Source organism: Rhinopithecus roxellana, chromosome 17, assembly GCF_007565055.1.
Source record: "Rhinopithecus roxellana isolate Shanxi Qingling chromosome 17, ASM756505v1, whole genome shotgun sequence".
NCBI classification, from domain to species: Eukaryota; Metazoa; Chordata; class Mammalia; order Primates; family Cercopithecidae; genus Rhinopithecus; species Rhinopithecus roxellana.
Window position 1 is genome coordinate 95,619,104 of NC_044565.1, and position 144,179 is coordinate 95,763,282.

The following is a 144,179-nucleotide window of genomic DNA, read 5'->3' on the forward strand; positions in this document are numbered from 1 at the left end:
AGAATTAGTGTCAGTTCAGAGTCAGTGTCCAGCAGTTCCCAAAATGACCGGTTATTTCCTTTTCCCCAATGCAATGTTACCCTAATAAAAAACTGAAGGAAAGAGAGGTGAAAGATTAACAATATAAATGTTTGGTAGTATATAAGGGTCCTTCCTCCACGGAATGCAATGCAGCCTCCCCTTCATCCAAGAGGTTCTGGGTCTGTGAACTGACTCAAGTCTGTAATCGATTCAGGGACTGTGACTCTCTATTTTATAGTTTAGGTTAGACTTTTGTTCACTTGACCTAGAACTTTCTGTTTATACAGATCAAGTAAACATTGAGTAGGCTTTCTATTTTGGTTCTAGGAACACCGTCATCAGCTAGCCCATGTCCTGGGTCTGCAGTAGTCAAACCCTTCTGCTTGCTACCTTGACTCTACTGTCCATTGACTTAGTCATGCTCACCTTGTCTTTGATGGTTGAGTGTAGCCCCCACTTGGCCCTTGCCACCCTGGGATTCAGTTACACCCATTGCATTTAGGTTTCCCAATTAAGTGGCCATAGTTCCCACTGAAACGTCTGGCCCACAGAGAAGAGTAATTATGGAGCTCTTCAACAATAATGCAGCTCCCTCCACAAATATATTTCTCACAGTATTGGTGAAAGCAAGTCTTCTTTATCCTCTGTGTGGATGACTAGGTCTTAAATGACATATCCACTGTAACATTCCACTCTAAGTCTTTGAGTCTCTTCCTCCACATTAAATTAGGATGCACTAGACATTTCCAATTTGCTCACCATGGGACATCACTTGGTCTGTATTTCAGCCAACCTACCAGATAGTTAGAACCCTTTATGACTCTGCAAGCTACAATATTTAATGCCAAATCTCTACTTAGTGAGCTCATATCAATATATTTGACCTGATTCAACTTTATTTTCCTTCCACCGTTAGCCTGCACTCTTAGTGTACATTCCCATACATATTCCCTAGATCAGAAAATTCAAGTCGTTATTTTGGTGTGCAGCACACCTAGTCATGCGTCATACCTTGTACCTTTGGGCCAAAGATCCAAAGCATATCTTGTCATGGGTCAAAGCACACTTTGTCATGGGTCATACATTGTACCATTAGGGGTCTTCTGGGATTTGAAGTAATGGTCTAGGAACAATGAGAGATGGTGTGGTGGGTACTGAGGAGAAACAGTGTTGTCTTGCATAGCAACTGCCTGAGGAGAGGCCATTCCACTTCACTCAGGCAATGCACAATTATATCCCTCAAATGGGGTGTAAAGGTAGATATCACTAGGGGTGGGCTGCTGCCATTGGGATAGAGTAGCTTCTTCCACCAGGGGTGGGGAGACCTCTTTCACCAGCAAAGAAGACTCAGAATGTAGGGGCTCAATTTCCACAACTTCACCAGTACCTTCCTACATGTCTCCAGTTCAACTTATAGAGTCCTATTCTTTCTCAGCCAATGCTCACAATCTAATAATAGAACACTGTGAGGCAGGGAATTCAATTCAACCAGTGACAAAATAAGATTCTGCATTTGATTTTCAGCAATCTCAGCTCTGCTGCTACAGGAGATAAGGATTTCCTTCCAGGCACACATTAAAGCCTTTAAATCATTTGTATGGGACTGGAGCCACGAATTCAAATCCCTGAGCTCAACTTTTTCTTTCACCACTTTATCCAGTGACATTAGGAGCAATTAGGCAACCTTATTACGTTCATTAGTTTTCCAAAAATGTTTCAAAATATTATGTACAGTTACCCAGCTTCTTGCTTCTTATAAGTGGTTCATAAAGAGTACCCATGCAGATATATTGTGTATTATTATTGCCAGATCACACCATGAACAATCAGAGTTCTCCTTAGTACTGAAAACAGAGTAATCAGAATTTTTTAATCTAGTCAGAATACAGAGCAAATTCCAGAAACCCCAGAGCAAATTCAGAAAACTCATACTTAAAATTATATTTCTCTATAACCGTTTTTGGTTCCAAAATCCCTGCGAGTCAGGGATCTCCAGAGAAATAAGACCTATAAGTGATATATGCATATATATACACACACGCACACACCTATAGTGCTTTCTTTCTCTATGTATATATGTATATATGTATCTATATGTGTGTGTATGTTACACACACATCCATGTATCTGTAGATAGATATAAACACACATATATACATACACACACATATATATACACATACATATAAAGAAGTTTATTATAAGGAATTGGCTTATGTTATTATGCAGGCTTGTGAGTTCAAAATCTACAATGTGGGCCAGGAGGCTGGATGCCCAGAAAAGCCTATACTGCAGATTAAGTCTGAACACAGTCTGCTGGAGAATTTCCTCTTGTTTAGGGAGGTTAGTCTTTCTCTTCTATTCAGGCTTTCAAATGATTGGATGAGGTTCATTCATATTATGGAGGTCAGCCTGCTTACTCAAAATTCACTGATTTAGATTTTAATCTCATCCAAAATTACCCTACAAGTTTATGCATAAAATTAACCATTGCTCCTGGTGCATTTTATAAAATACTGATGCCCAGGTCCCATCCCCAGAGATCCAGATTTTCTTGGTCTGGGATGTAGTCTGGGCATCTGGAGGTTTAAAAGTTCCTAGGATGTTTGTATTATGCTGCCAAGGTTAAGAACCTCTGGATTAGATCAATTAAGATTTACACCCTAAAAACCAGAGGAGAGCCTGGCCTTTCTGGAAGCACAGGCCTCCTGATACCCGAAACAAAATTGGGGTTAGCAAGGAAGAAGCAAGAGAGACACGCCAAAGTTAGTGACTGGTTTTAGATTAGGAACCCATCAGTCTCTACCACAAATCTTAAACATAAACTATTTTTCTCATTGTGTATTAGTATTTGCCATCCTCCTTGATTTATATGCAACTATCTAAATTTAAGTGTAAATAAATTAAATATAAATAAAACTAAACATTGGATTCATCAGTCACACTAGGTGCTTTTCACATGCTTAGGAGGTACCTATGACCAGTGTCTACCGTATCAGTCAGTGCAAAGAGAGGATAATTTCCATCTTCACGGAAGGTCTGCTTGTGCAGCACTGACCTGGAGTAACAGATATAAGCCCAGTTCAGTCTTCTCTGTGGCAAAAACCGAAGATATAGAGATTATCAAGGCCCAATTATACCCTCACAAAGCTTACCATGTGACTGAAGGAACATGGGATGAAAATGAATAATTACAATAAAGTGTGATATTAACTATCATAACTCATTCACTCCACAAATATTTTGGAGGAAAAATGTATCATAATCTACTTCTTCATTCTTTGTTTTTTTTTTTAATTTTTTTTATTAACCATCTACTTTTTAAAACATTTAAGGCCCATTTTTCCCCTAGGTATTAAAACAGTACTTTCAAAAGAAGAATGTCTATAAGCTTAGTTAACAGAGTGAGTGGGATAAAAGAGACCTTTTTTTTGTTTGTTTTGTTTTGAGATGGAGTCTTGCTCTGTCACCCAGACTGGAGTGCAGTAGTGTGATCTCAGCTCACCACAGCCTCTGCCTCCGAAGTTCAAGTGATTCTTCTGGCTCAGCCTCCCAAGAAGCTGGGAATACAGGTGCATGCCGCCACGCCCAGCTAATTTTTGTATTTTTAGTAGAGATGGAGTTTCACCATGTTGGCCAGGATGGTCTCAATCTCCTGACCTCGTGATCTCCCCACAGTTGGCCTCCCAAAGTGCTGGAATTACAGGCGTGAGCCACCACGCCCGGCAGACATTTTTTAAGGTATCTGCCCATCTCATGAAAAACGACCTGCCCTTCGTTTTCCTCAGATCAGGAGTTGACTCATAGCAGCCATTTTTGTTAAGTGTGACCCCAAACTCTTAGCCATATTTGATGGGATCAGGAAGACTTCCATCTTAGTGCATCTAGTGTTGCTATAAAGGATTACCTGAGGCTGGGTAATTTATAAAGAAAAGAGGTTTATTTGGCTCATGGTTCCACAGACTGTACAAGAAGCAAGGCACCAGCGTCTGCTTCTGGTGAGAGCTTCAGGCTATTTCCATTCACAGCGGAAGCTGAAGGGGAGCTTGTGTGTGCAGAGACCACATAGTGAGAGTGGAGGGAAGAGTAGGGGGTGTCAGGATGTTTGTGGGAAACAACCAGTTTTCAACCTGAATGGGAATGAGAAGCATGAATCCTGAAAGTTCAGCAGGTGTTGACCCTCCCTTGGAAAAGTCACAAGACACAGAGGTCTGCAACCAGAATGCAGCATGCCCACTCTGACAATTACAGTTAAGCTGATAAAGACATAATTTTAGCTGCTCTGGTATAGACAAGCTCCCTGGACAACCCAGTCATGAAAGGGTTGTGTGGTATTACAGTTATTCCATTTGAAAAGAGCAGTCTGGGGTGGCCTGGAGTGGCTACTGTCGCACACACACAAAAGAATACTCATCAGGCTGTCTAGACCTGCCAAGAAAACAGGGACCTCAATAGTGGAAAAGAGAAAGGGACCCATTTTGGAAGTTTGGTTTTTCGGTCAGCCAGTGAAATATTCTTTGTCTTCACTCTTTCTTCGGCCACTGACTCAATCCTTGCCACTAAAATTCCCAACAGAGACTTGTTTTAAGACATTGTGTTAGCTCTTGTTTTTGCCACTCCACACTCTCCTGCACTGGCTGAGGTGGATGGTTCCAGGACCCTGGTCTTGCCAATAAAGATCTTCCCGCCTGATGGGTCTGTCTGGAGCTAGCCAGGGGTGGGAGGTGAGCAGAGACCTCTGGTCTCTGCAGTTGTGGAGCTGACCAAATTAGAAGCTAACTTCAATTCTTGAAGCCCTGTCCCTTCCATGTGGAGGAAGTTTCTTGCACTAGCAGGGAACAGCGGGCATTTGGAAACCTTTAGAGGAATTTGCAGACCTGTAAGTGGATTACTAATGCTGTTTTTTCAGACAGCAGAAATGCTGTAAATGGAAAATATAAACAGAGAATGAAAGATGTTTGCTTTTCCAATATAGCCTAATGTTATTACAACTTTAATTCTGGGAAGTACATCTAAAAAAAAAAAAAAATGCTGAAGTGGATTGAATGATGGTCCCTAAAAAGATATATTTGAGTCCTAACCCTTGGAACCTATAAATGTGACATTGTTTGGGCAAAGGGTATTTGCAGGTGGAATTAAGGACTGCAAGATGAAATCACCCTAGATTACCAAGGTGGGCCATAAATTCAATGACCAGTATCTTTATAAGAGACATACAGAGGAGACAGACCTAGAGATACAGAATGCTTTGTGAAGATGAAGGCAGAGACTGGAGTGATACAGCCTAAACCAAGGAATACTTGGAGCCACCAGAAGCTGAAAGGGGCAAGGAGGATTCTCCCTGATAGGGTCTTCGGGGGGGGTCATCTTACCGAAAGCTTGATTTTGGGCTTCTTGTTGTCAGAATTGGAAGGAAGTCGATTTCTATTATTTTAAGCCACCAATTTCTTGGCAATTCTTTATAGCAGCCCTAGAAAACTAATACAAATGTTATATGAAAACCATGGTTTGCTGAATCATTCAAAACTTTGGCTTTAGGAGCTATATACCTCAAAACTTTGGCTTTAGGAGGTAGATACCTAAAACCAGCTTCCTGTTTGTGTTAATTCTTGGTCTAACATTAAAAGAAAATTCAATAAAATGTTTGGTGTGTATCCAAAAATATTTTCTTTCAAGCTAAGCCAGATTCGGGGAAAGTCCTGGCTTGGTTTCACAGATTGGCTTTGAATTCTATTTCTTAAGTGAAAATCCATGTCATTTTTGACTGCCACTAGAGGTAGCAGATAAAGAAAATTAAAAAGATAATCTTTATCTTTAAATAAATTTCAGACTGCTTATATAGGGTAAGACGTTTCTAACCATGCGGGTATTTTGACAGATACATTTATGACATTTAAAAGGACTTTCCTTGTCAGATTCCATAATCTTACATTTCAGGCTAAGATAAAACATGCAGAAAGGGTAAATTTGCTGTTATCCTTTAGGAAATAGGGGACACAGTCTCTTCCATACATTTCTTCATATGTTTACATGTCTCTAAGGCTTGTAGCAACCAAGGAGCAGAAATGGCACCTCCCTCTTAGAAAGCATCATAGGGTCCCCAGCAAGGAAATCATCCTAAGTGATTGTAAGGAAAATTAAGCAATTATATTTTAATTGATTCTTACAATGCCCCAGTATGGTGGTTCAATATTTTTTCCAATCTCTTGATGAAGAACTGAAGTGTTAAATGATTTTCCCCACAGCCTGCAGTGGCTCAGGATAGAGCTCTGTCTCCTAGGCATTTGCTTTAGCACACCAGGTCCTAAGTATTCATTTAATCATCCATATTGCTCACCTGCCTAATCAAATCTTCAGAGAGGCACTGCTTGTCCTTAGTTCGAAGCCAGGTGTGGACTGTTTCCAGAACAGCTGCTTCCAGAATAGCTGTAGGTGGCTACCCATTTGCAGTTGCTTATGTCTGTTATCAACGCCAGAAAAAATCGAAGCTGGCATCTCCCTGCCACCCCACAACAGGCAGCCACTCTCAAAGGCTCAGATGCCTGAATTGCCATTAGATCCTCATTCCCCTCTCAGAATGCAACTCAGCCTGCCTGCAGTGATAACACACTCAATTGCTATCATTTCAGCATGGATTTGTCCAATGCCATATAAAGAGATGAAGCATGGGGTTCTTGAGAGCATGGGGATGCTCTTGAAGAAGACTGGGACAGGGAAAGTTCTCACAAAGGGCAGGTGGAGATGCTGAAGCATTCCTCCTAAACAATGCTCCCACCACACAGAGAAACAAAAATCACAGAAGAAGGATGCAACTAAAGGAGGCATTTTTTAAAATCCAGGTATTTTATGCTGGCTACCAAAATGTGGCAGTGGAGCATTACAGGTACCCTCTAGGTAATGTTGTTGATGCTGTGGTACTGTACCACCCTGCATCAGGCTTTGCCACTGTAGTGCACCAGGCTGACTTCCAAATGCCATTATTCCCTTCTTTCTTTCTTTCTTTCTTTTTCTCTTTCTTTCTTTATCTTTCTTTCTTTCTTTCACTCTTTCACTCTTTTTCCTTCCTTCCTTCCTTCCTTCCTTCCTTCCTTCCTTCCTTCCTTCCTTCCTTCCTTCCTTCCTTCCTTCCTTCCCTCCCTCCCTCCCTCCCTCCCTCCCTCCCTCCCTCCCTCCCTCTCTCTCTCTCTCTCTCTTTCTTTTTGGCAGAGTCTCGCTCTGTTGCCCAGGCTGGAGTGCAGTGGCATGATCTTGGCTCACTACAACCTCCACCTCCTGAGTTCAAGCAATTCTCTGCCTCACCCTCCTGAGTAACTGGGATTACACGCGTCCACCACCACGCCCAGCTAATTTTTGTATTTTTTAGTAAAGACGGGGTCTCACTATCTTGGCCAGGCTGATCTTGAACTCCTGACTTCATGATTCACCTGCCTCGGCCTCCCAAAGTTCTGGGATTACAGGTGTGAGCCACCACGCCCGGCCCAAATGCCATTATTTCATCTCTGTGCCAGGGAATATCCTCTGGCAGCTGGAGTCCTGTCACTCCAGCTTGGTAACACCCCCTTCATCCCCAGGCAGCCCTTGAACAGAGACTCATGCATCCAAAACCCAGCTGTTCTGAAGCATTCCTCCTAACAGGAACAGAAAATCATGTATCCATACCCCAGCTCCTCCACATTCTGAGCTATGTGTACCATGCTGGTACCCACAGCATTGCAGCAAGATCAAGGTCCAATGCCCAGGTTGGTCATTTGCCTCATGGTGCACTTCTTTTTGGCTGTCTTCCTTTCCTGCCTTCCTTTTCCTTTCTATTAGTGTTTCCTGAGATCAGCTCCAAACAAGCACACGCTTGTCTCAAGGTCTGATTCTGGGGAAACCAAACTAGGAGGGCTGGCAAAATTGTCTGTAGGGAGAACCTCTCTTCTGCCTAAATGACTTCTGGCTTTGCATTTCCAAAGCCTTCTCTGTTGAAGGGTGCTCTCCTTCTTTCAAGAAAAGCTCAACCAGAGTAGTTATCTGGTCTAAATTCACATTTTCCTTCTTGCCTTACGATTTAATTGTTGACAGAGAAATACTTCCAGATCTATCATTTTTAATATACCTAGAAAGGATAATATGTCAGGGTACCAAGGTGGCATGGGGCGGGGGGAGGCCTAGATGAATACCTAAACTTTCTCCCTACCCAGCAACACCAGGGAGTCTAACCCTGATCCCAGCTATCAACAGAGCCAAATGAAGAACTGGGATTTTCTCCACCACCTTGAGAGTAACCAACTGACTGCCACTTTTCCCCAATGGAATGGTGTCAGATGGCCCCTTCTGAAACATAGAATTTAAATAAGATCCTGAATCTCATATTAGTCAAAACACTCAGGTTTCAATAAAAAAAATCTCTTGTCATACAAAACACTAGGAAGATCTCAAACTAAATGAGAAGAGACAATACACACCAACACCAAGATGAAATCAATGTGAGAAATATCGGACAAGGGTTCAAAGAAGTCATCATAAAGATGCTTCAATTGCCAATTATAAAAAGACTTAAAACCAATTTTTAATACTGAAAAATCTCAGAAAAGATTTGAAGATATAAAGAAGAACCTGAAAACGTTTAGAACTAAAAAATACAATACTATGGAGAGGTCTACACATATAATTTTGACCACTGAGATGAAATGAACCTATTTCTCAAAAAATACAAACTATCACAATGCACGCAATGTCAAATAGTTGATGTGAATAGCCCTACAACTATAAAGGAATTGAATCTTTAATTTTAATTCAATTAAATCTCCAGGCTCAAAGGGGAATGGAGAATTCAAACAGATGTTTTAAAAAGAATTAACACCATTCTAACAACACCTTCCAAAAAAATAAAAGAGAAGGAATCACTTCTCTTTTGGTTCAGGTTAAAGACCTAAATGCAAAACAGAACAAACAAAACCACAGTCCAATACCCCTTAATAATATAGATGTGACAATTCTTAATACAATATTAGCAAATGGAATTGTTGATATTATAAAGACAAGGTAGGCCTTTATGTCATGGCCTAGTAGGGTTTATTCTAGAGATGCAAGACTGGTTCAATATGCAAAAAGCAATCAATGTAATCCACTATATTAACAGGTTAAAGAAGCAAAATCACGTGATCATATCAATTGATACAGGATTGACAGTCAAATGTAACACTCACTAATGACAAATATTGACAATACAGAAAGCAATGAATAAAGAATAACTTCCTCAACTTCATAAAGAACATTTCTAAAAACCTACAGCTAATATCACACATAGTGGTAAAAGAGTAAATTATTTGCCCTTAACACCAGGAAAAGGCATGGATTCCCACTATTAACACTGCTATTCAACATACTACTAGAAGTTCTAGACAGAGCAAGAAGACAAAAAAGGAAATAAAAGATAAATAGATTATAATAAAGAAATAATACTGTCTATATTTACAAATTTCATGATAGTCTGCGTAGAAAATACCCAAAAGAATCTACAAAAAACCTCGTAGAAATAATAAGTGAACTCAATGAGTTTGCACGATACAAGATTGACAGACAGGCATACATTGTATGTTTATATACTAGCAATGAACATGCAGATGAAATTCTTTGAAATAAATCTAAAACCTGTACAGGAGTTGTACGCTGAAAACTACAAAATACTGATGAAAGAAATCAAAGCAGATAATAAGGGGAGAGGCATACCAAATTAATAGATTAGAGGACTCAATAGAGTCAAGAAGTCAATTTCCTCCAAATCAATAAACGGATTTAACAAAATTCCTATCACAATCCCAGGAATAATTTCTGTAGATATAGACACCATTATTTTAAAACTTATGTGGAAAGGCAAAGAAACTAGATAAAATAACTAAAACAATTCTGAAAATAAAGTGGGAGGAATCACTTAATCCAATTTTAAAACTTGGATAGCTATAGTAATCAAGACTGTGTAGGACTGGGGTAGTAACACACATAAATCCATGGTTCAGATCAAAGACTGACAAATAGCTCCACACAATTAGGACCAACTAATAACAAAGGCCTAAAAGCATTTAGATGGAGGAAGGCTAGTCTTTCTAACAATTGGTGCTAGAGTGATGGCTATCTATTGGCACAAAGTGAACCTAGACCTAAGCCTCAAACCTAACTCAATGTAGATTTAAATGGTAAACATAAAACCATTAAACTTTTTAGAAGATAACAGAGTATATCTTTGGGACCTAGGTCTTGATGAAGCGTTCTAAAATAAAACACTAAAAACATAATTCGTAAAAGAAAAATTTTGGCACAGTGGACTACAACGTTTGAAACTTTTGCTCTGCCAAAGACCCTGTTAAAATGAAAAGGCAAAGTAATATTTGCAAATTTCATATGAAACAAAAGACTAATCTATACTGTATAAAAAGTTCTCAGAAATCGACATTAAAAATATAATCCAATTAAAAAATGGCTAACAGCATGAAGAGATATATGAACCGCAAAAACGCACATGAGCGGATGTTCAACTTAAGTAACCATTAGGAAAACGCAAATTACGACCTTGATGATATATCTGCACACATGTACCAAAGCAACTAGAATGAAAAATGGGGGCAATACCAAATGCTGGCAAGCATGCGGAGAAAATGGATCACTCATACATTGTTGGTGGGAATGTAAAATGATCCAGCAATGCTCAAAGAACATGCATTCTTTTGTGTCTAAATGATTTCACTAAACATTATGTTTGTGAGACTCACCTATGTTGTTGCATGTAGCTATAGTTTACTTATCTTATTATAGTATAATATTACACATATGGATATGTCATTATTTATGTTTTATGGTTGAAGGACTTTGGAATGCTTGCAGATTGGGATAATAGAAATAATACAGTGATGATATTTATAATTATTGGTATTGTCAGTCTTTTATTAAATTGTAAAAATTCTGTTATGGAAAATAATTACAGATTTAATTTTCATATCTCTGCTTACAGAGGAGGTTGACTATCATTTCAGGTTTGTGGGTCATTTGCATGTCCTCTTTTGGGAGTCACCTGTTCAGTCTTGCTTACTTTCTATAGAGCTGCTATGCTTCTTCATTTGTAAATGTTGCAAGTGTCTTCTTCCATTCTGTGAATTGCATTTTCTCTTAGTAATGTCTTTGGATGAACCCTTTTTTATACAGTACAGAGAAATTTCCTGTTTCAAGGAAGGAGAGAGGCCAAGACACTATCATGTTTCCATAAAAATGGTGTAGTTTTGGAAGAAGGATGAAGTCCATAGGTGAGGATGCTTCCTGGTGCACCTTTGGTGTACTGAGGCAACAGCAAGTAGCACCCTCAAACTGTTGTGCCAACCCCAGGACCCAAAGGAGGCACCGACAGCTTGAAGGGCAGACAGCGCTCAGCAAAGACTGAAGCACATGAAAGCTTTTTGAACACAAATGAGATCCTACCCTTCCCTCCTTCCTCCAAATTCAGGAATCCCGGAAATAAAATGGGCAAGACTGAGACAGAGACAATGCAAAGTGTCTAGCAATGAGGAACCAGAAAACGAGCTTGCAAAATTCCACTTGTTAGGGTTGATGGTGCTAGGATATTGTGACCTAGAGGAAAAAAAAAAAATTAAAGGTGGGCAAAGAAAGAAATACTTTCTTGGATTTCAGAGGGTTACCAGTCTCATGATAGAAGTAGCTATTATGATATGGGAGTCAAAAGAAGTGGCTAGTGTCAGGAAGGGATAGCTCCACTGGGTTGGGAAGAAAACTGAGATCTTAATAACTTGAGAAAGAGAGAAGTTTAAACGGAAGTTCCTCAAACTGAGTTTATCATGACCATTAGCATCTCAGAAATGCTTCAAGGTGCATCTAGGCCAAAAGAAATATCTGATAGCGTAGCTCCATTTAATCATTAGTTAAGTTGGCACAATTTTAAAAGTATCTGTTTTGACAGCTTACAGAGGATCCTCATTACTTGCCTACTTGCTACAATGTGTTTGTAATCCCAAGACCAAGCCTCACAGTGCTTTTTCAAGTCAGTCAGGGACATGCACAAGATAGTGAACATTTTGAGTCACTTGAGCCACATGTTCCCAGCAGAGGTGACAACGCATTGCTCTATCTTCTTGTTAAACTGAATGTACTTTCTGTGGTTTGGTGCTACACTTCTCTCATCTTTTGTGTTTTATGTTAGTGAATTTGCTGTTTAAAATGACCCGAAACATAGTATTGGAGTGCTTTCTAGTGTCCCTAAGCTCAGGAAGGCTGTGATGTAATTTACAGAGAACATATATTTGTTAGATATTCTTCGTTCAGGCAGGAGTTACATTACTGTGCCATAGGCCAAGAGTTCTATATTAACAAACCCACTACATATAAAATAAGGTGTTTTTAAACAGAAGCTCACATAAAGCAAGGTTATGTATTGGTTGGTTGATGAAACTGTTGTGGTCAGAAGCTCGCAGGAACCACTCCTGTATTACTCCTAGGAATAATAGTTCAGTATTAGCTAATTCAGCGTCCAAGGTGACTTTATGGAACATAACTAGTGTGGATAATGAGAATTAACAGCAGTTATTTGAAAAATATACATATAAATTGAAGGAAAAAACATGCCTTTTCTTCATTCTTAAATATCTCAAATTGCTTAAGAATGCGTGTTCTTGCTGAGTGTTACACAAGTTCTCAAATGTGGAATCAGACTGAGAACCACCACGTTCGTTTCTGGTTCCACTTTGCTTTTCACGTACATTTAATAACAACAATTGCTGGAAACACAATTTCAAGAAGATGTAACATCTTCAATACAAATATTGCATGCTCTAATGATGAGACTGGCAAGTTACATTATCCCACAGGAATATTGCGTCTTCTGTGCTTCCCTTGGAAATTTAAACTACCCTGCAGAATCTTAGTAAATGTGCTGTGATGTCCTGGGCACCTCAGCACACTCTTTGGGAACTGTGGGTCTAATTAAAGAAAGTATAAAGCCAGAGGGAAATTAAATGCAGTTGGCCAACGAACAACATGGATTTGAAATGCACAGGTCCACGTATACATGAATTTTTTTCAATAAAAGTTACAAGTGGCTGCATTGTATTCCATGGTGTAAATGTACCACATTTTCTTCATCTAGTCTATCATTGATGGGCATTTGGGTCGATTCCATGTCTTTGCTATTGTGAATAGTGCTGCAACAAACATACACATGCATGCATCTTTGCAAGGACATGGATGAGGCTGGAGGCCATTATTCTCAGCAAACTAAGACAGGAACAGAAAACTAAACACTGCATCTTCTCACTTATAAAGTGGGAGCTGAACAATGAAAACACATGGACACAGGGAGGGGAACAACACTCACTGGGGCCTGTCAAGGGAGGGCATTAGAGAAAAAAGCTAATGCATGCTGGCTTTAATACCTAGATTATGGGTTGATAGCTGCAGCAAACCACCATGGCACACATTTACCTGTGTCAAACCTGCATATCCTGCACATGTACCCCAGAACTTAAAAAAAAATGTTTTAAAAATTACAAGTGGAGTGTGCTTGCCTCTCCTGCCTCCCCTTCCACTCGCCTCCTCCATCTCCTCCGCATCCATGTTCCTGGGACAGAAGGACCAATACCTTCTCTTCCTCCTCCTCAGCCTACTCAACATGAGGATGCCGAGCATGAAGACTTTTATGATGATCCACTTCCACTTAATCAATAGTAAATGTATTTTCTCTTTTTCATTGTTTTCTTCATAACATTTTTGTGGTCAAGGATCAACTGTATTCTGTTTGAGAGATAACCAATATGGTTATTTTTCCAATATAGAAAATTTATGAGAAATGGTAAAAATGTGGCTGGAAAATGAATTTTGAACTAGCAGATGAATATCACTTTGAAAGTGTTTAGTTTTTGTTCTGAAGCTAACAGAGATTCAAAGAAAGTTTTAAAGAGGAGAGAGTGGATTGGTAAATCTGTACATCGATAGGCTTATATATAGATATATCTATGCATAGAGATAGATAAACTTATGTGTGCACATGCATGTTTGTTTGTGTGTGTGTGTGTGTGTGTGTGTGTGTGTGTGTGTGTGTGTATTATTGTTAAGTTTTAGGAGCATAACATGGTGGCCATGAGGGGTGGATTGAATTGAGGAGAAATTATAGGCATAGAGACTGGCCCATATAATAATTTTAGTGCAAGTTGAATAAGAATCTTACCCAAAGCATTAGGAAAATACTCTTTTCAAGAATATGTTAAATTGGCTGGGTGTGGTGGCTCACACTTGTAATCCCAGCACTTTGGGAGGCCAAGGTGGGTGGATAACCTGAGGTCAGGAGTTCGAGACCAGCCTGGCCAACCAACATGGCAAAACCCCATCTCTACTAAAAATGCAAAACTTAGCCAGGCATGGTGGTGTGCACCTGTAATCCCAGCTACTCAGGAGGCTGAGGCAGGAGAATCTCTTGAACCTGGGAGGAGAAGGTTGCAGTGAGCCAAGATGGCACCACTGCACTCCAGCCTGGTTGACAGAGTGAGACTCTGTCTCAAAAAAATAAATAAATAAAAGAATATATTAAATAGATGTTGTGAATACAGGGTTCAAAGGATTTAGTTCGCTATTAGAAATAAAGTGATGTGTACATATCCTCTGACTCCTGGCTTCTTAGATTGGGCAGCTAGGTGGAAGATGATGCTATTAGCTAAGCTATATCCTGACCTGCCCTTCATATTCTTTCTACTCCTGTGAGCTGTGGATAAATTAAAACTCAGTTTAGTCCATGCATCAGGCGATCTCTAACATCACTGCTGGTGTCCAGCACTGTTTCATTTTCTATCAATGCCAAACCATATTCCATGCTGAAGACATGGAATATTGCTAATTTTAGAGTTTCAGGGGCCCAAGCCTATACATTCCAGGCTATTTTCAGATTTTGTTTTCAAGTCAAGTCTTATTAAGTCAAACCTACGCCCATTAGTAAAGGCACCCAGGCAACTTTTCTACAGTGAGCACACATGGGTAACAGTTAACACCCATCTTCCCTCTGGATTGCAAACACTGCCCATTAAACTCAGACACAGGGCTTACTAGAGGAGAAGGAGGTTGGGGTGAGTTTGACCACAGTCAAAGCCTGAGGAGTTCTAGGTGCCCAGTGGGCAGACACACTCCTGGATCTGGCCTTTGGAAGAGGTCAGTAGGTGCCCCTAGACAGGGAGACATCATCTCAGGAGTGGGCTGGTATCCTGCTGTCCCGCTGAGGAGCCGAACAGGCCAAGCCTCTCCCTACTGAGGGAAGCCTCCATTTGCAGGGTAGGTTGAGGGAACGAAACTAAAGCAAGGGCAGCCAGATTTTACAAGCAAGAGGACAGTGTACTTAGACGGAAGCTACCTCATGAATGTCAGGTGAAGAGGCAGAGCTAGCACTGATCATTCGGCATTCGCCTAACAAATATTTACAGAACACAGAACACAACGGATGACATCCTCGCTATTATTGATTCAAGCAGGGAAAGAGATGTCAAAGAATAGATGTAATTATACTTTAAAAGTATTTACTGCCTTAAAATATTTAATAAATAGCTCACCTATATTATCATTGCTTCTTGCTATTCCTTCTTCTCCTGATATCCTGGGGCTTGATCCAATTGGATTTTCTCATTCATCTTTTCAGCAAGGATTTCCTTGAACAGCCATTTAAAAATAGCAAAACTCCCACTCCCAGAATTCTGTCTTATTTTTCTCTGTAGCTCTTATCATCACCTAATGTAACTATATAATTCATGTATGAATGTGCTTATTGTCTATCTATCTCCTCTTCACCCCACACAACAATGTCAACCCTGTAACACCTGGGATTTATTTATTTATTTATTTTTTGAGACGGAGTCTCACTCTATCGCCCAGGCCGGAGTGCAGTGGAGCCATCGCGGCTCACTGCAAGCTCCGCCTCCCGGGTTCACGCCATTCTCCTGCCTCAGCTTCCCGAGTAGCTGGGACTACAGGCGCCCGCCACCTCGCCCGGCTAGTTTTCTGTATTTTTAGTAGAGACGGGGGTTTCACCGTGTTAGCCAGGATGGTCTCGATCTCCTGACCTCGTGATCCACCTGCCTCAGCCTCCCAAAGTGCTAGGATTACAGGCGTGAGCCATTGCGCCCGGCCTGGGATTTTTTTTTAATCGTATTTTTCACTGCTGTTTTCCAGCATCTGAAATAGGTCCTAGCATATAGAAGACACTCCATAAATATTTCCTGAATGTAGTTACAGTTTTGTTAAATGCAACAACAAGAAAAAATACTGTATGCCTTGACGTTGTATTTCAAAAGAACTTAACATGATCGGCCTGGGGTATTAGTAAGCTTTCTTTGAGAAAATGAGATTTAAGCTGATGATACGGAAGCGGGTAAGGGAAGTGATGGGAAGGGAAAAGAGTGGTCCCTTTAAATGATATGGAAGTGGGGAAGGGTGTGGTCCCGTCTAGGGATCCACCCCCGGACCTGTGCTCAGGACCTAGGTGAAGACAGGCATTTTGTTTTCCTGCCCAAATGTTGCATTTCCCAAGACCACCCTGGCCTGCCACGCCCCCATCCTGTGCCTATAATAACCCTGTGAGCCTAGCAAGCAGACACACAGGCGGCCGGCGGTCGAGAGAAGTACATCAGCGGAGGAACACATTGGCGGCTGGATGTCGAGAGGCAGGCACCAACAGGCACTGGCAGGCCAACAGACCATCCACCCGCAGAACCAGGCGGAGTTTGGGAGCTTGGGAGAGCCCCGGCCTCCTAGGGGCCTGACTCCAGGGGAAAACCATCTCCCTTCTGGATTCTCCATCTGCTGAGAGCTACTTAAACTCATTCGCCACGCCTGCATGTGATCCATTTCTTGTGGAACACCAAGGCAAAAACCCCAGGATACAGAAAGCCCTCTGTCTTTGCAATAAGGCAGGGGTCTAATTGAGCTAACACAAGCCACCTATGGAAGGCTGAGCTAAAAGAGCATCCTGTAACACACGTCTACTGGGGTTTCAGCTGTAAACATGCACCCTTAGACTAGTACATCCCTGGGGTTGTGGGGTCGGAGCCCAACAGCCTGCCTGTCTGTATGCTTCCCTAGAGGTTTGAGCAGCGGGGCACTGAACAAGGGAGCCACACCCCCATCGCACACCCTACTTCTCGCTTCACTGAGACCAGAAGGTTGAGAAGAAACGGGATCAAGGAGGCAGAAGGCAGACACCAGGCAGGGAGGAGCAGGCACGGGCCGGGCAGGAAAGCCCTGTGCAAGGAGTGTGGGGACAGGTGCGAGCCGGAAGAGGGAGCTGCAAGACAGCCACTGCATGTGAACCTCACAGGCAGGGGAAGGCAATTATTGAGGGCCTTTTTCAAGCTGAACGGAGACTGTGGAGCTCTGGCTATTATGGAGGAGCTGAGCATCCTGGCCACATTTTAGAACATTTTCATGGAAAAACGTGCTCCATCCTGCACTACAGTGGTTCTTAAACTTTTTCATTTCAGAACTCCTTTCCACTTTTAAAAACCACTGAGGATCCCAAAGAACTTTAATGTTTTTTTTTTAAATTTTTAAAATTTATCTCGTGTGTGCATGTGATGGAGTCTTACTCTGTCACCCAGGCTGGAGTGCAGTGGCGCAATTTCGGCTCACTGCAACCTCTGCCTCTGGAGTTCAAGCGATTCTCCTGCCTCAGCCTCTGGAGTAGCTGGGATTACAGATGAGAGCCACCATGCCCGGCTAATTTTTGTAGTTTTAGTAGAGACGGGGTTTCACCATGACAGCCAGACTAGTCTCAAACTCTTGGCCTCAAGAGACCCACCTGCCTCAGCCTCCCAAAGTGCTGGGATTACAGGCCTGAGCCATCGCCCGTGGCCCCCAAAGAACTTTTATTTATGTGGGCTTTATCAGCATTATCTATTGATATTTATTGTATTTGAAATCAAAAGTGGGAAATTTTAAAAATAATTCATTTAAAAATAACAAAAATAAGCTATTACAGTAGCCTTGCCATCTTGGTGGGAGATGTTTCAAGACCCCCAGTGGATGCCTGAAACCAAGGAAAATACAGAACCCGATGACTGTCAGTCCCAACATGTTTCCCTTTGTGTCTTCCACTCACAAATTTAATGACTTTTTCACCTTAACTAAGCACCTAGCACTCACTGTGGCCATAACTTCTGCAGTTTGAGATATGACAGTAAAGCCAGTACAGTTTTTTTTCTTCATTGGAATTTCATGGATAGAAGATTCATCCTTACTGCAGATCTCAGCAACCTCAGCATCTAATTTTTTTCTTAGTAAGTCAGAAACTTTCGCTTTTGCTTAAAGGAATAAATTTATAGCTTTCTCTTTGGCATATCCAAATTGCCAGCATCACCACTCTTGTCCTTTGGGGCCATTATGAAGTAAAATAATGGCTTCTTGCACAAAAATACTGCAATACTGAGACGGTGTATCTGATCGCTGAGACAGCTGAGTGACCAGGGGGCAGGTGGCAGAGACAAACGTGAATGCATTGGACAAAGGGAGGATTCATATCCTGGGCAAGACAGTGGCGCAGCAAAGTTTTTATCACACCACTTGGAACAGTGCACAATTTAACACTCAGAAATTGTTTATTTCTGGAATTTTCCATTGACTATTTTCAAACAGTGATGGACCATTCCTGCAGGTTACTAAAACCTCCAAAAGGAAAACCTAGTTTATAGGAGGAATACTGCACATGCTAACTGAAAGCACATATTTTGGCGGAAAAGTCACTCTATTTTTTTAAATCTCAAGAGATGAATCACATCATTTCTCATTTTTGCAAACTGTTTTAATGTCTGGCTTAAAAAAACTGGTAGATCCTCATGGCTGCCTGTGCAGTCACTCTGCTGCAGCATCACATGCCACAACCTCGAGAAAATCCACGTTGCCTCACAAGAGATAGCAAGTGAAAAAGGCAAATAACACTTAGTAATATTACAAAAATAATAAATCTGACTCCACCAGCCCTTTGGAGAGGGCCTTGAGCACCCCAGAGCCCCTGGCCACACATAGAGACCTGTGGCCCCAAGAACCTGCCTGCATGTGGCCAGCCTATGCTGACATGTTTGGACTGTGACTTCTAGAGCATTCTTCCATGGACATTACCATTCCCAACAGTAATAAAATCATGAAGGTATATGCATTTTTCCTCTTATCATCTCTCAATGACTCACAGATAGGAGCATCCGGAGCATCCTCCACCACCCATGTGTGTCAGACCATCCTTGCATTGCTGTAAATAAATGCCTGAGGCTGGGCAATTTATAAACAAAAGAGGTTTACTGGCTCGCGATTCTGCAGGCTGTAGAAGCCTGGCGTCAGCATCTGCTCAGCTTCAGGAGAAGCTTCAAGGAGCTTTTATTCATGACAGACGGTTAAGCAGGGTGGGTGCATCACATGGCCAGACCAGGAGCAAGAGAGAGAGTTGGGGAAGATGTTGCACACTTCTAAACAACCAGATCTCTTGAGAATTCACTCACTATCAGAGGACAGCACCCAACAAGAGGGATCTGTCCCCATGTCCCAAAAACCTCCTGCCAGGCCCCACCTCTACCATGAAGGATTAAATTTCAACATGAGATTCAGAGGGGATAACCTTCAAAACATTATCAGCATGTAAACTATAAAACAAAAGGGCACATTTTAAAAAGTGCTAACCTTTTCAGAACAAATTATTCATTATGTCTCATCAATACTGCCACCATAAGTTAAGCTGAACTAAAAGGGTAGAAGAAATTGATTCCATCTCTCTAACATTTCTACATGTCACAAGATAGTTAGTTTCCCTAGTCAAGTCACTCAAAAATTTAAAAAGTATTTCTTGCATGCAGTTTACTTTGGGTTTTTTTTCACTTTTGTTTATTTTTTGAATGAAGAAATTTATGGCTATCTAGGCCTGGCGCGGTGGCTCATGCCTGCAATCCCAACACTTTGGGAGGCCGAGGCAGGTGGATCACAACGTCAGGAGATCAAGACTATCCTAGCTAACACGGTGAAACTCCATCTCTACTAAAAATACAAAGACAAAATTAGTTGGGCGTGGTGGTGGGCGCCTGTAGTCCGAGCTACTCGGGAGGCTGAAGCGGGAGAATGGTGTGAACCCAGGAGGTGGAGCTTGCAGTGAGCCGAGATCGCACCGCTGCACTCCAGCCTGGGTGACAGAGCAAGACTCTGTCTCAAAACAGCAACAACAACAACAACAACAACAACAACAACAACAACAACTAAGACATTTATGGATATCTAAATTGTGCTATTTAATATATAACTTACGATCAATTGCAATCATGTAAGAATACTCTTGGGAAGCATGTATTGATTTTAAGCTGTGCTGGAGACCTAGAAATACGTTGGGGGGAATAACTTGAGCTGAAGAAGAGAAATATGAAACAATCTAGTACTACTTTTAAAAAACTGTGTAAGTTTTTTTTTTTTTTTAATTTAGTCCAAAGTTTCTACTTTGTATTCATGCTTCTGATGTCTCTTAAATTAGCGTCATTATTATCCATTAGTTTCTATAACTAAAGCTATTTTATACCAGTTCTATCATTGACTGAAAAAAAATTTAAATTGCTGTAGGATTTAGACTTCTGAAATGGAACGGTGTTTTCAACTCTGCTGTAATTGTGCGTCAGTACAGGCTGCTTCACCTTAGAGTGATGAGGGTTTTGTGAGAGATGTATAACAAATTGCAGGGCTAATCAAGGGAAAATTACCCAGCAGTTGAGGTGGGTTTTAATTAATTATATTGCCAGCTTGTTAGGGAGAGGTCTTTGAAAAGGTACTCAAAGAAACATCACATATAGGTTGTTTGTTCTCTTAGCACTATTTTTAAAATGGAAAATTCTCGACTACTCTTTAGTCCATCGTCAAAGCCTCTCAAGGTCTTGGAGTGGAGCTAGGTGTCCTTCTGGTAACTTTCTGACTTGTCTCCCTTCTCCCTGTGTGGAAATAAACAAAAACCACTGAAATAAGAACAAACGAAGGGTGTTTGTTCAGAGCTTGCCATAGCAAGGGAGTTGGCCACCATCACTTGTGTTGGCAGAGACTCAAAGGCAGGCAGAGGAGTGGGAAACCTTCTTGGTGGAAAGAGGGGAGGGAAAGCTCCAGGCATGCCCTGACTGGAGGCTGTTGGTGTGGAGGAGCTGGAAGTGACTAACTAGAAATAGGGTCTCCTGTGTGATTGGTTAGGGGGGTATGTTTGGCTTACTCTCTTTCCTGGAAAATATACAAGATAGTAAGAGCAGACACCTGTTCCATTATTAACATCTATATCCACAAATTCTAGAACCGAACTCATCTTTAAGGGGGGACCAAAAGCGCTTGCACATGGCGGAGACACAGTGGCTCACGCCTGTAATCCTAGCACTTTGGGAGGCTGAGGCAGGTGGATTACTTGAGGTCAGGAGTTCGAGAATAGCCTGGCCGACATGGTGAAACCCCATCTCTACTAAAAATACAAAAATTAGCTGGGCGTGATGGTGCATGTATGCCTATGATCCCAGCTACTTGGGAGGCTGAGGCAGAAGAATCGCTTGAACCCAGGAGGTGGGAGGTTGCAGTGAGCCAAGATCGCACCACTGCACTCCAGCCTGGGTGACAGAGCAAAACTCTGTCTCAAACAAAACAAAACAAAACAAAACAAAACAAAACAAAAAAACCTCTTCTTTATAGCAAAACACCAACCACAAAGTGCAAAGGAGCAATGGAAGTAGAAAATCACCAGCGTTGCTGGTGGAACCATGAATGATGGCTAAAACTAGCAGTGACTGTTTCTTTCTGTTTCTCTTTGAGACAGCCTCCAAGTATGTCCACATACGTTACCTTTTAATTTGAAAGGAATGAACTAGTAACTTCACAGTGGGGCAAACTGGTAGGTACCACCTTAACCAAGTAACCAGTTAATCTAATCCAGGATTGGAACAAATAAACATAGCCTTTTGCAAAGTATGCACCGAGAGGAACATAACACTCAGTGGACTTCCTGGTGACAAAGATAAAGGTACGGGATAAAAAGCATAACCTAAATTTAATCTAACTCTGATCATGCGGGAAACAACAGATGAGCCCAAATTGAGGAACATTTAACAAAACAAATAGTTTGAATTCTGCAAAAATGTTAATGTCATGTAACCAGTATACAGAGGAACTGTTTCAGATTAAATAGGCTAAAGAAACATGACAGCTAACTAGCACACATGATTCTGGATTGGATCCTGAATGGAATGTGGGGTTTCTGGTTTGTTTTTTGCTTAAAGGACATTAGTTGGATAATTGGCGAAATTCTAATAAACTGAGATTAGATAATATTATTATCTATTTCCTAAATTATGCTATTTCCCTAATTATGATAACTGTACTCTGGCTACATAAGACAATGTTTCTGCTCTTAGGAAACACAAAATGAAGTATTTAGGGTTTTTAAAGGGGTATGTTGTATGTCACTTGCTTCCTGACAGTTCAGGAGGAAGCATAAACAGTCGAGGAATGATAAAGCAAACACAGGAAAGTGGTGATATTTGGGAAATATGGACAACTGGTATTATTTAGATTTTCTGTAAGTCAGAAAGTTTTCAAAATAAAAAGTTAAATGCGAAAGAAATTAAAATTAAACCTGTTACAAGGATTAAATGAGTTAATGCTTACAAAGGATTTAGAACATAGACCTTAAAATATTAATGATTACATGTAATTATTATTATCATAGCATTAAGAAGTGGCAAGGCTACCTCTACCTGGTCTATAAACTATTATCCTTAATTCCCTCATCCCTGAACTTCATCATTTAGAGTTTGGAGAAATCCAATGAGATATGCATAGAAAAGTCTTCACATAAACTGTGAGGTGTTGTGGTTTGGTGAATGCCTGTAAGCTTGGATATGAACTCAGGTTCTTGTGTGCAGCTATCTGATGACCTTTGTCTCTATTGCTGATGAGGTTCTTTGAACTCAGAAAGTTCAAATAACATCACTGACCGGACAAGGTCAGAACCAAAACCCAGAGATCCCAGCTTTCAGTTCTTGTCTTTTTAATATTGGATAGTGGGTTGCAAGAAGTTTGGGAAAGGATAGTTTCTCTCACACACCAGCATGTTTTTCTATTGTTCTGTCTGGTAGAGCTCATTGCCAGCTGAGGTCCGGTTGTGGCCCCAGGACCCCACCTCTGAGACCAGCCTCTATTTCCTGGATGGGAGCCCACAGACTAGCGCAGGTGTCAGCAAGCCTAAGGGCAACCAATTGCATTGTGGTGTTATCTTTCCTACTGCTGATACTGAAAATGGCATCATTCCTTTATCTGATGCTAAAAAATACTGTTTTTCTCTCCACCTGAAAATGTTGACAGAAAGGTAGAAGAAGCTCCTGCTGGCCGAGGATTTTGGCCCCTACACATATCCAAATACCTGAAGCGTTTTTTTCTAATGGTGGTCTATTTCCTTATGAATATTTCCAAAGACAAAGGGAACTATTTAAAAAAAAAAAAATCTATGGGTTGGCTAGGAAACAAATGTTTCTACCTAATCTTAGCAGTGGATAATGGGTTCCAAAAAGCAAGAATCTGAAATTCTGTTTTTTTTTTTTTTATACTGATCGGCCACATGAAAATTTGTTTCACTGATTAAATAGGAGGAGCCCAGATATAGAAGATTTTGCTTTCTGAGGTACTAATTTCCTAAGCAAGGGAAGAAATCAATGTGTTTCTGCAATGCTACAGATGGAAAATCTCAGGTAAATCAGAAAATGAAGACATCGTGTTTAGAGAAAATGGTCCTAAAAGTTTCTGTCGGTGAGTTTTCTCATCTGTAAAATAATCTATATAGGTTTCTTGTGAAATTTGAGTAGCATAATGAATGGGAGAAAAATATGTTGATATGAACAATAGTTAAGTGAAACAAAATAACCCAGATTCCCCAGTGGTGGAGTTAGAAAATATTTACTCTTCATCCCTGGCCCACCTGAGTGCTTCTCAGCTGAGTAACTGAGCTTCCTGATTTGGTTGATTGTTCATGATGTGCTTCAAATTCCTGATACGGGAAGGAATTGTCCCTGTGAAAGCTTAGCTGGTTAGTTAACACGGGGTGACAAAAGGAGAACTGAGAAACCCTGAGTTAAAAAAAAGAAAGGAAATTCATGTTATTATGAGCAAATGGATAACAGCAAGTGGATTTCTGAATGCTGCCTATCTGTAGGAGTAAGTTTGTTGTGGTTTGTTGTTTTTGATGATTTTTTTTAAGGAAAATAATATTATAGTGCCAGAGGAGCTCAGGAATTCCTCATGAATCTATAGACCAATAAAATAATTAAATAATCTGCTCCTGGTGTCTCGGAGCAATTAAAGGGTGCCAAAATGTTTTATTTACCATTACACTTTGACAGAAGCAATCATCAGCATATAGCTTTCTGTATATAAACTGGCATTGTGGTTTCGTTGGGAAGCAATAGATTTAAGTCAGTTTAGTGACTGTGTATTTACTGCCTCGATCATAAGTAATGAACGCAATCCACTTAAAATTTTACAACAGTAGTTTGCATATTCTCCTTAAGATGGTAGTTTTTCTACTTCTATAAAGTTGACTGTTATTGGGACACTTTGATTTAACTCATTAAAATTTCTTTAAGACATCAACTTTGGCAACATTTACGCAGAAAGGATAGTAAGTGTATAAAATACACATACACTATAAGAAGTGTATAATTTTTTTCTGTTTCAAGATAAACTTTGAATAATGGCCACTGTCATTTATTAATTACTACAATTTATAAGGTATACCATGTCAGGCACTGGGGGAGATGCTTTTAACACATGATCTCTACCTCTTACAACAAACCTTGAAGGTAGGTACTATTTTTTTTTTTTTTTTTTTTTTTTTTTTGAGACGGAGTCTCTCTCTGTCGCCCAGACTGGAGTGCAGTGGCGCCAGCTCGGCTCACTGCAACCTCCGCCTCCGGGTTCAAGCGATTCTTCTGTCTCAGTCTCGAGTAGCTGGGACTACAGGCTCGTGCCACCAAGCCCGGTTCATTTTTGTGTTTTTAGTAGAGACAGGTTATCCTGTCCGCCTCGGCCTCCCAAAGTACTGGGATTACAGGAGTGAGCCACTGCGTCAGGCTTAAGGTAGGTACTATTATACCCATTATACAGAAGAGAAACAGAAGCCCACAGACTTTGCAACCCCCTCTGTGCCCCTCGCTACTAAGAGGGTGAGACTTTATGCAGTATTTCCTTTCTCTATCCCCACCAGCCATGGGTCTCTATCAGGTTGTTTTTGTTTTTGTTTTGTTTTTGTCACTTTTAACCACACTATTTCACATTTATAAAATCTAATTTTTCTTTTTTAAGAAATCTATGTAACACATTGTTCATTCAGGCATTTCCGCAGAATTCCATGTGTCAGACATAATTAATACAATTGGGGAAATACTGAGTAAGCGTTTTCAGCCCACACTTTTGTTTGAACACAGTGCATTATGCCCACTCGATTTTGGTTTAATTCCCGTGTTGTTTTACATTTCTGTAAACTCTTTGAGGGAGTTTTGGGCGCCCACTGTCTAGCTCAGAGTTCCAGGCTCAAGGTAGGCACTAATGAATGCTGAACGAATTGGGTAGCCAGTTAATTGCTTCCCCACCCCCCAAAAAAGCGTAAACTACTTAAATTAACGTAATTGTGGATTTTTAAATAATACATTTAAAGGAAGATCTCTGTCTCCAAAATGTGCATCCTTGTAGCGATTGAGGGTGTGGGGTGGGGTGAGGGCTGACTAACCAGTCCCCCTGAGATGGGCCCAACCTTAACAATATTACCCATCTGCCTGGCATTCCCCTACACCTGAACAGGTTTTTGGGTCCGCGAGAGAACCAGCGGGGTGGGGCACCCAATGCCAGGAGCGCGCGGAGAGCCACGTTGAAGTTCAGAGGAGAGTATTTACCAGCAAACAAAGGGCGGCGCGGTTCGGGATCCTAGGACCAGCTGCCGCCGCCTCTAGAAAACGCAAGGGCCGCAGTGACAAGTGGACATTCCGCACGCGACCAGACGGACACCCGATCTGCACCTCCCCGCGGCCCCGCCCGCAGGCTCCAGCCGCCCGGCCCGCAGCCGCCCACTGGCTCCCGAGGCCGCTTCACCACGTGTCCTGCAGGCCGCTACCCCAAGAACTTTCCGTCCCTCTTGGGGCTGGGGACTGGCAGTGGGGAAGGGCGGGCAGGTGGGGGTCTCCAGGGAGCACCGTTACCGGACTTGGCGAGCGACCCTTTCCAAATGGAAGGTGGCCCGCTCCCAAGTCCATCCCAGATCCTTAGAGAAGCTCCGGGAGCGAGGGCCAGGCAGTAGCTCGGAGCCTGGCTGAGCGAGAGGAACAAAGGGAGCGAGCGAACTGGGGAGGATGCTGCGCTCCCCTGCGCCCCACCCAGCCGGCTGCCAGGCGCGCAGGTAGCCCGGCCTTCGGCGCTGGCGGAGGGAGGTGTTGGAGAGGGTACATAAAGACTCACTTCCGCCGGGGCAGGCGCCCGGACTCCCTCCCCGCCGCCCACAGCCTGTGCGCATTCCTGCATCCCTGCCGCCGCCCGGGACCCGAGTGTCCCGGGGGTGTCCAGGCGCGGTGCCAGGCGGGTACTGTGCAGGTAACCCTCGGAAGAACTAGGGCTGGATGGAGGCGGCGGCCGGGGAGAAACACGCCTTTTTAGGCAGCAGTGCTGCCCCGCACCGCCCCACGCAGCCCAAGTCTGCAATCACTCTCCGCGAGAAGCAGGGATCCGCGCGCAGTCAGGGAGCGCCCCGCCTGCGCTCGCCGGCGGGCCGAGCTGTCGGTCCGGGGGCGCGGGGAGGGGGCAGCCCAACTTCCCAGTGCGCGGCTCCCGCCCGCTAGGTGAGCCTGGATCTGGGAGGATGAAAGGGATGGCGAAGAGGGAGGGGGCTCTAGGGCGTGCGGAGCTCAGGGGCGGGGCGCGGCGCAGCCTCCGTGCGGGGGCCGGGAGCCGCCGCCTCTCCCCGGGGCTCGGGGCCGCGGTTCCTCTAGCCGCGGGAGCGGCCGCCGCGTTGCCCGAAACAATGAGGCGTGCGGCGCGGGGCTGAGCGCAGCCCCCCGCCGGCTTTGAGGCCGAGCCACCCGCTGTGCCCCGCCGCCCGCGCTTGCAGCTGCCGCCGGCGTGGAGCAGCGCTGGCTCGGGAGAGGTGATCCCGCAGGCCGCCCGGGACCGGAGCGCGGGGCAGCTCGAAGACCCTGGAGTGGTAGGAGGAGGACTCGAGGACGACTCCAGCAGCACACTCGCCTTTTGCAGCCCCCAAGTTCGGCGGCGTGAGTCGGGAGCCCCGGGCCGGGGTCCCAGCTCTAGCGGGCGTCAGTGTGAGTGTGGGAGCGCGTGGCGCGCGCACCCGAGCGGCTGCTGGGGAATAAAATGTGACACGCACGCCTCGGACTCCAGTGCCGCGCGGCCAGGGGTAGCGCCGAGCAGCACGGTGTCCTGCGCTTCGCGGCGCGGCTTAGGCAGAAGGCTGGTAAGAGAGGGCACTGGCTAAGGGTGGGCGACACCTTCCTCGGTGGCGCTGCAGCCTGCGCGCTGCTCTGCGCGGAGTTACACTCCGCGTTTAGGAGCCAGACCCGTGTGTGGGGAATATTGAAGGTGGTTTGGGGAGAAGCAGGAAATTCTGGAGAAGCGAACAGGAGGACGGCTTGCACTTTGGGGAAGGGCGGATGCAGTTGTGCCCCTGTGGCTCAGTAACGGTGATCTTTTATTTTTGGCTCTGGAAGGGAGTGAAGATTTTTGTCTTTCTTCAGCACAAAACTGCACTTCTTAGAGGTTAAAGTGTGTTCTGTTGATTTCTGGTTCTCTGTAGCTATAATGTTAGGGGTAGTAGGGATCTTTAGAATCCTAAATACCCGAGTGTTAATTCTTAATGTAGTTGGCAGGCGGCAAACTCCGCTTTTGGGTTTACTTTCCGCGGTGTACAGAGTGGATATTTGATGCATTCTTTGGAGTAGGGAGTGTGACGTCCATCTCATTCGGATTTGCCGGTTCTGTGTTGGGGGACGGAACTCATGGCTCTCGCAAGTGCTGCCTTCCAAAGAGCTGAATAGCTGTGTTTGGAGAAGCTGTGCTTTCCAGGAATTTAAATGAGACTTTTTGTGATTGCCTTCCAGGTCTCTCCTCCTAGTACCATATTTGTTTTGTCAGGCTGAACTTTCAAAGCTGTTTTGTAATCTGAGAAGCACTTTTGGGAGGAAAGTAATGCTTGGCTGGATTTTTGTGAACTTATTGTTATTGGACATGCGAAAAATTTGGCGAGAGGCAAACCATATTTGGTTGAAATCATTGTCTTTTGCACCACTGCCCTTCTGACCATAAAGGGATATGCTGGCCCTCCTCGCCGCGGACTGCCTGCTTGGGTGAGGGGACCTTTGGTGGGCCGGCAGCACATTTTGCATTTAGAGAACTTTCTGCACACTTGAAAAACCCCATGCTGGTTACTTTGATGCTTCAATTTTTTGAAATTCTGATCAACATTTTTTGCCAACTTGAAATATAATTTACGACTAAGGAAGAATTCCAGTAAAGGGAAGTGCTCTATATATATATATAATGTATATGTATGTACAAACACATAGGATGATTTTTATATATATACACACACACATATATATCATCCTGTTGCTGCAAATTTAGGGTTAAACTTCTGAAAACTCTGAAAATTTAGGGTTAAAACTTCTTTTAAAAGGAAAAATGATGAGTGGCCTTGAACCAGTTTTTACCTACTCCCCTTCCCCCGTTATTTTTCTGGAACTGACAACCAAAATTTTTATAGCAAGTGAGGAATTTTATACTAACGCATTAAAAGAAACTGTTGGCAAAGGTATATGGATATTGTGCTCAAAACTGATGAAACCCTAAAATAATAGGTGAAGTGCCTTAAATTTTACTGCAAAGTTAAAAAGGTACTCAGACTTTTTGGAATTCTCTATCCAATTCTTACTTCAATAGGTATAAATTATAGCATCTTACCTTTTTGCTTGATACTGTGAAAGCTTCTGGAGTTTTGAGTTAAATCTCTTGTAGAGATTGTGATGGGAGTCACCGCTGTATCTGGAGTACTGAGCTCCACAGTTCAGAGAGGCTTTGGATGGATACTCTTGGAAAGAGGTCAGAGCAAAGACCAACATTTGTTGAGTTTGCTCTGTGGTGCACACGATCTAGGAAGCAAGGATACAAAATTGAGGATATTTAGACTAGAGGATTCAAGGTTGAGACAATTTAACATTTGAAAATATGTGAATGATTTATTATGCAGAAGAGGGCAATTAACTGTGTTGAGTTTCTGATGAGGATAATTAAGAGGGAAAAGGTGTATTCTGTGGGGTGAAGACATAAGTTGAGTCTAGAGTGTTGTGGCCAATCCAGCCAGCAAAGATTGGTTAAATAGTGAAAGGACTGCTGAAAAAAATTCCTGTACGTGCTTGTTTCTGGAGGTTCCATCCCCCAACCCGGAGCTTCTCCTCTTTCTGAGATGACTTAAGTGTGTGAGGCTCTGTTCTATTGCTTATACTGATACCGATTGAAATTTTACCCTCCAGGTGTAGAATTTATCCAAGCATTTCTCAAGTGCTTAAATCTTTTCTGAAATGACAAACTCATTTCTAGGCTTCTGCCCCTCCCGCTTAGGTAAATAAGTGATAGGTTCCTTTCCAAAACCTTGGAGATATTTGTCCTCTGGGAAGCTCTTAATTAATTTGCAGATTTGCTACCTCATTGGTAAGACTTTGAATAAAAATATCTTACGCATGATAATAAGGACAGTCTTTGTTAATGCATTTGTTCTTTAAGAATATTGTGTTATTCCTGATCGATTTTTTTCTTCTCCTGGATTTTCTGTAATAAGATCTTAAAATTTAATTGCTTAAATTAAATTAAGTACCTAATGCAACATGCATAAATTCAACATGCATAATTCAACATGCATAAATATCTAAGGGAATCAGATAGTACCCTCATGGCAGGTGTATGTTAAGGTTTGATTTTCTAAGCATTGAAACCTGAAAACCCATCCCTTTAAAAAAATGGGATGAAATTCCCAAATGACTATAAAAGTAGTAATTGCATATAATTATTTACTAATTTTGCAAAGTAGAAGGGAAACACAGGTGTGTATTTGCACAGAAGTTTTCAATGTTCTTACTCCAGTTGTTGATGCCAGTGCCATAGACTGAATGGGCTGTGGATGACCAGCCACCATTAGTGGATTACCACATTTTCAGTTTAAGATGGCTACCATTTTCCCGAGAGCTCTCCTTCCAACTTTTGAGAAATTTGTTTCTAAATGTTATTAAGTACACAGTGCAAAGACATCAGTGTTAGAGAAACATGGATTTATTATGCCCCTTCCAAAATTTGAAGTTTACCCTTACTTGGTCCCAGCCACCTCCCACGCCTCCCATTGGATTTTTTTCTTTTTTTTTTTTTTTTTTTTTTTTTTTTTTTTCCGAGACGGAGTCTCGCTCTGTGGCCCAGGCTGGAGTGCAATGGCCGGATCTCAGCTCACTGCAAGCTCCGCCTCCCGGGTTTACGCCATTCTCCTGACTCAGCCTCCCGAGTAGCTGGGACTACAGGCGCCTGCCACCTCGCCCGGCTAGTTTTTTGTATTTTTTTTAGTAGAGACGGGGTTTCACCGTGTTAGCCAGGATGGTCTTGATCTCCTGACCTCATGATCCGCCCGTCTCGGCCTCCCAAAGTGCTGGGATTACAGGCTTGAGCCACCGCGCCCGGCCTCCCATTGGATTGTTAGGGGAACAGTTGCAATTCAGAATACTTGGAATCTACCTAGTCCACAGGTGAAATACATTTAAAGGGGATGAAATATGACCTGGGCAGTCCTAAGGCTTTGCAGGAGTTGGTGATCTGGTCCAGCCCTAGCAGTGGTCCTAGCCCTGGTAAAAGCAGGGTCCCCGCAGTTGTGGGACTATTATCTTCACTTGGCCACCTGCAGGTTCCTGATTATCCCACAGTACCCAGTGCCTACTGGTTGGTTGGGGGAATTGTTCTGTGCATGGAAATGACATCAGAGGCATGCTGCCTACTATGGGGGACTTCTATCTGGACAGAACGGTTCTGTGCCCTCCTGGCTTCTGCTGCCCTCTGTGGTCCTGTCTAGGGAAGAAGTCCAAATTGAAGGCAGGCAGTGGCTTTACGAAGCTAGAAGCATGTGAAGCCTAGGTTTGTAGTTTTGCACTGGACTTTCTTAGAGAGCTAAGAAAAGCTATTGGCCAGTGCTCCTGCAGTGGCCAGCACTGGAGAAAGACAGCCTTATCAGAGCTCAGTTTCCAGGGCTGGAAGCGGAAGGCTTACACGAAATCCTTTCCAACATGTCTTCTGGTGTGAGATTCCACAAAATTGATAATTGTAAGTTTTGGCATACTTAAAAGCTAATTCCTCTGCAGCACCAGGAGATAAGAGTAATTCAAAGAGTAACAGTAGTAACTAATTTGCACTTATGAGGTACTACATCCTGCCATTTGCTTTGCACAGATTATCAAAGTGCACTTTAGCCACAATCCTGGGGGGTATCATTATGCCCATTTTACAGACGAGAAGACTGAACCTCAGAAAGGTCAAGTGCCTTGGCAGAGCTGGGATTTGAACCTGTGTCTCAGTGTCCAAAACCCATGCTGTTAGACTGAGATCCACTCAACAGAGGAAAACAAGAATGACAACTCCTGCCATTGTGTGGGGCCAGAGACCAACTATGACTGTAAGTTTCACGTCCTCAAACCAGGCTGGGCCTGCTGGATGGGGAAAATTGTATACAGTGGAAGAGGATGTCAGGGAACCCATGTATATAGAAAGCATGTGTTCATCAGAACCTGGAAGCAGAAAAAGGTTTAAGCTGCAACTTAAAAATGGACTATGAAATGTGGACTATCCAGGCAGTCAATATTAGAATGAGATTTGGGCTGATATGAAGCATGTCATATGAAGTGAAATTTCCAAGGAAAAATTTAGGCTAAGATTCAAGAAAATGATCCATCTGCTTTGAGTTACTGGTTGGTAAGGAGAGCAAGCTCAAAAAGTAGTCTCCTGGTACATTTAGAAATACATTGGCTAAAGCATTAGAGAATATACTGTAAAGAAAAATTCTGCAATATCTTGATTATAAGCCTTTGTTTTCAGAAGTTTATAATTCACACATTAAGTTCTACTTTGGGCTGCTTCTACTGTTTGAGCCCAAGAGAAAAATGCTTTATTAAATTTAAAACAATTGGTTTTCCATGTTCAAATTTTACAAATGTTTCAAGTAGAGGTTCTTGCATGTTGGTAATTGTGGTTTCTAAAATGACTTTGCTTTAAATTAAATATGGGAAAGGGTAGGTCTCTTAGATAATCCAATAGCTTTCATTATTCAGAAGTAAAATGTAAAAGTAGCTTCTTTGAAAGTGTAATGATGACTTTTCTGAAATGTAAGTATATTGCTATGTGTTAAAACCCCATAATTGTGCCACTGACCTCAAATGGGTAGAAAAAAGTACAGTTAATATAGTATTTGTTTTCTAAATGATAGAGCTAACCCAGTTACAAAGTGGAACTGTACATGTAGGATTAAATGAATGGATTTGTTTTTATTGTTAGAAGAGGGATCTTGCTATGTAAATTGTATTTTAAAATTAGGGCAAGTATACCCCATTAGAAATCTCTGTATGGGCCCTGTGCGGTGCCTATAATCCCAGCACTTTGGGAGGCTGCTGCAGGCGATTGCTTGAGCCCAGAAGTTTAACACTAGCCTGGGCAACATAGCAAGACCCCCATATCTACATAAAATTAAGAAAAAACTAGCTGCGTGTGGGGTCGTGCACCTGTAGTCCCAGCTACTCAGGAGGCTGAGTTGGGAGAATCACCTGAGCCCTGGAGTTTGAGGCTGCAGTAAGCCAGGATCACTCCACTGCACTCCAGCCTGGGTGACAGAGTGAGACCCTATCTCAGAAAATAAAAAAATAAATAAAAGAAATTTTCATATGAAAAAAAGGATTGTCTTTGAAAAGAACATATGTGCACACATACACACACAGACACACTCACACACTTGCAAGTAAGTAACCAGAGGAATCAATTCCTGCATTATGTGTTGTTACATCAGCAATCAGGAGTGAGAACTTGAATTAAGATACTTGAGCACTAATTGTTGAGATTCATGGCTGTTGCCTCACAAAATCAGGACAAGAGCCTAGCCCTTCCAACTGAAGGAAGAATATTCTCTTTCCTCTATGGCTTATCTCGGAGAAAATTTTATGTTCCAAATTATATGTGACTTGTGAGAAGCCAACCAAAATGTTTAAGGTTTAAACTTTCTCTTAGTTTATTATAAACAGGATACATATGGAAAACATACTTTTACTTATGTGTGTAAATATATATGAGTGTGCATGTTTGTGTAAATGTTCTTTATGACGACAGCAGACATCATGCTCAGCATGCAAGAACCTCTACTCCCTTGGTCCCTTTGGTGATATGCAGAATGCATATGACTGTTGAGACTAACTTTTGACATTGGCTTCTCAGGCAGGTCCTTCCAGGAACCTGGCCCCAGGCTGATGACTGGAATCCTACATATTGGTTAGCTGTTCTCTGTGATGACAGAGACTGAACCACGTGAGATATTTTAGGTCAGCCAGAAGTTAACCAAATACTATAGGTGATTCAGTCTTTTCTCTGGAGAACAGGCGACTATTTGGAATTGCACTGGATTATAGTGCCTTTTAATCACTATAGACATAGGCAAAATAATTAAGACCATAAGCCTAAGAGTTATTTTAAAAGAAAACTATATGCTCTAATTTCTAAGGTAAATTTTAAATAATTTATGAATAAATGGGAAATAAGTGTAATATGGTTTTCTTTTAAAAATATGCCAATATATGTATAGCTATGTATATAATTGGTCTATAATTTCTATTATATACATTAGATATGTATATAATTGGCCTATAATAGTATAGTATTGGTCTGTATGTATATATAATTGTATATAATTGGTCTATATGTATATATAATAGTATATAATTGGTCTATATGTATATATAATAATACATAATTGGTCTATATAATTGGTCTATATGTATAATAGTATATAATTGGTCTATATGTATACATGTAGGTCTATATGTATAATATAGTATATATTAATTATAGTTTATATATAAATTATTATCTATATATAGACTAATTATCTATATATAGTATATAACTGGTCTGTATAATTGGTCTGTGTGTATAATAGTATATAGTTGGTCTATATATAATGGTATATAATTGGTCTATATAATAGTATATAATTGGTCTATAATGTATATAATTGATCTACAATGTACAATTTCTATGATATACATTAGATATGTATATACTTGGTCTATAATAGATATGCATATAATTGGTCTATAATTTCTGTTGTTTAAAGGGCAGCTTACCCCCTCTGAGTGACGGTGTAGTTAAAAGACATTCTTCTGCCTGATGTTCAAAATTAGTAGCTGGGAGAGTTGAACTAATTAAGTAATTGGCCTGACTCAATACTTGATATGTTGGAATGACATTCATGGGGTGCCATTAAGAGGTTATTTCATTAACTATTTGAGGTGGGAGCGTTTCCAAAGTTGACTTGATAGTAGTAAGAAAGTGTCTGAAAGATATGGCTTTAAAATAGTGTGATCGCTTCCATAAGTTAAATCCAAACATGTGTTACTTGCTTCACCCTACACTTTGCCTCACAGAATTAAAACACGTCATGCTGTATTATCATCATATCCTAATAATACCCCACATATCACCACTGGATACATACACAGAAAAGGCAGGGTTAATTTTTTTTGTTTGGCATTTTTTTCAATATTGTCTCAGGACTGTTAAACACAGTATTAGTTGTAGAACCAGAAGTGGGTGAAAGGAAAGCTTTAGACTGTATAACACAATGTGCCTCTTAAGGGGTAATGGAAGGACCCCTGGCCTAAGGAACCTCGGTTGTTTCTAGATGGTGTGTATCTATCCCAATTATAATTTGGAAGCCCATGAGTATAATCAAGGGCTTAATGTGCATGTTTTACAGGTAAAACTAAACAAACCCATTTTACTTCGTGTCGATCCCTGTCTTTCAATTGCCCAAGTTAGGTCAATCTTGTTCGTACCACACTGTGTTGAAATGAGAGGTGATTTCATGATGTAGAAATATAGTCATCCCTCAGTATCCTTAGGGGATTGGTTCCAGTATTCTCCATGGATACCCTAATCCATGGATGCTCAAGTCCCTGATATAAAATGGCCTACTATCTTTGCATAACCTGGGCAGATTCTCCTCTATATTTTAAATCAATTGTTTCTAGGTTACTTATAGTACCTAATACAATGTAAATTCTATCTAAACAGTTATGCTGATTTTTTTTTTCTTTGAGAGACAGGGGTCTTACTGTTCTCTCCAGGCTGGTCTTGAACTCCTGGACTCAAGCGATCCTCCTACTTTAGTCTCCCAAAATGCTGGGATTACAGGCACATGCCACCACACTCAGCCTGGTTTTTGTCTTTTATAATCAGGATTTCACTCTGTTGCCTAGGCTGGAGAACAGTAGTGTGATCATGGCTCACCTCAGCCTCAACTTCTTGGGCTCAGACAATCCTCCCCGCTCAGCCTCCTGAGTAACTGGGATTACAGGTGTGCACCACCACACCTGGTTACTTTTTAAAATTTTTTGGAGAGACAGGGTCTCACTCTGTTGCCCAGCCTGATCTTGAACTTCTAGTCTGTAGTGATCCTCCCACCCCAACCTTCAAAGTGCTGGGACTACAGGCATGAGCCACTATGCCAGCCTATACTGTATTTTTATTGGTATTAATTTTATTGTTGTATTGTTATTTATTTATTTATTTTTCCAAATATTTTTGAGTCATAGTGGGTGGCATCTGTGGATGTGGAACCTGCGGATGCAGAGGGTTAACTGTGACTGGCACACAGATTTGGTTTGGGAATTACTGTGTACATTCAGCACCTAAGCAATAGCCACTGAATTTTCAGGGTGGTGGACAAAACCTCCAGCCAGGCACCAGGGTGCAGCCCTTCAGGTCCCTGCTGAACCCAGACAGTAAGACCTTGGTCACAAGGTTGTTCCTTAGAGCTGTTCCTCACTGAACCGAAAGGCATACCGACATTGATTGGTTTGTTTCTCCTTCAGTAACATTCAAGTCTGTGTGTGAGGAGAGGTTGTAGGGAACAGGATATAGGAAGGTGCTCATGCCTGTTTTTGTTTGTTTGTTTTATATATATATGGTGGGTAGAAAATAAGGATTAATGAATGCAGGAAGGTATTTGAGCACTCTTGTTTATCTTGTGTAGGTGCCAACCAAATATTTTTATAGAGATGTGGTTAAGCCTCTTGGCATGTTCAACTATGTATTTCAAAATAAAATTTTCTTCATTTGGTACTGACAGTCTCTAAGGTCGGGGAGAAATAGAGACTAAGTCACAGGCCCCATTGTTTGTGATGGTAGAATGGCAGGTAGACACTATATTTTACCAAAAGAAGCTCACAGGTGCTGATGCGTTCAGACGCTTGCGTGAGTGACGTCATTGCACACAACGAAGGTGTGGAGCTCGCAGGCCTTCTGTCATGTGTGTATACATATATATGTAATATTTTAATCCAGATTTACTTTCATGTGACATTGTCAGCTCCGTGTAATCTCACCTGTCAGATTTCATCAACTTCAAGTGCAAAAGATCAAGGTGGAATATTACCCCCCAACCACCTTCTGGGATCGAAGGCCTACAAGAAGCCAACTTGGCTATATCCCCAGCTTGAAAATCACAGAGGCCATAAGAGGATTTCCTAAACTTTCTAAAGGTGGTATTGTAGTCAGTAACCACTAGCCCATGGGATGCATTCCCCTCATAGTCTTCAAACCAGAAATGTCAAATGAACATTTCTGCATGATGTCAAATGGGATTTGGGAGGAGAAAAGGGTACAAAGAAACATGTCAGCTTTACTTTTCCCCACCTACCACCTTTTTTCTCTCTAAATAGACTCTTTGGAGTCCTGAACATTTCTCTTCCTCATTTTCTTCCTCTCTAAGCATGTCTTTTTCACCAATGTGCCTCTTCTATCCACAAGCGGAGGGAGGAAGCTGTGGCGCCTACTGCCTCCAAGGTGCAGGTTTACTCTGCAGTTACTCTACCTGTCGTGTTTTCTTCAGCCGTATACCTTAACCAGAAAATTGCTACATGAAAAAAATAATTATTAAATCTTTTGCCAGTGCCAACTTGCACAGAGCATGTGTATGGTTTGATGAACTGTCATAAACTAAATATACCTATATAACCAGCACATCAAGAAGCAATTCTTACCAGCACCCCAGAAGCCTCCTGGTGCCCTCTTCTGGTCACTGTCCCCCAATGGGTACTCACTATTCTGATTTATATCAGAGTAGATTAGTTTTGTGTCACCTGCTCACCAGCTTATACTTAAAGTTTAAACAAAATAACTTTTAAACAATTTATGTTTTTAAAGTTAAAGTAAAATTTAACCAGGAATGAAGTATTGGTTGTGCCATTAAAATACAAAACTTCAATATTCGTTCGTCATTGAAACTTTCATGCTGTCTGAAGTTCATTTTGTTATTAACAACCCCAGGATTGTTATAACATAAGAGCTTAGTTTTGCCATTTGTTTAGTGCTGTAGATCTTCCTTCAGTTGACTATAACCAGAAGACCAAAATTAAATTTTAAAATATAGTACAAGCCAGTACATTTTACTCTAAATCTTAAAGATGTATTTTAATATATTCCAGTTTATTTTTTAAAATGCTGGACATATAACATTTATATGGAAAAAACACACTTTAAGAATGCAATTTGTGTCCAGGCATGGTGACTTGCACTTTTAATCTCAGCTGCTCAGGAAGTTGAGGCAGGAGGATCTCTTGAGCCTAGAGGAGTTCGAGACTGCAGTGAGCTCTGATCGCTCCAGTGCATTTCAGCCTGGGAACAGAACGAGACCTCGTCTATTTACAAAAAAAGAAATTTACTAACTGAATTCAATTTTATTTGGCATTGAACTTGTAGCCTCTGAATTGTGAATTTGGAAACATTTAATATTGCAAGTGGACATTGATATAGGACTCTTAGTCCAAGGAACCTCTGTTGTTTCTAGATGATATATATCTATTCCCATTATAATATGGAAGCTTATTATGTGGACAGTTCTAGAAGCTTTTATACATAATATAATTAGATTCTCTTCGGAGATGTTTTAAAGAACTAGCTCATCAGGAAAAGTTCATCAGGACATGGAAGATTAAAGTCATATAGATTCCTGGTAGTTTTTGTTCTTATAGAGAAATTCTGCCTTGCAATTTGGAAATAATAAATGTAAATATAAAAACCCAGTCCAGGCCTGTCCCATACCCCATCAGTTGCTGGTCCGTACTTGGAGTGTGCTGGCCAGTTTTGAGAGATGTGTCCATGGTACCAAAAACTAATGTTCAAAGGAATATAAAGAAAAAGTAGAATGGTCTGGGCGCAGTGCTTCACGCCTGTAATCCCAGCACTTTGGGAGGACAAAATGATTGGATTGCCTGAGCTCAGAAGTTCAAGACCAGCCTGGGCAACATGTCAAAACCTTGTCTGTACCAAAAATACAAAAAATTAGCCAAGAGTGGTGGTGCTTGCCTGTGGTCCCAGCTACCCTGGAGGCTGAGGTTGGGGGAATGGCTTGACCCTGGGAGGCGGAGGTTGCAGTGAGCTGAGATTGCATCCTGCACTCCAGGCTGGATGACTGACAGAGTAGGACCCCATTTAAGAAAAAAAGAAAAGAAAAGTAAAGAAAAAAAGTAAAATGATATCTTAAAATTGAGTAGAATGGAAGAGAATAAGAAATATAAATGTGATTTCAAAAGTATAAAAGGAGAACAGGCAGACTGCCTAATGAAGGTCAGATGTACTTATATTATATTGTATAAATTCAGAATTTTCTTAAAGCCTAAGAAGTTAGCTTAAATTCACAGCCAGATGCAAATGGTACCATTTGGTGTGGAGCTGCATATTTGGCAGCCAAAGCTGACACAGCGTTAAGGTTCTGATGATTTGGTGTCTGTTTCCTGAAGAGGAAACTGCCTCTGCTACCTGCTGCTGCAAATGCTGGCTTGTCTACAACGTGCCTTTGGGCATGTGCTATTTAAGTGGCTTGAAACTATGTGATTATGCTTCACGTGCTTGTCCACAGTTTCTGCCCTTATGGAAACAGTGACATTTACAGTTTTAGAGGGTGAAGTGTTTCTTGGGCTTCAGCATCCAGTGTTTATCGCACTCTTTAAGGAAAAAATTGAGTGGAAGCCATGCACTGCTCATAGCTAACGGAGCATTTTATATTAGAATTCGTTTTACAGATGTCTCCATCTACTCTTGCCCCTCCTGCACACCCATCCCTTTGCCAAGAGTCCTCCCTTCCAAACCTTAAGCTCGATTATGTGCATTCTCTCCTCCTTAGATTCCCCAGTCATCCTCCATTGCATATGGAACATTGTCTGCCGTTTTTAGAACATCATGTGCTTCTGGCTTGGGTCCAAGCTCATGGTCTCCACTTTCCTGTTTCCCTATTAGCCACAGTACCTTCAGGATCTCTCCTTGACCTGATTGTTACGGACTTGGTTCTTTCCCTCTCCTTCTGACCGCCTCCCAACCCCTAACTTCCACCAGCTCCCATTAACTTACTAGCAAACCTTCCCTGACACACACACACCTAACATGATTTAATGGTCCCTGCTTGCACCACAGTGTCATCCCCCTGTTGCTACACTTTCTACTCTGTTATAATTGACTTTGCTCCCTTCCCATCCCTGCTAAACTGTAAGTTCCCTGCAGGCAGCCTCCAGAACTCTATGTCCCAGCTATCGAGCATGTTGTGTGGTACTGAGCCCTGGAGGTTCTTCGTGAATCTATGTCGAATGGATGGATCTAAGAATCCTGTTAGATAGGAAGGATGGCTGTCCACTCCCTAAATGCGATTTCTAAAACAAAAGAGAGTAAGTTGGATTTTTTCCCTCTTTCTTCAAGTTGAATCGCTGTGAACAGAGCTCCTCAAATTCTAGTGATCCATTTATAAACAGTATATTCTCTAAAGACAAGAGACCATGGCCCAGACGGGTCATTCTGCACATACACTGTCCTATACTTCAGAGTTGCCACTAATCACTTGGGAGAAACACATTTACTAGCAATGTTAGGAAATCACTGCTAAACCATTCAACCTCATAATTTTTGTGCCGCTCGTGAATCTCACAGAGAAAACCTGAAATTCACATTTCTCTTGAAAATGATTAAAAATAGGGGTCAGCATCTTTGTTTCTTCCTTCAGCAAAGCATTCAGAACTAACGGACGTGTGTAATCAGTAAATAATTAGTAAATATCTTGGGTTGGATCTGTCCATTTGGAATTTATAAAAGTACTTTGTCTTGGATACATAAATGTTGTACAAATCCTACAATTAGAACTACATACATTTTCAGCACCTGGTGTGATAATAAGGCTGTTCCAGAACGAATGGGCCCAGCAGTGTTTTGTTATTATGCTGCCCGCCCAAGAATCGTCTATGAATAGCTATTAAAATTTGAAAAAGGTACTTCTACACCAGGGGAGTATACAACATCAGTTGTCCATGAAGAATGATAAATGCAGGGCCTTAATCTTGGGTTCAGCCCAACGCCATTGCAAATGGAGAAACTAACACACACCTTTAGCTTAAAGCCCAGGGAAGCTGCTGTGCTGTCCCCTGCCTGTGTGTATCAGATGCATGGCCACGATCTCATTCTGCCATCGCTCCCTGCAGGAGATGGCCACAGGGCTGGGGACATCTACGGAGATAGATGAAGGGTTAGTGAGCGTTTGGGGTCATTGGAGTTTATGTGGAACTTTATATATTTTCAGAATTTCTTCCCAGACTCACATCCTTCTGAGTGAGTGTTTTGTTTAGTTTTGTTTTTTGAAATTTTGCAGCTTCCCAAAGGCGAGGTTAAAATCAGGGGCATGCCTGACACATATCAGTTAATTAAAAGGACACTTTTCCTTACTCTGAATGTGTACTAGAATCGAAATTTTAAAAAGTACCAGCAAATGAAGTTAGGAACATTAAGTGATCTTCAGTGTTAAATAGAACTTCACAGGATGTAATGAAGGCACATGAAGTTTAAAACAAAAGGAACCTCGTCTCTCCTAAAAATACAAAAAATTAGCTGGGTGTGGTGGCAGGCGCCTGTAAGCCCAGCTACTCCGGAGGCTGAGGCAGGAGAATCTCTTGAATCCAGGAGGTGGAGGTTGCAGTGAGCCGAGATCATGGCACTGCCCTCCATCCTGGGCGACAAGAGCTAAACTCTGTCTCAAAAATAAATAAATACATACATACATACATACATACATAACAAAAAGATGTATGTGGGGCATTTAAATAAATGATGTCACTTTTCCATTTATGTTAGACACAAGGGACCTGTCATACACGTGAAGAAAGAAGAGCCTAAGTGTGGATGCCTCACATCCGTGGAAATCATTTTAAATCACCTTCATAAGCAACTGAAATGGACTTCAGTGACTTCTTGGATGCTGACTGTTAGTGGTTGTCATTCTGACTGTGTCAGCTTGGCAGTCTCCACCACTGCCTGGGGCTGTTCCTGGTTTCCACAACGTAAGCACAAACTCAGGTTTGGCCCTGGACTCATGCACCAGGCAAAGAAGAAAACTTGGTCTTCTATTAGGAACCTAAGTTGGTCCTAGAGCACTTCAGCATTGCTGTTATTTCAGAGAGTATACAGTCATGTGCCACATACAACATTCAGTCAATGACAGACCACATATAACACAGAAGTCTCCGGAGATTATAATGGAGCTACCAAATTCCAATCTCTTAGAGACTTGTAGCTGCAGTAAGGTTGTACTGCAGTGCATTACTGCATTACTTGTAAGTGATGATGCTGGTATAAAGAAACCTACTATATGCCAGTCATAGAAAAGTCTATCACATACAATTATGTACAGGGTATGATACTTGATAATGATTATAAACGATAATAAAATAACAATAATAAATGTGTTACTGGTTTGTGTATTTACTATACTACTATCATTCTTTTAGAGTGTACTCCTTCTAATTAATAAAAAAGAAAAGCTACCTGTAAAATGGTCTCAGGCAGGTCCTTCAGGAGGATTCCAGAAGAAGGTGTTGCTATCATAGGTGATGGCAGCTCCATGCGTGTTACTGCCTCTGAAGACCTTCCAGTGGGACAAGATGTGGGAGGTGGAAGACAGTGATACTGATGACCATGACCCTGTGTAGGCCTAGGCTAATTTGTGGGTTTGTGTCTTAGCTTTTAACAAAAAAGCTTAAAAAGTGAAAACTAAAATTAAAAAGTTTAAGCATAGAAAAATGCTTATAGAATAAATATAAAGAAAAGGTATTTTGTACAGCTGTACAATGGGTTTGTGTTTTAAGCTAAGTGTTACAAAAGAGTCCAAAGTTCCAAGAAAATAAAAAGTTTATAGAGTTAAAAAGTTACTAAGCCAAGTTACTAATCTTAAGCTAAGATGTATTATTGAAGACAGAAAATCATTTTTTTTGTAAATTTCATGTAAACTTACAATTTGCCTAAGTGCCCAGTGTTTATAAAGTCTACAGTAACATATAGTAATGTCCTAAGACCTTTCACATTCACTTACCACTTACTGACTCACCCAGAGCAACTTCTAGTCATAGAAGTTCCATTTATGGTAAGTGTCCTGTACAGCTGTACCATTTTTAAATCTTTTATACCATATTTTTACCGTACTTTTCCTATGCTTAGATATGTTTAGACACACACATGCCATTGTGTCAGAATTGCCTAGTATGTCGTACAATGACATGCTGTACACGTTTGCAGTCTAGGAGCAAAGCAATAGGCCATACCACATAGCCTAGGTGTGCAATAGGCGGTACCATCTAGATTTTTTGTGAGTACATGCTGTGATTTCATACAACGATGGAATTGCCCAAGGATGCATTTCTCAGAATGTATCTCTGTCATGAGCAAGGCATGACTGTATTACATTTAAAAATCTGTTAGAATTCTTTCACTTTGCTTAATGACCTTAGATCCCCGCACACCCCCAAGCCCTTTTCATTTTCCTTATGAGCCATGCTCTGCCATATTAATAGGGTTTACATTGCCGGTTGGTTTCTCTGCACTTTTTAATTATATTGTTGTCTTGGAGAAGTTTTTTGATGGCTGGATGTGGTTAGAAAGGTCTGTGACTGTATTCCGGAATGTTAATGTCTAGGAAGCCCTCATCCTGTGCCCAGACCAACCTGTCAACCTGAAGAATGTTGCACTCTTCAGGAAACCCGTAATTATTGGATATTGGCACTGGATTTGAAAGGATCTCAAGCTTTTGGGAGAAGAGATGAACCTGGCCTGGGCGCACCTTCAGTAATGAGTTTGGTGTTTTGCTTGTTTATTTGTTAGATTGCTTTTTCAACTGATTTATATTCCTTGAGAACATGTACTCTCAGGCAGTGAAAGTAAACACAATTTTGTGGCTTCCTCGAAAACTGGTAATAAATAACATGGATCTAACAAGAAGAAGTGGCCTGGGTTTACCTGTTTACATTTCGTGACTATCCGAGCTAAGTGGAAGTTTTCACATTTTTTCACCCTGTTAGTGAATTACTATTAAACATTCAGTTTATACATCAAAATAACCATCTTTATTCATTTTTGGAAAGAAAGGCTGTCTCTTGGTGTCCAGGAAACAGAAGACTAGCATCAGGCTGGGGCTCTGCACAATTCCAGGACTCTCTCTCTGGCCAATGAAGGGTGGGGAAAATCTCATTCTGTGGGGACCAGATGATTCCTGTGCAAAAAGCGGCTGAGTGTGGCACCCCCTACCCCCTAGGTGACTGCCTGTACAGAGCTGGCTTTCCCACCCTCCTCTCACTGGCCATCTTGCAGACAGACCCCAGGCACGTCACCTTCGTTAGTTGCTTTGGTCCGTCACCCAGGTGGAGGGGAAAGTGGCACAGCACAGTGGCTAGCCTCATCACAGTCTCCACAATTAAATAAAGGATTGGCTCTCTCCCTGGCTCAAAGGTCAGGTGCCTTGTGGGCAGGGCCGTCTGTTCAGTCCTGCTTGGTGTCCGGAAGGGGTGAGGTGCAGAGAGGACAGTCGGAGGCCCAGCCACCTGGGCAGGTGCGAGGGAGAGCAGCCAACGGGTGTCCCCTTGGAGCTGTCTGGGCTCAAACATCAGACTTGGATGCCCCCCACTGCTGTGTGTGAGCCTCCCTATCAGTCAACTTAATGAGAAGAGCTTAAAAACAAACCCTTTCTTCCCTCCCCAGGGTTCTTTCATGTTCTCAAAGGTCTGACTGACAGCTTTGAAGGCCCTGCTTCTGCCCAGAGAGCCAAAGCAGCAGCGGGAGGGGGTGTCTGCACTTTGTGAACAGTCAGCCCATGCCCTCCCTGACTGGGTGGGAGCTGGAGCCTCTCCCGCCCCCATTTCCAAATCATGGGCTTCCAAGGATGGGAGCAGTTATCCCTGAGTTTAAAGGGCGGTCGATATTTTGAAGTTCCTGGGGGAGAAGATGGAAGGATGAAACAAGATGTGTTACAGTTTGCTGCAGAAAATTAACAGAGTAGCCCAACTTTTGTTTTTGTCCAAATATCTCAATGGAAGAAGACAAGCTCTGCGCACAAGGAAGCTGCCAGAGGCGCACACCCCTTTCTCCATTGGCTGCACCTGTTTGAAAAGTGCCCTTCCCCTCCAAATGAAGAACTCTAGGGAGTCTGCAACTCCCTTCCAGGCCTTCCTCTCCTGGAGTACCCGTCTTGTACTTGTGGAATATTCTGTTCACCACTCCCACAATCCCCTCCAAAGCCCACCACCCCTCCCCCCAGCCACCAGTTCTTAAGATATGGGAGCTCATCTCATTTGCTTTCATATCCCCAGTGGTCAGCAAATTTCTTCCATAGATGTTTGTTAAATAAAAGAAGCTCCTTTCACGTAGTGGGTTTGTTACAAGCTAACAATGGCCCACCGCCAGTCTGCTTTGAATCTTACCACCAGCTTACAGCAGAATGTAATGACACTCCCTCAATGAATAATGCATTTAATAAGTGGGGTTGTTTTGTATTGCACTCCCTGATTCATGCTTTTTAGCCACGATTCACACATGTGGGGGCAAAATTTCAGACATTTGAAAAACAGGTTGACCTATGATGTCTCTGAAACCCCCAAACTCTACACAGAAGGTAGATTGATGACGATTTTGTCATATTGGGTTCTCTCCTTGGCATTCTTCAGTTTCTATTCTCCCAGTCCGTTTCTTTCTCATCTCCCGTCTCTGTCTCTGATAACGGCAGTTCTAAGTATTAGCAGCAAGCATGTTTGAAGCACCGCTAGCGGCTTCCGGTGCAGTGATCTTCGCTTTGGGACTTGTACACAGATATTTAGTTTATTATGGCCGGTTCTAAAAATTTATGAACTATGAAGAGTTTATTTTCAGTAAAACTGAGGTCAGAATTGGACATTTAATCCGAAATCCATATGGCACTGAGATGCGCGGTGCAGGAATGCACTTTGTAGCCTGTAGGGGGCAGCCTGTGAGGAGAGACAGAGGCTTTGGAGTCCACAGATTTTAGTCTTAAATTCCAGGCCCTGCACCTTGCGGGGATTTGTGTGAGTTACCTTTTTCTTTCCTTCTTTATTTTCCTTCTGTTTTTTTTTTTTTATGTGTGTGTGTTTTTTTGTTTTTTGGTTTTTTTTTGAGACGGAGTCTCGCTGTGTTGCCCAGGCTAGAGTGCAGTGGCGCTATCTCGGCTCACTGCAAGCTCCGCCTCCCGGGTTTACGCCATTCTCCTGCCTCAGCCTCCCGAGTAGCTGGGACTACAGACGCCTGCCACCTCGCCTGGCTAGTGTTTTTTTTTTTTTTTTTTTTTTTTTTTTTTTTTTTTTGTATTTTTTAGTAGAGACAGGGTTTCACCGTGTTAGCCAGGATGGTCTCGATCTCCTGACCTCGTGATCCGCCCATCTCGGCCTCCCAAAGTGCTGGGATTACAGGCTTGAGCCACCGCGCCCGGCCTCCTTCTGTTTGTTTTAACAAACCACGAAAAAATTAACCGTATTCCAGGCTTCAGTTTCTTCCCCCGTAAAGTGAGAGTAAATGATCTGGTTTCTTTCTTTCTTTCTTTCTTTCTTTCTTTCTTCTTTCTTTCTTCTTTCTTTCTTTCTTTCTTTCTTTCTTTCTTTCTTTCTCTCTCTCTCTCTCTCTCTCTCTCTCTCTCTCTCTCTCTCTCTCTCTCTCTCTTTCTCTTATTTTATTATACTTTAAGTTCTAGGGTACATGTGCATAACGTGCAGGTTTGTTACATATGTATACTTGTGCCATGTTGGTGTGCTGCACCCATCAACTCGTCAGCACCCATCAACTTTGCATCAGGTATAACTCCCAATGCAATCCCTCCCCCCTCCCCCCTCCCCGTGATGGGCCCCGGTGTGTGATGTTCCCCTTCCCGAGTCCAAGTGATCTCATTGTTCAGTTCCCACCTATGAGTGAGAACATGCGATGTTTGGTTTTCTGTTCTTGTGATAGTTTGCTGAGAATGATGGTTTCCAGCTGCATCCATGTCCCTACAAAGGACGCAAACTCATCCTTTTTTATGGCTGCATAGTATTCCATGGTGTATATGTGCCACATTTTCTTAATCCAGTCTGTCACTGATGGACATTTGGGTTGATTCCAAGTCTTTGCTATTGTGAATAGTGCCGCAATAAACATACGTGTGCATGTGTCTTTATAGCAGCATGATTTATAATCCTTTGGGTATATACCCAGTAATGGGATGGCTGGGTCATATGGTACTTCTAGTTCTAGATCCTTGAGGAATCATCATACTGTTTGCCATAATAGTTGAACTAGTTTACAATCCCACCAACAGTGTAAAAGTGTTCCTATTTCTCCACATCCTCTCCAGCACCTGTTGTTTCCTGACTTTTTAATGATTGCCATTCTAACTGGTGTGAGATGGTATCTCATTGTGGTTTTGATTTGCATATCTCTGATGGCCAGTAATGATGAGCATTTTTTCATGTGTCTGTTGGCTGTATGAATGTCTTGTTTTGAGAAATGTCTGTTCATATCCTTTGCCCACTTTTTGATGGGGTTGTTTGTTTTTTTCTTGTAAATTTGTTTGAGTTCTTTGTAGGTTCTGGATATTAGCCCTTTGTCTGATGAGTAGATTGCAAAAATTTTCTCCCATTCTATAGGTTGCCTGTTCACTCTGATGATAGTTTCTTTTGCTGTGCATAAGCTCTTTAGTTTAATTAGATCCCATTTGTCAATTTTGGCTTTTGTTGCCGTTGCTTTTGGTGTTTTAGACGTGAAGTCCTTGCCCATGCCTATGTCCTGAATGGTATTACCTAGGTTTTCTTCTAGGGTTTTTATGGTATTAGGTCTAACATTTAAGTCTCTAATCCATCTTGAATTAATTTTCGTATAAGAAGTAAGGAAAGGATCCAGTTTCAGCTTTCTACTTATGGCTAGTCAATTTCTTTTGACAAACAGTATTTTAAATTGCCAGCCAGCACACCTGTGCTGGGCTCAAAGGTAGCATTTGTGGCTATTATCATTAGGACACAATAGAATTAAAAGACATAGAATTGGCGACATGTCAAGCACATGTTTTGGCCCTTGCTTAAGCAGCATAAGTGGCATAGGGTTTTGTTTTTAGTTCCACTCTTGCCTTACCTTCTTATATAATACCTTATTCTTTGAGATGACTTATGATTGATTTAACTTACAACCCAGACAATGGCTTTTGCAGGGGGAGGGAGCAGTTGAGGAAGGAAAAACAGAAAGTCTTGGATAGAAATCCCCTGACTTTGAGTCCTCCATGGGACATAAGCAAACAGAATTTTAATCTGCTGCTTCTAGTCCACATTTGGTGTTCAGTGGAACAAACCCTCTTTGAAACTGAATGCCTGCTTAGCAGCCAGTGCTTATTTTGGCGGTGGGGGTCGGGTGGGGGATGGGTTCGTAACCATACTGTACTCTGAAAGATTAGACCTGCATGAAGTGCAGCCTCTGCTTAGAGACGTAATCAAGTATTAGGAGAAAAAAAAAAAAAGCAGAAAGACTTTGAAGTTACATAAACCTCGTCACTTGGGATTTTTGAGGTTCTTAGAAATGACTTCGCCTTTGTTGTCTCTAAAATCCTAGGCTTTGCCGATGCACCACCGGGTAACAGAGTTAGATGTCCCTGGCACAGAGCGAATACTTGTTCAATGAATGGAGAAAGCACAGCTTAAATGATTCAGAGGAAAGGGAAAAAATTAAGAAAAAGGAAGAGGGATAAACAATTGTCACATGTCCAGATTGCCAACAGTGGAATCATGACAAAAATTTTCTGAAACTGAAGAGCCCTGTTGCTTAAAATAAAAGGCTGAATAAAATGGGGTCAAAGCAAAGGAGCTTTGGAGTCAGTTTGGATTCAGTTACTGACTCTGATGCTTCCAAGTTGTGTGACAGCCAGGGCTGGCTGTGGGACCCTGTGCGAAATTAGAATGTGGAGCCATTTATTCAAAAAACAGGAAAGAAGTGCCCTCCAAGGTGCTAAAACAAAATGTTTTGCCCTTTCCCTCCCACTGCTTCCCTGCCCTCCTTTCCCTTCTCTTCCTTCCCTCTTGAATTGTCACAGTATTTTTAATGTTCTAAGTAAAGAAAAATTAAAAATTTAGTCATTGGTATGATTTTTTCTATTTATTAACTCGTGCGATGCCAGTTTTAAATGCAAATTTAAGAGCATTTAGCTTGTTTGCATAATCTCTGAAGTTACACAATTTGCATTTCATAGCCGTTACATGCCTATGCATTTATTTCTGACCAGAACAGAGGAAATGCTGCCAAAAACTAATCCTGTTGTTTTTATTTCACTTATTGATACATGCATGTTTTACCAACACATTCTACCTTCAGCTTCCTGATGAGTAAGGCAGGACGTTCCTTCTCTGTCACCATTTGGAGCACGAGTGGCTGGCCAATACAAGAAAATAAGAAAGGACATGATGGGGCCTTGGTCGGTTGTGTTTCTTAAAGTACAGTTGCCTTATTTTTGTGTTTGAAGCTAGTTCTGGTTCTAACAGAAAGCATGGCCTCTGGGAGCTGTGGGATCCTCCGCCTCTCGTAGAGGTGTCATACTCACCGTGCACTCGTTTTCGGTCCTGCTGAACTCCCAAGCATTGTGGTCTCACCAGAGTCCTGTGCTCATGAGGCATCATGAATGTTGTCTGCAAGTGGGCAGCAAGGAACGGTGGACGGGATGTGGTACACATATGACCCCTGTCTGCTTCGTCGTTCCACTCTCTCCCATCTAACTTCAGGTACGGCGCACAAAGTCAAAGACAGAGTTACTGAGAACTTCAGGCCAGTGGCAGGAGAGCATTAAAACAAGTGTAGCTCTTGTGAGTGTGGGGTCCCACATGACTACACAGGTCACATGCCCAGGAAGCCAGCCCTAAAGACTTCTGATGGATTCTTAACCTCAAGGAGCCTTCGTTTCTTCATCATAAAATTGAGGCCATCATATTACCTAACTCGTAGGTGGTTCTTCTGTTTAAGTGAAGCCATCTTTGTAATTTATTTTCTGATATGCTTGGTACCTAATAAACCTTTAATAAAAATTAATTCCTACCACTTCTTCTACGGAGCAAGTTTTCAAACATGATGGCTCTATTGTGGTAAAGACAGCCTAATGCAAATGCAAGTCAGGGTCATTAAATGTCACTTCTAGAACTGAGCAGGCTGCAAACAAAATTGTATACGTCACAAATATATTTTATTATCTCTTGAAAACAGTCAGCGTACAAATGAATAAGCAAATAAAATATAGTAGCCTAAAGACTTTGGAGAGCTAATCCATTTTATAAAAGTATAAGGCCTGAATTCCAGTCCTATATCTCTTTAACTGTGGGCAGCTTGCTTTCCTCCTCTGTACCTCCATTTCCTTGTGTCTGAAGTGGGAGTGGCACACGTGTCTGACATGGGCCCTAAAAATTACTACATCATGGCTTAGTGTCGTACAGCAAGGATGGACCTAAGGTAAAAGTTAAGCCACATAAATAAATGTATGTGATAAGGACGAGATGGAGAGAAGAGGTGTAACAAATTTTACTCTTGCTTACTACCTATTATTGTTGACAGGGTATTTCCGTGTGTTAAGCACTGTGCAGCTTTCTTTCTGCCCAGACAAGGTTTTTCCCTAGCAGAACTGATGTACATGTACAGCACGTCGGTATTATATAGACACGTACTGTTTTGTAGCTATGTTTCACCTCTGTAGGAACTCTAAGCATGTTTTCTACATCTCTTTAAAAGGTCCTGCATAAATAAAGCTCTCCAGATAGGTGGAAATGCCTGGAATTAATACTTCCCTAAGGGCAGAGTTTTCTTGATGGAGTAAGATACAGTAGTGTGCTGGAGTTGGCTTGTACCTTTTCAGGAGTTTTATGAGCCACTTTAAAAACAAAGGTGGCAAATGCTGCACACTCATCACTTTCTGATTATTTTATTTCATTTTGCAATTCATTTCATGTTATCTGCGCTCTTGAAGTTACTTACGCTTATTGTATCTGTGTGGTGGAAATACTCATACACTAATGAGCTCTTGCACATCGCATCCCAGTTCTGTTCAGTAACATCCCATTGGTAGTTTGAAATTGGCTATAGTGGAAGCGTTTACACCATAGAATGGGCAAACACTGACAATCAGGATTCTTCCTCCAGTCCCCCTCCCTGAGAGATGATTGTAAAACATTTAATAGCACACTACTGAGTAGGAATCAAATTTACTGTCGCAGTTCCTTTTGGAAGATTTGTTACAAGCTGTGGCTATTGCAGACTATTAGAGAACCCATTAGACAGTGTGAAAAGGGAAAAGGACAAGAAGAGAATGAACATTCTTTGAGCATCTGTGCCTGGCAATACATTAATTGCCTTTCCTATGGAGTCCAATTAAAATCTTCCAAAGGCGGGCTAGGTTGTATGATATTACATCTGTCTTCCAGTTGAAGAAACTGATGTGAGGTTTAATAACCTGCCCAAGTTGATACAGCTAGTAAATGAGAAAAAACTTATGTTGGAAATGTATTTGAATCCAGGTATTTGTTACTCAAATGCTTACTATCTTTGCCTTCTCGAACGGAAATGTGAATACATTTTGCAAAAAGAATAGTGTTAAATGCTATAGTAAGATTTTTGTGAATTCCATATTCTGTCTTTCATTCAAGTATTTGTACATCACACGCTGAAAGTATGTGCCAGTCACTGGTCATGTAAAGGTTCTGCCCAGGGAGGAATAGTTACCTATGAAGTGTTGCAGGAACATGAGAGAAGACCAGGGGCCATCAGAGCAGGAGGCTTAAGAAAACAACCCTTGCACAGGCTTGCAGGTGTGTGTCTGGCAGTGCCTGTAGTCTCCAGGGCTTGAAGTGCTGCAGGGAGAGAGCTTGGTTTTGGTAGAGGTAACAAGAATTACAGGATTGAAATCAGACAGACATCTGTGGGTAGTCTGGAGATTCCAACCAGTGGGTTGAACATTGTTTCTGTGGAATGCGGTTGCCCATCTTCCCAGCCTCCTCTGGCTTTTAGTCCCTGGATCCCTTCTAGTGAAGCCCTTCTAGGGGCATGCAATCCAAAAGAAAGTTTTGATGTGACAGGATCATGGGCCACTCCCCCCCCCAGATTTCATTTCAGTGAATCTGGGATAGAACCCAGGAAGTTGCATTTTAAATACACCTCCTTAGAGGTTCTGAGGCAGCACCAGGCACCACACTTCCAGCAATAATATTGGTTTGTGGCTTCTGTGCTGTCTTCCCAAGTAAGAGGAAAGAATACGCATGTAATGATAATATCTCTTCCTAGCTCCACATCATCTTTTATACCCAGTCTCTATCGATCCCCACGATTACCTTGTGAGATGTTCAGAGCACTTAATTACTCTTCTTATTTTACAGTTGGGAGAACTGGGGATAGGAGAGGTTAATTAAGTAGTGCCAGGTCCTACCTTTAGCAAGTGGAGGACCCAGATTTCTCAGTATTTTGCAGGTGTATTTCCTTGATTGCACAGTGCCCCATAGGGCTGCTGCCCACATGTTCTACGATGCCACCTCATGGTGGTCTGCTTGGGAACCAGCCTCAGAAACATTGTGCATTAGACAAGGGGTCACCTGTGCTCCCCAAAATATTTTGAACTCTGTTGGAATGATTCTACATACTTTACAGTGTAGAAGTTTTGTTCTTGAGGTTCCTCATTCCCAGCTTTGCAGCATCCTGTTTAGCTACAGAACTCTAAAACACTCAAGAAGCAAAAATCCATGATCCAGTTTGTTCTGTATCATTGGATGACAAGGAGCATATCGTGAGTGGAATAGATTTCTGTAGGCTGTAAGTATTTCGGTCCCTTTCCATCACTTAATGACGGAGAACAAGAGAGTAAACATGAGCCAGGCAACCTGTCCTCTCATTCTGTGTCTTCCTCCAGCTAGCTTTGTAACCATAGGTAACTTGCCTCGTTTCTCCAGACCACGGGCTCCTCATTTGTACAAGAAAGAAATCTGGAGTCCTTGTAAGGCCTGTCCCAGCTGTAACACACATGATGGCAAACTTCCAAGGGAGAAAAATATCCCCAGGAATACCCTGTTCTTTAACTTCTTTAATAGGAAAAAAAAAAAAAAAAAAAGACATTTACATTGTAAGCAATGCACTCATGATTCTATTATTGCATTCATTTATTTTTAGATTGGAAAAAATATTTTATCAAATTAATTAGATTTAAAATAGCTCAATGATTTGTTTTCTCCAGCACTTAGTCATTTTCTTGGCTGATTTGCCCTATCTCTCTCTAGAACTGTTTTTTCTGTGCCCTGCCTCAGATTGGTGCCTGAGTCATAAAGTAAAGCATAATGAAAGTACATTCCTCTCAGCCCATGCTTCTCACTTGTTTTCACTTAGACTGATATTTTGTTTTATTGCAAAATTGGGACTAAAAATTTTACTGCAAGTTAAGCAACCAAGCCAGAAATAATTCATAATTCATTGTAAACCCATAGTAGCCATACATGGCTTAACTTGAACTTTACATTCTAAGAGAGCCAGAACATTTTTTAGGGTATTTTTTTTTTCTTTGAAATCAAAGTAATAAGCCTACACTGTTCAGAAATGAATTCTCGGTATAGATTTTTGTCAGACTCATCTGACACTTTAAATAAATTTCAGACTGATGAATTCAGTGTTTATTTGATAGAGATCATAAACATTCTCCTTTCTTGAAAAGCAATCTAGGGAGTATGTATTTGTACTGTAGTTAATGCTGTGTTAAGTCACTGTAATATAGCTGCTGCAAACATTTGTAGAGCAAAGGAAAAAAGCCTTTATTTAAATCTTGCCAGGAGCAGAAATAAAATGAGCAAAAGCACACTGGAGTGAGAGGCAACATAAAGATTGGTACTGCTTCACGACTCTGGTGCAGCAGCATTAGCATTTCATTTAAGCTGCATATCATATACGGAATCATCACTCATAATTTCATGTCTGACTCTGTGGCTTACAAGAGATGTTTGTTGAGTGAATAAGTATTGGATTAGTGCTTTCTTTTGTGATACAGAACTGTCATTTAATCAGTGTGGAGATTAGATGCAGATACCCTTATTGTAATTCCGTTTGTATATTTACATAAGAGTATGAAATAAGAATAAATGAGGTTGGACGCCGTGGCTTATGCCTGTAATCCCAGCACTTTGGGAGGCCAAGGGCAGGCAGATCACTTGAGGTCAGGCGTTCAAGACCAGCCTGGCCAACATGCTGAAACCCCATCTCCATCAAAAACTACAAAAATTAGTCCATTTTGGTGCTTGGTGGTGGGCACCTGGAGTCCCAGCTACTCGGGAGGCTGAGGTGGGAGAATCACTTGAACCTGGGAGATAGAGGTTGAAGTTAGCCAAGATCACGGCCACTGCACTCCAGCCTGGGTGACAGAGTGAGACCCTGTCTCAAAAAAAAAAAAAAAAATCGATTTTACTTAGTAATGAAATATTCTTGGCTGACACAGGCACAATGAAGACTTCACCAGTCATTTCCACTAAATTGTAGGATCATGGAAGATAAGACCATGTTGTATTGTCTTTTTAAATCCCCACCATCTAGCACAGTGCCTGGATATATAATAAATGTCTAATCCACACACACACACACACACATAATTATATATAAAAATGGGTATTCTTATCAAGGGGTAGGTTGGCAGTTTATATGCCATGACTTATTTACAAATTGAGAGAAAGAGATTTCCATAGGTCAGAGGGAGGTTAGGGCAGTAAGGAAAAAAGGGCCGGGATGGGCTGAGATGAGAAGATAAACAGATGACTTGTTTAATATGAATATTAAAGCAGAGTTCATCAGGCTTTGTGATTCTTGGTGACATCTCCGAGACACACAATTTTTAGATAGCATTTTTCTTCCCCTTTGCTGTGCTATTTTCCTGTGTCATCCTGGTTAGTTTTATGTTCATAGTTTGATGATTTAGCCACAGTTAGGGTCTCACTCTTCTACTCTTCCTTTAATTTCTATCACTGACATTTCAAGAGCAGATTCAGGTTTCTAGCATTTGGCATTGGTGCCTCCTAAGCATGTTAGACTGTAAAACTGCTGAAGCTAGCAAAATTTTGTGCAGTCAGTCGAAGCGGGGAGGGTATAGCTATGTTATTGTTTTCACTTTTCTCTTTTTCTAGTTCCATACAACACAAAATAAGCTTTCACACATACTTCTAAGTTTTCATATCCCAATTGTATATGGTTGAGTTTTAGCCAAAACCATTTGTGAGGGAAGGCCTTTACTGATCTCAGATGTGGATGCTGAAACCCGTTGCACCTTATTCATGTAATTAGACATGATAAAAACATTAAAATTATATTTCAAAAGTTGTTGTTAGTCGATTTCATAAAAGCTTCTTTCACAATGTGTTTATAGAGTCAGTAACAGGTGGTTTGATCTTTGTAAAGAGGACCTGTGATACAGCCATGTACCTGCCCGTGTTGCAGTACACGGTGTACAGCTCTCAGCTGCCCTACCCTTTGCAGCTCTTGTTTCCTGCACGTGAGATGCACTCCGTCCCCAAGTACCTAACTCCTCACTAGCCATTTGTTCTCTGCTTAAATTTTTCTGCCTCCAAAAGACCTTCCCAGGCTCCCCCATTGAAATTATGCCCTAAGTCTTTTGTCTCACCACAGCACCTTAATCATTTCCTCCTCGACCTCCTTCTTGGACTGACTGACTTCTTACTATGTGCCAGGCACTGTTCCAGGCTCTGAGGATGCATGGTCAGCCAGAAAGAGAGATCTCTCTGCAGGATCTTAGGGCTCACTAGAGAAGAAAGGCAGTAAACAAATAAGCATATCCGGTGGTGTCAGTACCAAAAATCCAAGCAAAGAGGACCAAGAGAGGTAGAGAGAAAGGGATGCAAACGTGCTAGAGGGAAACCCTTACTGAATAGGTGGCATTTGAGCTAAGACTTCAACAAAACTAGGAGGAAGCCAAGCCGGGTTCTAGAGTAGACTTGTCCCAGGCAGAGGGAAGAGCCCAAGCACATGCCCAGGAGCTGTGTGAGCTGACTCAGGGGCAGCAAGGGGCCGGGTAGGAGGGAGCAAGGAGGCCAGGGAATGGGTAAGTGATGAGAGCAGAGAGACAAGCAGGGACACAGCCTTGCAGGCCACTGCAAAGGGTCTGTCTTTTTTTTTTTTTTTTTTTTTAATTTGAAGTATAAGGAAGAATAATGGAGAGTTGAGCACAGGAATTTTCCACGTTAAAGTTCCATTTGAAAAGCGTCACTCCAACTGCTGCATGGAGCATCTGCAGAAGATAGACAGGAGGAAGCAGGGAGACCAGTTCAAAAGTTCTTACACAGTTCAGGTGAGAGGTGACTGGGTCCATGTGGGGGCAGTGGAGAAGGCAACACATTGTCAAAGTCTAGATGCGTTTTGGAGTTAGGATTGTCAGGGTTTGCTTGTGGTTGGGATTGGATATGGTTGTAAGTGGAAAAAGGAATCAAGAACAACACCTAGGCAACTGAATGACTGGCTGTGCTATTTACTGGATGGGACTAAGGAAGAAAAAAAGAATAACAAATACTTGTTTGGACATTAAGTGTGAGATTCTCAGAACACACTTAAGTGGTGATATACCATAGTTTATTGATTATGTGGATCTACAGTCCCGGGGAGAAACCAATGGTATAGATGTCAACATGGCAACATCAGTATATAGAGAACACAGCATAATTATAACTGTGCATGTGTGTAGCAGATGTGTATTTTCCATCCACTTCCACAAGTATTCAAAAAATGCAACTTTATCTAAGTTCGACTTAGGCTATATTTTGAGACCACACTCCACTGAGAACAGGGAAATTTTACTGCCAATTCAGCCAACGCTTTTAGGTGATTAAATAAAGTTGACATTGTAAACGTAGGTTCTTTATTCTCCCTCTAATTCCTGGGGGCATAGACAGCCTCATGACATCAGGAAGATTGTCTGGTCCTTAGTTAGCATCCACTTGCACATATGTTGTACTGTCCCAGCATTGGCAGCCAGCCTGGTCTCCCATTCTGTGAAGCATTACAACATGTGCTGCCGTCTGCTGCCTGCCCCCACTCCCATGCCTGCACACCTTTTTCTTTAGTTGTGCAGATTTTTCCTTCTTTGGGGCCCATCTGGCTGTCCTCCCTTGCCATTCTGAGCACAGACAACTCTGGCTCACACATTCATCACAGTGCTTCCATTTCCAGTAGGGTAGGGAATTCCTGCAAAATCCTCACATCTAAGATTCAGAGGTGCAGAGGGGGTCAAGATCCCTTCTACATTCAACCCCCAAACTCACCTAGGGCTCTAGCATCCTCTTCCTCTTGGTGCTAGCCCAAGAGGGTCTGGTGTTGGCAGGATATGGGAATCCTCTTTGGAGACACTTGCCAGTGTCTAACTCATCTACTCCCACTCTTGTTTTCCATCAGCCCAGAGATAATTTTTATCTTCCCTTGGCCAAAAGAAAACTGGCTTAGCAAGTATTCTTTCCATTTTTTGACCTCCCTTCTTCAATCCTTGAAACACAGCATTTGAACTTCAAAGCCAAGAATTGACGTAACTCTCCTGATTCCTTTGCCCCAATTATCCTTTAGGGCTAGGGAGTCTTGAGTTTATCACTGTGAATCGAGGAAGGTCATGGGGTTAAAGGGAATGGAAAAAAATCAAGGAAAACTACACAGTGTCCTGAAGAATTTGTATAATTTCTCTCTCTCCCACATTACTGTCAGCTGAATGCGGGAGAAGTTTTTTTTGATTTGCTCAGCATTTTTACCTAGACTTCAATACAGAGCAGGTGCTCAAATGTCTGCAAAATGAGTTAAGTGAGTAAAAAACATGAGTAAAGCAAGTAAAAAAGTAAAATGAGTAAAGTAGGTGAATGTGTAACGCATGATCAGTTCTGTGCTCATGTGTACACACGGCGCACATACACAAAAAAGCTTTTATGCTGCTGTTCACATGGGAACACTGACTGGTCATGACGAGTTTATTGATAAGAAGAAGATATGACAGCGAGATAGTGCTCAGAGGTAGAAACCTCAAAACTTATTTTGTAATATTCAGAAATTACTCAGAATCTAGTATCTATTTTTACTGGCATTGAAAAGTGAACACTGGACAAGTAGACTGGAGAGAAAACACCTGACCTGTGTGTAGGTTATTCTTGTTAGCACCGAGGCCTTGTTCTTGAGTGTCACCCCAGCAACCTCCTAAGGGCGTGCTGCTCACACCTGCCCAGAGAGGCCACTCTACAGACAGAGAACACTCAGCTCAAGATGATCAGAGGGCAGAGCTGAAGAAAACCCTACACGAAGAAATTTCTTTGAAGGGCCATATTTTGTATTAAATTTTCAAGTTGATTTTATATTTGACTCCAAAATGTGTGTGTGTGTGTGTGTGTGTGTGTGTGTGTTTGGGGGGGGGGTTGTTTTGTTTTTGAGATGGGGTCTTGCTGTGTTGCCCAGGCTAGAGTGCAGTGGCACAATCCCAGCTCACTGCAACCTCTGCCTCCTGGATGTAAGCAATTCTCCTGCCTCAGCCTCCCAAGTAGCTGGGATTACAGGCACCTGCCACCACGCCCAGGTGATTTTTGTAAAGTTTAGTAGAGACAGAGTTTCACCATGTTGACCAGGCTGGTCTCAAACTCCTGACCTTAGGTGATCTGCCCGCCGTGGCCTCCCAAAGTGCTGGAATTACAGGCATGAGCCACTGCACCTGGCCGTATATGTGTTTTAATATAAAAATTAATGGGTTTCTCTCAGCCCAAGTCTTTTATTAAAATCACCACCCCATGGCTGACTTTTCCTGTGACTTCTATGGATAATGTATCCCATCATAAAAGGCAAGGTTGTTAGGTCATTAGCAACTTGGCATTTTATTTGAATAAGGTCTTAACATTCCATCCTCAGAAATCAAACTTAAGTAGTGTCGATACTACTCTACCACAGCCTCTTCATAGCCTTGCAAAGCAAACTTCCATCTGCACATGCCCAGAAAAATGCTCACCTATCTGTGACTTTCACTGGCCCCTCTGCATCTGCCAAGGTGATTTTCCTGCATGCCAGGATCATCTTTTCATTTACACTTATTTTATGAAACCAAAAATTGACCCAGATTCCTGTGGCATATTATTAAATCTATTGACTGTTCCTCATGTCATGAAAATTGAACAAACTGGTAGAACATCTAAACTCAAAATGTTCTTGCCAATGCATTTTTTTTCTTGGTTATTTTCAATAATACCGGGAGGTGATGAGAGCAAATGTCATTGTCAAATATCCTTATTTTGACTGTCTTCAAAGATACCAGGTCCTGTCTTACCTTCACCACACAGTAACAAGTGGTGCTTTTAAGTAGTTAATACCTCACTATCACTCATTTTTCTCATCCATAAAATGGGCTTGACCGTAGCTCCTCAGTCATAGGATGTGAGGGAAACTGAAATAGTAGCTGCTCAACACCATAGTTGGTGCCATGAATGTCAAACAGAGGAGGGTAAAATCTCAAGGATGCTAGTGAAAAAGCCAGGTGAAGCTTGTGTCCTGGAGGTGAGCAACAAATTGGGTAGCCAGTCCTCCCTTTTCCCTTCCACACTCAAGTCTAGATCTTGAACAAACCCATTTGAGGGACAGTTTGGGTCTCCAGAGACTCACACCATGATCCATGTCTCTCAGTGGACCGGGGACTCCTTTTCTGTGGGAAGGATTAAAAGGTGGAGTGAGAAGCCAGGGATGGTACCCTTGGGCTGTCCCCTAACATGGAAAGAGGAGAGATGCCATTATCCCAGGCAGTTAGGGGCCAAGATAGAATACGTGAGTGCTTAGCTCAGCCTGCAGGCACACAGCAGAGCTGGGATTTTTACATGTCTATTATTTATAGGAGTTACACTTTATTTGCATTTTCTCTTTTAAAATATGTTATTCTACGACACTCAACTCTGTGAGGTTGGGATGCTCTTCATTTTACAGAAGATGCAGCCAAGACACAAAGAGGTAAAGAAACCTGCCCAAGTTTACATGGATAGTAGGAGTCAGGATTGTTCCACCGGAAGCTGAGCGCTCTGCGACGCTTTCATAAACCATTATAGCATTCAGTAATTCTTGTCTTGACTGGCCATGTCAAGACCAGACGAAAGCTTTAACTAAATCTGGAGTTCAGTGTAAAATGTTAGATGTATGTTTTGTGTTACTAGATCAGCAAGAATTGTTACCTAAGGGGATTGATTTGGAAATCGACATGAAATATGAATTATTTCTCTTACTTTAGAACTTTTTACAACTTTTATTACAACTGTATTTTTATAAATTTTTATTGTTTAAAGTTATTATATACTTTATGTGGTAAAATGGATAAACTAATATAAGAGAGTTTATGTACCTAGATGTAACACATACTAATATTTTGCCGTATTTACTTCCAATTTTTTCTCTGTAAGGAAGGAAATACTTTAGTAATGAAGCAGGCATCCCCTCTTTCACTCATCCAGACCCCTTTCCTCCCTCCTCAGAGGTAGCTACTAGGTGGTTTATATTATATGTTTAAACATTTTACATAAATAGCCCAGTTCTGTATGTTTGTTTTGCAGCCTCTATTTTTCTCTCAACTGTTACACAGGAAGTTGACCCACAGAGATAGAGCTAAGAGATTTAGCTTTGCTTTATCTTTTTAGGTGTAGCTCTTACCACATAAAACACCATTTCCAAAGAGAGAAACAGATGTCATGTGGGGCCTTTGCAGTCCTCTGGATGGGTGCCCCTAAGCACCCTTTCTTTCCTGGGTTCCTGTAAGAGGCCCCACTGGTCTGGACTGAAGACAGATTCTGGAATTTGAATCTACAGGATCCTTTTGTTCACGCTTGTTACACAAGAATTTAAATGCTTCCCAAGAACAGAGTCAGTTCTCCAAGGGCAAGGTATCATGTGCTATATGTGCCCCCTTATGATAGACTTAATAATATTTGCTGAATTATAGCAGCATAAGTTATAATAAGCTGATTAGCACAGTGAACCCATTAGAAGACATTTATCAGGTATGTAGTCCCTGACAGGGTTACTTTTTATGACTGAGACACTAGAGAGAGGTCTTTATTTAGGCGGCCCTTATTCAATGCTTATTAGCTTGAGTCAGATACTCGTGTTTATCTAAACCGGGGTATGTCAGTTTATGGTCAGTTAAAGAGAGGTGCCTCCTGGTAAACCTTCAAGTTTATACACATGGCACCAATACAGTATATTATAATACATATAATGTAACAAATTACTGTATGTAATAGATATTAAATTATTTAGTATAATATACAGTAATATACAATATAATACACTAATACAGCGAAATCCATGTGTGTTATACCATCTTGTCCACTTTTACAGAATTTCAAAACTTGGACTGCAAAGTATTTATTGTGCTCTCTTTTTGGGCCAGGCACAGTGCTAAGCACATTACTTTATTCATTCATCTCATAAAGCAGTGATGGTCTTACAATTTACATTTGATGAAACTGAGGCTTATCCAAAATCAGGATTTATCCAAAATTATGCAGCTGCCAACAGGGCTTTCTGGTCAACCGTGCATGGCCTTTACTCCTCAGAGTAGGTAGCATTATCTGTCTCACTCTGTAACACCCACTGAAAGAAATGTGGCCTCCGCTGGTACAGAAGCCTCCTTATAAAAGCCACCTGCTGGCCACCTATGCTTTTACCTCAAAGCCCGCTTCACATTTTAGGAGTTCACCTAACCTTTCAAGTCTCAATGGCATCTTCCATCTTCTTAGTATTAGCCATCAGGACTGAAGCGAATTTACAGCTCCAGTCATGAGCCTTGGCACATTTCTGGTATGAAGTATAAATATTTGAATGCTAATTATTGTAAAACAAACAGGCCACTGGGTCCAAAGCAGATGAATGCTGTTTCTGGAAGCCAGCAGACCCTAACTAGTAGGCAGCTTGTGTTGTGTCTCTGCACAATCACTGATAGACGTCTGGAATCATTTCCACCTCCCCCTTCCTCGACTGGGAGCTGCCCAGAGTGGCTCACATATGTGAATCTTTGCCTTTTAAACTAGTTCCCATCTGCCCTGTCTCTTGAGCAAAAACCCTGTACTGCTGGAATGACCTGACCCAGAAAGATAATGGTATCACCTTTCTAAGAGCAGCTCACCCTTGTCCAGCCCCAGCTCACCGTGAATCTGTCCAGCATACATGCTCTCATCCCTGGCACACTGGGCCCAGGCATTCCACTGGCTTGAAATCACTGACTCTCCTCCACACCCATGCATCCTTCGAGGTCCAGCTCTGGACCTCCTCTTCTTTGAAGGCTTCCAGGCTTACTTTAATCCATATTGCTTGTCATTTATTTAGCAGTCCTGGGACCAAGCAACAATGCAGGCAGAACCGTTTTGCCTTCCTGCCGAGGCAGCAAACCCCTGCAACCATGGGCCTAACACCTGTGGTCTCTTTGGAAATGTTAGTAAATTGGTAGCCCGTTCTGCCCAGGCAAAATCCACTTGGCAGGTGTCCCAAGACTAAGCTATCTCTGACAAATGCAGGGCAAGCGAAGGTGTGGATTGTAAAGCCTAACTAGGAACATCATTTACTCCAGCAAACAAAGATAGGGGTGTCAGAGGATCACTTGTTCTGCTAAATGTAGGGAGCTGGAGTGAAATTAGACATAGTACTTTGTGGCCAAAAAGAAAAATAAATCTTATTAAAATTTTAAGGCTGGTGCTCGAGTTGACTGCAGCAATTTTTTCTGGCTTCATGTTCTAGTGAAAAAAAGACAGGGGCTTTGGGACAGTAAACTGGAAGGGAACCACTTGGAGCTTTCATAGGCCTAAGCTTAGAGACAAATCATGTTTACTAAGGAATTTGTTGTCAAGATTAAACTGAGACGAGGAATTGAAACGAGACAATGTGAGTGAGGTAGATACGGTGCCCAGCACAGCATAGGCATTTGGCCAGTGGCAGCCTGGGATACCTTTGCTGCTTGTGTACCCACCAGCCTGCTGACTCCTGCCACGACTGCTGTTAATGACTCGGACCTAACCCTACAACAGCCTAACCGTGGTTTTGCCTGGAGACACCCAGACACTTCTGCCAGGCTGAGAAACACAGTAGATGAGGAACCCTTGCCCTCCAGAACCAACCAGCAGCCCCTGGTCAGGCAGTGCCATTACAGTACATTTCCCCCACTTATTTTCTTCATTTCGGACATTCATTGATTTCAGGAATATTTATTGGGAGCCTTCCACAGGCCAGCCCACGTTGGTTGGTGGGAATACAAGACTGAATAAGATGTAGTCCCTGCCTTCAGGAACCTTATAGGCATCCCCATTGAGGGTTACTCAAACATCTGAATTTTACACTAACCGGAAGCCCAGGCACCAGTGTTTTAAACTTATGACTCAACCAAGTGAGGTCACTGGGTCGGCCAGCGTTGCCCTTCTTAGCAGGTGGGATTGCCCCATGCATTCTGGTGTCAAACAGCGCCATCACAAGGAGGGGGCACTGCCTGCAGGGGGGCTGCCCTTCTGAGGAGGCAAGGACTTGCAATCCTGCAGGGCTGTACTCCTTAGAGAGGGGGATGGCCTCCCCCACCACAGGCTCCGCTGACCTGGCCGACCTTTTTCTTTCTTTTCTTCTGGACATTGGCTTAAGAATAGACAGAGACTAGAGGGAGAATGAATGAGGGAGTGCCTCCTTGGTGTTCTGGCTTTAGCAGTCTGGAGACATTCTCACATTTACCAAAAGCAAAGAAAGAAAAGAGAAGGGCCCGTTTGTAAAAAGTGCCAATAAGGGTGTTAAGAGATAAAGGAATTCCAGCTGCAGGAGGCATCTTCCTCTTTGCTGTAGACTGGATGTTTTCTTGGATATGTGACAAGAGCTAATTTTAGAAAAAATGATTCTTGAAAGAAAATGACTCCTGAAGGCCATTAAGATACACGAGTATCTCACCACAGCTCACATGCTAAATCTTCTTTATTATTTCAACATTAAAATAAACACTTAGACTTAACATTAGTCCAGACAACTCTTCGACACAAAAAAGGACGTGAGGGTGTCTCAGACCCACAGAAAACCTGGGCAGCTGGTAATTCATTGCAGACACATCAATCAAAGTGTGGAAAAAAAAATGAAAACCACTCTCCAGTCAAGAAAATGGGCAATAAAGCTTGTCAACCACAAGGCTTAAGAGGGACATCGTTAAAGTGGTAAGACCTAGAATTAACTTCTCTTTGCCCTTGAACAAAATAAGAAGTTAGCTGCATTAACCTTAAGCTGCATTGTAATGTTCCTCTGTGGCAGTGTTTACATTTCATAGTTTCATCTGACAACTCGTAATAAATTGTGCCTTTTGGAAAGTGGGATTTCTCTCAGAACAATTTGAAGGAGAATTTAAGCACTCTTTTGTGCTGGTTCGAATATCCATAAGAAATGTGACTCGTGTCTTTGTTTGGGAATTAGTATCTAAGATATGGATACTGACTTCTTTCTAAGCAAGTGGAACAATCGCTGTGATTTCCAGCAGAGGGGCACTTTTGATTTTGCCTCTAAAAATAGAAGTTCCCTAGAGGCCTGGCCAGAAAGGGCAAATAACAGGGAGAAAGAATGGAAATGGAGAAAAGTAGTCCAAATAGGCAGCGAACATCCACTGGGAATTCAAACCTTTGCATTGCCAGGTAATAATGTTAGAATTGCAGTGGAAAGGAAAAGAAAGTCACACCCAATCCAGTATGAGTATAATCTTGCCAGTGCTCTTCCCGGGGAAAACTGGCAAGAACTCGACAGCCCCAGTCACTTAAACCATCACAGAGAAAGCACATGTGAAGGTGTGATTAAGGAGCACTTTCCCATTGGTGCCTGGGGACAGACGATTTGCCTGATGGGCCTCTTATATCCCCTGATGTCATTTATATCACACCAGCTAATGATGGGATATGGCAGTGAGTATTACTGACAACTTTCTTTAAGCTGTATAATTATACTATTTCAGGTATACTATATCAGAGGAAAAGACGTGTTTTCTCTTGCTTAGCCAAGCCTTCCTATTATTAGGCTTATGGTCATTTCAAGGAAAACAATGATCCAGGGCTGTAACATTGATGACGTCCCTCGCCTCTCTCTAACCTGGATTTGTTACAGATATGCTGATGACTGAGACCCATGGTGCAGATCGTGATTTCTGTAGCATTTTGCTAGCAGAGGATTTGACGTTGCCTTGAGACTTAATCATTTTGGAGAATGTTCCCTTAATTGGCAGCAGAAGGTTTGCAGCTCCAGAGGCTGTAGCGGAGGCTTTTGGATTATTAAAAGTTGAGACCTAATCACAAATTGAGGCAGTGCAGCAAATCCACTCCTTCCTATTATTCTTGTGCATTAGGAGCCACTTAAGCTCCACCTAATGAAGAGTCTTCGTTCTTTGCATTGGAATACTCCTTTAAAGATGCCCAGAGAGCTTCACAAATCCTGCCTCTTTCTACTCCCCAGCACAGCAGGCAGAGAGAGCAAACTCTGCCTCAGGGTCATGGCACCGATGCAGCCCCCTCTATCCTGCCAGGTGCTTCTTCTCTTTATTTGTGTCCTCTGACATCCTCTCATCCTTCTCTCTTCCTTTCTCGCATGTCATCTCCCCATGACAAACAAGGCTTCCCATCTTCTGGTTCGAAACCAGGCGTTTTCATATAATGGAGGCTATGTCTGTGTTGATACAAAAAAAAACAAAAAAGCCCTGTAAAATATTTAAACCTGAGCCAATGTGAGTGACCATGGCCCAGGGAACAGTCTTAGGAAGTCCTGAGAACATGTGCCTGAGGCAACTGGGTCACAGTTTGGTTTTACACACTTTAGAGAGACAGGAATTGTGGATACAATCATTAATCAATACATGAAAGGTGTGCACTGGTTCAGCCTAAAGTGGTGGGATATTTTGAAATGGGGCCTTATAGGTCATAGGTACATTCAAAGAGTTTCTGATTGGCAACCAACTGATTGGCAGTTGATTGAAAGAGTTAAGCTTTGTCTCAAGACTTGAAGTCAGTAGAAATATTTGCCTGAGTTAAGAGGGGTTGTGGAAGCCAAGGTTCTTGTTATAGAGATGATGCCTCATAGGGAATATCCTTCAGAGAGGATGTATGTACATGTCTCTTTTGGGACTTTAAAGGTGTCACACTCATATTTAATCTCTCCTAGGTCCAGGAAAGGCCTAGAACGGGAAAGGTAGGCTGCATTAATGGAGATTCTCTACCAATGCAAATTTGCCCCACAAAAGACAGCTTAGCTTGGCCATTTCAAAATATGTCAAAGAAATATATTTTGGGGCAAAATATTTTTATTTCCTTCAGGGTCTGCTATCTGTCATGTGATGCTATACCAGAGTCAGGTTGGAATTTGGTATCTTATCACCACGAAGAGTTTGGTTGGTTTATGACGTCTATTTTAATATTAATCCTGGTCAGTTGTGTCCAAACTCCAAAGGGAGAGGGGGTATCTGGAGGCCTGTCTGACCTCCCTTCCAGTCATGACTGGAAATTCAGTTTTTCAGATTTCTCTGGGGTCCATCTGGCCACAAAGGGTCTGTGGGGTCAGTTGAGGGGCTTTTCTTAGTTTACATCTGTGTCAACCTTAAATAATGAGGTTCAGAAAATACGATTAAGTACAGAGTTTATCTGAGCGCAAAGCTTGAGACTGGCCACCTGGGAAAGCACCAACTGCAGATGAATGGGGTCAGTGTTTCCAAAATGTAGAAGTTAAAGTTTCAATTATATAGGCAGAGACAGAGGAGTTCCAGCAGGATCACAGCATTTTCCATACAAGACCAGGTATATATGCCACAGCTGTTTGATTGGTTACAGATTGTTACATTTTAAGCAAGAATACTTTACTATTCCATGAGGAGGTGTAATGATCTGAGAGGGTCTCATCTCTGGTGCTGCTTGGTCTTTCTAATTATTTACAGGAACAAAAAGGCAGAAGTTGCAGCTGTCTGACGCAGGCGGCATAGCCACATTCCTCTCAAGGCTCAAGATAATTTCAAGTTCCAATCGCTTTAAGTTTGAATTATTTTAAATTTGAATTATTTAATTTTACATCTGATCATTTGAATCCTGCCATGAAATTTCCCAAGTTCACTTTCTCAGCTAGAGTTCCTGCAGCTTCTTGACTCATCAAATCAAGGTCGTATTAGCTTCTGTGGTGTGGGGGGCACTGGCTCTCAGCCCCAAGCCCTCTAGGCCAGAGGTTTTGAGCTCCTCCCAACAGCTCAACACTTTTTTGTTGTTGTTGCACTTCCCATCAGTCTGCACACATCTCATCTTTGCCTCTGTTTTTTAAAAATATTTTCTGGGGCAAATGCTGAAATCCGAAACCTATCTCGTTTTTCAGTTGCCCACCAGAGCTGTTGCTCAGTGCAGGGAAACCAGGAAATGGTGACTACCAGTTAGAAGCAAAAAGACTGGCTTTTAAGTCAGCTGCTGCAGCCTTGGTATTCCCAGCATGGAACTTCTAAAACTTGTGGAATTTCCTTAGTGATAGGACTGTTTTCATTTTGCTAATGAGGGAACTTACTTTGTGCTCCCAGATAGCTTCACCTTGGGCTCTGATCACCAGAAAGGTCAACCAGATGAAATTGCAGGGTTTCAGGAGGCTGAGGCAGGAGAATCACTTGAACCTGGTTGGCGGAGGTTGCAGTAAGACAAGTTTGTACCACTGCATGCTCCAGCCTGGGTGACAGAGTGAGACTGTGTTTAAAAAAAAAAAAAAAGAAAAGAAAAGAAAAGAAAGAAAGAAAAGGGGGGAAGGAGGGAGGGAGGGAGGAAAGGAAGGAAGGAAAAGGAGAAAAAAGAAATTTCAGGGTTATTGCAGGGTTTGAACTTTTTGAACCTTGGGCTGCCAGACCTCCAGGGAGAACAGTGGCACTGGAGATTAAGTTCACTCACATGGCCAGTGATTTAATCAATCATGCCTATCTAATGGAACCCTAATAACAACTCTAGATTCTAGGGTTCACTGGAGCTTCTGATTCATGAACACACTGATGTGCTGGGAGAGTGATACACCCAGATTCCACAGGGAAAGAACGTGGAACTGCATTTGCCCCAAATCTCACCCTGTGTGCATCCTTTACAATAAAACCATAGCCATAAATATAGTACTTTCCTGACTTCTGTTAGTCATGTTAGCAGATTATCAAACCTGAAGTGTGTCCTGGAGTCTAGGGATCGGTAGTTGAACAGGTAAAAGTGTGAGTGGCTTTGAGTAACTTGTAAGTAACTTGCCCAGAACCACAGAGCTAGCAAGCAGCAGATACTACATGCAAATCCACATAGCTGGCATGTGAAATGAGGGCAGTCTCCTGGAGGCTTGAGCCCTTAACACATGGAGTCTGCACTAACTCCCAGTAGCAAGTGTCAGAATTATACTGCAGTGCACCCAGTGGGATGCAACAGAATTACTGTTATTAAGGATAATTTTGCAATTTCTTATGGAAGTCTTGAAATATTAGAAACGGCTTCTAGACCTTTATGTTGAGCATTACAGCTCAAAGCACTGTCCCTGGGTGGACAGGTTAGACAGATCATGCGGAAGGTGCCCCTCAAAGTGTGGGCCCAGACTATGCACATCCACAACTGTTCATTAACAGTTCCTGGTAAGGTGTTTACAGAACTTGAGAGCAGGCATTTAGAAACTTTTATAGCAATTGGACAATGCCAAGACATTCAGAAATGGAAATATTAAAATATCACACAGTGACAGTTTGGGGAAAAAATTATCCTTCACCACAGATAGTTTGAGGAGTGTAAATTTAGAAAATATAGCCTTGGTTGGTATGATCAGATGGAATTAGAACTTAGTGTGAGAGGTGTGAGCCATAGGATGAAGCAGATGGATTTGCATGTAATATCTGCTGCTTGCTAGCTCTGTGGTCCTGGGCAAGTTACTTAATTGCTCTGGGACTCAGTTCGCTCATCTAGAAAATGGATATGACAGTATTTCCTATCTAATTCGATGCTGGAAAGACCAAATAAAATAATCCAGAACAAATGCTAACCACAAACCTGTATATATAGTAAGTTAACTGCGGGTATTAATTCTTCTACGTTCGCTTCTTGGCATCCGTGGTCCTGGCTTGGTTAAAGTATATTCTGTCTATGTAGGTTTGATATATTACTGTATATAAAATCTATAGCCTTGCTCTCGTGAATATAAAATAAAGCAAACACTGTTTAAAAGCCACAATTTATACATGTAAGCGAAAGTTGCTTTTTGTAGAATCCCTCTGGGATGCTACAGTCCTATCTGAAAATGTTGCAATTGTTGGAAGCATTTTTAGGACTTTTTCTTTTTTGCTTAATTTTTCTTTTTAATTATTATGGGCACAAGATAGTTGTATATGTTACTGATGATTCTGGGAACTTATTTAGCATCTCCATTAGAACCTGTTCCAGTGATCCTCTGATGTAACAAATCACCTTAAAATGTAGGAGTTTACTCAGCATTGTGCAGTATGCCCCTGTGACAAACCTGCACGTGTACCCCGAATCTAAAATTTAAAACAAATACATATATAGGTATATAAATGTATTTATACACATCTATACATATCTCAAACCAAAGCCAACAAAAAATAACTTTGTGGTTTAGAACAACAATCTATCATTATCACTCACCATTGACTGACTGGGCTAGACTGGCTCTCCTGTCTGGCCTTCCACAGGGTTGCAGTCAGATGGTGGCTGGGGATGGAGTCATTGGAAAGTGCAACAGGCTGGACATCCAGAATGACTTCTTCGCATTTCACATTGGGTGCCTGGGCTGGGATGGCTGGGACGGCTGGAATAGCTTGGGGCTGGCTGGGTATCTCTCATTCCATGTGGACTTTCCTAGCTTGGATTTCCTAGATGTATGCTGGGCTAAGCTTAGGGACATGTCTTCACTGGTATCTGGCTTCCCCCAGAGTGAGTGTTCTGAGAGGCAGGAAGTGGAAAATGCTAGATCTGGGCCTGGTAACTGGCATAGTATCACCACCGCCATATTCTACTAGTCCGAGCAGTCATTGAGCCTGTCGTTATTTAGCAGGGGGAGACACAGACCCTGCCTCTCTCTAGGTGGAGGGTCAAAGAATCTGTGTCCACCTTTAACCTGCCATAAAGCTACAAAAGGAATGTAGTTCTCTTACTTTAGCATGTCCTTTCCCACCAGCGACATTGTATGACTTCCCAAGGTGACCACGTTGAGGTAGGAATATTCATTTTGATTTCAGTTCCTTCTTTTTGAGTGAAAACACAACCATTGTGTTACAGCTATGCCTTACATGCCTTTGTGTTTTGGCATTGGTCAGCCTGTACTGGGGAAGGAGTATGGGGGTCACAGATTTCCCCTGGCAGACCCTCCCCTCAGAATCACCCTACTTTCTGAGTATCTGATTTCTACTAGTGACCTCCTTGTAGTCTGTGTTGCCTCCCTGCACTCTTCTCTGCCTTACCTGCCACCAAGGAATCTCCTGAAAGCCCGTGGAACCAGTGCATCACTCCCTTGCTCTCAGAACTTCACTTTCTTCCTATGTCTTATACGGCATCTGTCCCATACATCCAGGTAGGGACTACAGACCCTCCACAGCTGGAAGAGGATAGCTTTCCAATTATGTTTTCCCCAAATGGTCTTGCTTCTTCTTTCAGCATCCCCACCAAAACACCCATGCATCGCCACAGACACACAAGGCCCTTTGCAAAACACACACACAAACACAAGCTCACATCATTTACCCAGCCAATATTTATTGAATATCTGCTTGTGCTGGGCTTTGTGCTCAGCTTGAAGTTCTAGCAAGCTTAATTATTATTTTATTATTCCACAAACATACTTTAGGTTATATTCCCTTTCCAAGACTTTGCTTAAGTTCCTGAAGTTAGGAGCATTTCTTATTAATGTTTTATTGTTTCCTTTGGTACCAAGTGCTGTGCTACCCACGTAGCAATACATATTAGTTGCAATGCTGTACAGAGGAGAGGTTCATTCTGTCTTTCATTGTATCTTACTTTTCATCTCTGCCCCTTTTGTTACCCTTTGTCCGAGTCTCATCTAGAATCAGCAAGCTCTCTCTTCATCTCTCCTCCTATTTAAAGTTTTAATGTACTTCCCTTTTATCTCACCAAAAGTTCATGGTAAGGGTGAAGTAGGAGGGTAGTCTTGAGGACATTTTTCAGGCACCCTGAAATAACATTCACCCACAGACACCGTCAGTGAAGCATTGTTTTATTCAGTGCCATCGGCGGACTTCTGGTATGTTCTAGGCAGCCTTCCAGACTGGGGAGAACAGGAAGAATCAGATATGGTTGTCACTCCTTAGAAGTGTACAGCAGCTACTGTAATATCTATGAGCTGTGAGCTTTTGGTGGTCTGATAAGCAGACAAGAGAGGGCAAACTGTGCTTACCTCTCTGGGTTTGCTTTATCAAATTGGAATTTTATAATCTCAAAAGTAGGGGGAACTTCTGGGCAGGGGCCCCACTGTCTTATCAAAGTGGGAAGGCAGACTTCTCCCTGAGTCCCGTGGGGAGGATTTTGCAAATATACACTCATCCATCGCCTCTCTCCAAAGACTCACCTGAAATGGTGAGATCCCTTGTTTTGCAGAGGTTGGTGGGAGGTGGGGTTGGGGCGGGGGACAGATATGACACCTGGATTTAGCTAAAACTCCTGGATGATTCTGGTTTCTAATGCCCCTTCTACAACCCCACTCCACCACCTACAGAAACACTGCTCAGGATAGAATGTCCCCAGCAGCATCTGAGCAGATGCCCTATGTTGGCTAACTGTGCCATCTGGCTGTTTTTCAGGTTCATTCTACCACCCATCTGCTTTAAGACACAAGGTGCTGACCGCAGAGACCTGCCATGAAACCACACTTGAAGCAATGGAGACAACGAATGCTTTTCGGAATATTCGCTTGGGGGCTCCTCTTTTTGCTGATTTTCATCTACTTCACCGACAGCAACCCCGCTGAGCCTGTGCCCAGCTCCCTCTCCTTCCTGGAGACCAGGAGGCTCCTGCCGGTGCAGGGGAAGCAGCGGGCCATCATGGGCGCCGCGCATGAGCCCTCCCCGCCTGGGGGTCTGGACGCACGCCAGGCGCTGTCCCGCGCCCACCCAACCGGTTCCTTTCACGCGGGGCCTGGAGACCCGCAGAAATGGGCCCAGTTCCAAGATGGGTTTGAACATGAAGAGTTTTTTTCATCCCAGGTGAGAAGAAAATCTCAAAGTGCTTTCTACCCGGAGGATGACGACTACTTTTTTGCTGCTGGGCAGCCAGGGTGGCACAGCCACACTCAGGGGACATTGGGATTCCCTTCCCCCGGGGAGCCAGGCCCGCGGGATGGGGCTTTTCCGGCTGCACAGGTCCAGAGGAGGCGGGTGAAGAAGAGGCACCGGAGGCAGAGAAGGAGCCACGTGTTGGAGGAGGGCGACGACGGCGACAGGCTGTACTCCTCCATGTCCAGGGCCTTCCTGTACCGGCTCTGGAAGGGGAACGCCTCCTCCAAAATGCTGAACCCGCGCCTGCAGAAGGCGATGAAGGATTACCTGACCGCCAACAAGCACGGGGTGCGCTTCCGCGGGAAGCGGGAGACCGGGCTGAGCAGGGCACAGCTACTGTGCCAGCTGCGGAGCCGCGCGCCCGTGCGGACGCTGGACGGCACCGAGGCGCCCTTCTCTGCGCTGGGCTGGCGGCGCCTGGTGCCGGCCGTGCCCCTGAGCCAGCTGCACCCGCGCGGCTTGCGCAGCTGCGCTGTCGTCATGTCTGCAGGCTCAATCCTCAACTCCTCCTTGGGCAAGGAAATAGGTAGGTCTCAGTGCGGGGACCAGGTCTCCTTGTCTTGAGCCAGTGTGTCCCTGGGAGCTGGTTCTTTCAGTGCGCGCCTCTGGATCTCACTGATGGGGCAGGCTGGGGTCTCCACACCAGGTGTTTGTTATGTTAGCTGGAGATTCTTCAGGTGATTTCCCCTTGCTGGCGCAGAATGAGTCTCTCTGGGGTCACAGCAGAAGTACTCTTCGGGGGACTCTTAGAGCAAGGATTTGGGGAATGCTGGGGAGCAAGAAGGGACCTCCCCATAGCTGATGCCAGTGGGCAGTGGAAAGAAAGCGCCGCCCCTTGCTCCCGGTGTCCTTCTGGCTGTTCAGACTTCGTATCCCATAGAAACCGCAGTCTGCATGGATAGGCTCCCAGGCTGGCCCCTGAAAGCCAGGTGAACCCATCTTGCAGTGGGAATATGGGAAGGGATAAGAGGAGGAGGCAGGAAAGCGGGAGCTGCTCAATCAGGGCATCAGCTCCAAAGAGCAGGGTGCATGAAGATGATGTTAGTTACTGTGGGCTCTGAGAAGAGCCCAGCTGCTGGTGGGAACATCTTTCCCATGGGAGAATAAGTTCTGGCCTCCCAACTGTTGGCGCAAATCCAACCTTTGGGGCACTGCCAGTGCACCTACCAGGGACCTTCTCCAAGATGGTAAATAACATGCAACACCTGGGCTTCCTCCCTCCCTGCCAGGCTCTGTCTTCACATCCCTGTCAAGAGCCCTGGAACACATCTGTTTCCCGACTCCTGTATCAGTCAGGGTTCTCCAGAGACTCACACCAGAAGGATATGTGTCTATACAGAGACAGAAAGATTTATTTTAAGGACTTGACTCTCATGATTGTGAAGGCTGGCAAGTCTGAAATAGGTAGTGCAGGCCAGCAGATGGGAAACTCAGGCGGAGCTTCTGTGTTGCTGTCTTGAGGCAGAATTTCTTGGTAAGGAAACTTCAGTCTTTGTTGTTAAGGCATTCACCTGGCTTGAGGAAGCACAGCTGCATTGTGAGAGTTGTCTGCTTTTCTCAAAGTCTAGTGATTTCACTGTTAATCACATCTTAAAAACACCTTCCCAGCAACATCTAGACCAGTGTTTCACCAACCAGCTGGGCACTGTGGCCTAGCCAAGATGGCACACAACATTAGCCATCGCTATTTCTTCCTAGTTTTGAAGCAAAATGCCAGTTCTAATCTTTTTTGATTGATAGGGGCATGGCAGGGTTCAAATACATGTCCCTCCTGCAGAGTGGTGTAGGTTCTGCACCAGATGGGCCAGCATTGGCTCTCCTCAGAATTCCCCTTCCTGGCTGGATCACATTCATTTCCCTACCTGCCCTGGCCTCTCACCCTGTCTTGCCAGAGATACCCAGGCTCTTGTGTTCCCATAGCTGGGCTCTCCCTCAGCAGTTTCAGATCCCTTTGCTCCCAGAACTCCCCCCGTTCCCAGGCTAATTCCATTGCTGCACCAGTCAGCAAGCAGCTTGGCCCTTTAGGCTCATTCATTTGACAAATACGTGTTTAGCCCCTAATATGTGCTTGACTCTGTACTAGGAACAGTAAAACTAATGTGAATCAAATACAGCATTAGCCTCAAGTCCAGATGTAAGACAATCATGTCCTGTACACTCTCAGTGTTAGGTCATGACTGGTCTGGAAGCGACATTCAGGGAATGTCTTTGCAAATAAGTAATCTTTGTTGTCTTCATTTTAAGTGGATCCATTAGTTGTTCTGTGTCCTTGAAGAGTAGCCCATGTTCCAGAGTTGTCTTAGAATAGGGTGAAGCCACTGTAGACAGGCTCAGAAGCCCAGACCTCAGCTCAGCAGAAGTCCTTGGGCATGAGGCTAAATGAGAAATATTTTTAAAGTTAAAAAAAAAAAAAAAAAAAAAAAAACAAGATAGTAAGTCTGGAATCAAGGTCTAGGGGTCCCTGTGTCCCTGTGCTGACATTACAGCAGGCTCATAATAACACAGTCCATGTGTCACATAAGCTTGTAGCCAAAGCCAGAGCAGAGCAGCCTGCAATTTATTAAGAAGAAGCAGTGGTTTAGAGGTCCCCGGGGTAAAATAACACCACAGTTCTTTCTCATTTCTGAGGACCAACATTAATAATGTAGAGAAGGAATTTAACTATTATGCTTGAAGCAGGCAGTAACTTGCTTCCGGTTTGGTTTTGTTTTAAACACCTCTGCATCAGAGGTGAAGATCCGGATTGCTCTTGCATGCCAGTGAGCAGTCCCTTGTTCTTTATTTCTGCGTAAATATCCCTGACCAGAACCTTGTAAACTCTAGAATTTGGAAGAGAGCGTGAGAGACACTGAGAAGTCCATGTTTCTGGGCAACTTGAAATGCCAGTTATATCTTTGTTAATTTCTAGTATCCAAATCTAATTTATTTTGCATGCCTTTAAGAACGGTAGAATCACAACTGAAGAACATGCCTGGAAATTTCTTTAAAATTCTCTTTATTGTTTTGTCTAGGGTCCTTTGGATCAGATTGTGTATCTATTTTAAGAACATGTAACCATAGCGTGGCTCAATTTGTATAAACCAAAAGTTTCATTTGTATAAGTTGGTATCTCAGCATCAGCAGTTTACATGCCAGGTGCCGACCTCGCTCCTTCCTGTTCACCTGAATATATGCAAGCAAACCCACGTAGTTATGAATGGCTTGCAGAATACAAACAAACTCTGGCAGCAGATTCCTTTAGGCATCTTAGAATATTGGGGGCAGCTGCAGCTAAATTCATGTTGGCCCCTAAGTATCTACTTGTGAATTGGCTAAGTGAAGATCAAAAGACTTACCAAAGATCACAATCTTATGAAAAATTGAAGACAGAGCTAGAAAGTATCTCAGATGGTCAGTGCTTATCAGCCCTACCTCCGCTCTGCCAGGAGGCCACCTCTACACGCTTATGTCCAGGGAAGAAGACCCAGTCAGTCTCAGGTTTGCTTACTGGCTGCCCTTTAGCTCTTGCTGGTGTTTGCTCCACTGGCAGTGCGGCCCCCATCCCCCTACCCTTCTGTTGGAACTGAGTCATACAAAGGAATAGGTTTTGTTTAGAAAAATATAGCATTTGTAAACACTTCCACTATAAATATGTTATTGAAAAACAAACTAATTGTTTTGGAAACCTGGATCATTCTCTCCTAGAGTCATAAGATGATCTGTTTTCACCCCTGCATATAAGCAATAATAATTTGCTTCTGTGCAGTGCTACTGGCATCCATGTGGAAACACGTTACAGAGGAGAAAGTTCTGCTCTAAACCCCCAGTGATAGCCTTCATGTGGGAAACCAAGATCTGTGTACTTGAAACTCAAATTCTGGCAAGTGCATGGGAAGTGGGACGTGGAGGGAGAGACTGGGGATGGGATGCATAGACTGGTGGAGAGGGCTTGAGATTTGACGTGTCCTGTTACTTTTAAAAAAAGCAAGAAAGAAGAAAGCAGTCCATATGCTCTTCCAATGAGCGTTATTTATTGGTCACCAACTCTCCACCAGATCCTGTGCTAGACACAAAACTGAAGAGGTCACGGGCCCGACCATCCATACTGGCACACTTCAGTGGTAAACAGACAATTCCCGTGTTGTGGATTGGAGAAGGACAGGGAGATATGTAGGCTGACAAGGCAGGAATGACGATGAATTCCTAACTCCGCTGAGGGCTAGTGGCTGGGCAGAGGGAAGAGGTTGGTAAAGACTGCTCCAGGGAGAGGAGACCAAGTTGAAAGCCCAGCGTCATATGGAAGTGAGAAACAGCATGGTGTACAGGTGGTAAGAGCTACAGGTAGTACACGGGCTCATAGGGACAGAAGAGAGAAGCCAACTTGGAAGGCAGATCATCTTCCTAGATGTCCTTGCAAGCCACTCTGAAAATTAGACTTCACTTAATAATTGTAATCATAGATACCACTTATAGTACAGACAAGGCCCTGTTCAGAATGCTTTTTTTTTTTTTTTTTTTTTTTTTTCCCGAGAGGGGGTCTCCCACTGTTGCCCAGGCTGGAATGTAGTGGCACAATCTTGTCTCACTACAACCTCCGCTTCCCAGGTTCAAGCAATTCTCCTGCTTCAGTCTCCCAAGTAGCTGGAATGACAGGTGCCCACCACCATATCCAGCTAATTTTTGTATTTTTAGTAGAGATGGGGTTTCACCATGTTGACCAGGCTGATCTTGAACTCCTGACCTCAAGTGATCTTCCTGCCTCAGCCTCCCAAAGTGCTGGGATGACAGGCATGAGCCACCGTGCCCGGCCCAAAATGCTCTTTTTGTGCTAACTGTTGTAAACCTTACAACCCTAACTGATAGATAAGTTTGTTCCCATTTTACAGATAAGGAAATACCTCCAGTCACATGTGCAGAGCCTGGGTTCAAACCCCAGTAGTGGGTCTCCAGAAACACTCGCTCTCACCCCTGTGCCGGCAATGCACAGCCATTGCAGATAGGTTGCTGTAGAGATCACTCCAGAGCCTGGGCTTGAGGCTGCGAGGGAAGTAAGTCAAGAGGTGAGGGTTACAGGTCCTGGGGAAAAACAGGGCCTCCGCGGTGGTGGGAAAGCATCGCTTTGTCCAATCCCAGGCAGGCCATTCTCTAGTGACTGGAGGCTTGCTCTCCTGCTGTGTGAATTTTCTCATCAGAGTAGGAGAGGAGGCGGATGTGGGGGATGGGCCCCAGGGCAGGGCAGTGACCAGGATGCTGGAGGGCTTGCTGGCCCAGCAGCTCCTTGAAGGACTTTAATTTTCCTTCCATGGATGCACTTGTCTGGCTCCATTCTCAAGGTCAACACAGTATGGTTCTGGCCTGGGAATGCCTTCTCCAGAAATGAAACTTGACTTTCTTCCCCTTGTGTTTGCTGTCTGACCTATTCCTTTTTGTCTAAATAGGAATGGACAGCTTCTGTTCTCACAGTGCATTATCAAGGCATGCACAGCCAGGTGTACGTTTACAAAACATGTCTGTGTGACAGACGACAGTCTCAGTGCACCCTCCCCTTCTATCCCCACCCCATGCTGCTCATGGAGGCTGTTCATAGAGGGCTTGCACTGGGCCTAGCCACAAGCCTACATGACCCTGCCTCCCTGTCATCTCTACGCAGGTGGCCTTTTAACTGTGCAGACTAATACCACCTCCAAAGGAATTACACTGCTTTATCTTTCTGTGCCCTGTGCCTCGTGAAGTCCTTGGATGGTTTAGGGCACAGCTCCACAAAAAGACAACGGGCATTTAAATGCTGGGATGTTTTCAAGGGCGATGCAATTAATTCAGATTTATTAGTCAACGAATAGAAATGCACCCACCGCTTGGGGCCCCTGGCTGGGCTGTGTCTGAGGGGTAGGCAGCGTAGTTTGGAGAGAACTGGGGTTGAGGATTGCTGGCATCACTTCCCCTCAGGACTTGGGGTAACTCCCTCCCAGCACGTGCAGTCACCTCAGCTGTCTGGAGTCTCCTCTCACTGTCTGCAACCAGAGGGTTGCCCTGGCTTGGCAGTTGGAACAGTGAGATCTAAGCTTACCCTTAGACTTTCCAAGGCCCTTTCGAGGGTCCATGAGGAAAAAAAACGATTGTGGTAAGTATACTCAGAGTTCTTTTCTTTCCAGTTGTTGACATTTGCACTGGTTGTACAAACACAATGATGCGTGAGAATGGGGCTTCTTAGCACAAGTCAGGGCAGCAGAACCCAAAGCTCAACCTTTGAATACATGGTTTTTCAGATTCAGTGGGACACATGGGGAAATAGGAGAAAAGCGGTTGTGTGTGCCAGTTCACAAAGGAAAAGCCCCTGTGTAATTGCATTGTGGGCTGAACTAGCCACTTTTTTTCATGAAATGCAATTTCAACTTGAAAAGAAATGTTAATTCTTCAGACTTGGATATTTGACAGATATGTTCTCAGAAAGGAATCAAGGGAGCGTGTCACTTTTAGGAAAATAACTGATAGTATTTCTTGCCAATGATAAAATTCAAGCTTTGAACCATGAACTTGGAAGTTATCCAGACTTTAAAAACTGGTGAACTCCATGGTGATACTAACCAATGTGGTGTTTCAATTCTTTTTTTTTTTTTTTTTTTGAGACTGGAGTTTTACTCTTGTTGCTCAGGCTGGAGTGCAATGGTACGATCTCGGCTCACCGCAACGTCTGCCCCCTGGGTTCAAGCGATTCTCCTACCTCAGCCTCCTGAGTAACTGGGATTACAGGCATGCACCACCACGTCCAGCTAATTTTCTTTCTTTTCTTTTCTTTTCTTTTCTTTTCTTTTCTTTTCTTTTCTTTTCCTTTCTTTTCTTTTCTTTTTTTGCATTTTTAGTACAGACGGGGTTTCTCCATGGTGGTCAGGCTGGCCTCCAACTCCTGACCTCAGGTGATCCGCCCGTCTGGGTCTCCCAAAGTGCTGGGATTACAGGCATGAGCCACCACGCCCAGCCAGTGTTTCAACTCTTTATAACAAAATGCATCACCATTTGGAAGATCTGCCTAACGTATATATATATAACTTATATATAACTATGCCTCGCTGGTAGTTTTCAGGTGATCATTGTACAATATTATACAATTACGCATGAGTGAAAGGTCCATTTTAAGAGAAAAATAGACCACAAGTTTTAATGTAATGGAGCACAAAAAGTTCATTGACAGGTTTCAGATTCCAAATTATAACCAACCCTAAGAAACTAGCCCTTGTAGAATTTTATTAGGTATCAAAGAAGAATATTCACAGTTCTTTGGAACGATTCTTTAAATAGCTCTCTCAATTCAACAATGTGTCTGAGCCTTCATATACTTCACATAAAACAACATACTGCAACAAGTTGAATTCAAAAGCAGATATGAGAAACCAACTTTCTAAAAAACCAGACGACTTGCAAACATTTCAAACAGGTGCCAGTCTTCTCAGTATTCTGTTGGTTTTTGAAAATATAGGGGTTGTTTTAATTGAAAAAAACTCTATTTTAAAATAAATTAATAGACATTTTTAAATTCCCTATTTTACTTTCTAGTATGGTAAATATCAGTAGATATATTCCATATGCCTAAAAAGTGTTTGGATTATCAATGAATTTCAAGAGTCTACTGTTTTGGGTAATCTAGTTTTTCCACCTCAAATATTATTTGAATTTTTTGACAAAACGTTACTCAATAAAAATAAATAATAAATCCATTATCTCAATAAGTATGAACAAATCCTTAAACTGTGAAGTAAAGAACAGGTTTTAACTTGGAGGCATTCATGTATGTTGGCATCATTTATACACAGAGTAGATCCCCGTGAATCTAGAGATTGGCAGACTTTTTTACAGAACCTGGTAGTAAATATTTTAGGTTTTGTGAACCATATCTCTGTCTCTGTCTCAACAGTTCAGCTCTGCAGTTATAGACAGCGTGTACAGTGGATGTCATGGTGGAACTTGATTTACTAAAACAAGTGGCAGGCCAGATTTGGCCAGAAGGTCGTAGTTTACCAACTCCTGCAAAATTTCCCCCAAAAGAACATTGCAGGGTTTTGATGACATAGCCACCTACACTTTACGCATTCACGTGTTCCAAAAATGGATTAATTTTGGTGCTAAAGCTGGACTTTGAATTCTTTTAGTTCAGGGCTTGTCAGTGAAGACACTTTTTTTCACATTGCTTTAGTGGGGGCATGCGTGGTAAGTTTCTGCTATTTGGGGAGCAAGAAGAAGACTCCAAAGGAGCAGGTAGCAGGGACTGGGGAAGAAGGCAGCTGCCTTAGGCACTTGTGCGGGGCTCGGGGACTGTACATGCAGCTCCCCTTGGGCATGACAGAAATACCTCTTTTCACCTCTCCCTCACAGACAGGCACTGTCCTTGCTCCAGACGTAACTTGGAATCTGCATGAGATATTTGCAGCTAAAGATGGCCCTTAGAAAATTGCTTTCTTGCTCATTGACTCTTCAGGCTGGTTTCTAGGAATTTCAAGACACATGTATGTTTATAGACTGCCTTATGCAAAGGGAACATATCTCCTATTCCCAGTGCTAAATCAGGTGAACCCACTTTCCTGTGCCTCCCACTCTTCACCTCCTTGTCAGCCTCTAGGATAGGGGTACCTTGTTTTCATCCAGGTCCTCCCAGCCCAGCATTCAGAGAACTTGGGCAAGTCGGGCTGTCAAGTTGAATGAAGTGAGATGTAGATTTATGTTGCATTCATAGTTCAACTTTGGTGAAGCGCAATGTGTGGTTATAGAACATAAGAGCCCTGGCAGCTGGTGGCATTGGTGGTCTCTCCATCTTGCCCATCCTTGGGGCTACAGCGGTCTGGTCTGCTGCTAACGCAGAATGCTCTAAGGTTGCTGTCACACAGGTATTCTTGCCATCGGCAGCAGTACGTAAGGTTGCGTGGAAGTCAGGGCTGGCTTGCTTGCTTTCTTCGACATTCAATGCAGAATCTCTGCTGAAGGGCTGGCTTGCTTTTTAAGCATACATCAGCACCAAAAAGCAGCTCTTGCCTTCTAGTTCCTTATCTGCTCCAGTAGAGTCTCCCTCAAGATGTATTGGAAACTTTGGGAGAATGGCTGCATCAAGCATGACACTTGTAAAGAATGCCGTAAAGGTAGCAGGTATCTAAATATCACTTAGATGATACATTATCGCCCATAATTGAACAGATTATATATATATCTATATCCATATTGATGTTTCCTCTAGCCAAGATCTCATTCTCAGTGAAGAGTAAATTCTCGGAAAATCATGTGGGGACATCTTAACTTTATTGATGGTGTATCATTAGCTTCAGGTATTGAAAGGTTTGCTTTAACATTTTTTTCCTAGATTATGTGATTCTACAGAGAACAAAAGTAAGCTTGTCACTTATGTACCCTTAGATTCTCATGATGCAGTTTTGAGATTTAACTCTGCTCCTACACGTGGTTATGAGAAAGATGTTGGGAATAAAACCACCATACGCATCATTAATTCGCAGGTAAGACAGATGGAGTGTTTTCATGAATGTATGTTTCTTAGGTTTAACTGGATGAGTGAAGAGAAATGAGTTTTAACTGGATGAGTGAAGAGAAGTTACCTGGTTAATTATGACCAGGTACTTGTTTATTTCTATCAATCTTATAATTAATGCAAATTAATGAGGGAAACTGCAGAGAAATGGTAATTTAGACATGACATGAATAGGAGGAAATGAATACTATTAAAAGGAAAAATCAGTAGAAATAGAATTATATATATATATTTGTAATCATAGACTTAGCATGTTGCATTTTGTGAACTGACGAAAGTTAAACTTAGAAGAAATGGCAATAAAGAAAGCAGAGGATAAAGGGGAGAAAAGCAAAGTATAAAATCTGAGAGTTCGTAGGAGATCTTTGCAACTTTAGTCTGCCATTTGGAAATTCTAAAAAATGAAAAGGAATTATTTAATTGGAAATGAAAATACCTCGTTTATTCACGTTCTTGATAAGAATGCCTTGCAAATGTATAGCAAAATTATCCTCAGAACAAACTACAACAATTTCTGGAGTTTCAAAATATGTAGAAAAAATGAGGTGATGAGTGATTTATGGTGAGTTGCTTACAGAGCAAAAGATTAGCTTTCTGCACAGTTCACTGCACCAGGCAGCCTGCCGCAAGGTAAGAAACAATTACCATATTTCCTTAATTCAGAGATGTCATTTGACTGTAAAATCTGCCATTCATTTCATAACAACTTTTTGCAAAGGAGAACTTAAATGCCACCAAATTAGAATACATATCATCTGTAACATACATTCTAACTTAGAAACTTTAACATATGAAGGAAAAAAGTACATCGTAATAATGGTTAAAAAAAATGTGTCTTAAAATCGAGGGAAAATAATACGTTATTTCCTGAAACAATAATTTTAAAAAGATGATTGGCAGCTGAGATTGAAGAACTCATTTAGAACTAGGTAGGGCCACAGAGGGAAGGCTGTGGCTGGCACCCTGGAGGCTCCTTCAGAACTCACTTCATCCACACCTGCAACTCTCTCTCCAAATTACATGTGGAGGCAATTGTAGAAGAGGTTGTGGGACTTGAATTAGCTGGGGAGTTGCACCCTTCAGGATCTGGATTCAGTACCACCAGACATGAGTACATTGCTGGTGAAAATGTCAGAACTTGTGTTTTTTTTTTTTTAAAGTAGTTTCCTCAAACATTCTTTAAGTGCTTCTGCATGCAATGCCTGCCTCTCTCCCTCCCCCAGAAGAAAGTACAAAGTCAGAGCCACCTTTTTCTTGCCCTAGTTCTTTTTAATTTTCACCTCTTTTTAAAATGCAATTTTTAAAAACCAAACCCTGGCTTTGAAATGGTTTTTCTTTGTGTTTGCAGATTCTGACCAACCCCAGCCATCACTTCATTGACAGTTCACTGTATAAAGACGTCATTTTGGTGGCCTGGGATCCTGCCCCGTATTCCGCAAATCTTAACCTGGTAAGTGTTTCCCTGGATTCGCCCACCCCAACCGTCAGACAATGGCTTTGACTAATTGATCATAAGATCTAGGCAAGGATTAAGCTTTGACAGACAACGAAAGTACCCATCAATGTCAATGTCATGCATGTTTGTGAACACCACATCGATACCCAGTTACAGTAGCACACTTGTGAACATTAGTCATCTAATGCCAAAGTGCTTTTGTGCAGAATTGGTGGGCAGGGCAGCCGGATGGGGGAAATGTAGAATATCTAAATATTCAGAAATTTCTAGTTACACTAAAGGGTTGACTGATTAAACTCAGAATTGTTTCACTGTGATGTGATGGTGCTACATTACCTTTCAAGTAGTTGGAAGACCTTTTGAAATAAATTGAAAGTGATTGGCACGAAAATCTCAACTTTGTGAATCCACAGCTCATTTTTATTTAAATGGGGCCTGTTCCAGGCTTTTCTTGAGTGTATTCCTCTTTGGCTTCTGCTTCTGAATCTGCTTAATTTTATGCAATAGGGCTGAAACAAGTTTATTACTAGCCGTAAAAACATAAACAGGTTATATTTGGGATATTCTGGTAACTCATTGCCTATCTAAACAAGCAACCAGCTACTTTTGGTGAAACCTCTCATGAAAAGCCAGCATGCTTGTTTTTCAATGAGGACTGGAAAAGATGGATAGCATTTAGCCTAGTAAGAGATGCTGTCATTTCTGTAAACGAGTGTCTTTGACTTGTTTAGTGAAGACCAGAGAGGATGCAACCTTCTTAAGATGAGTGTCAACGAAAGATGTTTGCTTCTTCGAGAGGTAACCTCCCAAGATAGAAGCCGCTCCTGGAGAAGGAGCATTTTGGTCACTGCTGACCTTGAGACTGAGGCTGGACATTTACCTTGTATGATTACTTACAATTCCTGACCAGGCGTGCAAGTCAAAATCACCTGGAGAGTATTTTTCAAAATCTGTCAGAGCCCCATCTCCAGAAATGTAGGATATATATAGCCTCGATGTATATTTTTTGAGAGGGCTCTTTGATTCTCATATGTACCCTCCACTGAGAATCAAGCATCAGATGGGTGTTTGAACTTTTCAACTTCCTTTCCAGCCTGAGGCTCCCTGGTTTTAAACTCTTGCAGCTTTCTTGCTATTCGTGAACAGACTGAGAGTTTCTGGCTGTTGGACCTTATTTCTTCCTCTGTTGGAAGCAGCCCAGCCCCGGGCACAGAGCTGGCCACCTGGCAGTGCTAAAATCCCAGTGGCAAGTCCGCTTTCTGTAAGGCCTTTGCTGCCATGTGAGGCCCCAAGAGGAAGGAGGGTAAAGGAGCGACTCTCGCTCTGACCCCACATTCCTCTTGCTCCCTTGCCAGGGCCTCATGGCTTGGGGCTTCGTTTATGAAAGATACTCTGGTCCAGTCATTCTCAAAGCTTTTAAAGCGACAGTGCCATTTCATTAGTGGAATATTACCTGTGATCTTAATGTATACCCACTATACACCCCTGCTGTCTGTTTAAAGGGAGTTCTATGAGCTAAGCTTCTTCCCACCCACCCTCTCCAAATCCACGTCATGGTTACAGCTGAGACGCTTCTGAAAACTTCCTTTTTGAAAAACATCCTTATTGATTTTTGATACAATAACATACACTGTGTAAACAAATATAAGTGTACATTTTGATGAATGATAACAAATCTATATACTCATGTATCCACCATCATAATGAAAAACTGGAATATTTCCTTCACCCTAGAGAGTTCCTTTGTTGTCAATCCATCCTAGTCAATCTTCCCAGCCCCAACCCAGGCCCAGGCAGCAACGATACAATTCCTGTCACTATAGATGAAATTTGGAAAACTTACTTTTGAAATACACTGATCCAGTCCCCAGGGGCCAAAAAACTACACCCATGGGCCACATCTAGCCACCACCTGCCTTCATAAATAGTGTGTTATTGGAACACAGCACGCCCATTCAGTATTTATTGTCCATGGCTGCTGCTGTGCTATGATGGTACAGTTGAGTAGAGACGACCAACTCTATGGCCTGCAAAGCCCAAGGTGTTGATTATCTGGCCCTTTGCAGAAGAGGTATGCTGATCCGTGATCTAGTCCATTTTCCTCATTTGACTAAAGCACAAAGCATTATCTCTGCTAGGGCTAGCACCCTGGTCTCTCTTTGTTCTCATCCCCTCATCCCAGTGAGGAAGTGTCCGTAGATGGAATGAGGCGTGATCTTTCCCCATCCTCTAGCCCCAACCTGGCCCCTCTGCCTTGAATCAACCAGCCATGCCCTGTCTCCTTTCATGGTTTAGTTCTTTCTACTTGACTGCATTGATTTTTTTTTTTTCCTTAGTGGTACAAAAAACCGGATTACAACCTGTTCACTCCATATATTCAGCATCGTCAGAGAAACCCAAATCAGCCATTTTACATTCTTCATCCTAAATTTATATGGCAGCTCTGGGATATTATCCAGGAGAACACTAAAGAGAAGATTCAGCCAAACCCACCTTCTTCTGGTTTCATTGGTAGGTGTTGTATTAAAAATTGGAATGAGTGGGGGGCAGACAGGATGAGATCTAATATTTAACAAATATACAGTCATGTTATATGGGTTGAGAATACCTTATCTGAAATGCCTGGAACCAGAAGTGTTTCTGATTTTGGATTTTTTTCAGTTTTCAGAATATTCACAGATACTTAACTGGTTGAGAATGTCTAATCCAAACATCCAAAATGCTTCAATGAGCCTTTGTTTTGAGTGCCATGTGGACACACAAAAAGTTTTGAATTTTGGAGCATTTCAGCTTTTGGTTATTCAGATTAGGCATGTTCCACCTGTACAGGAAGAGCCATTAACAGGTGGTTTTGGAGGAAAGGTAGGTTAACTAAGGAAAAAAGAAACACTTGTGTAACAGACTACTCCAAAATTTCAAGGTGTAAAAGAAAGAACTGTTTTATTTTTCTCATGATTTTATAGGCCAGGACAGGCCTGGCTGGGCAGTTCTTTCTGTTTCATATGGCATCCATGGAGGTCATCTGGTGTATTCCACTGCTTTATGGGATGACTTCACTCCCACATCCCTCCGGTCCCTTTGCAGGGATGGCTAAAGGCCCAGCTGGGCTGGGACAGTTGACCATGTGCCTGCACATAGTCTCTCCTGCATGGTGGTCTGAAAGTAATTGGACTTCTTAAATGGCAGCTTATGGATCCCAGGGAGAACGTTTGAAAACACAGGAAATCAAGAATTTGAATTTCAAGAATTTGAATTCTTCTCTGCCACTGCCAGTTTCTTAAGGCCAACACCTAGGGACTGGTACAGCATCACAGGTGCAATTCTATTGGCCAGAGTCATTTCAGGGCTTATTGATTCCAGGGGAGAAAACATAGACCCCGCCTCTTGAGGGAGATGAGGGAGGCATGTCCAGCAATGTGCGGCATTGTGAATCTACCACCCATGCCTGTTCACGTAGCTTATGCCATGCTTGGTTGTGGAGCTGAATCTGTGACTACAGGAGAGTGTGTTGTGTTTCAAGATTATGAGTTGGTATGGGCTTTGATGAGACTAGTTCCAGTATCTCATTTAGCTCTCTTAACCGAAGAGTACACCATCTTTCATCTACAGATGGGTTTTATGTAACAAGAGCATCACACTGGGCCTACATTGTCTTCCAGTCAAGCTCTGATCCTCAGAGTTTTTGGTTTTTACCTCATTTCTTTATCTGTGTTCTAGCTCATCACCCCATTGTCTCTTTGATATTACCTGAGTAGAGTAATATTAAGGAATATCCTGGACCCTTTTGGCAATATGAGAACCTACACAAGAACCAAACGATATTGGTTTTGTGTATAAAGAACTGTAATGTTCTCTTCCCCAATTTCAATGAATTTACAACCCTTTTCCTTTTTTGGGCTGCACAGTGGTTCCCCATGAATAAAGGAAAGACTTGTGGAGATAACACTGGTTTGGTTATGAATTCAGGACACACAGGTATCCTGAATTGAAGCTTGCAGATTTTAGAGTGGGTTTTTGGTATCATAGTAATGTGAATTATTTTACATATAATTTAAGAAAAAAATTTACAATATGACTACATACTATTTTCCATAAGCTCGGCTTTTTCTCTCCCTTTTAAACTCATGCCTTTGACACTCTTTGTTTCTGAATCACTCTTTTGAAATCCTAAGTTCTTTATCTTTTGTGTGGTTTCATAGGATCTTGTTGATTTAGGAAAAAAAGTATAATCTAGTTTGTCAGCAAAGAGTAAACAGGATAGAATAATGCCTAGACAGCATAACAAGATGTGACAGAAGTTTAATAAACCCTTTTTCATATCCTCACCCTCTCATAAATTCATGTGGCTAATATTTGATTAGAGCAAAAGTTTTAAAGCACAGTTAGAGGGGCCTGTCAGATACACTTATTATCAACACGTGGTTTAAAAATTTCAAGTTAGATAGTCATAACTGAAAAAAAGTACTTTCCTATGTTGTTTTTGCTAAAAGAAATCATGCCACATATAGCCAGCTTCCTTTTAAAGCTATTTACTGAGAATTTAAAGTTTCAGAAGCTGAAGGTTATCTTTAAGGCTTCTTTGACATGAAGAAGGGGCTGCAGTTTGATGTCATTGCAAGAGGTTGAGGTGGCACAGGATGGGTTGAGTTTGAATTCCCCTCGGCCGCTTGCTGGCTTGCTGACTGACCTTGGGCAAGTTACTTAATCCTCTGACCCTGAATATCCACAGATGAGAAATGGAAGTACTAATAATCATTATTATTTTCTAACACTGTACTGACCAATATGGCTACTTACGTTTCAATGACTTCAAACTAAATAAGAGGAAATCTTTTGTTTCTCAGTCTCACTAGCCCCATCTCAAATTCTGAGTCACCACATGCTCCTGATGGCTACCATATTGGATGGTGCAGAGACAGAACAATTCCATTGTCCCAGAAAGTTATGAAGGACAGCACTGTTATGTTTTGCTAGTCACAAAAGAATGAAAAACAGCAAGTCGATAAGAAATCCCTCAGTTCCCACTGGGCAGGCTGTGTTCTGTGGGTAAGGGTTAGGGTCGGGCGAGGATAGAAGAGGCAACAGAAGATGTGGTCTGGCGTTGTTAAGTTTATTTGTGGCCCTTGTGCCTTGTCATGGTGAAGCATGTGAGAACCCTCACCAAGGATGGGCAGTGGAGAAAGCTTGAATGAGTTCTGCTCAGAAAACCTCCAGCACCTTCTGATTACCCACAAGACTGCAGTAGTCTTTGCCCCTCGTCTTTGATCTTGATCATAAATAGGCTGAGAGCCAGAATCTGTTTTATAATTTATCCGACATCCTTAAATAGCAGTAAAATGATGTCACCCACATCTCAATCTGTCTGCTATGAGAATTTTAAAAATCAGTGACTGTTTTTTTTTTTTTTTTCTCTTATCAAAAAATGTTCTCCAAATGCCCCCTTCATGTACTGAGGTCATGTTGAGAAGGCATTGACTTGTTGTCTCAGCACCTCATTGTTTCCAAGTGCTCTAACCTCTAACGTCAGCTACTGAATGAAAAAATCCATTGAAGAGCTATTAGAAGAGATTAGAACATTTCAGTTTGCACAGTCCCATCTTCAGCCCTGGGTACACCAGTCAGCAGGACGGTCACCATCACAAAAGATCACCCTGGCAGTGTCCCCGGCCTCTGGTTGTTCTGATCCACAAGGGGCTGCCCTGGAGGTGAACCAGTGTGCCCCACTTCCTTTACTGATGTACTCATTAGATACATATATATACACATAGCTGCACACATGGTTGGCTTCATAGGGCTTTTGGTTTCCAATATTTTTGAACTAAAACTTTTACTAGTGTGTCCATCCTTATAGTCTCTCATGCAATTACTTATATTTCTAAACCCTCTGACGTAGTTCGGGTATTTGTCCCCACCTAGATCTCATGCTGAATTGTAATCCCCACTTCACCTGAGCCTCATGGGAGGTGTTTGGATCATGCGGACAGATCCTTTATGGCTTGGTGCTGTCTTCATGATAGTGAGTTCTCATGAAATTTGGTTGTTTTCTGATTTTTTTTTTTTTTTTTTTTTTTTTTTTTTTTGAGACAGAGTCTTGCTCTGTCACCCAGGCTGGAGTGCAGTGGCATGATCTCGGCTCACTGCAACCTCCGCCTCTCGGGTTCGAGCGATTCTCCTGCCTCAGCCTCCCAAGTAGCTGGGACTACAGATTTGGTTATTTGAGATCGTTGTGGCACCAACTCCCGCCCACTCTGTCTCTCGCTTCTGCTTTCAGCATGCGAAGTGCCAACTCTGACTTTGCCTTCCAAAGTCAGAGGCCTCCTCAGAAGCAAATGCCAGCACTATGTTTCCTGCACAGCTTGCAGAACTATGAGCCAATTAAATCTCTTTTCTTTATATTTTACCCAGTCTCAGGTATTTTATTATTGCAGTGCAAGAACAGACTAACACATCCACGGCATACATTTTCTTTATACATGCTTAGGAATCTGCATGTTTGAAAGAGAGAGACTCTAAAAAGTTGACTATTTTGAACACAAAAGACATTTCTTCGTATGGAGATTATCCAGTGGCAGTTGGATTCCCAGGGAGATGTTACTGAGCCCCTTAAATGTAGTGCTATTAGTGCTATTCAAGGCCTCGTTACTGGGGCCTGAATCTTTCATACAGGCAAAAGGTGGTGAGCAAGGAAGGTAAGGGTCATACTCAAGTGGATATTAATTGCACACTTCCTATGTGCCAGACATAGGACTGGGCCTCAGAAACCTGGTGGTGAAGAAACCAGGCAAGGGTCCTCCCCACCCAAAATTTGCAGGACAGATGTAAATAAAATTGTTATAAAGTATGGTAAGTCCAACGAAGGAAAAGAAAAGAATGCATCAAGGAATGGTCTGTCTGTTTTGCCCATCATTGTATTTCTGCTGTTAGCCTGGTACAGAGTAGTACAAATAATAATTACTTGGTGAGTGAATGAATGTTTTAGCTCAATGTTTTTCAAAGTTTAGCATGTGTCAGAATCACACAAAAGGTTTGTGTGCTAATAAACCATTCCTGCGAAGCAAAGGTTAGGTTCTAAAAAGAATAATAAGCATTTATTCTTTCGCAGTTTCCATGGGTCAGTAGTTTGGGAGCAGATTGGTTGGATGATTCTGGCTCACAGTGTCTCGTAAGGTTACAATCAAACTGTCTGGATTCAGGCTGGATAATGTGTTTCCAAGATGACTCACTTGCATAGCTGAGGGCAGGAGGCCTCAGTTCCTTACTACATGAACCTCTTTCCATAGCACTGCTTGGGCATCCTCACAACATGGCAGCTAGCTTCCAGAGAACAGGGGATCTCAGGGGATCTGAGAAAGAACAAGGAGGAAGGCCCAATGTTTTTATGATGTCATAAGCTAACACATCTGCTACATTATCTTTGTTACACAAGTCAGGACCATTGTTATGGGACGAAACTACACAAAAACATGAATAGCAGGCACCAATCATTATGGAGTCAGTTTGGAGGGTGGCTGTCACAGTTTTGTAAACCAGATTACTGAGCCTACTCCCAGAGTTTTTGAGTAGCTGGAGATTGTGAGAATTTGCATTTCGAACAAGTTCCCAAGTGATACTGACACTGTTGGTTCAGGGGCCACGCTTTGAGAACCATTCTTTTAGCTTTGTGGAATCTTAAGAACTTCAGAAGTCTAGTCCACAGGCTCTGTACTGATGGATGTACCAGCATCATGATATGCATTTGGCTCAGTAGGAGGACTCAGGAATCTTGAATAACTACTAATCATGTACTTATTGCAATCTTCAATCCCAAGTGGGATAATTATTTTTATTTGTGTTTAGTTAAAATAATGTAACATATTACTAAAAATATAACTTTTTATATATTTTTGCCTTTTGAAATTCTGTAACATTAAATCCTATATTCCAGCAGTATTGGATGTGTCTGTGTGTTTTTTGTTTGTTTGTTTGTTTGTTTGAGATGGAGTCTCGCTCTGTTGCCCAGGCTGGAGTGCAGTGGAACAATCTCAGCTCACTGAAACCTCCGCCTCCTGGGTTCAAGAAGTTCTCCTGCCTCAGCCTCCCACCTAGCTGGGACTACAGGTGCATGCCACCATGCCCGGCTAATATTTTGTATTTGTAGTAGAGACAGGGTTTCACCGTGTTAGCCAGGATGGTCTCGATCTCCTGAACTCAAGATGTGCCCACCTTGGCCTTCCAAAATGCTGGGATTATGGGTGTGAGCCACTGTGCCTGGCCTATTCCAGCATTATTGGATGTTTTAATTATCAATACAATTATTCTTTTTTTTTATTTTTTTTATTTTTTATTATACTTTAAGTTCTAGGGTACATGTGCATAACGTGCAGGTTTGTTACATATGTATATTTGTGCCATGTTGGTGTGCTGCACCCATCAACTCGTCAGCACCCATCAATTCATCATTTATATCATGTATAACTCCCCAATGCAATCCCTCCCCCCTCCCCCTCCCCATGATAGGCCCCGGTGTGTGATGTTCCCCTTCCCGAGTCCAAGTGATCTCATTGTTCAGTTCCCACCTATGAGTGAGAACATGCGGTGTTTGGTTTTCTCTTCTTGTGATAGTTTGCTAAGAATGATGGTTTCCAGCTGCATCCATGTCCCTACAAAGGACGCAAACTCATCCTTTTTTATGGCTGCATAGTATTCCGTGGTGTATATGTGCCACAATTTCTTAATCCAGTCTGTCACAGATGGACATTTGGGTTGATTCCAAGTCTTTGCTATTGTGAATAGTGCCGCAATAAACATACGTGTGCATGTGTCTTTGTAGTAGAATAATTTATAATCCTTTGGGTATATACCCAGTAGTGGGATGGCTGGGTCATATGGTACATCTAGTTCTAGATCCTTGAGGAATTGCCATACTGTTTTCCATAATGGTTGAACTAGTTTACAATCCCACCAACAGTGTAAAAGTGTTCCTATTTCTCCACATCCTCTCCAACAACTGTTGTTTCCTGATTTTTTAATGATTGCCATTCTAGCTGGTGTGAGATGGTATCTCATTGTGGTTTTGATTTGGATTTCTCTGATGGCGAGTGATGATGAGCATTTTTTCATGTGTCTGTTGGCTGTATGAATGTCTTCTTTTGAGAAATGCCTGTTCATATCCTTTGCCCACTTTTTGATGGGGTTGTTTGTTTTATTCTTGTATATTTGTTTGAATTCTTTGTAGATTCTGGATATTAACCCTTTGTCAGATGAGTAGATTGCAAAAATTTTCTCCCATTCTGTAGGTTGCCTGTTCACTCTGATGGTAGTTTCTTTTGCTGTGCAGAAGCTCTTTAGTTTAATTAGATCCCATTTGTCAATTTTGGCTTTTGCTGCCATTGCTTTTGGTGTTTTAGACATGAAGTCCTTGCTCATGCCTATGTCCTGAATGGTACTACCTAGATTTTCTTCTAGGGTTTTTATGGTATTAGGTCTAACATTTAAGTCTCTAATCCATCTTGAATTAATCTTCGTATAAGGAGTAAGGAAAGGATCCAGTTTCAGCTTTCTACTTATGGCTAGCCAATTTTCCCAGCACCATTTATTAAATAGGGAATCCTTTCCCCATTTCTTGTTTCTCTCAGGTTTGTCAAAGATCAGATGGCTGTAGATGTGTGGTATTATTTCTGAGGACTCTGTTCTGTTCCATTGGTCTCTATCTCTGTTTTGGTACCAGTACCATGCTGTTTTGGTGACTGTAGCCTTGTAGTATAGTTTGAAGTCAGGTAGCGTGACGCCTCCAGCTTTGTCCTTTTGACTTAGGATTGTCTTGGCAATGTGGGCTCTTTTTTGGTTCCATATGAACTTTAAAGCAGTTTTTTCCAATTCTGTGAAGAAACTCATTGGTAGCTTGATGGGGATGGCATTGAATCTATAAATAACCTTGGGCAGTATGGCCATTTTCACGATATTGATTCTTCCTATCCATGAGCATGGTATGTTCTTCCATTTGTTTGTGTCCTCTTTGATTTCACTGAGCAGTGGTTTGTAGTTCTCCTTGAAGAGGTCCTTTACATCCCTTGTAAGTTGGATTCCTAGGTATTTTATTCTCTTTGAAGCAATTGTGAATGGAAGTTCATTCCTGACTTGGCTCTCTGCTTGTCTGTTACTGGTGTATAAGAATGCTTGTGATTTTTGCACATTAATTTTGTATTCTGAGACTTTGCTGAAGTTGCTTATCAGCTTAAGGAGATTTTGGGCTGAGACGATGGGGTTTTCTAAATATACAATCATGTCATCTGCAAACAGGGACAATTTGACTTCTTCTTTTCCTAACTGAATACCCTTGATTTCTTTCTCTTGCCTGATTGCCCTAGCCAGAACTTCCAACACTATGTTGAATAGGAGTGGTGAGAGAGGGCATCCCTGTCTTGTACCAGTTTTCAAATGAAATTTTTCCAGTTTTTGCCCATTCAGTATGATATTGGCTGTGGGTTTGTCATAAATAGCTCTTATTATTTTGAGGTACATTCCATCAATACCGAATTTATTGAGCGTTTTTAGCATGAAGGGCTGTTGAATTTTGTCAAAAGCCTTTTCTGCATCTATTGAGATAATCATGTGGTTCTTGACTTTGGTTCTGTTTATATGCTGGATTACGTTTATTGATTTGCGAATGTTGAACCAGCCTTGCATCCCAGGGATGAAGCCCACTTGATCATGGTGGATAAGCTTTTGGATGTGCTGCTGAATCCGGTTTGCCAGTATTTTATTGAGGATTTTTGCATCAATGTTCATCAGGGATATTGGTCTAAAATTCTCTTTTTTGGTTGTGTCTCTGCCAGGCTTTGGTATCAGGATGATGTTGGCCTCATAAAATGAGTTAGGGAGGATTCCCTCTTTTTCTATTGATTGAAATAGTTTCAGAAGGAATGGTACCAGCTCCTCCTTGTACCTCTGGTAGAATTCAGCTGTGAATCCATCTGGTCCTGGACTTTTTTTGGTGGGTAGGCTATTAATTGTTGCCTCAATTTCAGAGCCTGCTATTGGTCTATTCAGGGATTCAACTTCTTCCTGGTTTAGTCTTGGGAGAGTGTAAGTGTCCAGGAAATTATCCATTTCTTCTAGTTTTTCTAGTTTATTTGCGTAGAGGTGTTTATAGTATTCTCTGATGGTACTTTGTATTTCTGTGGGGTCGGTGGTGATATCCCCTTTATCATTTTTTATTGCATCTATTTGATTCCTCTCTCTTTTCTTCTTTATTAGTCTTGCTAGCGGTCTGTCAATTTTGTTGATCTTTTCAAAAAACCAACTCCTGGATTCATTGATTTTTTGGAGGGTTTTTTGTGTCTCTATCTCCTTCAGTTCTGCTCTGATCTTAGTCATTTCTTGCCTTCTGCTAGCTTTTGAATGTGTTTGCTCTTGCCTCTCTAGTTCTTTTAATTGTGATGTTAGAGTGTCAATTTTAGATCTTTCCTACTTTCTCTTGTGGGCATTTAGTGCTATAAATTTCCCTCTACACACTGCTTTAAATGTGTCCCAGAGATTCTGGTATGTTGTATCTTTGTTCTCATTGGTTTCAAAGAACATCTTTATTTCTGCCTTCATTTCATTATGTACCCAGTAGTCATTCAGGAGCAGGTTGTTCAGTTTCCATGTAGTTGAGTGGTTTTGATTGAGTTTCTTAGTCCTGAGTTCTAGTTTGATTGCACTGTGGTCTGAGAGACAGTTTGTTATAATTTCTGTTCTTTTACATTTGCTGAGGAGTGCTTTACTTCCAATTATGTGGTCAATTTTGGAATAAGTGCGATGTGGTGCTGAGAAGAATGTATATTCTGTTGATTTGGGGTGGAGAGTTCTATAGATGTCTATTAGGTCCGCTTGGTGCAGAGATGAGTTCAATTCCTGGATATCCTTGTTACCTTTCTGTCTTGTTGATCTGTCTAATGTTGACAGTGGAGTGTTGAAGTCTCCCATTATTATTGTATGGGAGTCTAAGTCTCTTTATAAGTCTCTAAGGACTTGCTTCATGAATCTGGGTGCTCCTGTATTGGGTGCATATATATTTAGGAGAGTTAGCTCTTCCTGTTGAATTGATCCCTTTACCATTATGTAATGGCCTTCTTTGTCTCTTTTGATCTTTGATGGTTTAAAGTCTGTTTTATCAGAGACTAGGATTGCAACCCCTGCTTTTTTTTGTTCTCCATTTGCTTGGTAGAGCTTCCTCCATCCCTTTATTTTGAGCCTATGTATGTCTCTGCATGTGAGATGGGTCTCCTGAATACAGCAGACTGATGGGTCTTGACTCTTTATCCAGTTTGCCAGTCTGTGTCTTTTAATAATACAATTATTCTTTTTGTTTCTTTGGAAGACATAACTATAAAATTTACTCACTTTACTAATGAACTCAGGTTTTGTCCTTAAAACTTATTGTCAAATGACATACATAACAGTGTGGACTGTAAATGTTTTCCTCAAAAGTGGATTTTTGTTTGTTCCTATCAAGTTGGGACCCAGATTCTTGGATATACTGATTAGTGGTGTATAAGTTTGTAAAAAGCAAGCAAAGTTCCAACTCTCATTGATTTCAGGAAGGCATTCTCTCACTAACATTTGGGCAGATGAAATTCGGTGTGGTCGACTTGAATGTTTCTCCCTGTAAAATTTGTATGTTGAAATTCTAACCCTCAAGGTGATATTAGCAGGTGGGACCATTGGGAGGTGATTAGGTCATGAAGGTGGAGCTTCCCTCATGGATAGGATTGGTGCCCTTGTAAAGGAGACCCCAGACAGCTCATTTGCCTCTTTCACTGTGAAGACACAACAGAAAGATGGCCATCAATGAACCAGTAAGTGGGCCCTCACGAGGCATTGAATCTGCCGCATATTGTTCATGGACTTTCAGGCCCCTAAAACTATGAAAAATAAATTATTGTCATTTATAAGGCACCCAGTTTATTGCATTTTGTTACAGCAGCCCAAATGGAATAAAACATTCAGCCAACACCTTCCTCTCAAACAGCATAACATACTTTTTGCACTTTCATTAGCAACCCCTATCCCAGTGCCAGTAGTCTCTTTGATGGCTCATACATCACATGGTCTTGCCTTATTGGATTAGGAACTCTGTCTGTCTGTCTGTCTGTCTCTCTCTCTCTCTCTCTCTCTCTCTCTCTGTGTGTGTGCATGTGCGTGTGCGTGCATGCACGTGTGTTTTCTGCTGGGAAAAGGAAAGCAATAAATATTAAAGGGAAAAGGAGTATAGAAGCAACTTCTATTCAGTGCACCAGTCTGAATGTTTCTTGGTTAGTAGGCCTGGAGATATTGTGACATCAGAATCGTCATTGATCCAGTACCCGATAGGCAGGGCTGAGCTTTTTCTTTGGTGCTGTAAGATCTGTGCACTATTTCCTATGGAAAAGAAAATCAGATTTCCTAGTGAAATCAGATTTGGACAGAAATACTTAGTTTGTAACCAAATAAATTCTTCCTGTTTTTCTGAAAATAACAGGGCTTCCTTTTCTGCTTAAAGAGAAAGAATAGTAAGTTTCAAAATTTGAAGAACACATTGACCTAGCATTGAAGAAAGCAAACTCTAAGAACCTCTTCAACAAAAGTCATTTTATTGTTGGAAAAACACCTGATTTCAGTAGTTTGCAATTTACGAACACAGAAAATTTATCAAAGATAAGAATGATTCTGTTTTCCTTATAATAAATGAATTCCAAAACATGTGAACAATTATATTATTGACACAATATAAACACATTCTAATAGGAAATTAAACTATGTTTTTATTACAAGCTTACTTCAATATTAATAAGATTCTTATTAATGGAGAAACTGCATGGCAAAAACGGCAAAAACCACAATTACTTTTGTACCAACCTAGTATAATTTGAAGTCAGGTCATGTGATTCCCCTAGTTCTGTTCTTTTCACTCAGGATAGTTTTGGCTATTCTGGGTCATTCTATTGAATGAGTCTTTTGTGATTACATATAAATTTTAAGATTGTTTTTTCTGTTTCTGTGAAGAATGTCATTGGTATTTTGATAGGGATTGTATTGAATCTGTCGATTGCTTTGGGTCAGATGGACATGTGAACAATATTGATTCTTCCAACCCATGAACATGGAATATATTTCTATATTTTTGTGGCCTCTTCAACTTCTTTCATGGATGTTTTATAATTTTCATTATAGAGATCTTTCACTTCTTTGGTAAATTCCTATGTATTTTATTTGTACTTATTGTAAATAGGATTACCTGCATGATCTCTTTTTCAGATTTTTCATTGTTGGCATATAGAAATGCTACTGATTTTTGTATGTTGATTTTGTATGCAGCTTTACTGAATGTTTATCAGTTCTAATTAGGTTTTTCCAAATATAAGATCATGTCATCTGCAAACAAGGATCATTTGACTGCCTCTATTTGAATTTGGATGTCCTTTACTTCTTTCTCTTGTCTGATTGCTCTAGCTAGGACTTTCAGTACTATGTTGAATAACAGTGATGAAAGTGGGCATCCTTGCCATGTTCCAGATCTTAGAGGAAAAGTTTTCAATTTTTCTCCATTCATTATGATACTAGCTATGGATCTGTTGTATATGGCTTTTATTGTGTTGAATTATGTTCCTTTTATTCCCACTATTTTGAAGGGATTTTATCATGAAACGATGTTGAATTTTATCAAATGCTTTTTCAGCATCAGTTGAAATGATGATATGTTTTTTGTCCTTAATTTTGTTAATGTATCACATTGATAGAGTGTGTATGTTGAACCATCCTTGCATTCCAGGGATAAATCCCACTTGGTTGTGATGAATGGTTTTTTAATGTGTTGTTGAATTCAATTTTACTAGTATTTTATTGAGGATTTTTTAAATCAATATTTGTCAAAGATGTTGGCCTGTAGTTTTCTTTTTTGATGTGCCTTTGTCTGGTTTTAGTATCAGGATGGCTTGTAGAATGAGGTTGGAAGTATTCCCTCCTCCTTTATTTTTCAGAATGGTTTGAGTAAGATTGGTATTAGTTCTTCTTTAAATGTTTCGTAAAATTCAGCAATAAAGCCATTGAATCCTCGGCTTTTCTTTGCTGGGAAACTTTATTACAATTTTGATCTCATTAATTGTTACTAGTCTGTTCAGGTTTTGGATTTCTTTATAACTCAGTCTTACTAGATTGTATGCATCTAGGAATGTATTCATTTTTCTAGGTTTTCCAATTTATTGGTGTATAGTTGCTCATAGTAGCCTCTAATGAGCCTTTGGATTTTTGTGACATCAGTTGTATTATGTCTCCTTTTTCATCTCTGACTTTATTTATCTGGGTCTTTTTCTTTTTATCTTTGTCTGGCTAAAGATTTTTTCAATTTTGTTTATCTTTTCAAAAAGCCAACTTTATGTTCCATTGACCTTTGTATCATTTTCTTCATTTCAATTTCATTTATTTTGCTTGATCTTTATTATTTCTTCCACTAAATTTGGTTTTGGTTTGCTCTTGCTTTTCTACTTTTTAAAGATGTATCATTTGGTTGTTTTGTTGAAGTTGTTCTACTTTTTTATGTAGATGCTTATAGCTATAAACTTTCCTCTCACTACTACTTTTGCTTTATCTCATAGGTTTTGATATGTTGTGTTTTCATTATCATTTGTTTCAAGAAACTTTAAAATTTTTTTCTAAATTTTTTCACTGGATCATTGGTCATTCAGGAGAATACCATTTTATTTTCATGTGTTTATATAGTTTCCAAAATTCATCTTTTTAATTCCAAAATTCCTCTTGTTAATTCTAGTTTTATTCCATGGTGGTCAGAGAAGATACTTGATACAATTTCAGTTTTTTTCAAATTTTTTAAGACTTGTTTTGTGCCCTAACATATGGTCTATCCTTGAGAATGATCCAGGTGCTGAGGAAAAGAATGTGTATTCTGCAGCCATTGGATGAAATGTCCTGTAAATAATTATAGGTCCATTTGGTCTGTGATACAGATTAAGTCTAATGTTTCTTTGTTGATTTTCAGTCTGTATGATCTGTCCAGTGCTGGAAGTGGGGTGTTAAAGTCTCCAGCCTTTATTGTTTTGGGGTCTCTCTCTTTAGCTCTAGTAATATTTGCTTTATGGTTCTGGGTGCTCTAGTGTTGGGTCCAATATATATTTACGATTGTTATATCTTCTTGCTGAATTGACCCCTTTATCATTATATAATGACCTACTTGGTCCTTTTTTTTATAGGTTTTTGGCTGGAAATCTATTTTATCTGATACAAGTGTAGCTACTGCTGCTTTTAGTTGGGAAGTGGGTTCCATTAGCGTGGAATGTCTTTGTCTATCTCCTTTTCAGTCTATATGTGTCTTTACTGGTGAAGTGTGTTTCTTGTAGGCAGTAGATCACTGGGTCTTGTTTTTTTATCCATTCAGCCACTCTGTGTCTTTTGATTGGAGAGTTTAGTCCACTTACATTCAGTGTTATTATTGATAAGTAAGGACTTACTCCTGCCATTTTGTTGTTTTCTGATTGTTTTTGCAGTCTCCTCTTCCTTCTTTCCTTCCTTCTTGTCTTCCTTTTAGTGAAGGTGATTTTTCTCTGGTGGTATTTTCGTTTCTTGCTTTTTCTTTTTGTGTACCTGTTGCGTGTTTTTCAATTTGAGGTTACCGTGAGGTTGGCAAATAATATCTTAACAATTCATTATTTTAAACTGATGACAAAACTGATTGCATAAATAAAGAGAAAACCAATAAAAATTCTACACTTTAATGTCATCCTCCCACTTTTAAAGTTTTTGTTGTTTTTCTTTATATCTTTTTTTATGTCTGTGTCTTGAAAAGTTGTTATAGTTATTATTTTTTATCATTTTTCAGTCTTTCTACTCAAGATATGAAGAGTTTACAGGCTACAATTAAGTATTATAATATTCTATGGACTTACTATTACCAGTGAGTTTTGTACCTTCAGATTTCTTGTTACTCATTAACATTCTTTTCTTTCAGATTGAAGAATTCCCTTTAGCATTTCTTGTTGGATATGTCTAGTTTTGTTGAAATCCCTCAGTTTTTGTGTGTCTTGGAAGGTCTTTATTTCTCCTTTATGTTTGAAGGATATTTTTGCTGGATATACTATTCTAGGATAAAAGTGTATTTGTTTTTCCTTCTGCACTTTAAATATGTCATGCCACTCTCTCCTGGCCTGTAAGGTTTCCATTGAGAAGTCTGCTACCAAACATATTAGAGTTTCATTGTATGCTATTATTATTTGTTTTTCTTTCTCTTGCTGCCTTTAGGATCCTTTCTTTATCCTTGACCTTTGGTAGTTTGGTTATTACATTTCTTGAGGTATTCCTTTTCAAGTTAAATCTGCTTGGTGTTCTTATACTGGAATATTGGTATATTTCTCTAGGTTTTGGAAGTTTTCTGTTATTAACTCTTTGAATAAACCTTCTAGCCCTATATCTTGCTCTACCTCCTCTTTAAGATCAATAACTCTTAGATTTGTCCTTATGAGGCTATTTTCTAGATCCTGCAGGTGTACTTTATTCTTTCTTCTTCTTTTTACTTTTGTCCCTTCTGACTATATATTTTCAAATAGCCTGTCTTCAAGCTCAGTATTCTTTCTTCTGCTTGAATAATTTTGCTATTAAGAGACCCTGATGCATTCCTTGGTATGTCAATTGCATTTTTCAACTCTGGAATTTCTGCCTGATTGTATTTAATTATTTCAATCTCTTTGTTAAATTTATCTGATAGGATTCTGAATTTCTTCCTTCTGTTATCTTGAATTTCACTGACTTTCTTCAGAAGAGCTATTTTGCATTTTCTGTTCAAAGGTCACATATGTCTCTCTCTCTGGGTTTGGTCGCTGGTGCCTTATTTAATTTGTTTGATGAGGTCATTTTCCTGGATGGTTTTGAGGCTTGTGGATGTTTTCTGGTGTCTGGGCATTCAAGTGTTAGGTATTATTGTAGTCTTCACAGTCTGGGTTTGTTTGTACCCAGCCTTTTTGAGAAGGCTTTCCAGGTTTTTGAAAGGAGTTGTATGGTATATGATCTAAGTTTTTGGTCACTTCAGTTGTATCTGCATTAAGGGGCACCCTGAGCCCAGTAGCACTCTGGCCCTTGCAGACTTGTAGAGGTACTGCCTTGGTGGTCCTGGATAAGATCCAGATGAATTCTCTGGATTGCCAGTCAGAGACTTGTTCTCTTCCCTCACTTTGTCTCAAACAAACGGAGTCTTTCTCTCTGTGCTGAGCTGCTTAGACTGGGGAACGGGGGACAAAAGCACCTTTGTGGCCACCATCACTGGGACTAAACTGGGTAAGATTTGAAGCCAGCATAGCACTGGGTCTCACCTAAGGACCATGGTAACCGCTGGCTGGCTATTGCCTATGTTCACTCAATGTCCCAGGACTCTACAATCAGCAAATGATGAAGCCAGCCAGCTTATGTCCTTCCCTTCAGGGCAATGAGTTCCCCCTGGCCCCAGGTGGGTCTTGAAATGCCATCTGGAAGCCAGGGCCTAGAGTCAGAAACCTAGGAGTCTACCTGGTATTGTATTTAGTACAGCCAACCTGGCACCCAAGGCATAAGACAAAGTCCTCCCCACTGTTCTCTCCCCTTTTCACAAGCAGAGGAGTGTCTCCCATGGCCACTACCAGCCCAGACTCACAGTGAGCGTTATCTGGCTTCCACCAATGTACATTTAAGGCCCAAGGACTCTTCAGTTAGCTTATGGTAAATGCTACCAGACCTGGGAGTCTCCTTTCAAGGCAGGGGGCCCCCCTCTGGCCCAGGGCAGGTCAAGAAGGGCTGTATGAGAGCCAAGGCCTGGAATCTGGCACCCCAAGAGCCTGCTTGGTACTCTACCCCACTTTGCCCAAGCTGGTATCTTTGCTGCAAGACAAAGTGCCCTTTACTCTTCCTTCTCCTTTTTTCGAGCAGGAGTTCCTCTCCGTAGCCACCACCACTGGGAAAATGCTGAGTGTCACCTGAAGCCAACATGGCTCTTGAGTCTCACCCAAGGCCCACAGTGAGTACTGCCTGAGTACCACTGCTGATTATTCAAGACCCAACAGCTCTTTAGTCAGCAGATGATGGATCCTGCCAGGACTGACTCCTTCTCTCCATGAAGCAGGTTCCCTTCTGGCTCAGGTGTGTCTAGAAATGTCATTCAGAAGCTAGGGCCTGGAACGGAGGCCTCAGGACTCTACTTGGTGCCCTATCCTACTGTGGCTGAGCTAGTATCCAAGTTGTAAGACAAAGTTCTCTTTACTCTTCTCTCTCCTCTCCTCACCTCACAAGGAAGGAAGGAGTCTCTTCCAGAGCTGCAACCTGTGCTGCCTGAAGCTGGGGGAAGAGTGGTACAAGCACTCCCTTGGCTGCCCTAGCTTGTGTCTCAACTAGGTCACATGCCTCCAGGTCCACTGGCTCTGAGTCCAGCACAGCACTAGGATGTGCCCAGGAACGGAAGTCCTTGTGGCCTAGACTTCCATTGAAGTTTACTTAAGACACAGGAGCACTTTAGCGCCTGGTGGTGAGGCTTGCCAGAACTCAGATTGTGACCACTGGGATGGATGATTTGCCTTTGGCCAGGGCTGGTCTAAATGCTGCCTCCATAGGTGCTGGCTGAGTTCTGCCCGGGACTGCTTTCTGCTGCAACAGGGCAGCACCGAGTTCCATTGCAAAGTCTCCCAGTCACTGCACTTTCCTTCCCCACAAGTGCACAGGTTCTCCTCCCTGCTGGTGGATGGAGGAGGCACGGTGTTGGCAGTGTAAGACTGAGTTTCCTACTCTCTTCAGTGTTCCTTTCAGTGATAGGAAGTTAAAAACAGATACTGTGATCACTCGCCTGATTTTTGGTTCTTACAAAGATGCTTTTCTTATGTGGATAGTTGTTGACTTTGATGTTCCTGCTGGGAGGACAATTGGTGGAGGATTCTATTCGGCCATCTTGCTCTGCCTCCCTATATCTTTACTGAAGTTTTAAAACTAATGTTTACTGAAGTTAGCCCTCTCAAATTTCTAAATTAATATTTTTTAATCATGTTTTCTATGTTTTTAACATCAGATTTTTGTTATTACTGAGCAACTCCACCTAACAAAATATTCTGAAGAATCATTATTAGAGTTGACTCTTTACTGCAATTTATCATGGAAACCTGACTCAAAGTTGCATATCGATTATTGATAATTATTTTACAAAACATTTAAACCATAACTTTGCAAATATGTTTTGACTTTTGGTATCAAGATTATTACTTGGAATTCAGTAAAAGCCTGATAGCTTTTTAAGAAATCCCATTTTATTAACATATGTAAGGCGGAGGAGGTTTAGAGTTACTATTTATCCTCACATAAGTATGTGTCCAAAGCTTTCACCAAACCTTAAGGAAGAGAATGACTCTGCCTTACTTCATTAGTTTCTCTTTGCAACTTTTTTGAATAATCCCCTAGAACCTTGCAGTCCTTATAAAAAGAAAGAAAATAACAATATAACTAAATGTTACACATTTTTTGAAACACCAAGTAACTCCACCCCACTTTCTGGTACTGCCATCCTGACTTGACTTCAGTGTATACCCTTCCAAATCTTGACCACATCCAGATCTTTAACATTGTTGTAATGAACGAGGCTCCCTCACTGTGAAGCACCACAGCCTAGTGCACGGTGTTCCCTGAATGAAAAAACAAATTGAATGAATGGGAGGCTGTAATTTATATCATCTTACAGATTCTCACCTTTGATTTAACTGGTGTCATATGTAGAAGGGTGGCCACCCTCCTGGCTTGTCACTTTATGTGTGCACTGTGGCTAAGACCTTAGATTCTACAGAGACCAGAATCAAATCTTGGCCCTACCACTGAATAGCTATATGACCTTGAACAAGTTACTTAGCATCTCTAAACCTCAGTTCCTTCATCTATAAAATTAAGATGCTGATAGTACCTTTAACTTTGAATTACCATGTGCCTAAGCACAATAACTTATATTTACTATTTGCTGTTATTGTAATGTGTGTCATCTAAAAACTTATGCCAGGTCAAATAAGACTCTTTCCCAAACAGAAAAGGACTGTTCTTTCATTAAGACCTATAATCAAGGTGAAAATAGACTTTTGTTTTCTTTGCTATTACAGAGATCATATAATTACATCAAACAGGTGTATCATAATGTATGCCTTTGTTAGTTGTTCAGTATTCTGGTTGTTTCAGAGTGCTTCATATTATCAAACAATTATGTTGACAAGTCATTACTATATTTATGTGTTAATACAAATTATGTGCAGTATGTGACTATATAGGCTTTTCTTTAAACTATTTCCTTAAGATAAATTCCCAGGAGTATTAGTGCCAGTGCAAAGGGTATGACATTCTAGTGATTATTGATAAGAGCTGATATATTGCTTTCCCAAGAATTATGTAGTTGAGTTTCTAATTAGACTCCATATTTGTCCTGTGGGTTCACAGAAGAAAGTACACTAGTAGATACATTAGATTGCATTGCATGTACTATCTCCTTCTCTAGAGAAGCAATAAAGGAATTCATACACCTATTACTGGACTGCACACGTATTTTTAAAACTAAAAAGATGTAACATGAATCAGGGTAATTTAGATGATCCATAAGGACTCGTTTCTTTGGAACAACTTCTCCATCTTATTAGCTTCCTTACACTCAGCCCATTGGGAGCTACTTGTTCACATATGAAGAGCATTTCTCTCTTTCATCCCTAGTCAGATATTAGAGATTTTACCTTGTTATTCCGTGCAATGAAGTCATTTTGACTGTGCCTGACTGAGGATAAGGAATAATTTACTTGGAGTCCTGCAGCTTCTATTTTGCCCACGTAATGACATATTTTTATAGTTGAGTGATCTCACCTGGGGTCTTCAAGCATGGCTGGATGGGTTTGCCATCTGCATGCAGTAGGGCATCCAGGCACACCAGCAGGCACCAGCCTCACCCACCCTGGCTCCCAGCCTGAGTGCTGACAGGCAGACAGACCTTGTAGCCAGGGGCTCCGCCTGACATATACACGAACGTGGAACTCCTTTTTAAGGTACAATTTCCAATTCTTTTTATTGCAGAAGCCACCAACACCCCCACCCTTTTTTTTTTTTAACGCAACCACTACTCATAATATTATAACTAATATTTCTGAAGTTTACAGGTGCAAACACTGTAATTTCAGGCTAATTTATATATGCACAAGAATAATGGGCTTAAAAACATGTCATAACTTCTTTCTTTTCCATTTTATATTGGTTTTTGGAATCCCATTTTTTAATATGTCACCCAAACTCAGAACATTAGCACAAAATAATAAGCTACTTAACATCTATATTTAGGATTGTGTAAAATGTGTCACAATTTTGTTGGTTAGGAACAGCTTTTTGTATTTTCCTGTAAATAATGAATCCTGAGTGTGTGATAACAAGAAATAATGAGCTAAAAATTAACCTTCCAGTATTATTCTTGCATTATATTATTTTGTTTAGGGTGGTAGAGTCTTCTTAAATTACATCAGGTTCAAATTTCCAAAGCATCTTTTAGTTACAAATATTTTCTAGAACTGCCACTTAAAAAGTCACTTTTATCTCTTCAAGAATCTCAAGTGTAGCTCTCATTATTTTCCATTTTATGATTGAATTTAAGGAGAAACCACAAAACAGCTGCTAGTTTTATTAGCCTGGTATATTTCATACACTTAGCCTTTCGCCCTCACCCCTCATTCAGAAAAGTGTTCTGCAGTGTTCTATTGGTGACTCCTAGAAACTGCTAATTTACTTCATGTGTGAGTTATGTTCAAGTGTTTATTACAACTGATTTAAACTGGTAGTTTTCCTGTTATTTGTATTATGTTCTGTTTTATATCCATAGCTCATTTGGCTATTTAATGAAAGGCTATTTTCATCAAGGAGAAAATTTTGTTTTTCTCAATGATTTGGGATGTTATTTTAAATATTCTGCCAAGTGAAAAACAAGATAGTTTTGGCATAACCACAGTTAAGCTAAATGCTAAATGATTATACTAGACTCTGATAACACATCAAATATATCTATATATGCCAATTAAAGATGTATAAAGGAAACCTCAGCCATCTAGAATTTGTGATAATCTGTACATGTGTCAAAGTTTGCCTTTTATTCAGGTTTTAGAACAAATAAGTGCTCATTCCGCTTATTATGCTGAATCATATAACATGACATTTATAAAGACCAGTAGAAATGCTTTTTAATTGGTTTGATAATTGTCTTGCATTATACAACTTTTTTTGGGGTTTTTTTTGTTTGTTTGTTTGTTTGTTTTGAGACAGAGTCTCGCTCTGTCGTCCAGGCTGGAGTGCAGTGGCCAGATCTCAGCTCACTGCAAGCTCCGCCTCCCAGGTTTACACCATTCTCCTGCCTCAGCCTCCCGAGTAGCTGGGACTACAGGCGTCTGCCACCTCGCCCGGCTAGTTTCTTGTATTTTTTAGTAGAGATGGGGTTTCACCATGTTAGCCAGGATGGTCTCAATCTCTTGACCTCGTGATCCGCCCGTCTCGACCTCCCAAAGTGCTGGGATTACAGGCTTGAGCCACCGCGCCTGGCCCATTATACAACGTTTAAAAGCATACAGTTTAGCAAATGAATGCCTCTTGAGTGATAATTGCCTAGAAAATACTAATGCTTATTTTCTTCAAATGAATCCCTCATATGGACTCATTTGTAAAAACTGGCCATATAAGAAACTTAACATTCATACCGTTTAAAGATTCTAAACAGCTGGTCCCACACCCATTTGATTGGCTTGGAAAAATACATTAAAAAGTGTCTAAATCTTGATCTGCCTATCAAGAAGTCCAGCCTCATGTTGAAAGCAGTAAAACTTTTATTAGTGATTAAAGTTGTTAATTTTTGGTAGTCCTTAAACAAAATTACTTAACATAAAAGTTTCTTAAATGCTTTTTACAAGCTGTCCTTTACTGAATTGCATATTATTAGATGATTGGTATTCTTCTTGCATTTTGGGTCGTCCTGAGCAGACATAAGAGAGGAAACAAAAAAAGAATCAATAACATTTTTAGCATAACCAGATGTGAATTCCCCACATCAATCTGGCATGGGGAAATGATTACGAAGTAATGTGAGACTTTGAATTTGTGCATATATGGTATCGGGGCAGAAAAGACAACGCAGCCAGCTTGACTGCTTATCCTCAGGAAGGCGTGCTTGCAAGACTGGTCCTTGGCTGATGTCTGGGAACTTGGATTTTTTGGGAAGGTTCCCACCCCTCTAATTGATAAGCATTGTTCACTGTGTGTGTACTGTTTATGCAAGAAATGTGTTTTATGCTGTATACTTGCTTTCCTTCCGAGAGTCTGGAATTTTAGTACACGCCAGCCAGAGACTGCTGACATGACCAGTTTCAAATAAAAACACTGAGTACCGAGTCTCTGAAAAGCTTCCCTGGTTGGCAACATTTCATTTGTGTTGCTGTCTCCATTATTTCTGGCTGCTATAACAAATACCATAGACTGGATGTCTTAAACAACAGAAAGTTCTGTCTCATGGTTCTGGAGGTGAGAAGTTAGAGAGCAGGCACTGGTCAATTTGGCTCCAGGTGTGGACTCTCTTCCTGGTTCGGAGACGGAGCCTTCTTGCTAGTTCCGCACATGGTGTTGTTGCAGAGAGAAATCATCTCCACAACATCTTTTCTTACAAAGGCACTAATCCCATTCATGAGGGCTCCACTCACATGACCTAATCACTTCCCAAGGCCTCACTTCCTAACACCATCACATTAAGGATTAGGAAGGATCTCAACCTGTGAGTGGGGGATGGAGACACATTTGGTTCATAGCCATTGTCACAACTCAGTGCTGGCGGAGTTCAGTCCCTGTGCCACTCCCTGGGAGAGGATTCTTGAGGCTCGCACCTGGTGTCCACTGGACTTTTTACCCCGTGCACCTTTTCCTTGTGCTGATTTTGCTTTGTATCATTTTGTATACATCATCATCGTGAGTAAAACTCTGTGCTAGATGCTGGGTCTTCCTATTGAATCGTTGAAGCTAAGGGTGTGTTGGGAACTGACAGTACCTTAATGGTGGTGACGCAGAGTTCATCTGAGAGCTGTGTGCTGTTGGTAGTCATTTGTGAATGACAAGGCTCAGCATTGGGGCATTGCGGAAGAGATCTGACAGTAGTTCATAAACATTTTTCTCAGTATGATGTTTAGGATACTTTCTTCAAGCCATCCTAAGAATGGTCATGGGCCTTCTACCTGTCATTAAATTTAAAGGTGAAATCTTTAGTTTTGTTTAATTTCGTTTTATTTTTAAAGAAAGGTGCTCTAAATCTCTGATGATTAGTACCGTAGGCAGTTTGATAGATGTTTAATTTTTTTTTTTTTTTTTTTTTTTGAGACAGAGTCTCTCTCTGTCGCCCGGGCTGGAGTGCAGTGGCTGGATCTCAGCTCACTACAAGCTCCACCTCCCGAGTTTACGCCATTCTCCAGCCTCAGCCTCCAGAGTAGCTGGGACTACAGGCGCCTGCCACCTCGCCCGGCTAGTTTTTTTTTTTTTTTTTTTGTATTTTTTAGTAGAGACGGGGTTTCACCGTGTTAACCAGGATGGTCTCAATCTCCTGACCTCGTGATCCGCCCGTCTCGGCCTCCCAAAGTGCTGGGATTACAGGCTTGAGCCACTGCGCCCGGCCGATAGATGTTTAATTTAATTGAGGAGGCCTCAAACAGCACTTAAAGACTCTATTCTTCCCTAATCCTGTCCCCGTTCTGCCTGCCTGCAGTATCTATTCCCCACATACCCCATTCTGAACCATGTAAGAGTTATTATTGTATATGTCCAAACATTGACATCTACCTAGTTCTTTTTTGCAAAGTATAAAGAAATTTATTCTTCAAGTGTTTGTGTATTACTAAGTACTATTATTAACTCTTAGGAAAATTGATGTGTAGATGGAATCAAATTTAATACTAATAATTTTCACTATTATATGACAGAGTCTGAATCTAAACTCAAATTTATGTGTAACAACAGCCTTAAAGAAAATTAAAAAGCAAAGTATGCATATGCTAAATGAATTGATCATGCTGTCTGAAAAATATTAAAGAATATTCTACATCTTTGACACCATAAATCTCCTTGTCTACCTTTCACATAACACAATTAGTTTTATTTTTATTACTAGTTTTTTTTTTTTTTTTTTTTTTTTGACAGGATGTCACTCTATCTTTCAGGCTGGAGTGCAGTGGCACAATCATGGCTCATTGCAGCCTCAACCTCTGGGCTACAGTGATCCTGCCACCTCAGCCTCTTGAGTAGCTGGCACCAAAGGCACAAGCCACCATGCCTGGCTGATATTTTTGTATTTTTTTTTTTTTTTTTTTTTTTTTTTTTTGTAGAGACAAGGTTTCACCATGTTGACCACCCTGGTCTCAAACTCCTCGGTTCAAGTGATCCACCTGCCTTGACCTCCCAAAGTACTGGGATTACAGGCGTGAGCCACCGCACGCCTTACTCCATAGTGAATTTTAAATTAATTTTTTCATTTTTTTTGAAGATGCCTCCATACCAATTCCATATCAGTGGCTGCAGCTGGCTGCCACTTAAACACTCAGGGTAGATTCTACTGTTACTTTAATTTTAGGATGCTCCAAGCCATGGTTCATAGTTTCAGGCAGCCAGAAATTCATGAGACTACAAAACAAGATGGAAAAATCATTGTTGCTAAATGTGTATCCAATAGGCAAAAATCAGGAAGAACTGTGCAGAAAACTTAGGACCAACACCCATTCTCATAGCATCTATTGGCTTTCAATTTGGACTGCCATGAGCTAACTGACAAATCCCTCTATTTCTGAAGCTGAAGAAGTTCTTTTTAAATATAGAGTACTTATATAAGAAAATACTAAAAGTGTACCTATTTACATATATTGAAAGCATAACTATTTGCATAGTCTGTGACAAAATCTATATTGTATATTTAGCAGATAACATGATTTAAGATATAACGGTTAACTAGCAGCAAGGGTAAAATTTTTCTCTGGAAAAACAATCAGATTCAAGCATCTGATAGCTCTTTGAGTCCAAGAGGATAGCAAGGATGTATAGGGAAACTCCCCAGAGTTACTTGGATTTGGTAGCAGTTCAAATCTAGATTAGCTGTCAACGTGCAGAACGTCTTCCTGCCTATGAGACAACTTAGGGATTCCTCAGCAGTTCTCAAAAAATGTGTGTTAGAACAACCTTTTCTTTAAAGCAGGAGACTAGACCAGCACTGGTCCAGGAACATGTCTTACTGCTCTGCAACTAGATGACTGTAGAAACTGGAAGGCTTTAGACACCTTACAGCAATTTCACATAGGCATGGCATCCAAATAGGTGATCATTTTTCTCATAATTCCTTATTATGGTGTTTTACAAAAGCATTGGTCTGTGATAGTTTGGAGCTTTTCTCTAACTGGCCTTTCACCTAAAGGGAATGCTTGTTAAAAATTCAGATTCCTGTACCCCAGCACAAACCAATGGAACCTGAATTTCTGGAAATGAAGACAAGTCCCAGGAACCTGCATTTGATCAAGCTGCCTGTGTCGTTCTTTTCTATGCTGAACTTTGAGGACTACTGCTTTATGGGGAGGATCAACTGCATGGCTAACATACTCCCCTAAGTATATGATTGGCTTTAAAAACCATCCAGTTTAAGAACCAGAGTTGCAAAGGTCACAGCTCCAACACAATTGACTCCAGTCCTTATGGATGCCATTGTGTTATTAGCTCATAGAAATGCCCAAGTAGCAAAGAATTGTGGTTTCTGGGTACAGTTCCACTGCTAGGTTATACAGTGACTTTGTGCAAAAGACACCCTTGGAGCCACCTCCCTGCCATGTGCAAGGAAAGTGTTGTAATAAATATATTGATTAATGATGCCCGTGATGAAGTCCACCCCCTTCAGCGTGGTTCCTTGTGCAGAGCTGGCAGAGCAGATGTCATGCCCAGGTGAGAGGGAGCCCCCAACGCTAGGCAAAGCACAGCAACTTGGTCTGTAGCCCCTGATTGGAAAGCATGAAGCTGTCCTCAGCTCCACAGACACTTTCCACAGCTCTGGGAAAACTTCAGCCACCAGAGAACATTCACACCAGAGTGTTTCTTGTTTGTTTAGGTTTGTCTGTGGGTTGTTTTGTTTTGTTCTGAGACAGAGTCACACTCGGTCGCCCAGGCTGGAGTGCAGTGGTGCATTCTTGGCTCACTGCATCCTCCGCCTCCCAGGCTCAAGTGATTCTCCTGACTCAGCCTCTCAAGTAGCTAAAAATACAGGCACATGCCCAGGTAGTTTTTTGTATTTTTAGTAGAGATGGGATTTCACCATGTCGGCAAGTGACTGGAAATAAAATAATTTAATTCTCCATGGGCAGATACCATTCACCATGTGAATTCCTTGTATATGATTTTATGCAGGGGAGAAAAAATGTTTGAGAGCAGTCATTGCTAATCAGGAGGCAAACTTTTGACCACCTGCGTCCATGTTTCTCCACGGGTGCAGACACTCCGAGCATCTGGGGGGTGCTGCTTCCTTGTTCTCAATTGGTGCCACCTGAATGCCTGAATCACATGCTTTGGGCTGACCTAAGGGAGCGGCAGCAGCCAGGCAGCCATGGAAGAAGGAAGGAAACTGGTAGAAGGACCTGGGAGAAAAACAAGAGGAATTGATCCAGTAACTTGAAGTTCTGACCATCGCTCTTGAGAGCAACTTGACTGCATAGAATTTGAACTGCATAATCCCCTTCTTACTCTCAACTATGATACCGTATCATGACTCAGACGTCTTCTACGCAAGCTATCCTTGCTGTCCCTGGAGCAGTATCACTTCTCCTGTTTCCTTCTACCAGGCAGCCCCTTGAGCTTCACACTTCTCCACCTTTGTGCAGCCTTTCTGGATCCCCTCGGCAAAATTAGGCCCCTTCTCTCTTCTCTCCCAGTGTCCCTTATACAGGACTCCTCTGATATGGGATTTCTGTGTTGCACACGTGGTTGACTAATTCGGGAATATTACTGTCATCTTCAGATAAATATTGGCTATAAAACAAGAATAACCGTGCTGCTTTATGTTTTTTATAACAAGGGATATCCCTTTCAGAAAGCAGATAAGCATTTTTTTTTTTTAACTTTCAAGTTAATAGTGGCACTGATGGTGTTGAGAAAAGAAAGAAAGCCATTAGTCTAGATCAAGAATAAAATGTACTCAGGCCAGGCGCGGTGGCTCGCGCCTGTAATCCCAGCACTTTGAGAGGCCGAAGTGGGCGGATCACAAGGTCAGGAGATTGACACCATCCTGGCTAACACGGTGAAATCCTGTTTCTACTAAAAATACAAAAAATTAGCCAGGCGTGGTGGTGGGCACCTGTAGTCCTAGCTACTCAGGAGGCTGAGGGAAGAGAATGGCGTGAATCTGGGAGGTGGAGCTTGCAGTGAGCGGAGATCGCGCCACTGCACTCCAGCCTGGGTGACACAGTGAGACTCCGTCTCCAAAAAAAAAAAAAAAAAAAAAAAAAAAAAAAGAATAAAATGTACTCAGTGATGATTAGCTGTTATAGCTGTTTATTTGAAACATGAAAAAATTAAACCTTTAGCAGTGATAGTGCAGTGAGAAAAATAATTTTGTTAATATGAATCTTAAACTCTGTGTCCCTCTAACTCCATTTCTTTCCATTCAGAGAACTATAGTATTTTATAAGAGCTGGTCCATTGTACCGTTTTATGTTACAACTCTTCGAACAACTGTATTATAGTCAATATATAATCAAGCAACTATTTTATAATTTAGTTTTTATAGTATTTGTTTCTTTGGAACGTAACAGTCCCACCATTGCAAACCAGATGGGACATGTGTGTAGAATGTGATATAGGAGACTCTGATTTGGGGATTGCAAATCTGTCACTAGAGTGTGGTTCCCTTAAGTTCACTGACTTCTTTTCATCTCTCCTTACCAGGCCCACAGTGATAAATTGAATGAGTGAATAAATATATGTATATAATATTACATTTGAATATGCACCCATACTCCATGAACTGCATACACACCACTTAATGGAAGTTATAACATTGCAAATGTAACAATAACAAAAAAGTGAATGCAAAGCAAGTGTCTCTGGCCACAGTCATACCCCATCACAGCCACCTCCTCCTACAAAACAATCATTCCTCTCATGTGGAGTTGTTCATTAGATTCTAATTTTTCATTTTCATGTCAGGAATCCTCATCATGATGTCCATGTGCAGAGAGGTGCACGTGTACGAATACATCCCGTCCGTGCGGCAGACGGAGCTGTGCCACTACCACGAGCTGTACTACGACGCAGCCTGCACCCTCGGGGCGTACCACCCGCTGCTCTATGAAAAGCTTCTGGTGCAGCGCCTGAACACGGGCACGCAGGGGGATTTGCATCGCAAGGGCAAGGTGGTTCTACCCGGCTTCCAGACGGTGCACTGCCCTGCACCGAGTCCGGTCATTCCACACTCTTAAAAAGGGTTTCTTGGGAATCAATGTGCAATAAGGTACTACTGTTGTACTCAAAGTCACAAATGAATACTTGAAGATAGATTTTAGACAATGTAGTTTTGAGTCTTTAAACTGTAATTTAGTGGTGGTCATGAGAATTCTTCACTTTCTAAGCCATTGAGTATTTATTACTGCTTTGAATATAGAAACGGATTTTTTAAAAAATAGGGCACAAGAAAGATGCAGAACAAAGGATAGCTATAAAGAAAACATGTGTATGACCATGGGTATGGTACCTCCAGAAATGTTAACAACTTATTCTTCTGCCATGAGTACCCCTCATCAGGGTTGGTTTCAGTAATAGGTTTTGGTGATGCTCCCGACCACATGAAGTGGTTTATATTTAGAAACATCCAAGTTGAGGGACATCATTTACAGCATCGAGTGCATCACTGATACATGCCTTCATCATTAAATATCCTAGGTTTTATGACAAACATTGAAATTATCACTCAGATGTGTTTAACAGCAAAAATTCCCAGCACATCCTGGCAAATGCTTGTGTTTCCAACCGTTGCATTCTTCATCTCTGCTTCCCATTGCCCACTGAATGCTTTGCTTTCTGTGCGTCAAGACGGAGTTCTAAAACCAGAAAACATCCACCTTGAAAGGTCCAAGAAAAAGCCAAATTCCATATAGCACCACAGAGGAGGCCCTTTGTCTCCCTGCAGTATTTCAACCAGGAGCATTAGTACCACATGCACCAGGAGGCACATCACTGGCAAGTAACACAGAATCACGGGGCTGCAGGTGCCCCTGGACACTCCCTGGTTCTGGCTTTTCTGCCTTGTACCTCCTCACCTGCAGATCTACCCCACAGCTTTTGCATAGTCAGTGACACACCTGACAATTGGCACAGCCATGCTGGGGAAGACAGGAAACACCTCGCTCCTTCCAAACTAGAAGGAAAGATTTTGGAGCCGTCACCCTGTGCTTCTAGGGATGCACGCCTGTCTTTATTGTATGGGTTCTGGCAGGTTTTTATCAGCCAGGGGGAGCTCAACAGTGATGAGCACTGAATCTTCACTAAATCTTCCTACAGACATTTAGGAATCCAATCCTTGCTTTCGCAGATATGTTTTATGTCAGCAGCGTGACAAAGCCATATAATTAAATCATTTACGCGAAAGCATTGCTTATTAACAAGGAAAATATCTAGATGCTTCAGAGAGAAAGGCACCTAGAGGGAAATTTTCATCCCAATATATTAGCTATATTCAGGGCTGATTTTTTTTTTTTTTAATCTCAACTGTCACTGATACATTGAACATTTTTTGCCAAGAATATAGTGAAACAGAAACATTTTGTAATACCTTAATTAAACATGCTATTATTTCAATGTATAACCAAAATGTATCTCCATGGTACAGTGAAGACTTGTTGCAATGACAGTAGCAGCTTAATTAAAGGCATTCTCCCTTGCAAAGTGTATGAATGTCAGGAGAGTTTAGTGGAAAAGTTTTGTTTCAGGATTGGTTTCTAGACTGTTCTCAGGACTATTTTCTTGAGCAAGAACGGCTTACAGAGACTGGTGGCTTCTGTTTGGTTAGTCTATTCAGCAGATATGGAGCTGAATAACAAGACATCTCCTATAGCTTATTATAATAGTGAAGGAGAAATTGGAAAGTTTTAATCACAACAATATCCAATAAAAGCCCATTTTGAGAGTTTTGTTATTAAGTCTATGAGAAGGGATAGATAACTTTGTCCTATGTATTAACTTATGTCTAAATAGACATGGTTAAGCCATGTTCCTTTCTAATTTCTTTTTTTTTTTTGAAATGGAGTCTCGTGTCACCCAGGCTGGAGTGCAGTGGTGCCATCTCGGCTCACTGCCAGCTCCGCCTCCTGGGTTCACACCATTCTTCTGCCTCAGCCTCCCAAGTAGCTGGGACTGCAGGTGCCCACCACCACGCCCGGCTACTTTTTTGTATTTTTAGTAGAGACAGGGTTTCACCGTGTTAGCCAGGATGGTCTCAATCTCCTGACCTTGTGATCTGCCTGCCTTGGCCTCCCAAAGTGCTGGGATTACAGGCGTGAGCCACCCGTGCCCGGCCGTTCCTTTCTAATTTCTTGAAAGAACTTGGTCTCGTCCTTATGTTTACATGTGTGTAATAAGTTCAGCAACTCTGGAATGTGGGTGAGGTGGCTCTGGTGGGTGAATATTACTCCCTACAATCCTTGGATCTTTCTAGATCTTCCCGGCCATTAAATGCCCCTGACTATTGAAGCTCCTTTTATAGTTTTGCCAGTGGATTTACTTGTAGGCATCCTTACTATCCAGCACAATTCCCCTTGGCTGACATGAGAACTTGGTTAGAGGAGAATTTATTGGGGTCAGTGTAAGTATGCAAGTTCAAAAGCCTCAGAACCCCACACTTAGAAGATTTTTAAATAGAATTTTGTTGTAATCATTGTACTTTTAAAATAGTACTTTCAGTTTCATTGAGGTTACAAGAAAGACTGAAGAGTATCACAGAAATTTAATTACAATTTTTGCTTTTATTATGGCCTTAAAGACTCTTGGGAATCAGGGTCTGTTCAACAGTCAGTAAATGTAATACACATATTAATATAGTATTGACTGGGCATTCTTCTATAAAAGTTTAAGTTATTTAACTTCTAAAAAATGTTAGGCAGTTATAGTTAACATGATGACTACTTCCAGTATTAGCCAAATGGGTCCTAAGTGGCAGTATTTTGCCAGACATTGACTAAATCTTTACATGCCTAAATCCTTACCTTTACTGAATTCCAGTAAACACACAGTTCTTCTGTGGAGTAGTTAACAATAAGTGGCAGCTCACTGAATTTCTCCCAGGTTCTGTCTCTTCCAAAATCCTCCATCCTCTCTTATGAAGGGAAGCTGATAAAAAATCCTCTCGGTGCAAGCCAAAGCGGTTAAGGATTCCTTTTTGCACTCTCAGGACCAACAAACATTCTTTTGTATTTCAAGATAATTTCACCCGTTGTTGTTGTTGTTATCACAAAGAAACAAATTTTGACCAGCAGTGACAATTCAACCACATCTAGACTCTCTCTCCCTAACTTATTTCTCCAGCCGGTCACACCAAGCAGGCGGGTAACCTTTAACAGACCTGGTGTTCTCATGGAATACCAATGCCCATCCCAGGGAGCTGACCTTTCCCACTCTGTCCTTACAGAGTTGCTCTTACAGAGAACTTTGTGCTCAGGACCAAGGGATGGTCAATTAAAAGTTGCATGTCAGCATCAGGCTTGTGCATTAAAATGGGCAAGGGGGGCTTTTATACATCATTGAATGACCAGGTCTTTCCTTGTCTGCCTGAAGGCAGAGCTTTGAGGAACAGCACTTCCCATGTGTCTGATCCTCTTGGTCTCTCAGCTAGACACTTAATCAACCCTGGACTCTCCAGTAGTCCTCAGTCATTGTAGCCATAGCATCTGCACAAAAAGAAGTGCTAAAATAATCATTAGCATTTTCAAAATTAGGAAATCAAAGTAGCTGGGTCACTCTCTTACATGTGTATGAGCCAAGTCATTCTGCTGGGACAGATCATACTTACGCTGCTGGTAGACTCTTCTAAGCAGTAACACATCTCCTGCATTAATTAGGTAGATCCCGTTCGGGTGCATTAAGTGGGATCAGTCTTAGATGAGTGCCAGTATGTGATAGAAGAATTTCATACATACAAATGCCATGATTCAAGTTTTCTCTCCATTTTTTCTTATCGATCAACACGCAGTACATGTGGTCAGTTACCTGGTTGAATTTCTGCTTCGCTGTGGTAAGAGACAGAGAAAGGGAGTGAGGTGGGATCAGGGGAATTATCAGAGAGACATGAGTGAACCTATTGGCCAGGTAGCTTCCAAGTCTGTTCTATTGTATTGTCTGTTTCGATTTCTGACTTTCTGATAGTTTAGAACTCTTACCCAGTGGTTACATGACTGATCAAGGCAACTCTATCTGGAAATTAATTGCTTAGGTAAAACGTTCCCGAGTTTCAACTTGTCTTTTATACTCTGGATATTCTCATTGTGAGATTATTATGCATGTTTGTGTCACATGGGCATTATTTACACACTTGATAAATGAAAGGTATTTCTCTGCCCGTTCAAGGAAATAAAATGTAAGTTCTTGTTTTATTAAATGAATGAAGCCTTTTGGTTAAAAAAAAAAAAAAAGTAATCTAACATGTTTCTGTTCAAACTTGAGCTAATGAAATTTAAAGAATTAAAGACATTGATCTAGTTCTTAGTATAAAAAGCGTACATGTAGTAGATATAGTTATATAATTGTGTATATACATATCTACAAACATGGTTGGTTTCATATTGCTTTTTCACCAATATTTTTGACTGAAACCTTTACTATAAATTTTATTTTAATTATGTAACCACTAATATTTTAAGAGAAGGAAGCAAATGTTATATGTCCTTCTGTTAAAAAAAAAATTCAGTCCTCCGCCAACCGCTTCCCACACACTCATACTCTGCACATCTTGGATACGTTAAAATGGTCTGACAGAATTATTTAAAAGGCACTATGTAGGTAGAACACTACCTTAATATTGTATCCTAGTCAGAAGCCTGATTTAACACTGAACTTTGAAGAGAAGCTTAGCTGTCGCTCATGGCTTTCAAAGACTAGAAGAAACATTTACTGGTTCTATGGAAAATAGTCTTCTTGCTAGGTAGATTTGAAACAAAGAAATTGCACTGGGAGTGTTAAAATCTAACATTTATAACAAATCCTGTTGTACTCTAGATGAAATACTTAGTTCTTCCAGTGGAAACCAGTGAACTTTTTTAACAGCTTTGGGAATTCTTTTGTATAATAACTTTTAAAATGAAATGTGTACTCTTCAAACTAATTAAGGCTTGAAGTTTTCCAGGAGTCGCATTTTAAAAGTGTTTGTACACATTTTAACACTTTGATATTTTCTATTTTGGTTTTGTATATTTTTATGTATACACAATGTACAGACTTTTTTCTTGTAAATAAAACATGTTTTCATTTGTCTAGAAGTTTCTTGTTTTAATTCATAGAAGTTACACATACAAATGAGCAAGTGGCAAAATAACAGTCCATCCCTAGGAAAACAAATGGCAAAGCTGAAATCTAATTAGAAGACTGAGTGGCAACAGAAGGAACAGCAGCAGGCCTTCAGCCATGAATATGGACGCAGCCTGGGCCTGAAACCACAGGTGGGCGGGTTTTTTTCTTCCAGGGATTAATTGCCACATGCAGGAGAATGAAAGTGGCGAAATCGAGTGGAAAAGGCATATTGAGGCTAACAAATCTTGATGTTGACTTAATAAGCCAGGATTTTGATGAATGCATGGTTTTTGGGAGACTCTTCCTCGGCTTGACAGGGCATTCAGTCTTGGAAAACGTAAATAAGTTATTTGAGAAAAGCCTAAAGACAGCTGAGTCACCTGCAACCCACCACAAAGTCAAATTAGCCTTGGTATTTTCATACTTGTGACGTGAAGGGTCAGTTAATTAGGCTCCTGGAAAGAAATTCTCGGTCATTTGCGCTTTCTGTTCAGAATGGTAGGAAATCCTCAAATCAAGGAAGTCTTTGGGGTTTTTGGTGTGAGGACAGTGTGAGCAGGTAGGAAATTCAGAGTCTTCCATCACCGCAAACAGCTGTGCTGAATCAGAGAGGACTCCCACCACCTTCGTGCTGTTGTCATATTTCATTCCCCACAGATGACCACTTTCTTCCAGGTAATTAAAAGGTAGACATGGCTACACCAGCCCTGATCGGGAAGGGCTGGAGTAGATCACTGGAAGGATACTTTTCCGTGTTCTCGGAGAAGCCACGCATGCGCAAACCCCAGGGACTTTGAGGGGCACACATAGGAGACTTGGTGTCAGTTAGCGCTATATGCTGCTGGGAGGATTCAGAGGAAGAGAAAGGAATTGTATAAGATAAGTTGCACTCACAAGACGGCAGGAGCTAGGGGAAGGAGGTGAAGTGAACAGCAGGATAGAGAAGGCTAAAGTGAGAGGGAGTGAAAAGTAAGTCCAGGGGTCCCAGACGCCATTTGCATATCAAAATCAACTGACTCAGAAACAGAACTACCTCACAACCAAAGGCCTACCCAGGCAACCCCACTGAATGCACTGTGTTCAAGCGCTGTGTTCAAGACACCCTGGTGCACATAGCGTGGCAGGGAGAAGGCCCTCCTGCACTAGATCTCTGCAAGCCCCTCGTTGCCTAGAGCAGGGGCTGGCCCACAGCCTACTTTTGTAAATAAAGTTTTATTGGAACACAACCACACTCATTCATTCACATGTCTATGGTTGCTTTCACCCTACAAGGGTAGAGGTGAGTTGCAACAGAGACTCTGCAGCCACCATGCCAACCTGGCCCTTTACAGAAACAGTTTGCTGACCTCTGATCATGAATACAATCTGTGGAAAACTCTAGGCTGGTCTTGTGGTAGATGATGTACATGTAATCATCATAAGACCACCTTCTAAAATAGGTATTATATTAGCCCAGTAAAGTTGAAGTCAGAGCGGTTAGGTGTCAGCCTCTGACACACAGCCAGGAAATGACAGAGCCAGGCATGCAATCTCTGACTGGCTTCAAAGCCTTTGGTCAGGAGCATTGTGTTAAGTCTTCTAACAGCAGCCTTGCCCTGGGATGCTGCCCTAACACTCAAAAATTCTACAGAGGATCATTGCACTTTGAATATTGTGAGAAACTGTGCTTTCAAATTTATGGAGACTAACATTGGGCTTTTCCAGAGGCTTTTCCAGTCCTCTAAATCCCCAGAGCCCCGGAATCCTGAACTGTATGAGTCAGTCAAGTACAATTATTTTGTTATAAGAAGGCAGCCTCTATGATTGTCACAGCCCAGTGTAAAGAGTGCCTCTGATGCGGTGTAGAGAACGCAGCCAGGAAAGATTGACATTCCACAAACTCTGTGCTCAGCCACTCTCCTAGCTCAATTGTATCATGCTGGAGAAACAGGCAGTACTTAAGAATGAGGAACCCCCTGAGAAACTGATTAGAAAAGTAAAGCAAAAGAAAAATCAATGACTTTGAAAAATATGTCTTCTCTTGTCATTGCTGGCTTACCATCCCAAGGATGGGGGAAAAAAGGAGATAGAAACAGCAACATGCTCTTTAGTTTTTAAAACAATGCTGGCATGAAGAGGTTAAAGAGGGTATGGGAGAGCCCAGGTGGGTGCTAGAAAACCTAGAAGAAGACATCCAGGGACCTTGGCCACCCATGTGGGCCCAAGTAGAGGAAGAGCCAGCAGTGATGGTGACTCACAGAACTCATTTTTTAGGAATATTGTGCAAGTAATTGCATTCTCGGATGACTGTCTTCTAAAAACTACATAGTAGGTATGTGTGAGAAACAAGTATTTTTCCCTAACTAAATTTATTTCTTACCTTGAATCCCCTTTTCAAAGCAAGGTAAAAACTACCCTATTTCATCTAATCTAAGACATCGCTAAGTATAAAATGCACCATTCTTTTGCACCCCAGTACAAAGAAAAACGTAATCAAACTAGAACATGAGTCTCCTGTCTCACTTAGGCGTGCACTGTGAAGCACAGTAGCCATGAGCCACATGTGAATTCGGCATAGTTGACATGTGGCCAGTCCTGAATTGAGGTGTGAAGTGGAAAATACAGGCTGGACTTCCAAGACTTAGTATGAAAAGGTGAATGTAAAATACCTCAAGTAACTTTGTTATATTGAGTACATGTTGAACTGACATTTTCAATATATTTCTTCAAATAAAAACATGTTACTAAGATTAATTTTGACGTTCCTTTTTATATCTTTGAACATGCTTACTAGAAGATTTAAAATTGTCTGCTCACATTGTATTTCCAGTAAACAATAGTAACTTCGAACTTCCCTATTTGCTGAAAAACCATTTTAGACTTATTTAGGCATAGATTTTTCATTACATATCACCAAGGGATATAAAGGAAAGCACAATATGTGTGAAACTGATGATTTAAATTATTCTTAAAACAGTTATACTTACAGTAGTTCTCTTCTGAATCACCTTTTGAAGAAATCATTAATTACTTCTTCTTTTTTCTTTTTTTCTTTTTTTACTTCTTCCTTTTTTTCTTTCTTTTTTTTTTTTCAGACACAGTTTTCACTCTTTTTGCCCAGGCTGGAGGGCAATGGTGCAATCTTGACACAGTACAACCTCTGGCTCCCAGGGTACAAGCGATTCTCCTGCCTCAGCCTCCTGAGTAGCTAGGATTACAGGCTTGTGCTACCACGCCTGGTTAATTTTGTATTTTTAGTAGAAACAGGGTTTCATCATGTTGGTCAGGCTGGTCTTGAACTCCTGACCTCAAGTGATCCACCTACCTCAGCCTCCCAAAGTGCTGGGAATACAGGCACGAGACACCGTGCCCAGCCAATTTCTATGATTTTTTTTCTATCCCAAATTGTCTTCTGCACCATCAGAAGCAATGACAATGCACTACTTTTAAAGAACACTCCATGACTGTTTCCAGGATTTTCTTCTAAGCTACTGATACATTCTGTAATTATAACCATGAGTATGCGTGAAGATCAACAAAGCAAATTTCTGAGCTAAGAATGATAATTTATTCCTCGAATTTACATTTTTTTTTTCATTTGTGACTTAATAGTTTTGTCGTTTGCTGGCATCATTAGCAGACAACAGTAGGGGCCAACGGCTTAAGAGAAAAATATGGATGGTATACTTTACATTGAGAAAAATTTAGCAATTATCATAGTTTTTACACTTGCAAATTAGGAAATGATTACTATATTAATAAAGCAAGTTGTTGTAACAACTCCCAAATATAAAATTTGGGTTGTGCATCCATGATAGTTCAATAGAGTGCTTGGTCAACATCCTTCCACATGGGGAATGCAGATACAGGTTTCTACACCTTGAGGCTCTTCCCCCTGCCTGAAGGCTGCAGCGCCCCCCATCGCAGCCTCTGCACGAGCCACCAGATGGGGAGAGAGCTGCAGGACCTCTTGGACACTTTCAGGTCTAGCCTGGGATGGTATGCAGGACTTCTGCCCACTGTGCTGAAATCAATCACATGCTAGTTATGTGACCTTGTATATTACCTGATTTGGAAGATGATGTTGAATAGTAAGAGCTGATATTTATTAAGCACTTCATTCTGCCTAATGTCCTACCATATAATACCACATGAAAGAATGCATTTAATCTTATAGACAAAATACCATTGATTTTGCATTTGACAAATGAGAAAACTGAGACATGGAGAAATAACCTAGGTTACAGAGCTGGTAAGGGGCAGAGCCAATCCAGGTAGCTGGCTCCATAGCCCTTGATCCCTTTGTTATGCTATTACTGTGTTATCAACTGTTAAAAGGAGCCTGCCACAAAGCCTTATTAGCCACCAGACATACTAAACAGCCATACTTAATGGACAGTATGAGACAAATAATTAGTATTTAAAATTTAGCCTCTGTCTCCCTTCCCCAAGAAAAATAGGCCCGGAAAGTAGAAAATAACATACATGTTGAGACTGAACACCCACTAGGTAGCAGATGCTGCACCAACATTACCTCATTAATTCTCACAACATCCTTGGAAGACAGATCTCACCCCCATTTGATATACAAGGAAATAGAGGCTCTAGGAGGCTCTCTTCCTTGATCAAGGTCACTGTGGCAGGGCAGGATATCAGCCTAGGTCCTTTGGCTCAAAGTCTCTAATATGTTCACCCCCACTTCTTTGCATAAGGAACAAAGCGTACAAAGATGGGGGCTTGCCTGTGTCAAAAACATGGGGACATCCACCGTGAATGGGATTTCCAAGAAGACTGTCTTAGACTCTAGCTCTTTTATGTCCTAACTCAGTGAAAACATCATAGAATGACTGTAACAAAGCCTTGGGGAGTTCCATGCGGCCATGAAAGCCATGTCTTCAAACAAAAGTGCATGACGTGGGAACTAATATGATGTAATGTTAAGGGAAACAAGTATGATAGAAAGCTATCTATGTCATAATCTCTTTATTATTCATATAGACACACATATTTCTTATAAATTTATACACAGATATATGTATATGAGTCATGACTATATACTTCTATGACTTAAAAATCTTTAAAGATGGCCAGGTGCAGTGGCTCATGTCTGTAATCCCAGCACTTTGGGAGGCCAAGACAGGCAGATCACCTGAGGTCAGGAGTTTGAGTCCAACCTGGTCAACATAGTGAAACCCCGTCTCTACTAAAAATACAAACATTAGCCAGGCATAGTGGCGGACACCTGTAGTCCCAGCTACTTGGGAGGCTGAGGCAGGAGAATAGCTTGAACCTGGGATGTGGAGGTTGCAGTGAGCCAAGCTCAGGCCACTGCACTCCAGCCTGGGTGACAGAGCTAGACTCCGTCTCAAAACAAACAAACAAACAAAAAAACCAAAATCTTTAAAGATGTCAAAATATAACAATAGTTATCATCTTTGGGCAGTGGGGAAAAGGGTAGTTTCTCTCTTGTCCTAATATCTTATATCACACACATGTTTAGAAGGACAGTAAATATAATCACAAATTTTAAAAAGCAAGTTTAAAAAATATTAGGGAAGACTTGGGGTCTAGTGAAAAGAGACTGGGCTTTGATAAACGGTGTGAGTGATCAGAGAAGAAAATTCACATCCTGATTTTTGTTTCTGCATTGTTTTAATCCAAGTGTGATGAGGGCGAGAGCCCCAAATGTCCACAGCAACACAGGCTGCATAGCCACAGCAACACAGGCTGCATAGCACCCGGTGACCAGAATTGCATCTATATCCAAGCCCTTGGGGCAAGCACCTGGGATCACATTATTGATTAGAAAGGCATGGGTCAGTCCCTGCCTCCCAAACTAGCTATGTGACCTTGTGTATATTACTTATTTTCTCTGAGTTTAGTTTCCTCATGCATAAAATAGAGATACTGACAGTACCTACTCATTGAATTATTGCAATTATTAATTTAGACACTGCATATAAATTATTTAACACAGTCTGACACCTAGTGAATATGAATTGGTGGTGGTATTATTATTATTATATTTTGATCTCCCCAGTCCAGTATATCTAAATAATTAATAGAGGAGAACACTGATGAATGCTAGACGTTGCAGATGGTTGCTTTTTCAGGGGAGTTTCATCTGCTTAATTTTTAAAAGTGAAATAAAACCAAGTCTTTGTGGTGATGATTTGTTTTCAAGGTCCTCTAAACAAAACTCTGCAGGAATCCTTTTTCGTGAAATGAGAAATATAGGTAAACATGTTTTTCAACATTTTTTCTTGTTCTGTGCTTTTTGTTTGTTTGTTTTGTTTTTTCCATATAGAGGATCTGCGTCTGTTGTTGAGAGGTCTCCGATTCATGGCCCCAAGGACGGGATCAAAGATGTCTAAATGATGCTTGTCAGAATGCACACACCCACTAAACAAATGAAGCTAGCAAAAGGAGGGAGTGTTGTAACAGCACAGCGACCCTCTACGTTCTCTTCTTTCCAGCTTTGCGCCATCCTGGAGCTTTCCCACTGTGGTGTATTGGTTATCTTGTGGCACAACAGACGGCAGTGGCTCAAAACAAGAGTGATGTGTCATTCCTCATGCTTCCGAGGTTTTGCTGGGCAGCTCCTCTGCTCGCTTCTCCTGGCACGCTCCAGCAGCTATGTTCGGCTGGAAAGGCAGCCGGGCTGGACGGTTCGAGATGGTCACATTCACATGTCCAGCAGGTGGCATTGACCATCGCCTGGATTCCCTCCTTTCTTCTCCATGGAGGTGCTCAGGCTCCAGTGAGCCAGGGTGGGTCCCTTCCAGCAGACCTCAAAGTAGGGTCCTAAGAGAGTAAAAGGGAGAAGGTGGCCAAATGACCCTGGAAAAGGGGACATGTGTCAGGATGGGACAATTGGTGGCTGTAGAGCAGCTCACCACACTTGAGTGTGAGCCCTCACTTCTGCTGCAGGCCAATTGCTCCTTGCCCAAGTCACTGTGTTTCCATTTTCCCATGACTTCATCCAAATTGGGAGCAAGATTCCCCACCCACGGAAAAGCAGAGAGATGTTCTTGCACAGGACAGTCTGCAGTTGACTCGCTATGGCCAATGCTGCACCCTGGGGTCCCCTCTACAATGCAGAAAAGAGGCTGTGCACCCCATCTCCCCGAAATCCTCACTCCATGTGGGTCTGGGTAAGAGTGTCAATCAGAGGCATTCAGAGGAGGTTACAAAGATAAGAGAGAGTGAAGGGCCATGAGTTTCTAGAGGCAACTGGGGACAAAGGTGTGAGCAGATGCGTGATTCACAGCAGCTTCCCAGCAACTTCTGAAGACCCCCCTACTTCATTGCTTCTACTGGGAGAATGGCAGGAGCTTGCCAGAAGTTCTGGAGAATTATGGGGGCTTCCTGGGGTGCACTTAAGAACTGCCCTCAGGTGTGCCAGCTTGAAATCACTGGTGGCAGCTTCCCCGACCTTCACTCATAGCTCTTCCAACTGTTTGTGCAAGCCACTATTTCCTTCCATTAAAGGCTCTAAACCTTGAGTGCATAGTGTGGCTTCTGTTCGCTATCTGAATGTTGAAGGACACGGTTTTTCTTACCAAAGGATTCCTCAGGTCTGACCAGATATGAACGTAGTGGACACCTTATTGCCAGTGGAAAATGGGATGTTTACCACCCATGACATGTTGTGGCAAAGCCATTGAAGTTCTCAAATGCAGTTAGTTGCCTGGAACCAAGTGCCTATAGAAGGCCAAATATGGGAAACTGAGCAGCTGCTACATGGACTGTTCTGATGGAAATGAAGAGTCCAAGGTTTAATGTGGGGCTTAATGGTTATTTCTCACTGGACCAAAAATTTGGGGAAAAGGCAGTGACACGCTTGTCACTTTAAATTCTCATCTTAAGGCATGCATAGACAGGTTCTACAGCTTTCCTCAAGAAATCCCTTATTTCTCATAGTTGAACAACCAGGACTCAGGGAAGCTAACCAAGCCAAAACTGAATCCTGAGAGTAGCTGAATTATAATATAAATTGAAATTGCAGTGTTGTCTGGTGTCTTACGCAAAGTGTTGATCAGGAAAGAACGTCCCTGAGATTAGAATGGGATCAATATGATCCTATTCCTGTGATTCTGAGGACCTAGAATCCCACATCCCAGCAAGCGCCCCACCCTGCCAAAGTAGCCCTTTCTTCCCAAGCAAAGTAAGTGAGCCTCCTCTTACTTGAAGACTGTGTAATAACCGCATTTGAAGTAGTTAGTTTGCAGGGGGTGATGATTCTCCCTCAGACCCACCTCACCAACTCTCAAAGCTTTCATATCTGTAATTAGAGTCTAATAACAGCTATGGGTCAGGCGCGGTGGCTCCCGCCTGTAATCCCCACACTTTGGGAGGCTGAGGTGGGTGGATTATGAGGTCAGGATATCGAGACTATCCTGGCTAACACAGTGAAACCTCATCTCTACTAAAAATACAAAAAAATTAGCCGGACTTGGTGGTGGGCGCCTGTAGTCCCAGCTATTTGAGAGGCTGAGGCAGGAGAATGACGTGAACCCGGGAGGCGGAGCTTGCCGTGAGCCAACCTCGCGCCACTGCACTCTAGCCTGGGCGGCAGAGCGAGACTCCGTCTCAAAAAATAAATAAATAAATAAAATAAAATAACAGCTATGGATTCACTGTGGACCATCAGGGGAGAGGTATAAAATGTGATCTCAAAAGAGATTCTATATGTGATATGGTTTGGCTCTGTGTCCCCACCCAAATCTAATATCAAATTGCAATTCCCAGTGTTGGGAGGGGCACCAGTTGGGAGGTGATTAGATCGTGGGGGTGGATTTCCCCCTTGTTGTTCTCATGATAGTGAGTGAGTTCTCATGACCTCTGGTTGTTTAAGTGTGTAGCACTCCCCTCTTCACTCTGTCTGTCTCTCCTGCCACCATGTGAAAATGTGCTTGCTTCCCCTTCAACCTGCCACCATGATTGTACATTTCCTGAGGTTTCCCCAGCCATGCTTCTTGTGCAGTGTGTGGAACTGTGAGTCAATTAAATCTCTTTGCTTTATGAATTACTCAGTCTCATATAGTTCTTTATAGCAGTGTTAGAATGGACTCATACAATATGCATCAAAATAATTACAAAATTTTATTGGTTTACACTGAGTATAACCTGAGGAATATGTATAGAAATAGATTCTGAAATAGATTCCTGGTCAAATCTCTATTTGACCATACTGTTCCAATCTGTTTCCCAAGTTACCCATCAGGTTGCCAGATTTAAATGGGTGCCATAGTTACAGAAGGCTCTGTAGCTGATCTAGCCTGCTGGGCAAGAGGCCTTACATAGGGGCCATATGTCTAGCAGGTCCAGTGTGGGCATTAGCAGGCCCTGACAGAAGATTACATGTGGAAAATCCCTTAAAATTTTGGAATAAGATCATCTGCTCCTTCGTATAACTCCTCTCCTTTTAAGAAATAACTCCTGACTTGTTTCTGGGCCCTGGTAGCATTATGTAACTCAATATGCACATTGAGAGGTGCATCTTTTCTGAGTCAGTGATCCCCAACATTTTTGGCACCAGGGGCTGGTTTTGTTGAAGACAATTTTCCCACAAACAGTGGTTGTGGGGGGTAGGATGGTTTCAGGATCAAACTGTTTCACCTCAGATCATCAGGCATTAGATTCTCATAAGGAGCACACAACCTAGATCCCTCGCTTGCATGGTTCACAGTAGAATTCCTGCTCCTATGAGAATCTAACGATGCTGCTGATCTGACAGGAGGCAGAGCTCAGGTGATAATGCACACTCACAGACCACTCACCTCCTGCTGTGAGACCTGGTTCCTAACAGGCCACAGACCAGTACCAGTCCATGGCCCAAGAATTGCGGAGTCCTGCTGTAAGTCACTGAGCCATAAAGCTGGGTATGGTAGCTGCTGTCCATCATCAAGTCGAACTGCTATATGGGAAATTGGGCTTAAAGGCACAAGTAAGTTGCTTGAACAAGTGGCTTCAACTTCTGTGCAGCTTGTCCTTTTGCACTGATACCTTTACCTCAACTCACGCCACACCAGTGGATTGAAGAAGAAGAATAGGAAAACAAAACAAAACAAAACAAAAAACCTTGACTTCATTTTCATATGGTTCTGCTGGCATCTTTGAAAGCCAGCAGCTGCAGCTCTACAGCACCACAGGGGAATGACCTCAAGGGCAATGGAAAGGGGGGTCCTCCCAGGTTTGTTCTCTATACCTCTGAGGAGAGGGGCCAGAGGTATGGAACCACATTGAGTGAGAGGTCACGCCTAATGGCATCATGGGATGTTCAGGTACTTGGAAGTGAAAAATCAATGCTCTGGGAAAAGAGTGCTTGAACGGACCTTTCTGAAGTCACAGAGCATGAGGACTTGGGCCCCTTGGAAATTCTTCCCAACTATGGTAGAGGTGGCTCTTATCAAACAGCAGAATAAGGTAGCCTGATGAGTGGCTATCAGTCACTCTTTCTGCCACCTCCCCAAAGTGGGCCCACTAGACTCATGTGTGAAGTAATTGTACTGGCAGGTTCGATAGTCAAGTATGAGCTCCACAATATGGACTTTCCCCCACCAAGGCTGACCCAGCCATAGCATCTACTGAGTGCTGACCCTGACCACAGCAGAGGGTAACACCAAGCCCTCTAATTTAGCAACTTTCTTTCTGGCAGTCAGCTGGCCAGCTGGTTGGATACATTGGACCCCCTCCCCCATCACAGCAAGTGGGGGCAGAGGAAGGGATACGCCTTCACTGGAATTATCACTTCCTCTGAATATGGATTCACATTCCCTGCCTGCAATACCTCTGCTGGTGCCTCTATTGGACTTTTAGAAGACCTTATTCTCTGTCGTATTCCACAGGACAAGTCTTCCGATCAGGTAACTCATTTTACAATGCAGGAAGTGTGGTGATGACCTTATACCCATGGAATCCACTGGTTTTACCATACACCTTATCACTACAAATTGTAGCATCAACAAGCTAATAGCAATGTGACCAGAGACCAATATATATTGTCATTTTGCCTGTAACTAGAATACACGGATCAAGGAACTTCTCGTAAACCGCCAACAAAATATCTGCTCCCCATTTCCACCTCATTGACCTTGGACGTTGGTTATGAGACTCCTGATGCCAATTGAGCATGAATAGATGTGAATATGTCCAAGTCATGCATTTTTCTAACCTTATTTTTTGTTGTTGTTGATTAAAGACATTTTGCACTTAAAGGAAAGGCCACAATTTATTTTTTTTTTTTTTGTTACTGAAGCTTTATTCTTACAACCAAAAGAAGCCTAGATGGTTCACCCAAATCTGCATTTGGACTTGATGTTTTCTCCTTAGGTGAGAGTCTGGCAGTGGATTCTAGCACATTACTGAGAATTGACTGAAGACTTTTTAGGCTTGTAATCACAACCCATGCCTTGCCCATGTTTCTTCCCTCCCCAGATACCTTACAGGAGACCCCAAGTGTACAGTCTGCCATGATTCAGTGCTAAACCATTTATTGTGCTCAATTAAATGCTTATCAAGAATGATGCAGGTGCTAATGGGATGTGTATGTAGGATCAAGCCTTGACATTTTGATTTATCTCTTTGTTGGCTAGCGGCAGTGGAAAGGAGCTCTGGGAAGGTTAAGAGTTAATATGCTGCCACAGCTCCTGGGGGACTTAGCGAAATAGTGACACGGACAGCTGACCCTGGAGTTTCTAAAAGGCAGCATTTGAGATTAAAAATTTCATGAGCCCAAATGTCAAGTTTATAATTCCTTTCCCAAAGGAGTGAGCAGACAGTGTATTATATTCCCCAAGCTTTACTTGCAGGCAGTACTTCAATGGCAGAGAAGAATACCTTGATATATGTGAACAGCCTTGATGGAGAAATGCCTCCCCTTCCCAGTCCTCACCCCACAAAGAAAAATAACAAAAGCAAAACTCCAAGGCTACAGGAGATCAAAAATCTCTTCTTTGCTATCCTGTACCCTACCCAAAAGTGCTGCGAACAAGCTTCTCTTTCCTTATTGTGGTCAGCCTTGTTAGTGCTCTCCAAAATCCAGATTCTTTTCTTTCGGAGTACAAAATAATTTTATTCTGAGGCTAAAACATACATTTCAGTCTTTATTTGCAAAGTGTTACATCCTAGAGGAAGGAAAATGCTAGGTGGAGGGGATTGTATGGGAACTTTGGGTAATCTGGGTTGTGAGAGCTCAGAGCTCTCACAGAGGCTCGCATGTCTGAGGCCAGCAAGTAGGTCAGTATGAGATATTCAGATTGGGGAATGTGCAAGGATCGAGAGAATCCTGCAATAGAAGGATGTGTTCCTGGGGCTTAAAAGCAGTCAGTCTTGGGTTTTATAAGAGTGAATGGGAAGTTACTGGGCATGACTAGTTTCCCAGGAGCTTTGACTCAAGATACACACAAAGACTTCATTTCCCAGCCTTCCTTGCAACTGTCAGTAGTCACATGACTGAGCTTAGTCAATAGAATGTGAGCAGAGATGGTGCATACCATATCTGCCCATAGCCTCTACAAACCTGCCGCATTGCATGTCCAAGTTCTTTCCTCCTCTGCAACCAAGTGACAAAGGCCATGTGACCTTGGGAAGCCACTCTGAAAATGACAGACCTTCCATCAGCCTGAGTTCTACAGCGATACACATCCCTGTTAGGTCAAGACAAAACTTTGGTAAAACGGTTGCTTAACACCACTTGGAAAGGAGGGAAACCAGCTGAAATGCTGCCTGCTGGTGCATTTAACATGATGCAAGAGAGAGATGAATTTGGGAAATTCTGGCAAGTTTGTAAGCAAAAAAAAAAAAAAAAAAAAAAAATCAAAGAGAGAGAGAGAATAGAGAATGTGCATAAATTTAGGGTCTGGCAGGGTTAAAAGGAGCAGAAAATATCTAGACCATACGTTTTTAGGAAAAAGACTAAAAAAGGCTTCCATCAATAATGACCCATTAAGTTTTCTCAGTTAAGTGACTTGTCCTGTGGCAAGTATCAGATCAAGGGTGGGGCTTTTTCTCCCCTACCCTTACTAGTGGTTCAAATGGCCTCAGAGCAGCTGCCATTACATTGAGGCTATAATGGAGTCCAGGAAGAAAATAAATTCAGGCTTGATAATTACATCTAGGAAAAGTCTTGTGTTCCCACACAGAACAGAGTGGAATCACACAGATTAGACTGAAGCCTTCAGAGGTTTGAAAGAATTACCTTGCCAAGAAGGCCAGACAAAATGAAAACAAAAACAAACGCCTTTGATGGTTTGAGTCTTACTGCAACCTTGGCTCCTCAAACTCACATGAGCAGAAAGTGGGCAGTGAAAGTTCATGGTCCCTAAGAGGATATCCTTTCTAATACTCTGAAGTTCCCTTCTGCTGTGAACACATAAAATAAAGAACAAGAAAGCCCTCCCAGAGGACAGAAGCACAAAAATTGATGGATAGGGAAGTTCCTTCTAGGCTACACAGAAGCAACAGGATTGTATCAAGAACTTTGCCCCATGCCAGGGCAGAGGCTTGCAATTCCTGCCTGTAAGGATTTTATTATTGCTACGGACCAATGACTGCTGTATGTGCAAAACCATTCCCTTTTTTAATAGGGACATTTTTGTTGTGGTTATCTTATTCCTGCTTCAGCATTATGGGTGAGTATAATGGAGGATGCCAGGCAGGGTAGGAAGAGGGTAACTTGTCTTTTAGTTTGTCAAACCATACAAAGCTACCGGCAGACCTGGTAGAACAGACTGCACATAACCAGGAGAACTTGGACTTTAAACGTGATGTGGTATCTGGGTAGGTCTTAAATTGTCTCCTCTAGGGAGAGAAGAAGGTATGTTCTCAACCTTCTTCCCAGGAGCCTTGACTCAAGATACACACAAAGACTTCATTTCCCAGCCTTCCTTGCAGCTGTTGGTAGTCACATGACTGCGTTTAGCCAATAGAATGTGAGCAGAGATGGAACTAAGGATATGAATGGATATTTGGGAAACAGAATGATGGACTAGGACAGAGACTGTTGGCATCACACGAGACTTCATGTTCTATTCTGCCTTTTGCATACTTAGCTAGACAGTATCTCCTAGTCTCCTTTACAATTAAATGGGGCAACATGACTGAGTTCTAGCCAATGGAATGTGACTGAAAGTGACAGGTACCAATTACTGGGCTGGCCTAAAACACTTCTCATGTGTGATGAGGCTCCAGGTTCTTTCCTTAATGGCTGCGTGGAACCAAGCTCCCCAAATGACCTGAACTACTAGGAACTGCAATATGAGCAGGAAACAAGCTTAGGCTTGTCTTAACCCAATGTATATTTTGGGGTTGATGTATTATTCCAACTAACATTACTCTGAATAATACACTGATTGTCCCCTTCTGTTTTCCCAATTCCCTAGGCCACTAATCAATATTGAACATATAAATGTGCATTTAATTACAATTTTACCAATAGTTGAATGGCCTCTCTCTCCTCCACACAGCCCCTTTGTGCTCCATTACCCAAACCTCCTCTATTGGAGATACTTTCTTCAGTTTGCTTTCTTGTTGGTCTCAGGCAAAGCAGTTAAACTCCTGAGTCTTAAAACCATGGTGGATAATAGCAGAAATGCCTTCCATGGCTATGTGAGGTATGGCTAAAATAAAATCTAGCCCATATTGTGCACAGTGCCTGATACACAATACACATAATGGGGAAAAACTTTTTCTCTGCCATCTTAGGTTCAAACCTGTAGACTGCAAATTAACTGACAAAAGATTAATAAGAGAAAAGACATATAATATTTATAATATTGTTATGTGCAGAGAGTCTTCACAGAAAAGAAGGAAAAACCCAAAGAATGTTAGACTTGGGGGCTAATATACCATTTTAACAAAGGGTGAGAAATTGTGGAGAAGTGACTAGAAAAAGGAAGGAGGGTTTGGGCTTCTGGGGTCAATAAATTATGGGAAGAGAACTAGCGAATATGTAGGAAAAACTAATGGAAGATAAGAGTTATTTTAGTAAGGTTCATTTATGTAAACTTAGCTCTAGTTCTCTGTCTGTGGTGATAAGAGTCACTCTCCTCATCCTGTTATGGGGACTGGGGTTGAGGGTATTTTAGGCCACTGCACAAAGGGAAATTTATGCTCTGCTTTTAGGCAGAAAAGGGGAAGGCAGAGAAGCTTTCTTACATGTGTTGATTCTCAACTGCCTTTAGCTCAAAATAATCCTCATCCCAAAGTAGCATATTTTGAAGTGGCATATTCTGGACCTCTCCATGTGTGTTCAGTAAATTTTCTGCATGTTCAGTAAATGTGGTTGTTATTGTTATCTTAAAGAGACCCATATTCATGTGAAAATACCACTGGTCTGAATTCTAAGAGGGTAAACACCTTCAAAGGGTGAAAAGAGTGTAATTCCACCATGCTTGAGTGGATGACTTAAGATTAGCTGAGGACCCAGATGGGGAGAGTTTGGGGTAAAGGAGGAGACATGGAATTGAACCTGTGACTCATGAGAGGGCCTGGAAACACCACAGCAAAAGCACCCGTGGTAGGATCCGATGGCAGAGCCAGTAAGGGGTGAGGCAGTTGATCTTCATCTAAAGCAGACATCTGGTAGCTGAGGGGATGAGGAAACTAGGTTTGGGAATAAACAGAATCATAAAGGAGTAGCAGGCATGTGGGAGAAAACAGTTTAAAAAGTAAATAACTAAGCCGTGGGAACCTAGAGACTTGGGAGCCACTCTCTTGGGACAAACCTATATTTGTTCTTTGCCTGAAGCCAGAACAAGACCCATGTAAGCTCAGTGAAGGAGTGTGGGAGACAGTCAGAGGTGACACCTGAGGCAGAACCAAGCCAGTCAGTAAATCAGTCAAGTCAGGCAAAAAGACCTACTATAGGTAGTTCCAGAATCTCTGAAATTTTAAAATAAGAATGGCTTGGGAGCAGTAATCAGGTTGGAAGCTGCATTAGTATTACTCAATACTGAGAAGAGCTAAATATTCATATAAAAGACTAGTAGGTGGTGTTTGTTCTATTTGACTTAGTATTCAGAGGCATTTTGTAGGGTGAGGGTTCCCAGGGTACCTATTTCCCCATATTGCCAGAAACAGAAGTCTGAGACCAGACATCTATCTAGTTTGTAATGAAAAGCCACATTTTGTTGATCTCAGCCAAGCTTCATAGAGCCCAGGAATAACACACATTTGCTTCAGATTCATCTTTCTCATCTCCACCAAGATCCGTTTTTTCATAATGCTGCCCTCAGGCCACTCATATTATAATACAGGTTCTTATGCCACATTCCTAGACCCCCTAAGTCAGAACCTCTGGTTGTGGAGCCCAGAAATCTGTACTGTTTACAAGTCTTTTAGTAATCTTTATCACTATCATTGTGAGCTATTTGTCTGTGCAACAGTAGATGCTCAATAAACGTTCATTTGTTTTCTCCTCCATGTTTTTAAAGAACATTTGAAAAGATCCTTGCCCCTGGAGAATTATCTCCCAGCTCCTACAAAGCCGAGTATCAGAAAGAAATTGAAATTGACTCCTTTACTTGCATATAAATGCCTGCTGTGATCTGAATGTTCGTGCCTTCCCACAAAGTCCTAATTATCCATGTGAACATGATTAAAGACTTTATAAAAGAGGCCTAAGAAAGACTCCCTGTCCCTTCCACAATGTGAGGACCCAGTGAGAAAATGCCTTCTATGAGCCAGGAAACGGGCCCTCACCAGATACCAAATCTATTGGCACCTTGTTCTTAGACTTTCCAGTCCCCAAAATCATAAGAAATAAATTTCTATTGTTTGTAAGTTGCCCGGTTTGTGATATTTTCTAATAGCAGCCCAAAACAGACTAAGACAATACCACTGCCCTGGCTGTTTCCAAAGGAGCTGTGTTCAGTTGTCTCTTTTATTTTACATAACTCCAACCTGTAAAATGATCATGGAAAGTCAAAGATCTAAGCATTCTGAGTTTTTTGTTAGCTCTTGTGTGTTTCACTGACTTTGTATCTTCAGTGCCTGGCACACAAAAGATACATAATGAGTGCTTATTGTTGTGTATTGAGTTTTAAAATAAGACTCAAACTAGAATCTCGGCTTAGTTTATTGGTACAATTCTATTCATATCATTCATCATTTATCAGAAGTTCTATAGCAAAAGTTCAGCAGCTTTAGTCTCTATTATGAAATAGCATTGTTCTTAGTGTTCTTTCTGTGCACTTCACTAATCGCTGTGACTGAGTAATATATAATTATCAGAGCAAGCTTTGCATTCATATGAGCACTTATTGCATCTATGCATGCCTATTAAGACATGCCACAATTTTTAACAGTAGGAGAAAAAAATATTAAAATTGCCATGGAGATTTTATTTGCTGTTGTTTATGAAGTGTGCCCCAATTAAGACCATCAGTCTTGAATTCATTTTTAATCATTTCACTCTAACTACACTCTTAAAATAATTCTTGAATAGGATACTAGTTTTCATCACTCACAATGGAGAAAGACAATATCAAAAAAGGAAATAATCAGCACTGAATTCATCCAAAAAATTTTATGTGGATTTTTGTGTGATGTCTTCAAATAGCATGTACTATGTATCAGGTACTATTCTAGCAGGTGGGGCATTCAACAAAGAGAAACACAAGATCTCTGCTTTTTGGGCATCTCATAAGAGAGATACAAGTATTTGCAAATAGTTGCCCAATGGACACCACTGCTTGTTCTCTCTCTCTTATTCACCCCATACTAGTTAATAACATGGATCCAGGAAAAGTAAGAGGACACAGTATATACAGCAACCTGAAGAGTGGCATGTTCGTTAACCACCCAGAGTCAGTTAGGAGAAGAGGTGGGTTGGTAGATGGAAAGCAATGGTTCCTACTCTCGGGGAATGCTCTCTCTAGAGGAGAGAAAGGAATTGTAGTACCATCAGCATTTCCTTAAGAAAGGACAGTGCATATATGTTACATCGTGAATGGGGCACAGGGTGGGATGCCTGGCCAAAGCCTGGTACACAGGACAGGCTCAGCAGTCAGCTGTCTGGCTTGGTGTTAGCACTGGGGTTTCCCGCAGCCCTGGAATGAGCACCATGAAAACATCCCTGACCTCTAGAAGCTTGCAGTACAGTTGAAATGACAGAATAAATGAACCATCCAATTAGAGAGCATGGAAGGACCAAACCGCAGTGACGGTAAGTTTATTGTCCAGTCCTGCTCCCCACTAGCAGCAAGTCAGCTGGTAAATTGCTGAAGCTCCCTTGGTCTCTTCTTTTTATTACAGTGAGGATATACTCATATCCCCAATCTCTTGTGATGTGGTGTTCGATGAGTGGACATGGATAAAGTGCTTGGGAGGCAGCCATAATACAATGCACGCTCTACACATGTGAGGTCTGCCTATTCTTTGCTGAGCAGCAACCACAGAAATCTGCCCAAGCCAATACTGTGCCTGAGAGCTCTCTAAGTTAAAAGAGATTCTTAAACAGCACTCACTTCATGCTACAAGAGAAAGAGGTGGTGGTTTTCAAGAAGAACAGCAGACGTTCATGACTGTGCAGGGAAGGCATCCTTACCTTCTTGTTGGGAGCAGGTTTGTAAGTAAGCGTGTTACTCCACAGGTGTGGGCTAGTGACATGAGGTCATCCTCTCCAAGATCAGTGGCAAAGAGACAACAGTCAACATGATATATGTTTTTTCTCAAAAGAAAGACTTCTAATTCCTTCCCATGAAGACCACATTTTAGCAGCAGCCTAGTTGAATTAAAGGCGTTTCAGGGTTTAATTTAAAGAGAAAATAAGGTTTGCCACAGTAATTAACCAAAAAAGAGACAAGATGTCTTAGAAGAGAGATTCAAATTATCCCAATGCTGAAGTTAATAGGAATGCTTTTTTGCTTTTCTCCCTAGAGGTTATGTCGATCTGGCAAATTAGTAATGTGCCTCAGCTCATTGCTATTCTATGCCGAGAACTTGTGCTGCAAGATAAAAGAATGTGATTGTGGAAGTAAACCCTACAATAATGCCTTTCCCTGAGCTTCTCTAGGGGGTATCTGGTTTATTCACCCTTCCCCTTCTCAGCCTAGTGATTCCTGAGCACTCATCCATGAATCCCTATTGTAAAAGAAAAGGTAGATAGTAAGGTTAATTTTCATACCACAGGCAAGAAAGTCAAAGAGTCATAGCCAAAGGAATAGTCATAAATAACCAAGAAAACAGCCAGTGTGAGGAAGACCCAGGGACACCCAGTCGCTACATAGTACCCCCTCAACCCAGTCCCATCTCCAGGAATCCTGACTGCCCTTCCACCAGGCGCTCTTTCCTTCATTTATTCATCCATTCATTTATCATTTGTCAGATATTGGATGGCCATCTGTGATGTCTCGGGCACTCTGCCACCCATTTGAGGTACAGGCATAAATTAGACAACCACTGTGTGTCTTAGCTGGGGTTAGGTGTTCCCCAGCTCCAGTCTTCTGTAAATCTGCCCACCTCTCTCAGAAGCCCAATTATCAATTCTATCTTTATTGTTCCTTGAATACTGATGTTTTAGTTAATATGTCCTTTCGTTTTTTCTGGATCTACTTAATAGACATTTCAGATATTAAGTTAAATATTTTTTCAGATGATCAAATCCAGTCTCACAGCTTGAAATTCTATCTACATACCAACAACTACCAACCAATTCTTTACCTTTTGGATTCTAGAATTTTATACCGAAATGCTTTCTTGACGTCTCTACTTATAGAGACTTGTAGATCTCTAACAGAGATCTCAGTGTCAACATGTCCAAAATTCAGCTCCCAATTTTTCCCCTCAAAACCTCCCACAGACCTCCATCTTAATAAACACAATCTCCCTTCCTCCATTTTCCCAGAAAAGGAAGAATAAAGTCACCTTTGACTCTTCCCTTTCACACACACCCCCGTATCCAATTCAGTCACAAATGTTGCTAGTCTTCTACCTTTGTGAGATTTTGAACATCACCACTGGTCTAAACCATCATCTTCTTTTCTGAGAAATATTGAAGGATCCTTCTAATTGGTCTTCATGCTTTCTTTCTTGCTTCCCTTCTGTGTGACAACTTGGAAAAAAAAGTTCCAAACCTATCACAGGTAAGCATTAAAAGTGTTTGCTTGTTGAATAAAGAATGTTGGAAATTTCTCATAATCCAGCAGGTTTTGTATACTATTGCTACATCAACTGGATGGTTTCTTTCCTGAACTTCAACATATGGTAGTTCAACAAAGAAAAATCACACCATGCTTTGGACTTAAATTCTAGGGACTCCCAATACCATGTTAATTAACTAGATCTATTGGGCTTTCTCCTTAAATGCTCTGTGGGTCCACCCCTCAAAAGGAGATGGTGCCCAGTAGTGGCTGCCACCTTCTTCCCAGAGTAGAGGCTGCCGCATCCTGCCTTGGTCTGTCACTCCTGTGCTCCGGCAGACCCATCTCAGTCATCTGCTTTGTGAATTCCAACTCCTACTGCTGCTGTAGGCTCCAGATGAACAAGCAGCCTCCCTTGTCTGTTTTCTGGCTCATTGATTCCTCCACTTGACTTTAAATTCTAACCAAATACCTTTTCCTACTTCTTTCCTGGGATTCCTTTGTCCCCTGCCTCTGTGCTGTATGTCTGAGTGCTGTCATTATCACCCAACTCAGTGGAGGCATTTCAGAAGAGACTTGAGACAAAACACGAACATCATAATGAAACTATATATCTTTATGGCTGCCATTATCTTAATATAAAGAAGGAATGACTTTTAAGGGATTAATAAATGATGTTGAGAATTTAGAAATGTCAATAAATATGTGTGAGTCTGCTTTCTGTTAAAATTTACAGCTTATAGGAATAAAGCTTGGCTACTTTACATAAGGAGAAAAAGAACAAGAAAGAAAGAAATCACTGACAAACTCCCCAAGAGCCAATTCACAAGATTTTTTTAAAACCACATTATTTCTTCAAGTAAAGAGTTCATGTTTAATAAAGTCTTGCATACTTTTTTGTAAAATGCATTTCCTGGGGGGCCGGGCACAGTGGCTCAAGCCTGTAATCCCAGCACTTTGGGAGGCCGAAACGGGTGGATCACGAGGTCAGGAGATCGAGACCATCCTGGCTAACACTGTGAAACCCCGTCTCTACTAAAAAGTACAAAAAAAAAATGCATTTCCTTAAATTTGATTATATTCAGTTGTTCTTGAGAAAAACTCTCCAAATTAGAAAAAATAGTGATACATTTCTAAGAAGGCATATTTTCAAGATGTGCATCAAGTTACTGCTCATGCATATTTATTCACATTCAGATCAGAGTCTTATTGACAGAGAAACTAGCTTTTTTCATTTCTGCAAGTATCAGAACATTTAAGGTCATTTAACAAACAAACAACTGATACATGCTAGGAACCACTTTAATATTTAGGAATCAATGGCCACCAAACCAGAAATGCCAAAGAATTATGGCAGCCAAAAACTCAGTAGACTATTTCCTGCCATATGGTTGGGTGTTACCACAGTGTGTACTTCCGGGCTGCGGTCTACCACTTCTAGTCTATTAGACCCAGGGGCAGCTATTGAAGTTCTACTCAGCATAGTGGATGGCAAACTTCTGAAACAAAAACTGTCTCAAGATATGATAAAATAAATACACATAGGGAGAGGATTCTGGCAAGATGCTGAAATAGGAAGCTCCAGGAATCTGTTTCCCCATCCAGACAACAACTGCACTGGCAGAATCTGCCTAATGTAACTATTTTGGAATTCTGGAGTCTATTGAAGGATTGCAACTTCCAGGAAATGTCTTAGAAGTAAATTTCCGTTAATTTTGGTCAACTTGGACTCAGCACAGTAGTAACTACCTATTGACCACCCCAGCCCTGTGGCAGGCGGCTGTGCACATCACCTGAAGAAACCTGTATACAGTTTGTGGGAGCCAGGGTGGGCAATAGGACCCAGTCCTCCAAATATCTGTGTTGTGATTACTGATTGCTACTTCTTATCACAGAAGTATAGACAAAGAGGCAGGTGGCCATTGCTATTGTCCCACACTCATTATTGCTAGCCTCTCTCTGGCTGAAGTGACTTCCAGGGTACTTAAAAGCCCAGCATTATTTTTCTTCTCTTTAATTTTTATCTTTTCCCCTTTTGGGAGACATCCATTAGAGACTGGAACATTCCAAAGTGACTGCATATATGGGGGACATTGGAAGGTGACTATGCATGCCCAAGGAAAGGTACAGGCTCAGAAAGACCTGAGAAGACCTTAAGTTTACACCTCAGGCTAACCCTCAGCACTGAGACAGCCTGCAACAATTAAAAAAAAAAAAAAAGCAGTAAGCAACAACAACAACAAAAAACAAAACCAAGAACAAAAGCCCAGCAAACCCCAGGGAATGGAGAGAACCTAATTCCCAGTGTTATCAAATCATTAGCTTCAAATGTCCATTTTTAACAAAAAAGTCAAGAGACATACAAAAGAAAAGGAATGTATGGCCCATTTTAATGGAAAAAAGAAGAAGCTGCTCCCGAAAAAGATCTGATGTCAGATCTACTAAACAAAAACAATTATCTTAAAGATACTCAAAGAGCTAAAGAAAGAGGAAGAAAAAGCCAAGAAAATGACCTAAGGACGAAACAGAAATATTTGTAAACATATAGAAAACCTATGAAGAAACAAAAAATAAGTTTGATGCTAAAAAGTGCTATAACTGAAATAAAAAATTCACTAGAGGATTTTTCAAAGGCTGATATGAGAAGGAAGAAGAACCAACAAATTTGAAAACAGGACAAAGGAAATCATTAAATCTGAGGAACAGAAAGTAAAATGATTGAAGAAAAGTGAACAGAGCTTAAGGGACTTCTGGAACACTGCTGAGCAGAACAACCACATGTGTGGTGGTAGGCTCAGAAAGAGAAGAGAAAACAGGGAAGATAAGCTATTAGGAGAATTTATGGCCAAAATCTTTGTAAACTTGATAAAAAACGTAAGTAAAAATATTCAACAAACTCAGTAACTCCAAGTACGATGAACTTCAAAAGATCCACACTGAGACATAATATAATCAAACTGTCAAAAGCCAAAGACAGAGTCTTGAAAGTTGCAACAGAAAAGTGATTCATCACACAAAATGATCATCCATAAGATTATGGGTCCAAAGATACAGTTAGATAGGAGGAATAAGTTCTAGTGTTTGATAACACAGTAGGGTGACTAGTTAACAAGAAAATGTTTCATATTTCATGATAGCTAATAGAGAAGATGTAAAATACTCCCAACACAAAGAAATGATAAATGTTCAAGTTGACAGATATCCTAAGTATCCTGATTTGATCATTGATTGTATATTGAATACACAGCATACACATTGTATATTCTTGTATCAAAATATCATGTATCCCACAAATATGTTTAATTACTGTTAAAAAAGTAAATAATAAATTATGAGATTAAAAAGAGAGTCTCATCATAAATATTGGAGACCAAAAGGCAGTGGGCTGATATATTCAAAGTGCTAAAAGAAATAAAAATATGAACCCCAAATTCTATATTTGGTAAAATTGTCCTTCAAAAGTGAAGGAGAATTACAATATTCCCAGATTAACAAAAGCTAAGGTAATTTGTTACCTCTAGACATACCCTGCAAGAAACGCTCAAGGGAGTTCTTCAGGTTGAAATAAAAGGACGCTACTCAGTAACTCAGAGCCATATGAAGAAGTAAACATCTCAGTAAAGATCAACACATAGGCAATTACAAAAGCCAGTAATATAACAATGGTTTGTAACACTGCTTTGTTTTACACATGATTTAAAAGACTTTTTTTTTTTTTAATTTAAACAACAGCAATTTATTTTCTCACAGGTCTGAAAACTGGAAGTTGAAGATCAAGTTGTCCATAGGGTTGGTTTCTTCTGAGGGTCATTCAACTTGGTGTATAGATGACCATCTTCACAAGATCTTCAGTGTGTGTAAAAGACTATTTAAAAAACAAAATAAGAAACAGTCTAAAAGCTAGAATTACTGTAACTTTGGGTTGTAACCACATTTTGTTTCTTACATAATCTAAGAGACTAATTCACTTTTAAAAACTATTGGTTTATGTTGTTGAACATACAAAGTATGCAGATGTAATTATGGGACATTGACAACTGAAAGAGGGACAGAGACAGAGATGTAAAGAAGCAGTGTTTTCTTTTTTATTTTATTTTATTTTATTTTATTTTTTATTTTTATTATACTTTAAGTTCTAGGGTACATGTGCGTAACGTGCAGGTTTGTTACATATGTATACTCATGCCATGTTGGTGTGCTGCACCCATCAACTCGTCAGCACCCATCAATTCATCATTTATATCATGTATAACTCCCCAATGCAATCCCTCCCTCCTCCCCCCTCCCCATGATAGGCCCCAGTGTGTGATGTTCCCCTTCCCGAGTCCAAGTGATCTCATTGTTCAGTTCCCACCTATGAGTGAGAACATGTGGTGTTTGGTTTTCTCTTCTTGTGATAGTTTGCTAAGAATGATGGTTTCCAGCTGCATCCATGTCCCTACAAAGGATGCAAACTCATCCTTTTTTATGGCTGCATATTATTCCATGGTGTATATGTGCCACATTTTCTTAATCCAGTCTGTCACAGATGGACATTTGGGTTGATTCCAAGTCTTTGCTATTGTGAATAGTGCCGCAATAAACATACGTGTGCATGTGTCTTTGTAGTAGAATAATTTATAATCCTTTGGGTATATACCCAGTAGTGGGATGGCTGGGTCATATGGTACATCTAGTTCTAGATCCTTGAGGAATTGCCATACTGTTTTCCATAATGGTTGAACTAGTTTACAATCCCACTGTGTAAAAGTGTTCCTATTTCTCCACATCCTCTCCAACACCTGTTGTTTCCTGACTTCTTAATGATTGCCATTCTAACTGGTGTGAGATGGTATCTCATTGTGGTTTTGATTTGCATTTCTCTGATGGCGAGTGATGATGAGCATTTTTTCATGTGTCTGTTGGCTGTATGAATGTCTTCTTTTGAGAAATGTCTGTTCATATCCTTTGCCCACTTTTTGATGGGGTTGTTTGTTTTTTTCTTGTATATTTGTTTGAGTTCTTTGTAGATTCTGGATATTAGCCCTTTGTCAGATGAGTAGGTTGCAAAAATTTTCTCCCATTCTGTAGGTTGCCTGTTCACTCTGATGGTAGTTTCTTTTGCTGTGCAAAAGCTCTTTAGTTTAATTAGATCCCATTTGTCAATTTTGGCTTTTGCTGCCAGTTGCTTTTGGTGTTTTAGACATGAAGTCCTTGCCCATGCCTATGTCCTGAATGGTACTACCTAGATTTTCTTCTAGGGTTTTTATGGTATTAGGTCTAACATTTAAGTCTCTAATCCATCTTGAATTAATCTTCATATAAGGAGTAAAGAAAGGATCCAGTTTCAGCTTTCTACTTATGGCTAGCCAATTTTCCCAGCACCATTTATTAAATAGGGAATCCTTTCCCCATTTCTTGTTTCTCTCAGGTTTGTCAAAGATCAGATGGCTGTAGATGTGTGGTATTATTTCTGAGGACTCTGTTCTGTTCCATTGGTCTATATCTCTGTTTTGGTACCAGTACCATGCTGTTTTGGTGACTGTAGCCTTGTAGTATAGTTTGAAGTCAGGTAGCGTGACACCTCCAGCTTTGTCCTTTTGACTTAGGATTGTC

General features: G+C 41.6%; 1 protein-coding gene across 1 annotated transcript; it reads left to right on the top strand.

Annotated features, from left to right (window-relative positions):
- Nucleotides 1-26,536: 26,536 nt before the first annotated feature.
- Nucleotides 26,537-118,486, top strand: ST6GAL2 (ST6 beta-galactoside alpha-2,6-sialyltransferase 2). The gene is made up of 6 exons (XM_010360993.2): nt 26,537-26,655; nt 71,528-72,527; nt 81,377-81,474; nt 82,855-82,956; nt 85,299-85,473; nt 113,176-118,486. Exons 2-6 carry the CDS (start codon nt 71,585-71,587, stop codon nt 113,445-113,447), a joined length of 1,590 nt encoding a protein of 529 aa, XP_010359295.1. The 5' UTR covers nt 26,537-26,655; nt 71,528-71,584; the 3' UTR covers nt 113,448-118,486.
- Nucleotides 118,487-144,179: the final 25,693 nt, after the last annotated feature.

Excerpts from the sequence above, each read along its gene's own strand:
- ST6GAL2 (XM_010360993.2), top strand. The coding sequence starts at position 71,585 with ATGAAACCACACTTGAAGCAATGGAGACAACGAATGCTTTTCGGAATA. Across the intron at positions 81,475-82,854 it reads TACGCATCATTAATTCGCAG|ATTCTGACCAACCCCAGCCA; the intron begins GTAAGACAGATG and ends TTGTGTTTGCAG. Across the intron at positions 82,957-85,298 it reads ATTCCGCAAATCTTAACCTG|TGGTACAAAAAACCGGATTA; the intron begins GTAAGTGTTTCC and ends TTTTTTCCTTAG.